We start from the raw sequence: 144179 nt of genomic DNA, 5'->3' as shown, positions 1-144179 counted from the left end.
ATTTTGGGGGGAGGCACACAGGAAGTGTGGCGAAGCCAGGTAGGAGACCTGCGCCAACTTCCTGTGCTCACCGGGGGGCGAGAGAGACCGGGCAGGCACCGTGTTATGCGGTGGCGCGCACGGTGTCCCCAGTGCGGGTGCATAGCCCGGTGCGGTACATTCCAGCTCCGCGTATCGGCCGGGCCAGAGTGAGCATTGAGCCAAGTGCCATGAAGCCGGCTCTATCCATCTGGTCCCCAGTGCGTCTCCTTGGGCCGGCTTACATGGCACCAGCCTTGCGCACGGTGTCCCCGGTTCGCCTGCATAGCCCAGTGCGGGCTATTCCACCTCACCGCACTGGCAGGGCGACCGGGAGCATTCAACCGGGTAAGGTTGGGCAGGCTCGGTGCTCAAGAGCTCCAGTGCGCCTGCACGGTCCGGTCTATCCGGTACCACCTCCACGCACCAGCCCTCCGGTGGCAGCCCCCCGCACCAGGCTGTCTCTCCGTCTCATCCCTACAAGTGCTCCCTCCTCTCCAGCGCAGCCGGAGTCTCCCGCCTGTTCGGCGCTGCCAGAGCTCCCGCCCCTCAGTCCAGAGGCGCAAGAGCCCCTCATTCCAGAGGCGCAAGAGCTCCTTAGTTCAGCGCTGCCAGATCCTTCCTCTCCAGCGTTGCCGGTGCTTCCCGTCTGCCCAGCGCCATCTGAGCTACCCGTCTCTCCAGCGTTGCCGGAGCTTCCCGTCTGCCCAGCGCCGCCTGAGCCGCCCGTCTGCCCAGCGCCGCCTGAGCCGCCCGTCTGCCCAGCGCCGCCTGAGCCGCCCGTCTGCCCAGCGCCGCCTGAGCCGCCCGTCTGCCCAGCGCCGCCTGAGCCGCCCGTCTGCCCAGCGCCGCCTGAGCCGCCCGTCTGCCCAGCGCCGCCTGAGCCGCCCGTCTGCCCAGCGCCGCCAGTGCCGCCAGTCTGCCCAGCGCCGCCAGTGCCGCCAGTCTGCCCAGCGCCGCCAGTCTGCCCAGCGCCGCCAGTGCCGCCAGTCTGCCCAACGCCGCCAGTGCCGCCCGTCTGCCCAGCGCCGCCTGAGCCGCCCGTCTGCCCAGCGCCGCCAGTGCCGCCAGTCTGCCCAGCGCCGCCAGTGCCGCCAGTCTGCCCAGCGCCGCCAGTGCCGCCAGTCTGCCCAGCGCCGCCAGTGCCGCACGTCTGCCCAGCGCCGCCTGAGCCGCCCGTCTGCCCAGCGCCGCCAGTGCCGCCAGTCTGCCCAGCGCCGCCAGTGCCGCCCGTCTGCCCAGCGCCGCCTGAGCCGCCCGTCTGCCCAGCGCCGCCTGAGCCGCCCGTCTGCCCAGCGCCGCCTGAGCCGCCCGTCTGCCCAGCGCCGCCTGAGCCGCCCGTCTGCCCAGCGCCGCCTGAGCCGCCCGTCTGCCCAGCGCCGCCTGAGCCGCCCGTCTGCCCAGCGCCGCCAGTGCCGCCAGTCTGCCCAGCGCCGCCAGTGCCGCCAGTCTGCCCAGCGCCGCCAGTGCCGCCAGTCTGCCCAGCGCCGCCAGTGCCGCCAGTCTGCCCAACGCCGCCAGTGCCGCCCGTCTGCCCAGCGCCGCCTGAGCCGCCCGTCTGCCCAGCGCCGCCAGTGCCGCCAGTCTGCCCAGCGCCGCCAGTGCCGCCAGTCTGCCCAGCGCCGCCAGTGCCGCCAGTCTGCCCAGCGCCGCCAGTGCCGCACGTCTGCCCAGCGCCGCCTGAGCCGCCCGTCTGCCCAGCGCCGCCAGTGCCGCCATTCTGCCCAGCGCCGCCAGTCTGCCAGGGGCCGCCAGTGCCGCCAGTCTGCCAGGGGCCGCCAGTGCCGCCAGTCTGCCAGGGGCCGCCAGTGCCGCCAGTCAGCCAGGGGCCGCCAGTGCCGCCAGTCAGCCAGGGGCCGCCAGTGCCGCCAGTCAGCCAGGGGCCGCCAGTGCCGCCAGTCAGCCAGGGGCCGCCAGTGCCGCCAGTCAGCCAGGGGCCTCCAGTCAGCCAGGGGCCGCCAGAGCCCCTCAGCCCAGAGGCGCCAGAGCCCCTCAGCCCAGAGGCGCCAGAGCCCCTCAGTCCCGAGCAGCCGCCCCTCAGCCCCGAGCATCCGCCCCTCTGTCCCGAGCAGCCCGCCCTCTGTCCCGAGCAGCCGTCCCTCTGTCCCGAGCAGCTGCCCCTCTGTCCAGTGGGGTCATTGAGAGGGGTTGCCATGGTTAGAGAGCCACGGAGGCGGACAATGAGGCGGACTAAGACAATAGTGAAGTGGGGTCCGCGTCCCGCGCCAGAGCCGCCACCGCGGACAGACGCCCACCCAGACCCTCCCCTATAGGTCAAGGTTTTGTGGCCAGAGTCCGCACCTTTGGGGGGAGGTACTGTCACGTTCTGACCTTTATTTCCTTTGTTTTGTATTTATTTAGTATGGTCAGGGCGTGAGTTGGGTGGGCAGTCTATGTTTGTTTTTCTAGGTTTTGGGTATTTCTATGTTTCGGCCTAGTATGGTTCTCAATCAGAGGCAGGTGTCAGTAGTTGTCTCTGATTGAGAATCATACTTAGGTAGCCTGGGTTTCACTGTGTGTTTGTGGGTGATTGTTCCTGTCTCTGTGTTTTGCACCAGATAGGGCTGTTTTTGGTTTTCCACGTTTATTGTTTTGTAGTGTTCGTGTTTATCGATATTTAATTAAACATGAATCAATACAACCACGCTGCGTTTTGGTCCGCCTCTACTTCACCACAGGAAAACCCTCACAAATTTGGCACAACCTTCACAACTAAAATCTCTTGTGTGCAAATGAAAAGCAACACTGTTCAACAAGCTAAGCTCAATTACCAACTGATCAAGACCAAGAACAAGGGCGATGGTGGTGGACCATGTGGTCAACCATGGATTGACGTTGAGAGAGGCTGGACAGAGAGTGCAGCCCAATCTGAACCACTTCACCGTAGCATCCATCATTCGGACATGCCTAAATGAGAATAGGTCCTATGTCTGTAGTACATACTGTACCTACTACTTTTACTAGTTGACAGTAGTACAACATAAAGCACAGTAAAGACTGTAGATTCCAATACATACTGTATGGGGAAACTGTGTCATGTATTACTGTTATGTATGAAATTGGGAGCTATACTACTTTGTCACATGTTTATCTTGTATACTGTATAACTGTATAACTGTAGTGTTTACTGTACTGTAAGCTATTTTGGTTTTATTGACCTTGTGAAGATGCTGGAGGAAATAGGTACAAAAGTATCTATATCCACAGTAAAACGAGTCCTATATCGACATAACCTGAAAGGCCGCTCAGCAAGGAAGAAGCCACTGCTCCAAAACCGCCATAAAAAAGCCAGACTACGGTTTGCAACTGCACATGGGGACAAAGATCATACTTTTTGGAGAAATGTCCTCTGGTCTGATGAAACAAAAATAGAACTGTTTGGCCATAATGACCATCGTTATGTTTGGAGGAAAAAGTGGGAGACTTGCAATCCGAAGAACACCATCCCAACCGTGAAGCACGGGGGTGGCAGCATCATGTTGTGCGGGTGCCTTGCTGCAGGAGGGACTGGTGCACTTCACAAAATCGATGGAATCATAAGGAGGAAAATTATGTGGATATATTGAAGCAACATCTCAAGACATCAGTCAAAGCTTGGTCGCAAATGGGTCTTCCAAATGGACAATGACCCCAAGCATACTTCCAAAGTTGTGGCAAAATGGCTTAAGGACAACAACGTCAAGGTATTGGAGTGGCCATCACAAAGCCCTTACCTCAATCCCATATAAAATTTGTGGGCAGAACTGAAAAAGAGTGTGGGAGCAAAGAGAACTACAAACCTGACTCGGTTACACCAGCTCTGTCAGGAGGAATGGGCCAAAATTCACCCAATTTATTGTGGGAAGCTTGTGGATGGCTACCTGAAATGTTTGACCCAAGATAAACAATTTAAAGGCAATGCTACCAAACACTAATTGAGTATATGTAAACTTCTGACCCACTGGGAATGTGATGAAATAAATAAAAGCTGAACATTCTGACATTTCACATTCTTAAAATAACTTGGTGATCCTAACTGACCTAAGACAGGACATTTTTACTAGGATTAAATGTCAGGAATTGTGAAAAACTGGGTTTAAATGTATTTGGCTAAGGTGTATGTAAACTTCTGACTTCAACTGTAAATAACACAAGGAATAAATACATAATGAGTAACGATAACTAACTTTAATAGCTATATACACAGGGTACCAGTCCCGAGTCGATGTGCAGGGGTACAAGGTAATAGAGGTAGATACGTACAGTATATATAGGTAGGGGTAAAGTGACTAGGCAGCAGGACATATAATAAACAGCAGCAGTGTATGTGATGAGTCAAGATTTAATGCAAAAAGTATCAATGCAGCTAGTCCGGGTAGCTATTTGGTTAACTATATAGCAGTCTTTTGGCTTGGATGTAGAAGCTGTTCAGGGTCCTGCTAGTTCCAGACTTGGTACCCCGGCACCGCGTGCCATGCAGTAGCAGAGAGAACAGTCTATGACTTGGGTGACTGGAGTCTTTGACAATTTTTTGAGCCTCTGACACCACCTGGTATAGAGGTCCTGGATGTCAGGGAGCTTGCTTCGCCCCAGTGATGTACTAGGCTATACGCACTTGCGGTCAGTTGCCATACCAAGAGGTGATGCAGACAGTCAAGATTCTCTCAATGGTGAAGCTGTAGAACTTTTTCAGAATCTGAGGGCCCAAATCAAATATTTTCTGCCTCCTGAGGGGGAAGAGATGTTGTTGTGCCTTCTTCACAACTGTGTTGGTGTGTGTGGACCATGTTAATTCCTTAATGATGTGGACACCAAAGACCTTGAAGCTCTCAACCCACTCCACTACAGCCCTGTCGATGTGGATAGGGGCGGGCTCACCCCTCCGTTTCCTGTAGTCCACAATCAGCTCCTTTGTTTTGCTGATGTTGAGGGAGAGGTTGTTGTCCTGGCACCACATTGCCAGGTCACTGACCTCCTCCCTATAAGCCGTCTCATCGTTGTCGGTGATCAACCATACCACCGTCGTGTTGTCAGCGATCTTAATGGTGTTGGAGTCGTGGGCGGACACACAGTCTTGTGTCAACAGGGAGTACAGGAGGGGACTAAGCATGCACCCGAGGGGCCCCGTTGTTGAGGGTCAGCATGGCAGGTGTTTTGTTTCCTACCCTCATCACCTGGAGGCGGCCCGTCAGGAAGTCCGTCAGAGTGCTACGGGGCGACAGTCATTTAGACAGGTTCTCCAGGAAAGACTGTGAACCCGAATCCAGTGACATGCCTGCCATATTTAAAGATGACTATTTTGAAATTCTGTATTTTTTTATGCATGCTAATGCTGCATGGATGTCTGCTTTCAAGTATAATGTGTAGGCAGGCAGGTAGCCTAGCGGTAAAAAGTGTTGGGCCAGTAACCAAAAGGTCGCTGGTTTGAATCCCTGAGCCGAATAGGTGAAAAAAAATATGTTGATGTGCCCTTGAGCAAGGCATGTAACCCTAATTGCTCCTGTAAGTCGCTCTGGATAAGAGCATCTGCTAAAATTACATAAAATGTAAAATATGTATTGGAGGTGGAGAGTTAGCAATCTCTACATACAATGCCATATGTGTTTTGTCGTTGGATTATCAAGTTGGTGGGGTAGATAATTAATTAAAGGTCCCCAGTTTATGTGGAGCCTCTCTCTACCACACCCCTTCACATGTTGCAGCAAACACAGCCATTACTTTTTCTTCTCCCAGAATGCACCTTGCTGTGCAGTGACGACAACAACAAAACACAGCTGCAGAGTAGGGTGTTAGCTTGCTAGCTAACGTTACTTGAAATAAACCTTAAGTCTTGTTACATAACCCTGGGCAAAAAAAGATACCCGTAACAAACCATGCAAATGTGTAGTTACATAGCAATATGAATCGATCGTAAAAACTAAGATTGAGTCAGACTAGCTAATCATTCCACACAGCTAGCTATATTGTCGGCTAGCTTTCTAAATCCAGCTAGCTTGTAACGTCAGCTAACTCGATGCCGTTAAAGCTAAACCAAGCTAGCCAGCTAAGTTAGCGTGCTACCGGTAGCGCGCCAAGGCGGAGGAGGAGATGGGATTAAACAAAAAAGGTAAGAGTTTGTCTTATTGTTAGACACATGTCAGTCATGTAACATTTATATAAATAGGAGAGGGCACTTTGCGGACCCATTCACTGTCATGGTTGTAAACTTGCAGAAATATAACGCTAGTTAGTTAGCCAACGTTAGCTAAACTAGCTAACAGTAGGTAGTGGTTAGGCAACGTCTGCCAACGCTAAGTTGCTGAGAAGCATCAGAGGAAAGGGATTTAAGACATTTATTAGTTAGTTCATTAACCAAATAGCTAAATCGATGTAAACTTGTCTTTAGTTCGTACTTTTCTTTGCCTTTTATTTTGTCCAACCTTGACTTCAAGATAGCTGGCTAGCGTTAGCTACTAACGTTAATGGTCTATTACGCAGGCATAGCGAGTTAACGTTAAAGCTTGCTAGCCACCGCCGACGGTGTCAAGGCTTCGTATTTGATCGGCGGAGAGCCATACGGACATGTTTCACATGTAGACAAATCATTTAGTTATCCCCGATGGTGCGTGCCATGTTAGCTAGTTTGCTAACGTACACAGTGTGTTCGCTAGCTCGGGGCGTATTTCAAATGTTTTTACGTGTCTGTTGTGTTTGGCTGATCAAACCTCTAATTTAGTTGGCAGCTAGCCATATTGCTTGTTGTTTCGAGACCAGTTTCAATGTGAGACAGGCGTCCTCAGTCTTGTTTACAATGTAGTTCGCCGACGTTAGCTTTTGCTTGCTAGCTAGTAGCCACCATGACTCAGCCTGTAGCTAACCCCCCCTGACTGCCTATTTAGTGAGTGTCTAATTGTAAATTTCGCCTGATAATAATTTTGCTGGACAATGAACGTTTGCCCAACTAGGAAAGTAGCCGCGTCTATTCATTTTGGAACTAGCCAGATGCTGTCAAATTGAATTAAACATTATTTAGTTGAGTTCAAGCAACTACTGAATTAGTGTAGGTTAGAAGCTCCACCTGTGTGGCTGCTTTTTAGTTCTCTTCTCAATAAAGCCCAAGGGACAATATACAGTGCCTTGCGAAAGTATTCGGGCCCCCTTGAACTTTGCGACCTTTTGCCACATTTCAGGCTTCAAACATAAATATATAAAACTGTATTTTTTTGTGAAGAATCAACAACAAGTGGGACACAATCATGAAGTGGAACGACATTTATTGGATATTTCAAACTTTTTTAACATATCAAAAACTGAAAAATTGGGCGTGCAAAATTATTCAGCCCCTTTACTTTCAGTGCAGCAAACTCTCTCCAGAAGTTCAGTGAGGATCTCTGAATGATCCAATGTTGACCTAAATGACTAATGATGATAAATACAATCCACCTGTGTGTAATCAAGTCTCCGTATAAATGCACCTGCACTGTGATAGTCTCAGAGGTCCGTTAAAAGCGCAGAGAGCATCATGAAGAACAAGGAACACACCAGGCAGGTCCGAGATACTGTTGTGAAGAAGTTTAAAGCCGGATTTGGATACAAAAAGATTTCCCAAGCTTTAAACATCCCAAGGAGCACTGTGCAAGCGATAATATTGAAATGGAAGGAGTATCAGACCACTGCAAATCTACCAAGACCTGGCCGTCCCTCTAAACTTTCAGCTCATACAAGGAGAAGACTGATCAGAGATGCAGCCAAGAGGCCCATGATCACTCTGGATGAACTGCAGAGATCTACAGCTGAGGTGGGAGACTCTGTCCATAGGACAACAATCAGTCATATATTGCACAAATCTGGCCTTTATGGAAGAGTGGCAAGAAGAAAGCCATTTCTTAAAGATATCCATAAAAAGTGTTGTTTAAAGTTTGCCACAAGCCACCTGGGAGACACACCAAACGTGTGGAAGAAGGTGCTCTGGTCAGATGAAACCAAAATTGAACTTTTTGGCAACAATGCAAAACGTTATGTTTGGCGTAAAAGCAACACAGCTGAACACACCATCCCCACTGTCAAACATGGTGGTGGCAGCATCATGGTTTGGGCCTGCTTTTCTTCAGCAGGGACAGGGAAGATGGTTAAAATTGTTGGGAAGATGGATGGAGCCAAATTCTGGAAGAAAAGCTGATGGAGTCTGCAAAAGACCTGAGACTGGGACGAAGATTTGTCTTCCAACAAGACAATGATCCAAAACATAAAGCAAAATCTACAATGGAATGGTTCAAAAATAAACATATCCAGGTGTTAGAATGGCCAAGTCAAAGTCCAGACCTGAATCCAATCGAGAATCTGTGGAAAGAACTGAAAACTGCTGTTCACAAATGCTCTCCATCCAACCTCACTGAGCTCGAGCTGTTTTGCAAGGAGGAATGGGAAAAAATGTCAGTCTCTCGATGTGCAAAACTGATAGAGACATACCCCAAGCGACTTACAGCTGTAATCGCAGCAAAAGGTGGTGCTACAAAGTATTAACTTAAGGGGGCTGAATAATTTTGCACGCCCAATTTTTCAGTTTTTGATTTGTTAAAAAAGTTTGAAATATCCAATAAATGTCGTTCCACTTCATGATTGTGTCCCACTTGTTGTTGATTCTTCACAAAAAATACAGTTTTATATCTTTATGTTTGAAGCCTGAAATGTGGCAAAAGGTTGCAAAGTTCAAGGGGGCCGAATACTTTCGCAAGGCACTGTACCAGGCTAAGGGCTGTTCTTAAACACGAAACAACGCGGAGTGCCTGGACACAGCCTTTAGCGATGGTATTTTGACCATATATCACAAACACCTGAGGTGCCTTATTGTTGTTATAAACTGGTTACCAACGTAGTTAGACCAGTAAATATAAATGTTTTCTCATATACCACAACTGTCAGCCAATCATTCAGGTCTCGAACCATCCAGTTTGTAATGATCTTTTTGGGATTAGTTTTCTTACCTGTACAGGACCACTGTCTTTCAAAGAAAATTAGCTAGAGATTGTGGTTTATGTGTCAATAAATCTCTTTGGTAGACTTGAACGAATTGTCTAAAATTTAAGGTAGCTTCCAGTAGTATGAATAGTAAACAGTATAGAAAATCACAACCAAAAGTAAATACCTAGCTACTAATACCTTTTTTTATCTTCACAGGATGGTGTTGAATGACTAAATGATCAAGATAAGAGTGTGAAGATCGCTGGAGGATTCAACATGAAGTTGTATGTATTCCAGGTCAACAATGGAAGCACTCTGACATTTGACACAGAACTTGCTGTCCAAACGTAAGACCCATTTATTTAATCTTTCAGATGATCCTTATCCATTTTCTACTAGTCTCTATGGAAAATGTAATTTGTGCGGAAATTAAAACATTCTCTGAACCTGTCTTCTTGCAGAGTGTTGGACCTCAAACATGCCATCCAGGTCAAGTACAAGATTGCAACCCAGCATCAAGTCCTGGTTGTGAATGGAGGGGAGTGTATGGTTGCAGAGAGGCGTGTCTGCAGCTACAGTGCTGGCACGGTAAATTTGCATCATTTGGAATGATTGTGTGTTTTTGGAGGTGATTGTGCGTTTTTGGTGTGGATTGTGTTGCAGAAAGGAGATGGTTTTGACTTGATTGATGGCAGTTTTCTGTGAAAGACGGGGGGGAAAAAGGATGTCATAATTCCAGATGTGCAAAGTTGACACATTGATTTTGTTTCCCAGGACACCAACCCCATATTCCTGTTCAACAAAGAGATGATTTTGTGTGACCGGGCTCCGACTATCCCGAAAACCACCTTCTCTATTGAGAATGAGATGGAGCTCAAGGTGGAGGAGTCACTAATGATGCCAGCAGTCTTTCACACCGTTGCCTCGCGAACACAACTTGCTGTGGTAAATGTTTTGTTGCTTTCTGGTCTAGTTACTACTTTCTCAAAATAAGCCATCAATATCGCTCTACCTTGTTTTACCATACTCAATATTAAAATAAGGGTATTTTATTTTTTATTCAACCTATATTTAACTAGGCAAGTCAGTTAAGAACAAATTCTTATTTACAATGACGGCCTACCAAAAGGCAAAAGGCCTCCTGCGGGGACAGGAGCTGCGGGGACTTGTCACATCATGACAAGAGAGACAACACAATGCAGCAACACAACATGGTAGCAGCACAAAACATGGTACAAACAATATTGGGCACAGACAATAGCACAAAGGGCAAGAAGGTAGAGACAACAATACATCACGTGAAGCAGCCACAACTGTCAGTAAGCGTGTCCATGATTGAGTCTTTGAATGAAGAGATTACGATAAAACAGTCCAGTTTGAGAGTGTTTGCAGCTCGTTCTAGTCGCTAACTGCAGCGAACTGAATAGAGGAGCGATCATGGATGTGTGTGCTTTGGGGACCTTTAACAGAATGTGACTGGCAGAACGGGTGTTGTATGTGGAGGATGAGGGCTGCAGTAGGTATCTCAGACAGAGGGGGAGGGCAAGAGGGTTTTGTAAATAAGCATCAGCCAGTGGTTCTTGCGATGGGTATACAGAAATTACCCCTTTACAGAGGAGTATAGAGTGCAGTGATGTGTCCTTTAAGGAGCATTGGTGGTGTCAGAGGAAGGCCCTAAAAATTGTCAACGACCCCAGCCACCCCAGTCATAGACTGTTCTCTCTACTATCGCATGGCAAGCGGTACCGGAGTGCCAAGTCTAGGACAAAAAGGCTTCTCAACAGTTTTTACCCCCGAGCCATAAGACTCCTGAACAGGTAATCAAATGGCTACCCGGACTATTTGCATTGTGTGCCCCCCCCCCCCAACCCCTCTTTTTACTCTGCTGCTACTCTCTGTTTATCATATATGCATAGTCACTTTAACTATACATTCATGTACACACTACCTCAATTGGGCCGACCAACCAGTGCTCCCACACATTGGCTAACCGAGCTATCTGCCTTGTGTCCCGCCCACCACCCGCCAATCCCCTCTTTCACGCTACTGCTACTCTCTGTTCATCATATATGCATAGTCACTTTAACCATATCTACATGTACATACTACCTCAATCAGCCTGACTAACCGGTGTCTGTACGTAGCCTCGCTACTTTTATAGCCTCACTACTGTATATAGCCTGTCTTTTACTGTTGTTTTATTTCTTTACCTACCTGTTGTTCACCTAATACATTTGTTGCACTATTGGTTAGAGCCAGTAAGTAAGCACATGACAAATAAACTTTGATTTGGTGGCAAATCTGATGGCTGTATGGTGAAGAACATGTAGCCGCTCGAGAGCAACCTTTCCTGCGATCTGTAAATTATGTCTCCGTAATCTAGCATGGGTAGGATGGTCATCTGAATCATGGTTAGTTTGGCAGCTGGGGTGAAAGAGGAGCGATTACAATAGAGGAAACCAAGTCTAGATTTAACTTTAGCCTGCCGCTTTGAAATGTGCTGAGAGAAGGGCAGTGTAGCTAATCAAGTGTATGATTGTTTTGGCATTTTTAGTGTGATCAAACTTCTGACTACCTTTTTATTATGCTTCTCTAGGAAATGTTTGAAGTTGCCAAGAAACTTTGCTCTTTCTGCGAACGCCTGGTTCATGATGAACACCTCCAACACCAAGGCTGGGCTGCCATCATGGCCAACCTGGATGACTGCACGCTGTCCTATCAGAAGCTACTGTGGAAATTTGACACGGCATACATGAATTATCAACAAGACTTTGAGGATATCAAATTGAAACTGACAAAGTAAGTGACTCCCTGCATACATTTTAAAGGGGGTGGGGGGTGAATAATGCAATTTGGATGTGTTGGCCTGCTGTGATACTTCAGTCAATAGGTTCAATTTCAATTAATTATTCAGGTTAAATGAATGTATCTCACAGATAAAGGGCTGTATCAGGTTATAGTTCTCTGTGTGTGGCATACCACATCAACTAATTATGTTCATTACGTTTGAGTAATTTAGCAGACACTCTTATCCAGACTGACTTACAGTACTAAGTGCATACATTTTCATATTATAATTTTTTTCTTTCAAACTGGTCCTCGTGGGAATCAAACCCACAACTCTGGTGTTGGAAGGGCCATGCTCTACCAACTGAGACACACTCTTTCTCTGTCTCTCTCAGTCTGTCTGTCTGTCTGTGTCTGTCTCTCGGTCTGTCTGTCTGTCTGTGTCTGTCTCTCGGTCTGTCTGTGTCTGTTTGTCTGTCTCGGTCGGTCTGTCTGTCTGTGTCTGTCTCTCGGTCTGTCTGTCTCTCGGTCTGTCTGTCTCTCGGTCTGTCTGTCTCTCGGTCTGTCTGTCTCTCGGTCTGTCTGTCTCGCTCTCTCTCGCCCGGTCTGTCTGTCTCGCTCTCTCTCGCCCGGTCTGTCTCTCTCGCTCTCTCTCGCCCGGTCTGTCTCTCTCGCTCTCTCTCGCCCGGTCTGTCTCTCTCGCTCTCTCTCGCCCGGTCTGTCTCTCTCGCTCTCTCTCGCCCGGTCTGTCTCTCTCGCTCTCTCTCGCCCGGTCTGTCTCTCTCGCTCTCTCTCTCGCTCTCTCTCGCCCGGTCTCTCTCTCTCGCCCGGTCTCTCTCTCTCGCCCGGTCTCTCTCTCTCGCCCGGTCTGTCTCTCTCGCTCTCTCTCGCCCGGTCTGTCTCTCTCGCTCTCTCTCGCCCGGTCTGTCTCTCTCGCTCTCTCTCGCCCGGTCTGTCTCTCTCGCTCTCTCTCGCCCGGTCTGTCTCTCTCGCTCTCTCTCGCCCGGTCTGTCTCTCTCGCTCTCTCTCGCCCGGTCTGTCTCTCTCGCTCTCTCTCGCCCGGTCTGTCTCTCTCGCTCTCTCTCGCCCGGTCTGTCTCTCTCGCTCTCTCTCGCCCGGTCTGTCTCTCTCGCTCTCTCTCGCCCGGTCTGTCTCTCTCGCTCTCTCTCGCCCGGTCTGTCTCTCTCGCTCTCTCTCGCCCGGTCTGTCTCTCTCGCTCTCTCTCGCCCGGTCTGTCTCTCTCGCTCTCTCTCGCCCGGTCTGTCTCTCTCGCTCTCTCTCGCCCGGTCTGTCTCTCTCGCTCTCTCTCGCCCGGTCTGTCTCTCTCGCTCTCTCTCGCCCGGTCTGTCTCTCTCGCTCTCTCTCGCCCGGTCTGTCTCTCTCGCTCTCTCTCGCCCGGTCTGTCTCTCTCGCTCTCTCTCGCCCGGTCTGTCTCTCTCGCTCTCTCTCGCCCGGTCTGTCTCTCTCGCTCTCTCTCGCCCGGTCTGTCTCTCTCGCTCTCTCTCGGCCGGTCTGTCTCTCTCGCTCTCTCTCGGCCGGTCTGTCTCTCTCGCTCTCTCTCGGCCGGTCTGTCTCTCTCGCTCTCTCTCGGCCGGTCTGTCTCTCTCGCTCTCTCTCGGCCGGTCTGTCTCTCTCGCTCGCTCTCGGCCTGTCTGTCTCTCTCGCTCTCTCTCGGCCTCTCTCTCGCTCTCTCTCGGCCTCTCTCTCTCGCTCTCGGCCTGTCTGTCTCTCTCGCTCGCTCTCGGCCTGTCTGTCTCTCTCTCTCGCGCTCGGCCTGTCTCTCTCTCGCGGTCTGTCTGTCTCTCTCTCGCTCTGTCTCGCTCTCGCTCTCTGTCGGTCTATCTCTCTCGCTCTCTGTCGGTCTATCTCTCTCGCTCTCTGTCGGTCTATCTCTCTCGCTCTCTGTCGGTCTATCTCTCTCGCTCTCTGTCGGTCTATCTCTCTCGCTCTCTGTCGGTCTATCTCTCTCGCTCTCTGTCGGTCTATCTCTCTCGCTCTCTGTCGGTCTATCTCTCTCGCTCTCTGTCGGTCTGTCTCTCTCGCTCTCTGTCGGTCTGTCTCTCTCTGTCGTTCTGTCTGCCTCTCTCTCGGTCTATCTCTCTCTCTCTGTCGGTCTGTCTCTCTCTCGGTCTGTCTGCCTCTCTCTCGGTCTGTCTGTGTGTCTGTGTGTGTGTGTGTGTCCTCCCCCTGTCATACTTGCATTAATGAATCTGTAGCCAAAGATGTACATCTAAATTCTATGGTTGTGAACTGAGATTTGGCATGTCCTTTTCTAGACTGGGGACAGCAGTCTCAGTCATGGCCAAGATCCCCCTACTGGAGTGTCTGACCCGCCACAGCTACAGGGAATGTCTAGAGAAGTCCTGCTCCACTCCTGCCAAGGACTCCGATGAGACCGAGGAGGAGAAGTCTACTGACTCTGTGCTCTGCCCCACCCCCACCGAAACACAAAGGAGCTCCACCAAGTTACCTATGTCAGTCTGTGCTCCGGGGGCGGGGGTCTCACCCGACACCGCCCAAGCCCAGGAAGGCAGTGAGATGACTGACAGTAGTGGGCTGAGGGCAGCTCTTCAGGAGGCAGACTCTCCAGAGAGGGCCAATCCCCCGTCCTTCAACGTCACACTGCTGGACTGGATCAACGTTCAAGACCGGCCCAATGATGTGGAATCAGTTGTGAGGAAATGCTTTGACTCCATCAATAGGGTGAGTCACTGTTGTTGTTTGTGTCTGTATGTTGTCTTTACTTTGCCTGTCTGTATTTGTGTATGTGTGACTGAATAGGCCTCTCAGTGGCCTTGCCATGACTCCACAGTGTAATTCTGTATCAACATGAGTCCACAGTCTGTTATGAGAGTTTATTCAGAAACAGTTCGGATGGAGCCACAGCATCCTTTCTATTTCAGCTCGACCCACGGATCATTCAACCATTCTTGTCGGAATGTCGAGACACGATAGCCAAACTGGATAATCAGAACATGAAAGCCATCAAAGGGCTTGAAGACAGGTTATACGCTCTAGACCAAATGATAGCAAGCTGTAACAAGTTGGTGAATGAACAGAAGGAACTTGCTCAGGTAAGCAAAATAAATCTTATCTAAATGATGTTATTGTACCAAATGCCAATAGTGAATAAAACACTGAATAGAAATGTGCCTAATCATTCAAATGACCACTTGATAAAATGATTTACGGTATATTGCAATCAAGCTTTTAGTTGAAAATGTGTACATGAAATCTAACTAAACTCCCCTATTAATCAATCTATTGGCTGTTAGGGATTTCTGGCCAATCAGAAGCGTGCTGAGAACCTGAAGGATACGTCCGTGCTGCCTGACCTGTGTCTTAGTCACGCCAACCAGCTGATGATCATGCTGACCAACCACCGGAAGCTGCTGGACATCAAACAGAAGTGCACCACTGCCAAACAGGAACTGGCGAACAACCTACAAGTTCGACTCAAGTAAGACATCTGTTCATCTGTGTCATGTTTTATTAACGTCTTCTTGAAATGAACCGAATTGCTCTACTGATTCCAGATGTGTAACTGGTCGAATACAGTCATTGAAAGCACGAAACGAACTAAGATAACACTGTAGAAATAATGCTAACTTAGCCAAGCTAAAGCACCCTGGCCACTGTGAATGTAGATGGTGCTGCTATGTGATGCTGCACGCGGATCAGGACGGAGAGAAGCTGCAGGCCTTGCTGAGGCTGCTGACAGAGCTGATGGAGAGGGTCCGGGTGGTGGACGCCCTCAGCACCGTGCCTCAGATGTACTGCCTGGCCGTGGTGGAGGTGGTCCGCCGGAAGATCTTCATAGGTCACTACAGAGAGGTCAGAGCACAGAACCATCATGTGACCACTTCTCAAAACCCAATCCCAACCCACATCTCCCCTCAGTTCCAACTTGCAGACCTGAAACAACCCTCAACCTCCAGCTGGGCCTACAGATATGCTGTGAAACTCAAATTGGAGGGGAAATGTTGTAAGTTCTGCTCTTCTGTTCTTCTCTCGCTCCTCAGTGGTCCTGTGCTCTCGTGAAGGATGGAAAACGTCTCTATGAGACTGAGAAGTATAAAAGGGAAACGTTTGGCAAGTTGTTCAGTAAGTTCCTTTATTTAAAAAAAAATCCCATTTGATGATATTTAACGAGTGTCCCCTCTGAAATTAACATACGTTCATTCCTACCAACAGCTGAGCTGACATAAAGCTCTGTGATCCTCTTTGCAGGGAAATCTTTTCTCAGAAATCGCTTGTTTAGAGGACTTGACTCATGGCCCCCCACTTCATTTTGCGTAAGTAGTCAGTCAATTGCGTTTTTTTTAAACATCTATTTAATTCCCAAAATATTGTAATCTAATCCATTTTTCTTGTTTTTGTTGTTTATCCCTCTTTTATCGTGTAGACGCGAAAGCCCAGAAAGTTTGACTTTGAGCTTCCAGATATTTCCCTTGGTGACCTGCAGTACTTAAAGACCTGTTGTCCTACAGAGGTGCAGCCTTTCCTCAGGTAGGCCGTGGTTTCTCTCGTGCATCGTGAAGCAATAACCAGGCATGCCTGCCTTACGTTTTAGTTAACTTGTGAACACTTGGCTGTATTATCTGTTGCAATATGCAGTGCAATAACCCACTATGCAGTGCAATAACCCACTATGCAGTGCAATAACCCACTATGCAGTGCAATAACCCACTATGCAGTGCAATAACCCACTATGCAGTGCAATAACCCAATATGCAGTGCAATAACCCAATATGCAGTGCAATAAACCTGGTACTTTTCCCCAGGCTTCCAACACTGTGTGACTTTGAGCCTTTGCACCAGCACGTGGAGATGCTTCAACAGTTGGTGCTAGCTACTCAAGCTGCCAGTGTGGACGAGATGTCTCGAACTATCACTGACTTACTGAGCGAACAAAGGGTAATCACAATCTACAATGGAATATGCACTGGAAATAATCCCAAAGCACAGAGATCACTGTCCCTTAATTGCATATTCTTCACTCACTCCCCTTCTCATTTCTGTTCCTCCAGGTGTCGTGCAGCCAGAGTGCTCAGAGATCCACGGCAGCGGTGACCCCGTTAACCACGCGGTCCAACAGCACCCCGGGGACCACCTTTACCTCCTCCATGACCCCATCCTCTCTCAGTCTCCCGGGCCCACTCTGCCAGCCCCTCCCTGGCCACGGCCCCACCACGCTGGAGGACCTGTCCCCAGACAGCATCGACGCCCAAACCTTCGACTTTGAGACCATTGGCCACCCCAACATGGACCCTGTCCTGCAGCAGGCCGGTTCCCTGGACCTGGACTCCCTGGCTGAGAGCCCCGAGTCAGACTTCATGTCGGCGGTCAACGAGTTTGTGATCGAAAACTCGCCCACCCCCATCAGCGACCCCACCAGCCCAGGGATGATGGTGGAGTCGCTGTACTCTTCGGTCATCAACGCCATCGACAGCAAGCGCATGCATGACACCACCACTTTAGAGAGGGAGAACTCCAAGATGGCCGCGCTAAAGCTGAGCATGGAGAAGTACCGCACTGCTGCCGAGGAGTCCCAGACCAACCTGCGGAGCGTCAAGGATGACCTGTACCGCCACAGAGACCTGCTGCTGAAGGAGCAGCGAGACTTTGGCTTCGCCCTGAAGACCATGACCATTGAGGTGCGCAACATGGTGGACACCATCCGTAAGAGAGAGGAGGAGGAGCACCAGGCCGAGCTCCTCTCCCTGCAGCAGGACCACGAGAATCAGCTTCAGGCCCTGATGGAAGAGAACCAGGTCAACAAGAACATTGTGAAAGACGTGCAGCGGACCATGCTGGAACTGGAGGGGCTGCTGGAGCACAAGAAGAAGGAGCTCACCCAGCTGGAGGTCGAGAGAGAGGACTGGGCCGAGGCACAGAACGGACACACTCAAAAGGCCAGGGTCCTGGAGCAGAAGATCAGCGATCAGGCCCAAGAGGTGCAGACCCTGGCTGCCTCCAGAGACTCCCTGGCCAGCCAGCTGGAGACGCTGCACATTGAGATCGAGCGCGGCCAGCAGAAGATCCGCCAGGAGCTGGAGGGGGCCCAGCAGTCCCACCTGCAGGAGCTGGAGGAGAGGATGAGGCATCAGCACCAGGCCCAGCTAGATACCCTGGCCCGGGAGAACCAGGAGGCCCTGGAGCATCTGGCCACAGAGAACAGGGCCAAGCTGAGCGAGGTCACTGACCTGCACACCGCCACCCTGACAGAGAGGGACTGCCAGCTGAGGGACCTGGAGGCCCGGGTCATCGAGCTGGCTGACCTGCGCTGCAAGCTGGAGGTGGAGCTGGCCCTGAAGGAGTCTGAGACAGAGGAGGTGAGGCTGCTGTACGAGGAGGCCAAGCAGGGGCAGCAGGAGGCCAATGTGGGGAAGGCCACCGTGGAGGCTGAGACCCAGTCCCTCAGCGAACAGCTAGCCAAGGTTAACAGGCAGCTGCAGGCCAAGAACGAGGAGTACGAGACCGACCTGGCTGAGCTGAGGAGGCTGATGGAGAAGGACCAGTGTATCTCTGAGTTGGTGGACAGGCACGAAGAGGAGAGGAACCAACTCCACAGAGAGCTGACCGCCCTGCAGCAGCAGACCCTGGACGCCGAGAAGAGCCGCGTTGAGCAGCTGCAGAACCTCCAGCGAGACCTCGACTTGCAGACAGTGGCACTGTGCGAAGATAAGGAGAAGCAGCGGGGGAGTTCTGAGGAGCAGGAACAACACTTAAGGACTGTTATCTGCGATTTGCAGGTGGAGAACGACCTGCTCGCCAAAAGAATAGAGCAGGACACACAAACAGCCCAGGAACGTTTGGAGAAAGAGAAGGCCTTGAAGGCTGCTGTACCAGATGACCTTAAAGACTTAAAGCAACAGAAGGTGGAGATGGAGAAAAGACTGTCAGACAAAATTAGACAACTTGAATGTGACCTTCAGGAAAGACAATCCTCTGAAAGGTAAGAGCTGATGAATGCCCCACTGCTCTCTACTTGCATTAAACAGTGATTTGGTATAAACATGTCATTCACCTTGTAATGAAGAAGGTAACTATTTATACAGATCATTATTAGCTGTAACATTAGCTTCTCCATGTGATATACTGTATCTAATATAGCAAACATTTGAGTGAATCCCACCCAGACTTCAGTCTGTGTTGACTTCAGTGAGCTGTAGTTTACGCTGAAAATAGCACTTTTGTAATGTGGCATAGCTGCATTTTGGGTTGGGGTACCGCTAAGTGCAATGTTTTCATCATGAAAAAAGGGCCTGTGTTAAATGCTAGGGGAAACCAGCGCTTGTACAGTATACTGTTTCAAGCATGCATGTGGTTGGATGTTTTTGACATACCTGTTGCCAAAGGGATTAACGTGAGTTTAAATTGTGAGGAGTTAGTATTTATTTTGACCTGGTGTGTGTGTGTCTCTGCCTGTGTCTTTGTCTGCCTGCCTGCCTGTGTCTGTCTGCCTGCCTGCCTGTGTCTTTGTCTGCCTGCCTGCCTGTGTCTCTGTCTGCCTGCCTGCCTGTGTCTCTGTCTGCCTGCCTGCCTGTGTCTCTGTCTGCCTGCCTGCCTGCCTGTGTCTCTGTCTGCCTGCCTGCCTGTGTCTTTGTCTGCCTGCCTGTGTCTCTGTCTGCCTGCCTGCCTGTGTCTTTGTCTGCCCGCCTCTCTGTCTGCCCGCCTCTCTGTCTGCCCGCCTCTCTGTCTGCCCGCGTCTCTGTCTGCCCGCGTCTCTGTCTGCCCGCGTCTCTGTCTGCCCGCGTCTCTGTCTGCCCGCGTCTCTGTCTGCCCGCGTCTCTGTCTGCCCGCGTCTCTGTCTGCCCGCGTCTCTCTGTCTGCCCGCGTCTCTCTGTCTGCCCGCGTCTCTCTGTCTGCCCGCGTCTCTCTGTCTGCCCGCGTCTCTCTGTCTGCCCGCGTCTCTCTGTCTGTCCGCGTCTCTCTGTCTGTCCGCGTCTCTCTGTCTGCCCGCGTCTCTCTGTCTGCCCGCGTCTCTCTGTCTGCCCGCGTCTCTCTGTCTGCCTGCCTGCTACTTGTGTCTGCCCGCCTGCTACTTGTGTCTGCCCGTCTGCTTCTTGTGTCTGTCCGCCTGCTACTTGTGTCTGTCCGCCTGCTACTTGTGTCTGTGTCTGTCTGCCTCCTACTTGTGTCTGTGTCTGTCTGCCTGTTACTTGTGTCTGTGTGTGTCCCTCAGAGAGGCAGGGTTGTCGGAGGTACAGGCAGAGGGTCGGGGGTCTGATGCAGGGGCTCCTCTCTCCCTGGACTCTGCATTGCAGGAGCATCTGCAGCAGGAGACAGCCTCGCTGCACACCCAGCTGGAGCTCCTGGAGAGGAGGAAGAACGAGGAGATGCAGAACCTCAAGACCTCCCTCATTGCAGAACAACAGGTCAGTGTTAGGCTAGTCCTCCCCAGATCTTCAGAAGATTCCTCTGTCAATATTGACCAGCACCAAATCTAGGAGCAGCACCTATCTAGATACACTACAATTTAAATCATATACTCTGTCGTTTGTCTGCCTAAAAGGTTTAGCTTTTATCTAATTGTTAGCCAAATGTTTCCGTTTTTTAGGGTTTGTCTCCAATTAGCTTTCCTCTAAGTAGGTCTAATTGTGATCCACTGGCAACTGCAAACAAACTGACCACTAGTGACCAATATCTAAAATTCTTCAAATACTCCATTACATCACTACTACTAAGTCTTAGTCGCCCCTTAATGAAGCAGGTCTGTGGGGCAGTATGTGTGTATTATAATTAGAGCACAGTGTTCTCATGTCGTCTTGCTTGCTGGGGAGCAGTCCAAATGGGAATATGATACTGGCCACTGTGTGACCCTCTTGGTGTAACGTGGTTAGGCCTTAACCATATTGTTGGGAGTAAAAAGCCGTTAGAACAAGTTAGAAACATTGGTGAGAACACATTCTGCCCCACAAATATATATTTGTGTACTATTTCTATAAATTATTATTATAATTATCGGCTTGGTAGCAAAATCCAAGGTCCTCCTAGCTAGCCTAAGGTCCTCCTAGCTAGCCTAAGGTCCTCCTAGCTAGCCTAAGGTCCTCCTAGCTAGCCTAAGGTCCTCCTAGCTAGCCTAAGGTCCTCCTAGCTAGCCTAAGGTCCTCCTAGCTAGCCTAAGGTCCTCCTAGCTAGCCTAAGGTCTTATGCTAAAGTGAGCAGGCTTGATTGTGGTCTATTGTTCTGAGCCATGACTCAACCCTCAGTTGACTCACTGAGCCTGTCACCTGTCTGGTAGTTCTTTGTCCTCTGTGACTGCCTCACTGTGTGTTAACTTACCTCCCAGACAATGCAGTAGCAGCATCTGAAAGCCTAATTTCCCCCTCCTCCCTCCCCAGACTAACTTCAACACTGTGCTGACGAGAGAGAAGCTGAAAAAGGAACAGATCATCAATGATCTGACAGAGAAGCTGCGGAAGGTTACCCAGCAACAGGAGAAGGACAAAGGTACAGGACAGACAATGATTTCTGCCTTCTGAAAACTTAATGTGCTGGATATACTGAAACTAGATTGCATTTTCTATGCTGTTATTGGTTTGTGGTTTGTTCAACCCTTGAATATGTTGGTTGAATGTATTGAAAGTCAGTCTGGATGCAGTCCATTCATCCTGATATGTTCACTGTGTGTCTCCAGGTCTAATAGAGACACTGTCTGAAGACCGGGCCATCGTCATGCAGGAGAAGAAGCAGTTGGAGGAGGACCTGAACCGGCTGCGCAGCACCGCCCTGGTGTCCTCGGCCTACTACAGCCCTAACCTCTTAGCTCTGGAGCCCACTGGAGCCGGGCCTGGACCTGGGCATTGTCCTGGTCCTGGGACTGAAGTTGAGTTTGGGGCTGGAGCCTGCTACTCGGAGCCCTTCCTTGACACCGACAGACCTGCCTCTGTGGCCGCCATCAGAGAGGACGACAAGGTGGACTCAGCTGTGGAGGCCAGTATGGTGACCGTACAGTAAGCATCTCCCAAACATAAATGGTCCAATAAACAGTGACTCATAATAACCCCCTAACATCGCAATGAATCTGTCATTTTATAGAAATAAGTTAAGCTTTGACAGATCTACTTGTCAAAATATTTGTCTAATGGTATTTGGTTGAACTGAGGACAGTGGCGGCCTTTGAAAGGCATTAGACCAATTTATGAATAGAAGTTGTAAGCTGTCAAAGAATAATGTTGAAGATAGTAGTAGCATGTCAGTTTTAATGTGTAAAAGATTAAGAAGGATGTTGAAAGTACTTGCTTGAGATGGCCAGACAAGGATGGACAATGTGAGGACAAATAAGACAGAACAAGGGAGGCTAGGATTGGAAAATGTAAGTTATTCATTTTTTTTACTTTTAACTACAATCAAGCAGGCTAGTAATCATTATTACCCCAGAGAAGGTCACTCTAAATTCATATTTATGCTTGTTGAATCTTCGTATTTCAGAGTAATGATTCTCAAATGTGTTAAAAGCTGTCACCACAGTGATCTGATTATTCGTCCGTTGTTTCCTTATCAGCGATAACATCCTGATGATGTCCGAGGAGAAACAGCGGATACTGTTACTTGAGAGGGTGAGTAGACACCTCTATGACATAAATCTTCTAAATGGAACCGGAGGAAGTTGGGCTCATTGAATGAGGAATTACAATACTAACAGGATCTAAACTCCGCAACAAAAATAAATGTTCTCTCACTGTCAACTGTGTTTATTTTCAGCAAACTTAACATGTGTAAATATTTGTATGAACTTAAGATTCAACAAGTGAGACATAAACTGAACAAGTTCCACAGACATGTGACTAACAGAAATTGAATAATTTGTCCCTGAACAAAGGGGGGGGAGGGTGTCAAAATCAAAAGTAACAATCTGTATCTGGTGTGGCCACCAGATGCATTAAGTACTGCAGTGTATCTCCTCTTCATGGACTGCACCAGATTTGGCAGTTCTCCACTCTTCCACCAAGGCACCTGCAAGTTCCCAGACATTTCAGCCCTCACCCTCCGATCCAACAGGTCCCAGACGTGCTCAATGGGATTGAGATCTGGGCTCTTGGCTGGCCATGGCAGAACACTGACATTCCTGTCTTGCAGGAAATCACGCACAGAACGAGCAGTATGGCTGGTGGCATTGTCATGCTGGAGGGTCATGACAGGATGAGCCTGCAGGAAGGGTACTACATGAGGGAGGAGGATGTCTTCCCTGTAACACACAGCATTTAGATTGCCTGCAATGACAACAAGCTCAGTCCAATGATGCTGTGACACACCGCTCCAGACCATAACGGACCCTCCACCTCCAAATCGATCCCACTCCAAAATACAGGCCTTGGTGTACCTCTCATTCATGTGACGATAAACGCAAATCCGATCATCACCCCTGGTGAGACTAAACCGCGACTCGTCAGTGAAGAGCACTTTTTGCCAGTCCTGTCTGGTCCAGCAACGGTGGGTTTGTGCCCATAGGCGACGTTGTTGCCGGAGATGTCTGGGAAGGACCTGCCTTACAACAGGCCTACAAGCCCTCAATCCAGCCTCTCTCAGCCTATTGTGGAGAGTCGGAGCACTGATTGAGGGATTGTGCGTTCCTGGTGTAACTCGGGCAGTTGTTGTTGCCATCCTGTACCTGTCCCGCAGGTGTGATGTTCGGATGTACCGATCCTGTGCAGGTGTTGTTACACGTGCTCTGCCACTGCGAGGACGATCAGCTGTCCGTCCTGTCTCCCTGTAGCGCTGTCTTAGGCATCTCACAGTACGGACATTGCAATTTATTGCCCTGGCCACATCTGCATGCCTCCTTGCTGCATTCCTCGGGCACGTTCACACAGATGAGCAGGGACCCTGGGCATATTTCTTTTGGTGTTTTTCATAGTCAATAGAAAGGTCTCTTTAGTGTCCGAAGTTTTCATAACTGTGACCTTAATTGCCTACCGTCTGTAAGCTGTTAGTGTCTTAACGACCGTTCCACAGGTGCATGTTCATTAATTGTTTATGGTTCATTGAACAAGCATGGGAAACAGTGTTTAAACCCTTTACAATGACGATCTGTGAAGTTATTTGGATTTTTACAAATTATCTTTGAAAGACAGGGTCCTGAAAAAGGGGCGTTTCTTGAGTTTATATGGGTTGTTCTTGAGTTGTCTTGAGTTGTTTGTCCTAATGTGTGCTGTCATATTTCAGACTTTACATATGAAGGAAGAGGAAAACAAGCGCCTCAGTCAAAGACTGGTAGGTTTGATTCAATTTGATGACTGATTAGAAAATGTGGAAATGTTGCTTTTAATATAATGTGATTGTTTAACTGTTCTAGGGCAAAAAAACAACCAGATATTGCCATTTCTTGATACATACATTTTTCACATGGTTACCATGTGTGTAGTTGTCCCCCACGATGAAGTCGGGGAGGGGACTGTGCATCTGTCTCGGTACGTGTGTACGTTAGTCACACGCGATATGTCAGACAACACCGGCCCGATTTTGATTAAACTTGGGTGAATGATGCGTTTTGCCGTAGACATACGTCATTTACAAAATTACACTGATAGACCCAATGGGGGTCCTATAGGAATCAACTGAAATTCTAAACATTCAGCATCCGTATCTCCTGTACCGTTTGAGCTTGAATTGTCACTAATTGGCACTGCATCATTTGTGGGGGATAGCATGTTTACTATCGCCTTGCTACTTCTGGATATACACTCATTGGCCAGTTTGTTGGGTACACCCATATTGTACTGGGTCGGACCCCGCTTTGCCTCCAGAACAGCCTGAATTCTTCAGGGCATGGAAACATTGCTCAATTGATATCAAGGGACCTAACCTGTGCCAGGAAAGCATTCCCCACATCATTACACTACTGCCACCAGCCTGGATCATTGACACCAGGATGGATGGGGCCATGGACTCATGCTGCTTAGGCGTTGGTGTTAGTGTGCCACTGGAGCTGCTTCTTTTTGTTTTTAGCTGATAGGAGTGGAACCCAGTATGGTCGTCTGCTGGAATTGCCCGTCCTTGAAAAGGACTGACGAGTTGTGTTTTCCAAGATGCTGTTCTGCTCACCACTGTTGTACGGCGCCGTTATTTGCCCATTTGTGACCCGCCTATTAGCTTACACGATTTTTGCCAATCTCCTTCGACCTCTCGTCAACGAGCTGTTTTCTCCCACAGGACTGCTGCTGCGTGGATGTTTTTTGGTAGTCGCATCATTCTCTGTAAACCCTAGACACTGTTGTGCGTGAAAAACCCAGTAGGCCGGCAATTTCTGAGATACTGGAACACGAGCACCTGCCACTGACGATCATACCATGCTCAAAAGTTGCTTAGGTCACTCGTTTTGCCCATTCTAACGTTCACTCGAGCAGTAACTGAATGCCTCTCCGCCTGTCTGCCTGTGTTATATAGCAAGCCACGGCCACGTGACTCACTGTCTGTTGGAGCTAACCATTTTTATGAATGGGGTGGAGTACCTAATAAACTGTATTAGTGTATATCCCATTTTAATTAATTTAGCTTAGACGCAGGTATTGTCAGTGTACCCCAGTCTATTTTACCCCAGCACCACTAGATGGCAGTAGCATCAAAGCTTATGTCCCTGTCCAGCAGACCTAGGAGATTTCTGAGCCCGAACAGTAACTTCCTTCATCAAAAGGAAAATCAATACAGTCCTTCAGGCAGTTAAACATATTGCACCACTATTGTACACATACCTAAAAAAAATAGCATACAAATAAGTGCCAAAACGTATATGTTCCAGCAAATACATTTCACGCCATACGGTGGTGGTATTGACAGCTGCCATGCAAAGATCAGTCAGACTAGGAAAGCATCCATGACCAGCAGTGTCAAGAAGATCATACTCACTCATAACAACCATTACCTTTCTCTCTTTGTAGATGTCTCAAAGCATGTCCTCGGTGTCGTCACGGCATTCAGAGAAAATCGCCATCAGAGAGTAAGCTTATAAGATTGCCACATAAGTGCTGATGTAAAAGAGTGTGTAGATACAGTGCTTCTACATTTTCTCCTTTGTAAAAACATTCTCCAGCAAATCTCTGTTTTTCAGCAGTATGAACATCAAAGCTTTTTTATTTGTGTTTTTTATTTCATTTTTGTCTCTTAATATCTGGTTCATCCTTTTGTTGTATCTAGCCCCATTTTGTGTCAATGTTGACCTCTGTCCTTTTCAGTTTCCAGGTTGGTGACTTGGTTCTGATCATCCTAGATGAAAGGCATGACAACTATGTACTGTTCACCGTGGGTCCCACCCTGTACTTCCTCCACTCTGAGTCCCTCACGGCCCTGGACCTCAAACCAGGTCAGACAATCATCATAGCCTACACTTAAAAAACAATATGTAGCTAAGTTATTATAGAATATTTACTTACTAAGTTATAATATACAAAGTTATATACAATTTTAACTTTTGTTGCGTAGAGACAAAGTTGCATACAATATAAAATATACAATTATACAAAGTTATTGTATAAAAGAAGATATGTTTTGTAGAACAAGTTGTGCAAAACAAGCATTTATCTCCTCTTTACAAACTCTAACTTGGTGAATTGATTAACTTGGGACAACTGAATTGGAGTAACCTATGTCAAAATGTTTGTGTGTATTGATTGTATTGGTTTTATTCTGTCAATCACTGACAGATCCTATGTTTACTTCAGCATCGGGAGCCTCAAGACGGCCGTGGGTTCTTGGAAAAGTGATGGAGAAGGAATATTGCCAGGCGAAAAAGGTAATTAGTATATAGGTAATGAATTGTAATAGTCATTTAATAGTCCAGTAGTATAGCACAGTAGCTTTTCTTAATATAGATTGTCATTAAAGAAGATAAAATGATAATTATAATAGTAAATTAATAACCGACTAAAATAATCAACAATCAAATGGCGACGTTTTAAGAACATCTATGTGGTGACTGTTTCCTTTAGGCTCAAAACCGGTTCAAAGTTCCTTTGGGCACCAAGTTCTACAGGGTGAAAGCTGTTTCATGGAACAAGAAAGTATAATATAGCCAAGTTATGCTAAAATGTATGTTTATATTGAATAAAGTTTTAAATAGACTCTCACATCATACATAATTCATAAATACATCTCTTATCAACTTGAACATGGAAAAAAAAAAGATAATAATCATGCTGTTATTTGGGCTTTCAGTTCAACATCCCATCAACCCTCTCTCTTTTTAATCCAGAAGATTTGTTATTGTGGACCAAACATTATTTCTTTATTAGGGCATGGCCCTAAACACTGGCAGAAAGCCTTTAATACCTGTGTGTAAATTGAACAAAAAGTATTTGGATGTTTATATATTTAGTTATCATTCATTATCAGCATTTGTCCTCTTTGTGGAAAATACTGTATCATTACCAACAACAAATGAAAATATACATTTATTATAAATGTTTATGAAGGAATGTTCATGGCATGCATATTGATATATTTTCTTTGGTTTCACTTATCCAGTTAAATGTCGTAGTTGGAAGTGTAGTCGATGCCGTTTGTTACTCACAGCGCAGTATGGCCCTGCGTTAATACTGACATGTACATTTTAGCCGACTGGTAAAAGCGGTCGTCATTACAATCCTTGAAAACGCACTTTCAAAAAAACAACGCTTTTTGTTGATTCAAAAGGGAAGGAATTGTGCTGTCAAATAAAATAAATACAGAAAAATGAACTACAACAGCTCAACTTCCCGCTATCATAGAATATTGATATGTAGAATGGAATACTTTGCTTGTGACCGTGTTTCATTACTGGATGACATTGTACATTACCCATCATTCAAATTACACAAGTAACAATAAATGACTGTATTGTAAAAGAGTTTAGAGTTTCGAAACAATAAAAGATTGACCCCAAAAAACTTTACTGCACTGTTTTTTTCTATACATAACTGAAATACTCACCCGTAAGAGCATTGGTGGTTTACAAAATATTTACACACAAAATATAGACATAAAGACATGACAGATAGACAATGTTTTAAAAAGATGCAACACATAACATTTCCATGATGAGCAACATCTCAAAGTGCAACATTAGAGAGAATTTCATATATCGAATATACCTCTAATGACCTGCACATGAGGATTGCAGTGGAAGATCATTTATAGACATCATATCACTGAGCTGATCCTGCCTTTGGAATGCGCATAAGGACATAGGAAGGAAAATGCTACTTCTGTAGTGAAAGGATGAGCAACGCATTCATTACACTCAGTGACAACCTGCCTGTTTTAAAACTTGGTTTGTTGGCTCTTCAGGAAATATAGTAGGCCAATATTAATGCTCACTATCTAAGGACATTTAATTAGAATATTTTCATTGTACAACAACAAAATCATTGATAAGAGACCAAAGAAAAAGGCTCTTTATTGCTATGGATTTATTTTAATGGCATGGCGTTTTCCCCCACCAGTATGACCAATTGAAAAATGACAAATAGACAAAGAAAATGTGTAACGTTTTGATAATAGCAGTTGTTTCAGAAATCATTGGTTTGGAAATCCGTGTAAGTTCCCACAAGCTATAAAGAAAATACATTCTTATTTGATTTAGAATTTCTGCTTTTGTGGAAGGCATTAGCTAACGTGGCAGTAGTGTTGGCATGCTATGGCAGGAAACAGACTTCAAAAAGGCTTCAAATCAGGACCCAAGAACGGTGCGGCCCTCATGGAGGAGGAAGCGCACCAACATCACTTTCCCAGATCACAGCAGGGAGCATCGCAGCTCTCTGCAGAGCAAGCGCTCAATAACCGTGTGGGTCTAGGGGTGTTTTAACAATGTTTAGCTCTATTTTCTCCATTTAGCATAAGCCTGTTGTCACATTTGGACAGCTTCTTCATAAATGAATGGTGTGATTCCTACAATTTTTTTCGGGACGGGCCTGAATGAGAAAATATGCGACACAACACAGTATTCGATGATACCGAGGTGGCCTGGCACCCACCAACCATGTGCACTGGACAGGCTCTTAGTGTAAATGTTTACCACCCCCCTCTGAGCTTGGAGCTGCTTGGAGTCACTTATCAGGCTAAATGGGATTTTAGCATTGTTAACAGTCAATGGCTTAGGATTGTGCTCAAACTAGTTCCATTGATTCCACCAGTATTAGTTTAAGACTGCTAGCTCCCTCAAGCGTCTCTCAACACTAGCTAAATTTACTATCACACCACATAGACCTGTCTATTATTCAAGTCAAATCGATGGGCAAGTGATGCTTATGGGTCCTGTCCCCTAACCCTTTGAATGGGCTTGATTATATCAAATTCATGAAGAGGCGTTTTTTTTTAATACCTGGAAAACCATATAGGCCTTGTGCTTCTCCAAATGCATCAGATTAGAGCTATACCATACAAAATATTCAACATCTCAAGTAGTTGTGCAAGGTGAATAAGGAGCTAAAAATGGCTAGCAGGGAAGAAAGTGTTGTCTGTCTAAATAGACAGGTTGTTCTCTGTATGTGGAGGAGCATCTGAAGACAGTGGCTGTCTAATACAGTATTTGTCGGCCGCAGGAGTAGGAATGAAAAGGAAAGGAAAAGAAAATGACTGCAATGCAAAGTTCTTTATAGAACCATACAAGGAACTATACAAGAAGTGTTGTGTTATTTGTAAAACCATACATCTGCAGTAATGTGCAACCTGTTTTTCCAGAAACGTCCAAGAAAACATTTTAAAACGTGATATTAGAGATTGGAAAGCTACATGCATAATAACCAGAATGTTAGCTATGCAAAAAATAGTAGTAGCTTGTCATATTGAATTGATCTCATGAATACCATCAGTGCAACAAGAACGATCTTGACTCTCAGCTCATGTATGAAACAACATTAATCATCAAAGATACTCCAAACTGTAAGAGGCAAGGGATAACCAACCACCCCTGCCTTGAAATGGCATAGTCAAAGGATTCTTTCCTCCAGGCATTTATTCACCTGTCATCATGCTATAGAAACACTTAATGTTGTAGAGAGTTATAGTGACATATCAAAAAGATTAAGTGAAGACAGGACACACAAAGAATGTCATATTTAGTGTTAGATTCTACCCTTTGTTACTCATCTCATTCAAGATCATACATACGTTGCATTAGATTTTTCCGCATCTTTGACACTATACATTAGATAGCGGGGCAGCAAATAAACAAGTATTGTTCACAGAGTAAATATGCACTTAAAATGGTGGATAAATGAATGGGAATGCATTATAACAATCTTATTTTTGGGAAATCAAAATGAAAAGAGTCTGTTGAAGAACACCCAGTGGCATCAAGAATGCTGAAATATCAAACCAAGGAGTAAATTGACTTAATGCCATCAAATTTCCCCCTATTCATGCTATAAGAATGGGGTTAGGGAAAGAGATTAGGTTATACATCTGCTGTCAGAGACTGGAGAGACCAAGCAGAGAACTTCACCGAAACAGAATGATGATCAAACAGACATGCCTCCTATCTTCTCCTTTATTGTCCCTTCTTCCCTTCTTTCATTCGACTACAGGCACAAACCCAGATTTAATTCCTGATGAAACGAGTGAGAAATATGAGGGAGTAAGCAGCAATATCTGGATCTGAAATGTTCTACCCACTACATGAACCCCCCCCCCCCCCCACACACACACACACAATGTCACCATTAGTAACACATTCACATAAATATGGATATTTTTTTTTTCAAACATTTTCTATGTTGTTAGTGTAAATCTACATCTGATGACATAGCTTTGTAGGTAATTACTACCGTAGAGATAATTCACCATAGAAAGCCTGAGGCTTTGGGGCTCCTGCACTCACTAGCAAGAGAGAGTGCGTAGGTTTGTAGTTGAGTAGCTATGCTGTGCCCTAAAGGCACATATGAGGCAAAGTTTGGTAAGTAACATTCTAACGTGTGGTTAACAAGATTTTTTTCTTATCTTAAGTGCAACAGAAAGTATACAAAATTATAACTAAATGCATTTGAAGTGCTTCTCAAGTAATTTTCACATTCAGTTCAGAATTGTATGTAATCCTCTCAAATATAGAGTGAACTATTCCATTTGCAAATGAGAATAATTATTTGAATACCACAACACTGTAAATCCTATTGATTAGTGTGCATGACACTTTTTTTCCATTTCCTCCTCCGAAACAAAACCGCAAAGAAGCCAGTAAACACTACAAATCTGTTGTGTTATTGGGGTAATCTGGCTGCTTAGTAACTGACAAGTAAATTAAATCAATACAAATAGTTTTGGAGTGTCTGAAAATAGACAGTGATTTAAACTGTAACTAACAGCCATGCATTTTCCAGCTGCAGTGGCAGTGTTGAGGAAATGACACCAGCTTTGATGGGTTGTATAGCTTTTGAGACGAGTCTCTTCATGTTGCTTGCAGTCCCATCATGGCATTGTTCGAAAGCTTGTTTACCTGCTGATAACATACACTGGTGGATTCAGGAGCACCGATCCAAAATCGGCTGCCAAAGTCACTCAAGTTTCATTGTACCGCAGGAGGAGAAGAATGAACTGTTTACGCGGAGGGGAATGCAAAATGCTAAATGTGAAATCAAACTATGGGACCAATAAGGAATCATAATAACTTTGCCAAGGTTTTATTTTTAGCCCCAGTTGCAATGCCAGCGTTTTGGAAAACTGTAAAAAAGAAAACTGCTTGTGTGCTCTGTATGTATGGATAGGTTTGCACTATTGGGGTTATATTTGTACAAAATGGACAATGAAATAGCAACATTTGTTACTTGTGGATTCAGTTTTCGAGGTGAAATTAAATTAAATCAACGATTCAACCGAAAAGCATTTCTAAATCATGCATCTCATTGGGTCTGTAGATGTTTCATTTTAGAGAAGAAGCTATGTTTGCAGGTCAGAGGCATCTTTTTGCTTTGTATATATAATAACGTGGTCCTCCTTGAGCCATGGCCCCAGCATTGGGCCCCACACCCATCCACAGGCAGGTATCCAGGGGGCCAGCAGGGCCCCAGACGGCTATCTATGGGGCCCAGGTGACCCTGTCTCTGGGGTTAGCAGGATTACCACTAAAGAGGGATGGGCAGAGAGGCTGAGGAGCCACTGAGTGCGAGTGTGCGAGGCTGGTGATGGCAGCTGTCAATGGTTTGGAAGGAGAAGCCAGACAGATTGTGCGTTCTGTTGGTGCAGCCAGTTCGCCACCTGGCAGGCTTTTCCTTGTTAGAACTTCTTGCTGTTTCTGTTCTCGTCGTCAGAGAGATGGAGAGATGTTTCTTTCCCTCCTCTCTCCTCATTTGCGTTTTCATCTAGGGGGAGATTTGGGATTTGTCAAACGGTTTAGAATGCTTTTGTATGAAATTATGGAAGATATGCACTCTACGTTCTAGATTAAGTAAGTAGGTTAATCAAGGGCACTATGTCACGTCACATCTACAGCTATAGAAGTATCCCATTGATTCCCACAATGACATTAGTGATTAGCTTTCCCATGCCCATAAAACACATTACCCATTATAGCTCATTATGACAGTAATTAATCAGACATGTAGCAAGCCAGACAGACAAAACATCAGTTTGATCATTTGAATATTGCCCTCGTCATGATATGTTATTAAGAGGCATTAATTACCATTAATTAATTAACATGTGCAATAATGTTTAATGATTAATTCAAGTTATCAGTCACCTCTCCCTCCAGGCATCTGATTGACAAGATAAAGTATAACACATAGATGTTTTTTTTAAAGGCTAACAGCCTGATGCATCCCTTATTAGTTAGTCATTCCAACATGTACTGTATCACACCCAGAATCTAGCTGTCACTTCACCATTTCCTTCTATAATGCATATGTGCCTCACACCACACTCACGTCACAACAGCCACTGCCATCTCACAAGTTGATACAGAGGGATGTGATTCAGTTCCAGGTTTTTCTAGGGTTCAGAATCAAGATGTAGCCCACCAGTCGTCCACTGTGAGATGTCTACAGAATATGTATTGTAGACTCTAAATCTGTCTACAGAAGATGTATTGTAGACTCTAAATATGTCTACAGAAGATGTATTGAAGACTCTAAATATGTCTACAGAATATGTATTGTAGACTCTAAATATGTCTACAGAATATGTATTGTAGACTCTAAATATGTCTACAGAATATGTATTGTAGACTCTAAATATGTCTACAGAAGATGTATTGAAGACTCTAAATATGTCTACAGAATATGTATTGTAGACTCTAAATATGTCTACAGAATATGTATTGTAGACTCTAAATATGATGTCAATAGAAGATGTATTGTAGACTCTAAATATGATGTCTACAGAAGATGTATTGTAGACTCTAAATATGATGTCAATAGAATATGTATTGTAGACTCTAAATATGATGTCAATAGAATATGTATTGTAGACTCTAAATATGATGTCAATAGAAGATGTATTGTAGACTCTAAATATGATGTCTACAGAAGATGTATTGTAGACTATAAATATGTCTACAGAAGATGTATTGTAGACTCTAAATATGATGTCAATAGAATATGTACAGTAGACTACATATGATGTCAATAGAAGAAGTATTGTAGACTAAATATGTCAATAAAAGATGTATTGTAGACTAAATATGATGTCAATAGAAGATGTATTGTAGACTAAATATGTCAATAAAATATGTATTGTAGACTAAATATGATGTCAATAGAAGATGTATTGTAGACTAAATATGATGTCAATATAATATGTACTGTAGACTAAATATGATGTCAATAGAATATGTACTGTAGACTAAATATGATGTCAATAGAATATGTACTGTAGATTAAATATGATGTCAATAGAAGATGTATTGTAGACTCTAAATATGTCTACAGAAGATGTATTGTAGACTCTAAATATGATGTCAATAGAATATGTACTGTAGACTAAATATGATGTCAATAGAATATGTACTGTAGATTAAATATGATGTCAATAGAAGATGTATTGTAGACTCTAAATATGTCTACAGAAGATGTATTGTAGACTCTAAATATGATGTCAATAGAATATGTACAGTAGACTACATATGATGTCAATAGAAGAAGTATTGTAGACTAAATATGTCAATAAAAGATGTATTGTAGACTAAATATGATGTCAATAAAATATGTATTGTAGACTAAATATGATGTCAATAGAAGATGTATTGTAGACTAAATATGTCAATAAAATATGTATTGTAGACTCTAAAAATGATGTCAACAGAAGTTCTAGGCTTTTTAGTTCAGTTTTAACACTGACTATCAAGTAACACGTGTCTTTCCAGTGGCTGAAGACCTCTACATCCACATACAGTTATGCCTCTTAAATTCCTTAACCTCATACTTTAACAGTATGAGCTATAAGCATTGTGGGGTGTTTTAGGAGGTGGCACAGGTCAGAGGAAGTTCCCTCCAAACAGTCACAGTAGGCGGAGACCATCAGAAATCGACTAGGCATTTGAAAAGAAAAAATGTAACTAGGCAAGTCAGTTAAGAACAAATTCTTATTTACAATGATGTCCTACCGGGGAACAGTGGGTTACGTGCCTTGTACAGGGGCCGGGACAGAATGACAGTTTATTTTTTTATTTTTTTTTATCTTGTCAGCTCTGGGATTCGATCCAGCAACCTGCTGGCCCAACGCTCTAACCACTAAGCTACCTGCCGTCCCAAAGTTTAACTGGTTTACAACCTTTCCCAACCGTTCCAGGGACCACCAAATCTCCGCCAAAAGAACCACTATTTGCGGAGTCCTGGATATATATTTTATTACATAAAATATCGTGGACGTCAATTTTAGCAGTGAACGTATCTTATTAAAGACCTATTATTATTGTTATTATTCTAAACAATTTGCATTGTGAAAACTATTTTAAAATAGCTTATACTACGATTAATAGTCGCAGCTGTCATTATTTAAAATAAAATAAAAGTTTTATCAACACTTTTTTGCGGACCTGCTGCAGTACCCACAAGGACCACAGGTTGGTAACCACTGAACTAGAGATCCACAATCTTTGACACAGCATACCTTTGCAACACATAGGGGAGTGACATCAAAGGTAATGTATTGATCAGAAGTTAAAGATTTCATGAACAACTTACAATAAGCATGCTGGTTGGTGTGCTAGCTTAAAAAATATGCTATGAAAAGGGCACTTCACACCAGTTTGCAAGCGAGTTAATATCTATATAACGTTAAGGAAATACGTTAAAAATGACAAACGTGTGTGGTTGAAGTCCACAATTTGTGACGCTTAACTATAAGAAGTGAAAATATAACTTGTTAATTTGTAGTCCTCAATGTTTTTTTGTGACATGAGCTACAGCTTTACAAAGCTAACTATACTACTTCTGAACACCACCAGAGGTAGCTACTGAAATCAATCTGTTGATACAATTTATCCATCCTGTTTCTTTATTTGTTACAGCTATTTTCCAAGTGACCACCACAACTCATAGAGAGACTACAGGACAAACATGGCTGTGTCCCCAAAAAGAAGAATGAGGAGCAGAGGTAAAGTGTTTATAGCCAGCTGCTAAACTGAAAAGCTCACTGTCTGTTCAAATTGGGAGGGAGGGAAGATTTTTTGCAACAGAAGTTGCACTGTTGGCCTGTTGAGTGTGGTGTCAGCCGGTCCCAGACCCAGTGGCCCTCACCGGGCTATGCTCTGTTGAAGGGAGGGAGAGTGGCTAATGGCTGGCCACAGCTCAGGACATGGCCTTGTTTGTTCATGGTCCCCCATCTCTGAAAAGAGTTATGCTGTCTGCTTTGAATGGACAGCGTTTTTCTTTGTGTGCTCGATCAAAACAGAGGGGCAAAGTTAGTCAGCAAGTTGCATAGCTATCTGCATTCTAATTCTTCCAGCCTCTCTTGTATCAAGTTTGGAAACAATGTTTGACACTGTGTTTGACTGGACTGGGATGATGGAGGTAGGAGAGATTTGTTTACCTCCCCAATACTAGATAGAACTAGATTCTAATTCCGTAGTTAGCCACTTCTCAAATATATCTACTACAGTAGTGTACAGTAGCCTACAATCATCATATAACCCTCCGAATATAATGCATACAAATGATGGTACAGTGAGTTTAAGCTATGTAGTTAAACTATTTATATGCTTTTTTTTATCTGATCTATTTTCTAACAAGGTATTTGCCTATGAATCCCTGGCACTTTTGATATTACCTGAAGGCAAATGGTACAGATTTCTACAAGTTATTTACAACAACAGCCAAACCATTCCTCTGGAAACTAGGCTGCAGATCAAAGGATTGGTTTGATCTCTACTTAGCATATTTGTTTAACCTAGCCAGTGATTCTGAAAAGTGCACAAGCTTTTGCCGTGATATGCAGAGCACCCTTTATCTGTCTTTTTCTTGTGTTAGCTCTGGATTTAAGTACTTTCTGTATTTAAGAGACAACTGGATTTGCCAGCTTTTGAAATTGAGTTGCCCACTGCTAGCTGTCTTGGCACCCAGGGATAGATAACTAGGTACGTTCCACCGATAATCCTGATCGCCCTTCTAATAGTATTTGTGGACTGTACAGCACTCAATTAGGGCATAATGTGATTTTTAAAATGTCCTTTAAGTTGGATTACATTTGAAATCATGTGCAGTTTTTGCATATCTACTGTTTACTTTTTGAAGTATTGTTTTATAGCAGTTTTATTCAGGCAATGATGCTCTGCTCTGCACACATAGATGCAAAATGTCAAGCAAAGAAACAATGTTCAAGTGCTCTAAAAAAAATATGCCAGGGCAATCGGGCCATTTTCTGGAAAGCTTAAGAGAATGCATATGCACACAATGCCCTAATTCTCTCTTACTTTGGGCATGGATAAAGATGAGCACAGGTTTATTGAGAGCCAGAAAAGGGGGCACATAACTCACAAGAGGGATAAACCTGGGAAGTCATGCTGTAAATGTGTTTTACAGGAAACAATGAAAGGAGCAGACAAAGCGATTGTGGCAAAGTCCTTTGGAATATGGAAAAGCAGCTCTCAAAGGTCCAGGACCATGGAGAAGCCGGATGAGTCGTCCGAGGAGAGCAAGGAGAACCTTTCCAGCTGCACCTGTGAGTCCCTGCGAAAAGGTAAGGAACCAACAACCGATGGAGGAAAAGTGCCTCTACCTTATTTCAAATAGTCATAGGCCTATGTCTCTCGGCTCATTTTTCTTGTGGCCATTTTAATTATTACTAGCAACATTGTTTTTCATTTGACTCTCCAGCTAGCCTGCTCTTTCCAGCCAGTGAACAAACAAACAAACAAACCACATTGTTGGGCAGGAGAATTCCTTTTGAGGGAAAGTGTGTCTCCAATGATACCACACTGCCAGGAAAAAGACAAAGCAAAAAATAGCTAACACAAAAACAGTCACAGGTGCATGGGACTGAGAGAGAACCCAGTGAATGGTCACCGCAGTCCCCAGGAGGTCTTTCAGTGTAAGCCAGTGCAGTGGGTGGACTTCTGACAAGGACATTGGTGAGCGGCCAGGTGGAGTGTGTAACTGTGAATGCTCCTGTTTATTCTTTTCACATGCTAATGTACCTCCAATCTGACTTGTCTATGTGGCAAAAACTTTACTTTTAGTTTACGTTTATCCCTACTAAATATTGTACTACACTTACTCAACATGCAATGATTTCAAATATTTTTCAAAGAGTTGCAGTTCATATAAGGAAATCAGTCAATTGAAATGTGTTCATTAGACCCTAATGTATGTATTTCATATGACTGGAAATAGAGATATGTATCTGTTGGTCACAGATACCTTAAAAAGAAGTGGCGCTGTGGATCAGAAAACCAGTCAGTATCTGGTGTGACCTCCATTTGCCTCATGCAGTGCGACACATCTCCTTCGCGTAGAGTTGATCAGGATGTTGATTGTGGCCTGTGGAATGTTATCTCATTCCTCTTCAATGGCTGTGTTTTGTTTCTGGATATTGGCGGGAACTGGAACGCTGTCATACACGTCGATCCAGAACATCCCAAACATGCTCAATCGGTGACATGTCTGGTGAATATGCAGGCCATGGAAGAACGGACATTTTCAGTTTCCAGTAATTGTGTACAGATCCTTGTGACATGGGGCCGTGTATTATCATGCTGAAACATGAGGTGATGGCAGCAGATGAATGGCACGACAATGGGCCTCAGGATCTCGTCACGGTATCTCTGTGTATTCAAATTACCATTGATAAAATGCAATTGTGTTTGTTGTCTGTGGCTTATGCCTGCCCATACCATAACCCTACCATGGGGCTCTCTGTTCACAACGTTGACATCAGCAAACTGCTTGCCCACACAATGCCACAAACGCTGTCTGCCATTTGCCCGGAACAGTTGAAACTGGGATTCATCCATGAAGAGCACACTTCTCCAGCGTGCCAGTGGCCATCGAAGGTAGGCATTTGCCAACTGAAGTCGGTTAAGACGGTGAGCTGCAGTCAGGTCAGTACCCTGGTGAGTACGACGAGCACCCTGAGACAGTTTCTGACAGTTTGTTCAGAAATTTTTCGGTCATGCAAACCCACAGTTTCATCAGCTGTCCGGGTGGTTAGTCTCAGACCATCCCGCAGGTGAAGAAGCTGGATGTGGAGGTCTTGGGCTGGCGTGGTTACGCGTGCGTCTGCAGTTTCGTGGCCCGTTGGACGTACCGCTAAATTCTCTAAAACAATGTTGTAAGCGGCTTATGGTAGAGAAATAAACATTCAAGTCTCTGGCAACAGCTCTGGTGGACATTCCTGCAGTCAGCATGCCAATTGCTCGCTCCCTCAAAACCTGAGACATCTGTGGCATTGTGTTGTGTGACAAAACTGCACATTTTAGAGGAGCCCTTTATTGCCACCAGCACAAGGTGCACCTGTGTAATGATCATGCTGTTTAATCAGCTTCTTGATATGCTCCACCTGTCAGGTGGATGGATTATGTTGGCATAGGAGAAATGGTCACTAACAGGAATGTAAACAAACATTTGAAAGAAATAACATTTTTGTGCATATGGAACATTTCTGGGATCTTTTAGTTCAGCTCATGAAACATGAGACCAACACTTTACATGTTGCATTTCTATTTTTGTTTATTATATAAATTGTGCCTTCCTGTATTATACTTACGCAAACATGCATATTCTATTCTTCTTAGCCATTTACTTTATGTTCGTATTTTGATATTTTATTATTTCTTACTGCAAGTAAGCTTTTCGTTGGGTAGTGTATACCATGTCTATCCTGCACATACGACTAATAAAGAATGCATCTTGAAACTTGAAAAACGTAAAACATACAGAAGCATTTTGATAACTCGTTTACATTCAATGTAATAATTGATGATATGCATTGAAATTGAATTAGTGTGCAGGATGGTAATCCAGTGTTACATAAAGATTAACAGGCCTTTTTATTGGTACTGTAGGGTCTGACTTTCCATCCTTAATTGATGTAAATCTATTTTGTCCACAATTACAGTAACATGTATTTGGCTTATCAGCATACACTGTTGGCACCAAATATTTGCAAAGGGCAGATCAAATCAAATTGTATTAGTCACATGCACAGGTGTAGACCTTACAATGAAATGCTTACTTACGAGCCCCTAACCAACAGTGCAGTTTAAAAAAAATATGGATAAGAGATAAAAGTAACAAGTAATTAAAGAGCAGCAGTAAAAAATAAAATAACAATATATACAGGGGGGTGCCGGTACAGAGTCAATGTACAGGAGCACCGGTTAGTTGAGGTAGTATGTACGTGGAGGTAGAGTTAAAGTGACTATGCATAGATGATAACAACAGAGATGCGGGTAGAAGTTGTTTAGAAGCCTTTTAGACCTACATTTGGCGCTCCGCTACTGCTTGCCATGCGGAAGCAGAGAGAACAGTCTATGACTAGGGTGGATGGAGTCTGACAATTTTTAGGGCCTTCCTCTGACACTGCCTGGTATAGAGGTCCTGGATGGCAGGAAGCATTGCCCCAGTGATGTGCTGGGCCGTTCACACTACCCTCTGTAGTGCCTTGCGGTCGCAGTTGCCATACCAGGCAGTGATGCAAAACGATATTCAAACACCTCACAGTTCTAGTGTTTGAGGGGGAAAATGTCAAAAGGCCTCATACCTACAGTGTAAGAAAAAGTTGTTACCATACCATCCTTTTGAGGATCTGAGGACCCATGACAAATCTTTTCAGTCTCCTGAGAGGGAATAGGTTTTGTCGTGCCCTCTTCATGACTGTCTTGGTGTGCTTGGACCATGTTAGTTTGTTGGTAATGTAGACACCAAGGAAATTGAAGCTCTCAACCTGCTCCACTGCAGCCCTGTCGATGAGAATGGGGGGCGTGCTCGGTCCTCTTTTTCCTGTAGTTCACAATCATCTCCTTTGTCTTGATCATGTTGAGGGAGATAGGCTCCACATTCTGTTCACACGCACCACTGTGTGGACAGTATGAACAGAGAAGTATGTGGATTATACGAATAAGATGATTCATTCCATCTAGGTCGATGGACCCACAATTCTGTCCACTTTACCAATACTCCACCTTGTTACTCTCACATAATTCCAACCTTACAGTAAATAGCTAACTTTAAAAGATATCATAAGCTTTCATCATAGTAAAAACATTTATCTATCTGTGCATATGTCTCTTTGAAATTCAGTTTCTGGAAAGGGATATATGGCTACCCTGTACTAGAAACATTTCCATACCTTCTAGTGTGAACTCTATTAATAGCATCAAAGGCAGCATTAACATCTGCACCTCTAGCATATTTTCTGTATAACCAACCACTACAAATGACATGCTGTGTTCCTAACCCAGCTCCAACCCTGAATTACTGTGTGCTCAGAGTAATTATAAAGGAGGATTGTTGTCAGGATATAATGCAGAATGCCAGGTACACACTGGCGGTGTCTCCCATTCCCACAAACTCACAGAGCCGTAACTATGTAGCCTACAATATGTACCCTAATCTCTAAGGTCAGCAGTAATTAGTTTAGATTTCTCTCTCTTTCTTGTTGAAACCTGAAATCAGCCATTTGTCTGTTGATAAAAATAAAACATGAGGGAAATGGAGAAAGCGCAATACTTTGGTGCTCCATTCTTCCTAAACCTGTTTAGGTCAGGGAGATCATTCAAGATTAAGTTCGAAATTGGACGTCTTTCCATTTCCTTATGATGTTGGGAAATGCCTTCAAAACTGTCAGTAGGGGAACCGGTGAGACCTATTACGGTCAAGTAGGCTTAGGTGGTGTAGATGGCTGGAGGATGGGCGTAATCCCATGACTCTGGGTCAGAATGCTGCGTGTTCAATCCCAGTGGATTGAAGACAAAATACCTAAAGTGTTGCTTGTTCACCCTCGATCATCTCCTTGTATTGGTGGCGGAGAGCAGGTTTATAATGAAAGACAAATTCCAGAAAAATAGGTTAAAACATGAATCAATTAATCTCCTATAGCTTGCCTGTTGACTGCTACAGCTATACTAAAATGCCCACTACATGCTCAACCTGCTTCCAGCCAAACAATGACAATGCAGACACTACAAGAAAACAAGCTAGATTTAGCAAACATTTATAAATATAAAATGGTCATCTATTTATTTTATTTTATGCAGACTAGCTATACAATTTGAAAATCTTAACAAATTATCTAAAGGATTATGATTATTTGCTGGTTAAAAAAAGTGGAGCTGCAAGAACATTAGTTTGCACCCTCTATCTTAATGGAAAGGCAGGGTTGGGTCGTCACTGTGTAGGGTCGTCACTAGTTAACACAGCCACAAAGTCCCAAACCCCATCTATTTCTACTTTTTCTCTTCTTAAAATTGCATTTTAAATCTCTCACATTTACCCTAACTTTAACCACACTGCTAACCTTAGCCTAACATTAAATTAAGAAGTAAAAGCTCATTTTAGTTCTCATAAATTTGAGCCAATTTCGACTTTGACTGTTTTGTTGAATGGAAACCCAAGTGTAGGCTACAGAGAAAAGCTATTTGGCTCTCAGACGACTCATGATTAGGAAGAACTTTGCAGCAGGTGTTTCTGATTTAATTAACATGCCATGCTGGTGGTTGTAACATTTTAAATAAATCCAGCCCTGAAATGAAACGTAGGCTGAAAAGAAAGTGCACATCTCATAGGAAAATACACGCAACATGCTGACAACACCACTCGCGCATGTTGATTTTGTCAACCCACACCAGATGCGATCAGGACATGCAGGTTTCTCGTAATCTCTCCTCCTTCAGGCCTCTTCTTCTTTGGACTTTATATGGCGGTTTGAAACCAACTTTTTAAGGTGCATTACCACCAGCAACTGGACTGGAGTGTCGACCTCAGTTCATCTTTCAATCAACCACGTGGGTATATGCTCCTACAAACCAATGAGGGGATGGGAGAGGCGGGACTTGCAGCACGTCAAGCTTCAAAAATAAACTCAGCAAAAAACGTAACGTCCTCTCACTGTCAACTGCGTTTCTTTTCAGCAAACTTGACGTGTAAATACTTGTATGAACATAAGATTCAACAAGTGAGACAAACTTTACAAGTTCCACAGACATATGACTAACAGAAATGTAATAATGTGTCCCTGAACAGGGGGGTAACAGTCGGTATCTGGTGGGGCCACCAGCTGCTTTAAGTACTGTAGTGCATCTCATCATGGACTGCACCAGATTTGCCAGTTCTTGCTGTGAGATGTTACACCGCTCTTCCTCCAAGGTGCCTGCAAGTTCCCAGACATTTCTGGGGGGAATGGTCCTGGCCCTAGCCCTCACCCTGTGATCCAACAGGTCCCAGACGTGCTCAATGGGATTGAGATCCGGGCTCTTGGCTGGCCATGGCAGAACACTGACATTCCTGTCTTGCAGGAAATCACTCACAGAACGAGCAGTATGGCTGGTGGCATTGTCATGCTGGAGGGTCATGACAGGATGAGCCTGCAGGAAGGGTACCACTTGAGGGAGGATGACAACAAGCTCAGTCCAATCATAATGTGACACACCGCCCCAGACCATGACGGACCCTCCACCTCCAAATCGATCCCGCTCCTGATTACAGGCCTCGGTGTAACGCTCATTCCTTCGACGAGAAACCCGAATCTGAACATCACCCCTGGTGAGACAAAACCGCGACTCGTCAGTGATGAGCACTTTTTGCCAGTCCTGTCTGGTCCAGCAAAGGTGGGTTTGTGCCCATAGGCGAATTTGTTGCCGGTGATGTCTGGTGAGGACCTGCCTTACAACAGGCCTACAAGCCCTCAGTCCAGCCTCTCTCAGCCTATTGCGGACAGTCTGAGCACTGATGGAGGGATTGTGCGTTCCTGTTGTAACTCAGGCAGTTGTTGTTTCCATCCTGTACCTGTCCCACAGGTGTGATGTTCAGATGTACCGATCCTGTGCAGGTGTTGTTACATGTGCTCTGCCACTGCGAGGACGATCAGCTGTCCGTCCTGTCTCCCTGTAGCGCTGTCTTAGGCGTCTCACGGTACAGACATTGCAATTTATTGCCCTGGCCACCTCTGCAATCCTCATGCCTCCTTGCAGCATGCCTAAGGCATGTTCACGCAGATGAGCAGGGACCCTGGGCATCTTTCTTTTGGTGTTTTTCAGAGTCAGTAGAAAGGTCTCTTTAGTGTCCTAAGTTTTCATAACTGTGACCTTAATTGCCTACCGTCTGTAAGCTGTTAGTTTTCATTTCATGCATGTTCATTAATTGTTTATGGTTCATTGAACAAGCACGGGAAACAGTGTTTAAACCCTTTACAATGACGATTTGTGAAGTTATTTGGATTTGTACAAATTATCTTTGAAAGACAGGGTCCTGAAAAAGGGACGTTTATTTTTTTGCTGAGTTTAGAACCAAGTTCTATTTTATTGCCTGGCTGCGCAGACGTGTGGGTGCAATGATTGAATAACACGTGTGTGTACATTTATTTTGCAAAGCTTGCACACGCAACGCGGGCGTTGTGGTCAGCATGTAAGAGTCACGAAAACATTCGAAGTCACACATTCGAATCCAAATACAGTGAGCTCCAAAAGTATTGGGACAGTGACACATGTCTTGCTATTTTGTCTCCAGCACTTTGGATATCAAATGGTACTATGGGTAAGCTCTGGCCATCGTCTTTCATCTAAAAAATGTGCATTTCTATTCGTGTGGTCGTTTATAAATTCAAAACTTTTGGAGAAATTGAACAATACTGAGCAGCAGCTTCAAAATTTGACGTTTGGCAAAATGGAACGACACAGAGTAGGGTGTCCAAAACACTTCCAAATGTTATATTTGGAGCAACTTTGAAATTTGGTCTTTGGAGAAATGTGGATGAACATCTAATTCTGCAGTGAGACTGTGAGAGCTTGTTGGCTTAGGTTATGTGACTGAGCCATGGTTGCTGTGTGAAATTGTATCCCGATACTGGCACTGTGTCCTTGTGAGGGAGTCTTGTAAAATGGGTTTACTTAGCGCCTTTGCTGGCATTTTCCGAAGATAGCAAATGCACAAACACTGCCCCCTGATCGTATTAACTGTAAAACAAAGTGATGTAAGTCTTTGTCTGCTTGTGTGGCATAGGTTTCCTCTGTATGAATTTAGTGGTCAGCTCAAAATGTATGTTACCAGGGATGTTACAGAACCAACATGCAGTTCAGCCATAAGACAAGTATCACTATATAATATACATGACTGATTGTCTCTTCTGTGGTTTATTATTGGACATGAATTGACTGTAAACGTTTGTCCCCAAAATGCACCATGTTAAACTAGAGACCTGCTGAGTGAGATACCCTTGCCCTTGGGCAACCATCCATGGAAGCAATCTCTTATAGTAACACATAGAGTACTTTACATTAAAGGAACTAGTATGAGACAAGTTATTAATACTGTTGCCCTCTTTTGCAAACACATGTCTTGCTGATATGGTGTTCTCCTTTAAGCCCTTCCTTATGGACACATTGTTTTTTGCAATCATGCATAAAAATAATATACTGTATAGCATACTGTACAATGCATACAGTACATGGCCCACATGTGTACTGTACACCTAGAATTTTACAGAGACTAGAATACCAAGGTGTGGCTAGACCTTTCTTTAATCACTCAATTTACAGTACAAATCAGTTGAAATATCTCCACGCATCCCACTTATTCACATTTTAATTACTACTATTACTTATTTTTGGGATGTGACTATAGCAAGGCCTTGCACTAGAACGAACCAAAAATACTTTTCCACTGGAGGTTTAGGTGCTTGTTTCTTTTAAATGCCATCATCTTTGCTGAAATCCCCTCTCAAAAGAACCTTTCACTTGCTGGAATAAATTCAAATTAAAATTTAAATCCCTCTTTGCATTTCTTCAGCCTCTTTTAAAATAGCTGCCTCCTTTTAGAAAGCTGTTTATGTAGTGATCTGTTCATAATCCAGTTTGTTTCTCAACAGCGAAAAACACAGAAATCGTATTATCACTATCTTGGAGAGATGATGCGAGAAATCAGGAACTATAAATGTCTGGATCTGTAGAAGTTTTCTAAGTGCAAAAGACCATTTATGAAGAACAGTAACATTTGACTTGCAAATATCGATAGTACATTGTATTGAGAGATCTCAGAATGTATCAAATACCTTCTGTGATGTTATTCAGAAAACTAGACAATGGCTGTACAGAAGTCTCAAATATGTGCTAGGTAGATAACTTATAAAAAATGTTCTACCATGTGATATACAGCTTTTGTACTGAGCATATGAAGATTTAACTATTGGCACAATGGGTGAACCTTACATGTCATTGACAATCTTCCAGACTTCTATAAACAAAAACCCTTCCCAATCTCACAAGTCCTTCTAATATTTTGTAGAAAACAAGATTTAATCAAGAATGAAATTAATAAAAACATAAAACAGCAACACATTTATATGGAAGTGCCTTGTAATATCTATCCAGTTGAAAATATGTAAAATAACTGGGAAGAGCCTGTTGGGAGATTTAATTTGCTCCAGCTAGATTGGGTTCATTGTTTGGAAACAAATTATAATTCTGTCTCCAGAAAGTTAACAAAGATCTAAACAAAAGGAAATCAATGGCCAAGCCCATTAATCACTCAAACCAAGCTACTTGTGCTGAAGAAACTTATTTCATAATCAATTTCTTTGTTTTGCTCAAAAGGGCATTTGCATTCTGATTCATGTCAGCAAGCTTATTGTATTGGGCGCAATCAAAATATTGTAAACCACATTAATGAAAGTATTTTTGTATTTTCAAGTGTCTCTGAATAGTCATCATGAAAAACTGTGGCTGTCTTACAAACTGCTGTAAAAAGCTGTTTTTAACATGGACCACTGCGCTACTGATAAGGGTCGTGTTGATTTGTCAACAACAAAAGGTATTGAGGTGGAACATTGTGCCAGACTCTTATGTCTAGTGATTTAAGACTTATGTTTTTGGCATTGATAATACTGACCTTTAAGCACAAGTACAAGCAATCCAACTCTGCCGAGTTTCTGCTAAAGATCATTGGTTATAAAATCGAGACAAATCTGTGAGCTACAGAATGCGTTGCTGAATGCTACTTATTATTCATTATTATTATTATCAAGACAATCTACTGCTCATCAGCATGATCATTACAGAAGCCACAGACTCACCTGTTGCCATTGTTTGTGGTCATTATTTTGCCTGGCCATCCCAAGGGGAGCCACTTTGTGGATGGGTCGGTCTGTTGCCACGAGTCAATATCTGAGCCTGCTAGAGTAGACCCAGTTGAAAACCAGTCCCCAAGACCCAATACTTAGACCCAGAGCTAGACCTAGTGTTTCAAAACTGTGACAAGATCAAGACCAGTTTAAATGTTGAAAATGAGATCCAGGCCAAGACAATTGTAAGAAGTCAGGCATCTTATTCCTAAACATAAGCCATTGCATTGCCTACCAGCTCACACATAAGGGAAACAAGGCACCCTGGCACTTGTGCGTTAAATCATTCCTTCCTGGCCACATAACGCTGGCAAGAGGAGGTATTGAGCGTTATGTCTTGACCACAAGTTGAGTGACTACGAAGACCATGTTGTCCAAACATTAGCCCAGACCAGAAGTATTGGATCCAAAGACACCGATTCATACACCTTGGGCACTGAAACCCTGGTCCATGCAGTCTTAAGTGGTGTTGACCTAGACCATGAGATCAAGTCTCCATCTTTGCTACATTTCACTAAAAGATGAACAACTAGTCCCTTTTAATATCACCTAGCATACTATGATATTCAGAACTGTTGAGCTTAGAACTTTTCCCAGAGATTGTGTATGCCATGGTAAAGCACGAAAGAACAGTCAGAAACTTTTGTCTGCAATCTGACTTCTTCACTACTACAGCAGCAGATCACCCAACGGTGTTATGTAGCTTTTTAATCACTGCAGTACCTCAAGTCCTAGAGTCGCGAGGTTGTCATTAAGCATTGGGGGTGTGTCTTTAAAGGTCACCCACCGTTATACCCTAGTTATCCCCAAGGGGGAATGTAGGGTAGTACTAATTGTTTCTTTAACTGTGATTTAGTTACATGCGGTGAAGATAATGATCCCCATGGAAAATGTGCTGTCTTTTCAAAGACACTTTCCCTGCCTGTTGACATCAACATAAGGATAGTTACACATCCTGGAGCTATATCATCAACATAAGGATAGTTACACATCCTGGAGCTATATCATCAACATAAGGATAGTTACACATCCTGGAGCTATATCATCAACATAAGGATAGTTACATATCCTGGAGCTATATCATCAACATAAGGATAGTTACAGTGGGGAGAAGTATTTTATACACTGCCGATTTTGCAGGTTTTCCTACTTACAAAGCATGTAGAGGTCTGTAATTTTTTATCATAGGTACACTTCAACTGTGAGAGACGGAATCTAAAACAAAAATCCAGAAAATCACATTGTATGATTTTTAAGTAATTCATTTGCATTTTATTGCATGACATAAGTATTTGATCACCTACCAACCAGTAAGAATTCCGGCTCTCACAGACCTGTTAGTTTTTCTTTAAGAAGCCCTCCTGTTCTCCACTCATTACCTGTATTAACTGCACCTGTTTGAACTCGTTACCTGTATAAAAGACACCTGTCCACACACTCAATCAAACAGACTCCAACCTCTCCACAATGGCCAAGACCAATGAGCTGTGTAAGGACATCGGGGATAAAATTGTAGACCTGCACAAGGCTGGGATGGGCTACAGGACAATAGGCAAGCAGCTTGGTGAGAAGGCAACAACTGTTGGCGCAATTATTAGAAAATGGAAGAAGTTCAAGATGACGGTCAATAACCCTCGGTCTGGGGCTCCATGCAAGATCTCACCTCGTGGGGCATCAATGATCATGAGGAAGGTCCTGGTCAATGACCTGAAGAGAGCTGGGACCACAGTCTCAAAGAAAACCATTAGTAACACACTACGCCGTCATGGATTAAAATCCTGCAGCGCACGCAAGGTCCCCCTGCTCAAGCCAGCGCATGTCCAGGCCCGTCTGAAGTTTGCCAATGACCATCTGGATGATCCAGAGGAGGAATGGGAGAAGGTCCTGATGAGACAAAAATAGAGCTTTTTGGTCTAAACCACTCGCCGTGTTTGGAGGAAGAAGAAGGATGAGTACAACCACAAGAACACCATCCCAACCGTGAAGCATGGAGGTGGAAACATCATTCTTTGGGGATGCTTTTCTGCAAAGGGGACAGGACGACTGCACCGTATTGAGGGGAGGATGGATGGGGCCATGTATCGCGAGATCTTGGCCAACAACCTCCTTCCCTCAGTAAGAGCATTGAAGATGGGTTGTGGCTGGGTCTTTCAGCATGACAACAACCCGAAACACACAGCCAGGGCAACTAAGGAGTGGCTCCGTAAGAAGCATCTCAAAGTCCTGGAGTGGCCTAGCCAGTCTCCAGACCTGAACCCAATAGAAAATCTTTGGAGGGAGCTGAAAGTCCGTATTGCCCAGCGACAGCCCCGAAACCTGAAGGATCTGGAGAAGGTCTGTATGGAGGAGTGGGCCAAAATCCCTGCTGCAGTGTGTGCAAAACTGGTCAAAAACTACAGGAAACGTATGATCTCTGTAATTGCAAACAAAGGTTTCTGTACCAAATATTAAGTTCTGCTTTTCTGATGTATCAAATACTTATGTCAAGCAATAAAATGCAAATGAATTACTTAAAAATCATACAATGTGATTTTCTGGATTTTTGTTTTAGATTCCGTCTCAGTTTGAAGTGTACCTATGATAAAAAATTACAGACCTCTACATGCTTTGTAAGTAGGAAAACCTGCAAAATCGGCAGTGTATCAAATACTTGTTCTCCCCACTGTACATATCCTAGAGCTATATCATCAACATAAGGATAGTTACATATCCTGGAGCTATATCATCAACATAAGGATAGTTACATATCCTGGAGCTACAGTATATCATCAACATAAGGATAGTTACACATCCTGGAGCTATATCATCAACATAAGGATAGTTACATATCCTGGAGCTATATCATCAACATAAGGATAGTTACATATCCTGGAGCTACAGTATATCATCAACATAAGGATAGTTACACATCCTGGAGCTATATCATCAACATAAGGATAGTTACATTTCCTGGAGCTATATCATCAACATAAGGATAGTTACATTTCCTGGAGCTATCATCAACATGCACACAGTGCCTTCAGAAGTATTCATACCCCTTGATTTATTCCACGTTTTGTTGATTTAGTTTCTCTCCCATTGCCAAACAATAACCCATAATGACAAAGTGAAAACATGTTTTTAGCAAATTTATTGAAAATTAAATGCAGAAATATCTCATTTACATAAGTATTCACAACTTTGAGTCGATACATGTTAGCATCACCTTTGGCAACGATTACTGCTGTGAGTCTTTATGGGTAAGTCTTCTAGGAGCTTTGCACACCTGGATTGTACAAAAAATTATTCTTTAAGCTCTGTCAAGTTGGTTGTTTATCAATGTTAGATAGCCATTTTCAAGTCTTGCCATATATTTTCAAGACGATTTAAGTCCAAATTGTAACTAAGCCATCTAGGAAAGCGGACAGAACCAAGTTTTCCTCTAGGATTTTGCTTAGCTCTATTCCATTTCTTTTTTTTAAATTTAAAAAAAAATTTTTTACCCCTTTTTCTCCTTAATTTCGTGGTATCCAATTGTTGTAGTAGCTACTATCTTGTCTCATCGCTACAACTCCCGTACGGGCTCGGGAGAGACGAAGGTTGAAAGTCATGCGTCCTCCGATACACAACCCAACCAAGCCGCACTGCTTCTTAACACAGCGCACATCCAACCCGGAAGCCAGCCGCTAAAAAACTCCCTAGTCTTAGCCGATGACAAACATTTCCATAAAATTGTGCAGCCACCACCATGCTTGAAATATGAGGAGTGATACTCAGTGATGTGTTGTTGGATTTGCCACAAACATAATGCTTTGTGTTCAGGACGTAAACTTCTTTTCTTTGCCTCATTGTTTTCCAGTTTTACTTTAGTGCCTTATTGCAAACAGGATAGATGTTTTGGAATATTTTTATTCTGTACAAGCTTCCTTCTTTTCAATCTGTCATTTAGGTTAGTGTTGTGGAATAACAACAATGTTGTTGATCCATTCTCAGTTTTCTCCTATCACAGCCATTCAACTCTGTAACTGTTTTAAAGTCACCATTGGCCCCATGGTGAAATCCCTGAACTGTTTCCTTCTTCTCCGGCAACTAAGTTAGGAAGGACGCCTATATCTTTGTAGTGACTGGGTGTATTGATACACTATCCAAAGTGTAATTAATAACTTCACCATGCTCAATAGAATATTCAATGTCTGCTTTATTTTTAAAATGTTTTCATCTACCAATAGGTGCCTTTCTTTGTGAGGCTTTGGAAAACCTCCTTGTCTTTGTGGTTGAATCTGTGTTTTTAAATATATATATATATATATATATATATATATTTTTTTTTTTACCTTTTATTTAACTAAGCAAGTTTGAAATTCACTGCTTGACTGAGGGACCTTTATATAATTATCTGTATGTGTGGGGTACTGAGATGAGGTAGTCATTCATTAGTCCATGCAATTTATGACTTGTTCAGATTATTTTCACTCCTGAACTTGTTTATGCTTGCCATAACAAAGTGGGTGAAAACTTATTGACTGAATACATTTCAGCTTTCATTTTTTATGAAGTTGTACAAATTTCAAAAAATACAATTCCACTTTGACATTATGGGGTATTGTATGTAGGCCAGTGACACAACATCTAAATTGAACCCATTTTAAATTCAGGCTGTAACACAAAATATGGAAAAAGTCAAGGGGTGTGCATACTTTCATAAGGCACTGTATGCTCTGTTGCTCTTTATTTGCATATGCAAATTGATAAACCATTTTTTAATTCCAATAATTTTATGTGACTATTTCTGAGATGAACAAGGCATCAAGTGGTTGCACAATGGCAGACAGATGAGTAAATGGGGTTTCACACTATAAACCAGGAGGTGGTGATTGGCTATTCCTATTATTTGAGCACAATTCTGAAGCATTTTATCTTAAATTAACCTCACTTTATTTTAGTATATAATGATTTCAACATTTTAGATTAATAACTGAATGAATATTCATACCTACTCTGTTGTATTACATGGAAACCTAAAACTAGAACCAGCTTTGGGTTGCCGGTTGCCTAGATTTTAATTGAGATTGTTTCAAAGCATCGTTGGTTAACTTCATAAAGATAATTTATTGTTCTTACAGTACATTAAAAGAATTCCGGAAAACATTATATTTGTGTAGGCTTTACACACAGCCCGTATTGTGCTCAAAAACAATGGGGGGCTTTGACATTTCGCTTCTTTGCTTACATAATTTGCAGCAGAATGCAAAAAGCTTTTAGACACAGATGTGACCCGTTGTAATACTTTTCTAAATGCAATCAAACACTTTCTACAAACATGAGCAGGACTTTTTAAATGTGAACCCTTGTCTGACATGTAATTTCATCCAACCCACTCCTCTTTTCATTCCTCCGCTATCTCCCCTCAGTTTTTCTGTTGATGAAATAGTTTTGAAAAACAATATATGCTGGTTCATGGGTCATGTTGTAGGCTTTGGAATAAACCTTTTTGTAGATTAATCAGGGACAACGCATATTTTTGCGTTTTACTTTCACTGAATTTGTGAATAACTGAGCTGCTGGGCTTACTACACTGTCCTCTGTAATGTTTTTCATTTAGTTAGGATTGCTGTCTTACAATAGTTCAGGACATGACGTAATCAGTACTTTCTTGGACAAGCGCTTAAGATGTTCTTTCACTATGATTGTCTGCATCAGCTAAGAAAGAAAACATGTTTTAATTATTATATGATGTTGAAAGTGATGGCTCTATGCTTTCATATTTTCTAAACCACCAACACGCACGAATGGTGCATAAGAAAGATCAAGCAGAACAAGAATGTACTCTTGACGTCCCGCTTTTCAGTATGTACCATGAGATGGCTCTTGAAAGACAGTTACAAAATTAAACGTTAAATTAGGCATTAAACAAGGTGATGATCAACTGCCAAACCTTAAGTAATGATATGCCCCAGCCATCCTCAAGTCCCCAGCCTTGCTTATCCAAATTGCGCAGATATCAAAAAGCACAGAAATTACATTATTATTATTAGTATTACACACTGTGTTCACATGTCTCACCCCAGAGACTGGGATGACACAACCTAGAGATAAGCGTGTTTTGGGTGGCCTCTGTCATCAGCTGGGGAAGGAGATGCTTGCATCTCTAAGAGGCCCCCTTATGGGTATCACTTATTTTAAATGCTAAACCGCGGCCCCCTACCCCCATACACCCACTCTCCACTCCCCCGCCCCTCACCTCTCCTCCCGCCCCAGGCTCCACCCAGAAGTGTGGCTTGCCTTTGTCATTGTAATCTGGCCCTGTTTGCTAAACGCTTCCAATGTTTACTCTCTGCTACGGGGGCTTGTATTAACAGGAGTCAGCAGGATGCGCATGACATCACTAGCGCTGGGGCTGGGGGGCTTTTGTAGGAGCTGCGTTTGTGATGTCTCGAGGCCCCTGTCTTCTCTCCCTTTATTCCCCATTTTCTCTATCCAGGCTTGTCTAATGCCTGAGCTAACTCAGGAGGCTAACATGGCCTACAGGGAGGAATTACACCTAATTACTTAAATAACTGCTGTGCAGCAGCTAGCCTTCCTTCCTTAGTCACCAAAAATCATTTCCAGGTCCCTGGCTTTTAATGATAGCTAGTCCTCTCTGGTAACAGAAAAGATCTAGGACAAAATGGGTTTTCATTCATTCAAATAGGAGAGAGGGAAATAAAATAAGACAGACAGGTACTAAGATACAGAAGGGGAAAAAAATTCCAATTAACCGACAAGGCTTTCATGACATATACTTTAGTTGTTGTTGCCGTAGCGATAAAGTCGCAGACATTGAAACTCGTCTGTTGAGCCATTGTTATCATCCCTGGCCATCTGCTGCCGAGGACTGACATTCCTGCTCATTTGCATGATGAGTGATATGGGAAGCTTGGGAGGGCGTATGCCCCAGTCAGTCCTATGACAAAGCAAGTGAAAGTTTTTGAAGCAGAATGTAAGGGGTAAGAAAAACAATATATATTTATATATATATATATATATATATATACTTATATCAAGCATGTGTGTGTGTGTAGAGGGCTAACGCATGCATCTGCCTCCCTGTTTGTGTGTTTTGCGGATGTGGGAGTAGAATGAGGAGGGGGTTGTCTGCTGTTGATGTGCAAATGTGCATCATATTGAAGGACTGTGAATGGGGAGGTGTGACGTAAAAAGGGACCCGAACGCAGGTGCTTATCTCCAGGCTGTCAAAGGCATAGTATGTCATATTCCTGGGGACTACCTTTCAAAGACACTGCACCAGCTCGGCCATCAAGCGACTGGGGGGAAATCAAACTTTCTGGATCATAGAAGTAGGTTTGTGTCAAAAGTAATTTTATAATAATAATAATAATAATGTATAGTGGTTATGGTGTTGTTGTTTTTTGTCATTGATATCAAGCGCTGAGTGTGAGTGCATGTGAAAGACAAGCATTTTATCCTCTTGATGTTTGATGCTGTCATATGACTTCATAAAAAGGTCATATATATATGTTTAAAAGTTAATGCACATGTTTATTGCTATAGGACAGTAACTACTAATGTGTTAAAACGTTTGCGATAATTGTACAATATGAATACAGAAATAATATAAATTGTTATATTTATAAATGTCATACTTCAAGAAAGTATCTGTCTGCTAAATACAGGATTGTTGCCATGATGTGGACCAGTGCTCTTAGTAAAAGTGCAGCTTCTACAAGGGTCTCAGACAGCTAGAGAGGACATTATATTGCTCAAATGGGGTTTTAAGAAGCACAACCTATATTTGGATCATCCAGATAGCGTTAAATGCTGTCGACACAAATGCTGTATGTTTAATTCAGGTAGAGTATAAGCTAAGGTCTTAGAAGAACACATTAGTATTGTGTTGAAGGCAATGCTTTGTCAGGTTGTGCTGGGTGAAGGTTGCATTAATGCTTGTTGAAATCCTGTTGTATTCTAAATGCTGTATTATGGTCGATAATAAGTGATCATTGAGACTTCTGTGGCAGACATGGTCCAGACCTTACACTTGAACAAACTCTGAAGAGACAGTACAAGGTCTCCAGGGAAACTGTTGATTTAGTGGGAAGGATGGATGTTTCAAAGGTTTATCATCAGGACCGTCAATAGACTCAGTCCTATGCCTCGGAAGGGCAAAGATAGAAGAATATGTTAAGGGCTAATTTGGAAGAAAATGTATACATTTTTTCATAACATACTGCAGCTAGGGATTTTGTCAAGACAACTGGTGGGTTGATAAGTGAGTTAGTTGTGTATTGAGAAAAACAACTTGTTTTTTAAGGCCTTTGCATAGGCCACATGATTAAATGAATATATTTTCATTCGTAACATGTTGTGTGGGTAAGAATACTTTAATTCTAGTCAGTTCCCTCCAGCGGAAACTTATTTTCAAGATGTAATTTAAAAAAAGAGTTGTTTGTGTAGTTCTGTCTTTGCAACCTACTATGTTATTTTAAGCTTGAGTAAGTGTGCAGAGCAAAATTAACATCCCAACTTGTAATTTAAATAGTCTGTTCCTGTTGGAACTCTTTAGAGCATACATTTGAATAGATGTTAGAGATTTTCAGACATTTCTCAAATATTACATTTTGTTTATAAAAAACTATACTGAAACAAACCAAAAAAATGACTTGTTAATCGACTCCCAAATCGCTGACTCCCATTCGAGCTGTGATATTTCAACAAGGCAATGTGATATACAGACCAATATGCCATGTGTAATATATAATATGCCAAATATAATATATTTAATCTTCCATGTATAATATATAATATATATTGTATAATAATTATTGCTGCAAGGTGAAATATTTTCAAAGTTAGGTATTCCCTAATACAAAGAGTTGGAAATGTGATAATACTGAGACAAACCACTGAAATCATGAGCATATGGTCAATCTTTGGAGGTTATTTTAATACCACAGTTACAACAACACAAAGATGACAAATGATATGGTATTGAAGTGAAGTCATCTACCCCCTTGCTGTACTGTATGCAGCCCCCTTCCTGCTCCAAGCAGGATACTAATACAGTTGCTACACAACAGGGTAATGTTAGCTCTCTTTGCCTGCACTCCAGTACGACAACAGGAGCTGTCCATGGTACCTAGAGAATAAAGACTGTGTCGTCCAGAGGGGGAGGTGAAATTACAAACTCCAGTTTATTTGTGCAAAACTTGATTATTTAGTTATATGATGATAAAATGATTGTTCTATAGGATATCAAGTGCCCTGCTGTGTTAACTTTGTCACTTTTCACTTGACAAATCTTTCCATAACTCAACAAATAGATTCAAACAGAGTTATTCAAGAAAAGAGCACTCTTTACTTTTCAATTTCCAGATTGAGTCAAATATAGAGAAAATAGCTGCCATGCGTTGTGAAACACTGCAAGCAGCAAAGAGTTACAGTAGCAAACATGGTGGTAAATATCCATCCAACATGTACTGTGTTACCTGTTTTTCCCCACTCAAACTTCACTTAGTTAATCTAGGAAAATGAATTATGTGGATTTAATTCAGCAAGGTTTCAGAAATGTTCCATCTGCTCTTGAGCAGCTGGGGAAAGGATAAATGTAATTAATTACTTCACTTTTGAACAGTATTCCAGAGAAACTGTGATGTTTGTATGATTGGGAATACATTTGCAATCCTAAATGTACAACATAAATATGTATTTGTTATGACAATGCTGAATGATCCTTTTTGCTGCGTGTGATTTGTTTGGGCCAAATTAATATCACTTAAATTGACAGAAAACAAGTGTTTTTAATGTCTAAAACAGGCCCTCTAATAGATCTATATGCAGAGGATTTCAGAAAGGAGGCATAAAAATACTCTGTTTAGTAACCCATGTTTGTCCTTTGGCTATATCAACTTAATTTGAAACCCACATGAATATATGCAATGGATTCTATATAATGATAAAGGAGTACTCCTCTGAAGATAAGTTTACTTAAGGTTATATCTGTTTTAAAATGAGTCTGACTGGGATAGACTATACTTTCCTGGTTGCCATCTTGCAGTTAGAGGTTTCCTGATGCACAGACTATGAAGTATTTAGTGATAAATAGGAAATATTGAAATATTATATAAAACATGTATAGTAACCTAACCAAGATCATCTGAATATAATTGATCTATAAATACATTACAGGTAGTATTCTTTTTAAAGAGAATACATGTCAAATGTAATGTTTTTTTTAGTGAGGGGTTTATATGCTTGACATGGTGGCGCTATAAGCAATGTCCCTAATTAAAATTACATGGGATTTTTTTCCGCTCTTTTTTTATTCAAAATATATTTTAGAATTTACCTTGATTGTAATGTTACCTCATTGGCTGTGGTTTTGTTTGTTGGCCTAACTATAAAGGATCTGCTTGTACCCTTGTGGGTTGAGAAGAATTAGGATTTATGAATTTATTTCCTCTGTTGTATTGTTTAAACAGCTTTGGTTTAGTTTTGATCCCTTCCTCTTGCCTTTGAGGCTGTTCCACGGTGTCAGCTGTTGACTGATAGTAAGAGAACTGCCTCACAGTGTGAATGAAAGAAAACTAGCGGTTGGTAAACACTGATAAGGGATAAATAGAAAGCGGTCAGGCAGAGATAGTTCTGTGGGAGCCCAGATTGTGTGCGGTCTGTTAAAATGAGATTCTGAGCCTGTCCTTTTTATTCCCCCCCCCCCACCCTCCCCTCTGCTGCGTTTGTCTGGAAAATCTCCAGTGACCCTGCACAACAGTCCCAGGCTGCACTATTCTCTTTTTGTGTTTTGTTTTCTAACAAGGGTCAAGTTGGCCGATAGACCTGTCCCTGATGCTTATAGACAGCTGTCATGACTGCAAGTACTTACAATAATTAATTTTACATGGAATTATAGTTCTGCTGCACCAGAAACACAGCATCAGGGAAATAGTGAAAAGATAAGTAAAATGTCTAGAACATTCTCTGAAAATGTCCAGCCTTTGTCTGTTTGACATTTTATTGTCGAATGGTTTCACTTCATGTTTCTTCACAATTTCATTCAAAGCTTTTTTTTTTATCTACTTGTGTATGAAAGTTTTGGAATAAATTGAAATGAAATGTTGTAAGAGTTAATACTTTAATGATAAAAAGTGCAACGTTTGAACAATTTTGAACAAACTAATGCACATGCTTACTTACAGTACCAGTCAAAAGTTTGGACACACCTACTCATTCCAGGGTTTTTCTTCATTTTTACTATGTTCTACATTGTAGAATAATAGTGAAGACATCAAAACTATTAAATAACACATGTGGAATCATATAGTAACCAAAAAAGTGTTAAAGAAATCCAAATATATTTTAAGAGATTATTCAAAGTAGCCACCCTTTGGCTTTTGGTATTCTCTCGACCAGCTTCATGAGGTAGTCACCTGGAATGCATTTCAATTAACAGCTGTGCCTTTTTAAAAGTTTGTTTTTGGAATGTGTTTGAGCCAATCAGTTGTGTTGTGACACGGTAGGGGTGGTATACAGAAGATAAGCTTGGTAAAAGACCAAGTCCATATTATGGCAAGAACAGCTCAAATTAGCAAAGAGAAACGACAGTCCATCATTACTTTAAGACATGAAGATCAGTCAATCCAGAATATTTCAAGAAAGTTTTTCATTAACAGTCTCAAAAACCATCAAGCGCTATGATGAAGCGGTTCATGTGGACTGCCACAGGAAAGGAAGACCCAGAATTACCTCTGCTGCAGAGGATAAGTTCATTAGAGTTACCAGCCTCAGATTGCAGCCCAAATAAATGATTCACAGAGTTCAAGAAACAGACACATCTCTACATCAATTGTTCAGAGCAGACTGCGTGAGTCAGGCCTTCATGGTCGAATTGCTGCAAAGAAACCACTACTAAAGGACATCAATAAGAAGAATAGACTTGCTTGGGCCAAGAAACACAAGCAATGGACATTAGACCGGTGGAAATCTGTCCTTTGGTCTGATGAGTCCAAATTTGAGATTTTTGGTTCCAACTGCCGTGTCTTTGTGAGACTCAGAGTAGGTGAACGGATGATCTCTGCATGTGTGGTTCAAAGGTTTGGACACCTACACATTCAAGTGTTTTTCTATATTATCACTATTTTGTACATTGTAGAATAATAGGGAAGACATCAAAACTATGAAATAACACAATCATGTTGTAACCCAAAAAGTTTTGAACAAATCGAAATATGTTATTTTAAATTTGTCAAAGTAGTCACCCTTTGCCTTTATGATGGCAGGGTAGCTCACACCCTCAAACAGGGTAGCCTAGTGGTTAGAGCGTTGGACTAGTAACTGAAAGGTTGCAAGTTCAAATCCCCGAGCTGACAAGGTACAAATCTGTCGTTCTGCCCCTGAACGGGTAGTTAACCCACTGTTCCTAGGCCGTCATTGAAAATAAGAATTTGTTTTTAACTGCCTAGTAAAATAAAGGTCAAAAATTAAATAAAATGACAGCTTTGCACACTCTTGGCATTCTCTCAAACAGCTTAATCTGGAATGGTTTTCCAACAGTCTTGAAGGAGTTCCCACATATGAGCAGTTGTTGGATGCTTTTCCTTCACTCTGCACTCCAACTCATCCCAAACCATCTCAATTGGTTTGAGGTTGGGTGATTGTGGAGGCTAGGTTCTCTGATGTAGCACTCCATCACTCTCCTTCTTGGTCAAATAGCCCTTACACAGCCTGGAGGTGTGTTGGGTCATTATTCTATTGAAAAACAAATGATAGTCCCACTAAGTGCAAACCAGCAGAATGCTGTGGTAGCCATGCTGGTTAAGTGTGCCTTGACTTCTAAATAAATCACAGACAGTGTCACCAGCAAAGCACCATCACACCACCTCCTCCATGCTTCACGGTGGGAACCACACGTACAGAGATTATCCATTCGTCTTCCCTACATCTCACAAAGACACTGCGGTTGTAACCAAAAATCTCAAATTTGGACTCATCAGTCCAAAGGATAGATTTCCACTGGTCTAATGTCCATTGCTTCTGTTTCTTGGCCCAAGCAAATGTCTTCTTCTTTAGTATTGATTTCTTGGCAGAAATTCAGCCATGAAGGCCTGATTCACACAGTCTCCTCTAAACCGTTGATGTTGAAATGTATCTGTTACTTGAACTCTGTGAAGCATTTATTTGTGCTGCAATCTGAGGCGCAGTTAACTGTAATGAACTTAACCTCTGCAGCAGAGCTAACTGTGGGTCTTCTTTTCCTGTGGATGTTCTCATGAGCCAGTTTCATCATAGCGCTTCATGGTTTTAGCGACAGCACTTTGGGCATTGACATTTTTGGGTATTGACTGACCTTCATGTCTTAAAGTAATGATGGACTGTCTTTTCTTATTTGAGCTGTTTTTGCCATAATATGGACTTGGTATTTTACCAAATAGGGCTTCTGTATATTACCCCTATCTGGTCACAACACAACTGAATGGCTCAAACACATTAAGAAGGAAAAAAATTCCACAAACTAACTTTTAACAAGGCACACCTGTTAATTGAAATGCATTCCAGTTGACTACCTTATGAAGCTGGTTGAGAGAATGCCAAGAGTGTGCAAAGCTGTCATCAAGACAAAGGTGGCTACTTTGAAGAATCTCAGATATATTTGGATTTAACACTTTTGATTCCACACATGTTATTTCATAGTAGAATGTAGAAAATAGTACTAATAAAGAAAAACCCTTGAATGAGTAGGTGTCCAAACTTTTGACTGGTACCTGAGATACATACATAGATACTGTATGTACGTACATACGTACATACATACATACATACATACATACATACATACTGTAAATACATACATACATACATACATACATACATACATACATACATACATACTGTAAATACATACAGTGGGGCAAAAAGTATTTAGTCAGCCACCAATTGTGCAAGTTCTCCCACTTAAAAATATGAGAGAGGCCTGTAATTTTCATCATAGGTACACTTCAACTATGACAGACAAAATGAGAAGAAAAAAAATCCAGAAAATCACATTGTAGGATTTGTAATGAATTTATTTGCAAATTATGGTGGGAAATAAGTATTTGGTCACCTACAAACAAGCAAGATTTCTGGCTGTCACAGACTTGTAACTTCTTCTTTAAGAGGCTCCTCTGTCCTCCACTCGTTACCTGTATTAATGGCACCTGTTTGAACTTGTTATCAATATAAAATACACCTGTCCACATCCTCAAACAGTCACACTCCATACTCCACTATGGCCAAGACCAAAAAGCTGTCAATGGACACCAGAAACAAAATTGTAGACCTGCACTAGGCTGGGAAGTCTGAATCTGCAATAGGTAAGCAGCTTGATTTGAAGAAATCAACTGTGGGAGCAATTATTAGGAAATGGAAGACATACAAGACCACTGATAATCTCCCTCGATCTGGGGCTCCACGCAAGATCTCATCCCGTGGGGTCAAAATGATCACAAGAACGGTGAGCAAAAATCCCAGAACCACACGGGGGGACCTAGTGAATGACCTGCAGAGAGCTGGGACCAAAGTAACAAAGACTACCATCAGTAACTCACTACGCCGCCAGGGACTCAAATCCTGCAGTGCCAGACGTGTCCCCCTGCTTAAGCCAGTACATGTCCAGGCCCATCTGAAGTGTGCTAGAGAGCATTTGGATGATCCAGAAGAAGATTGGGAGAATGTCATATGGTCAGATGAAACCAAAATATAACTTTTTGGTAAAAACTCAACTTGTCGTGTTTGGAGGACAAAGAATGCTGAGTTGCATCCAAAGAACACCATACCTACTGTGAAGCATGGGGGTGGAAACATCATGCTTTGGGGCTGTTTTTCTGCAAAGGGACCAGGATGACTGATCCGTGTAAAGGAAAGAATGAATGGGGCCATGTATCGTGAGATTTTGAGTGAAAACCTCCTTCCATCAGCAAGGGCATTGAAGATGAAATGTGGCTGGGTCTTTCAGCATGACAATGATCCCAAACACACCGCCCGGGCAACGAAGGAATGGCTTCGTAAGAAGCATTTCAAGGTCCTGGAGTGGCCTAGCCAGTCTCCAGATCTCAACCCCATAGAAAATCTTTGGAGGGAGTTGAAAGTCCGTGTTGCCCAGCAACAGCCCCAAAACATCACTGCTCTAGAGGAGATCTGCATGGAGGAATGGGCCAAAATACCAGCAACAGTGTGTGAAAACCTTGTGAAGACTTACATAAAACGTTTGACCTCTGTCATTGCCAACAAAGGGTATAAAAGTATTGAGATAAACTTTTGTTATTGACCAAATACTTATTTTCCACCATAATTTTCAAATAAATTCATTAAAAATCCTACAATGTGCTTTTCTGGATTTTTTTTCTCATTTTGAAGTGTACCTATGATGAAAATTACAGGCCTCTCTCATCTTTTTAAGTAGGAGAACTTGCACAATTGGTGGCTGACTAAATACTTTTTTGCCCCACTGTACATACTGTAAATACATACATACTGTAAATACATACATACATACTGTAAATACATACATAAATACATACATACATACTGTAAATACATAGCTACGTATGCGGCAGGTATCCTAGCGGTTCGAGCGTTGAGTCAGTACCAAAATGTCTCTAGTCCGAATCCCAGAGCTGACAGGGTGGAAAAAATCAGCCGATGTGCCCTTGAGCAAGGCACTTAACCGTATTTGCTCCAGGGTCGGTATTGTTAATGGCTGACCCTGGCCATGACCCCAATCCCCAAAAAACGCATTTAAATTTCACACGTGTATAATGCACTCTTGCAATATAAGCATCCCCAAAATTATTATTACGTAGATACATACACAGATCTATCATTACATGCATACATACATACATACATACATACATACATACATACATACATACACTAACTTATAAATGTATAAATATAATCACGTGTTCTAAATATATAAAGCCATCATGAACTGTCAATATCAAACCTCATACTGAATATCTACCATTTTCCAAGCCTTTTTAGGGGCAATCTGTTCATTATTTTGGTATAGATTTTTGAGGGGGATTCCATCTTTTATGCGATTTAAAATGACCTTCAGAGTTCTTACCTTGAGGGTCACCATGTGGTGTATGTACACCGAAAATAATTCAGCCCATTGTAGCCCGCTAGCTAATGAGATTGGTCGTTAAGTGAATGACACAAAGGCTACAAAAAGAGCTTAGTGGCTCCGTTGAATATTACAGTGTCCTCACACACACACACACACACACACACACACACACACACACACACACACACACACACACACACACACACACACACACACACACACACACACAAACCTCGCGGCAGTGACACACTGGACTAGCCTGGCTACCCACCCACCCCACCTCGATTTCCTTCTACACCATCACCTCCATGAAAGGCAAAACAAAGGCTAACAGGGGCATGGTAAGTCAGGCTAACAATTCTGCCCTGTCGGAAATGTTAATGTCTCTGTGTCTCCGTGTCTACGTATGAGAGTGCGAGTGAGTGAGTGAGTGTATCTGTGCCTGTTTAGTGAATGCAGAGCTTTCAGTCTCAGAGTAAATAGTGCTCTCGACAGATAAATAGATTCATGAAAGGTTAGCGCAGTGCCTAAGGAGACTGTCACTTCCAGACATGTTGGCTAATGTGACAGAGGACAAGACCCAGCTGTTTCCTCTTGCTTGCTTCCTAACTGTAACTTTACTCGCTAGCAACCCTCTCTATTCTTTTCCCCCTGAACTTACGTCTGATGTCTTCCCTATGGAAGTACTGTAGATTTGTCTTTTTCCAGCTCTACTTACAGCTCTACTCAGAAAATATTATCAATGTATGTTTTTTAAGTTACTTTTTACTACAAGTTGTGCCTTAGCTTCTATTTTCCATCACAGGATGGTAGTTTCATATTGACATCTCTGGTTCGTGCATTCAATTCGTGTCCATAGTAGTTTTTTTTCTGACTTAAATTCATTTCTGGCTTAGACATTTTGTTATTGCGCGTGAGAATTCAATATGTAGATGTTTTTTTGTATGTATAACCATACTCCTGAATATGACATTTAGACCTGTTACTGCCTTGTACTTGTCCTATGCTTGCAGGTACTCTCAACTGGTTTTTAGCTGGTTGTTTTACATATATATGTATCCTACATAATTTATATTGTATCAAAATATCATGCACGACCGGCAGACTGCAGCGTGGGTTAAAGTCCATATTTTTTATTAAACCCTAGAGTTAATTCAAATTTACATTTTATTGATGCATATAATTATAATCACAGACCATCTGCTGATCTGGCAAGCTCGGTTCAAACTCACAAAACAGTCCTGCTAACCTTTAAGTACAAAATACTATAGTCAGGGTTTAACTCGGCTATCCCAGAAGAGTGTGTGTGTTAGAGGAGATTGTATAGATTTTGCATAATACTTAATTCAGATCCTCTAGGGCTGCTCCTGCCATGTGTGTTAAATATATCACGGTCACTTCGATAACCACCATGATATTAAGCATGATCAATGTTAGCAATAGCCTGGCTAAGAGTACACATTACTAACTTTTTGACACATGTAGGACTACAACCTACATTGCCATGGTTTCAGGCATTTAACTGCACAGAGGTTTGTATTATTTCACTCTTTTTCCTGGTTTGGAATAATGTTCATAACATGGTCAATGAAAACTATTTTATTTACTTTCCCCATTTAGAATAAGTAAATTACAACACTTTTATAACAATTTTCTTGCCTTTTTTCAACAAAATATGAAATTCACCATCAGGCATCTCTCTCTATAAGGCATAAAATACTTATGTACAACTCATTCCAAACAAAGCTTACGCAGACTGAGAATTCATATGCCAGAGGTAAATCCCAGTTAACACGGATTTATACTGGCATGAGTTAAAGGACTAGAGTTTGTAATCCAGGTGGCCAGGGGATTTTGCCACACAGTGAAATCACTTAAAACTCCCCCAACGTCCTGAGCCATGGAGCTCAGAGAGCTGGGAGATTTTTCAGAATTTATGACAGCACAGCTGAACTCTTTCTGTGTGCGTGTGCACGCTCATGTGCAAGCGCCTGTCCACCTGTGTGTGTGTGTGTGTGTGTTTATTTGGATAATTTACATCCTTTTATATACTCAATTAGTAAGATTGGGAGCCAGATAACGACATGAGACCTTGACAGATTGGTATTATCCTCCTTTGACAGGGCGAGTGGATAGTATTGGGAATTCAGCGTCCCATCTGCATAAGCAGAAATAAATGTTTGTGGCTGAAAGTAAAGGATAATGGCCTCTATTTTAACAGCCGTTGACTCCACCTCTTAATTAGTAAAGTGACCAAGTGGTTATTGGATACATTTCCCTTTTTCCCAGTTTGCTCTCTATGAGCTCCATGTACTGTAAATGTTTGGGATGTGTGTGGCTGTGGAGGATGAGAAGACGGGAATAGTTTGTGTGTTTGTATGTGCGTGCGCGTGTTTGCGTGCACGTGCACACTTAGTGTGTGTGTTTGGAGGACAGGACAGAGGAGCAGAGATGGAGTGGAGTTGTTTAATGACAGGAACAGCTGACTTGTTTAGAGAGCAGTGAAAGGTAATTAACCCTGGGAAAACTACAGCTGCCATGCGAGCTGTTCACTTCAGTGCAATCTGATTAGGAATCAATGCTTCAGCGCTGCCTGGCTCCTTTCAGACACACTGTGTGTGTCTGTGTGTGTACTGTGTGTGTTTTTTCTAGGTAAACTTTTCCCACCCGGAGGCCTCTGGGCATGGGAGACCTGCCTTTTGTGGCACGGGATTAGCTCGAACGGTTACTACGTTTCTCCAAATTGCCGACCACCTGGTAGCATTCAGGCAACCCTCCTCCTACATGAAAAGGGTCTCCTTGGAAAGAAACAATGGCCAGGATTACTCTGTAGTGATGACAGACACCCGGGCTGGAACTTCTTTTCTCCCAAACACCTGTCAATGAATTAGTCCTTGTTAGTGTTTTGAAAAACTAATGTTCAATAACGATTTGAAAGATGCAAACTAACGTAGCATACAGTATTCACACCCCTTGACTTTTTTCCCATAATTTCAAAGTGAACTCTGTTTTTGGACATTTTTACAAATTAAATAAAAATGAAAGCTGAAATGTCTTGAGTCAATAAGTATTCAACCACCTTGTTGTAGCTAGCCTAAATAAATGTAGGTGTAAACATGTGCATAACAAGTCACATAAGTTATAATGACTAGATCATCTCTGTACCCCACAATTATCTGTAAGGTCCCTCAATTGAGCAGTCAATTTCAAACACAGATTCATCCACAAAGACCAGGGAGGTTTTCCAAAGCCTCGTGAAGAAGGGCACCGATTGGTAGATGGGTACAAATAAAAAAGCAGACATTTAATATCCCTTTGAGCATAGCAGCTCACAGATTACTGCACCTGTACATAGCCCACCTATAATTTAGCCCAAACAACTACCTCTTTCCCTACTGTATTTTATTTATTTTGCTCCTTTGCACCCCATTATTTTTATTTCTACTTTGCACATTCTTCCATTGCAAATCTACCATTCCAGTGTTTTACTTGCTATATTGTATTTACTTTGCCACCATGGCCTTTTTTTGCCTTTACCTCCCTTATCTCACCTCATTTGCTCACATCGTATATAGACTTGTTTATACTATATTATTGACTGTATGTTTGTTTTACTCCATGTGTAACTCTGTGTCGTTGTATGTGTCAAACTGCTTTGCTTTATCTTGGCCAGGTCGCAATTGTAAATGAGAACTTGTTCTCAACTTGCCTACCTGGTTAAATAAAGGTGAAATAAAATAAATAAATAAATGCTGAGGTTATTAATTACACCTTAGATGGTGTATCAATACACCCAGTTATTACAAACCTACAGGCGTCCTTCCTAACTCAGTTGCTGGAGAGGAAGGAAACTGCTCAGGGATTTCACCATGAGGCCAATGGTGACTTTAAAACAGTTACAGAGTTTAAGGGCTGTGATAGGAGATAACTGAGGATGGACCAACTTTGTAGTTACTCCACAATACTAACCTAAATTACAGAGTGAAAAGAAGGAAGCCTGTTCAGAATAAAAAATATTAGCCTAGTGGTTAGAGCATTGGGCCAGTAACCAAAAGGTTGCTGGATTGAATCCCCGAGCTGACAAGGTAAAAATCTGTCGTTCTGTTGACGGTAGGCTGTCATTTTCTATTTATTTAACAAGGCAAGTCAGTAAAGAACAAATTCTTATTTTTGGCCTAGGAAAAGTGGGTTAACCTTTGTACAATTTGTACCTTGTCAGCTCGGGGATTTGAACTTGCAGCCTTTTGGTTACTAGTCGAACGCTCTAACCACAAGGCTATCCTACCGCACCATTGTAAATAATAATTTGTTCTTAACTGACTTGCCTAGTTAAATAAAGGTTCAATTTAAAAATACATACATTCCAAAGCATGCATCCTGTTTGCAATAAGGCACTAAAGTAAAACTGCAAAAAAAATTGCAAATAAATGTACTTTATGTCCTGAGTACAAAGCTTTATGTTTGGGTCAACACATTTTCAAGCATTGTGGTGGCTGCATCATGTTATGGGTATGCCTGTCATTGGCAAGGACTATAATTTTTTATTTTATTTATTAAAAAAAACGGAATAGAGCTAAGCACAAGCAAAATCCTAGAGGAAAACCTGGTTCAGTCTTGGGAGACAAATTTACCTTTCAGCAAAACTATAACCTAAAACATAAGGCCAAATTTCTTACCAAGACGACATCGAATGCTCATGAGTTGTCTTGTCACAGTTTTGACTTAAATCAGCTTGAAAATCTGACAGAGCTTGAAGAATATATATATAAATATTTTTTTTAAATGCAAATATTGTACAATCCAGGTGTGCAAAGACTCTTACAGACTTACATCTGTAATCGCTGTCAAAGGTGATTCTAACATGTTTTGACTCAGGGGTGTGAATACTAATGTAAATGCAATATTTCTGTGTTTTCAATAAATTAGCAAACATTTCAATTAACATGTTTTCACTTTTTCATTATGGGGTATTGTTTGAATCTGGATGAGAGAGAAACAAATGTAATCAATTTTGAATTCAGGCGGTAACGCAACAAAATGTGTAATAAGTTAAGGGGTATGAATACTTTCTGAGGGCACTGTAGGTGTTAATTGATTGTGTAGAAGCTGCAATCCTGTGATACAGGTTTAATTTCCTTTGGGTTATTATTAGTCTCGGTAGTTATAGATAGCATGGTAGCAAACCATTCCATAAAACAAAGCAATATGCTGTTTTTGAATATTCAACATTTCTGTTCTGATTGAGATTGATATTTGATAATTAATTGCAATTCATCTAAAAAGCCATCTTTCATAGAATAATATAACTATAAAAGTGCCCCAAATTTAGTGAAACAAATGTCTCTCTGATGGCTGAACAAGAAGAACCAATCTGGACTTTGTGCCACTGTGACTGTGTGGACCTGGTCCAGATTAACTCAATTTAGAAGGGAAGGCTTTGGGATGACTTTGGAAAGCGATTACAAGATTTTTAAATCACCTCAGCGCAGGTGTCACCGTCTGACTCTTTTATGGGGTGCTTTGCTAACTGGCTCCAATAACAAGTTTCCCCTGTAGTTATGCCATCATAACAAATCATTGAAGCGATAGTGGCTGGCCAGCCAGGCTCCTAATTGTCTGTTAAGAATTCTGTGGAGCCTCGTTCTCTTTATTGAAGCTTCTCAGTCTTGGGGAAGTGATAAGACAGAAGCCAGTTTGTAGAGCCCCGTATAAAAGTACTCATTTGGCATGAGACAAACACTTTGCTTGGCGGCCAGGATGGCTGCATTGGAGATGGTTATGTCTGAAATCACAGTTGTTTCTGGAAGTCCGGAAGCGCCCCTCTATGAGGATTTTGGTGTGTAAAAAGTGCCCACTGATCAGAAGATATTCTGTTTCCCTTTTACTGTATTTATGTGAATGGATTGGTGTTCTACACTTTGGCGATTGTTCATACGTTTTCTCTCCTTCTCACTCTGTCTTTGAACTTATATTATCAGTACAGAAATAGCGTGGAATTGGGCAAGTCCGGTATGGTTACCTCTATACCTTACCTGGCTTAGCTTGTGTTAGTCTCTCTAGCCTATTTGCTGTCACTGTCCACAGTTGGTTCTACTGTATTTAGCACCATTCTATCATCTTCTCATGGTACTGAATATTCAATCTTTCATTGGAAGAGGTATACTGTGAGATTTTTGATGGGATGAGTTTGGAGTGTTACAAAGAGCAAACTACTCTGTATGACACTTTAAACTTGTATAACCCTTAAGACTATGTTCAGTACAATTGGAGCTCACAGAGGTGTTGCTTGAGAGGTCAAACTATTAGTTCAATCATATCTTTATTAATTCTGCATCATAAGAAAGACACCAATAACTGAAAATCTTTGGACCCATTTGTTTATATTTAAGCAATATTAAATATATTACTTTTATAGGAACATTACCCTATTATTATTTTCAAGAGTTTATAAAATGCACTTGTATAAAAAAAGAATCACCATCATTTTAAGCGCTGGCTTTGATATGAATAGGAAAATCAGAGCCCCCCCCCCCCCCTTCCTCGCGTTCACCCTCCCCCTCCTAAAACGTTTCTTAGCTATTATTCTAATGTCCAGCTGCTAGCTTTTTAAACAGAGGGCATCTGATGGCTGCTTGGTCGCAGCACCGCAAATTAAAATAATGATTTCAAAAACTTGTTTATCAAAATAGTCTCTTACACTTTGAATGAATTAGCATTTCAATGAAAGGTGGTGAAATCGGTTGTGTTCCTTATCATCATATACCATCTCAGTTTGGCTCTCCACTGACAAGGAATCGCTGTCTGCACACAAGCAGCGTTATTGTAAAGCACTTTTCTTTTTTTAACACTACATATTGCTGATTCTAAGCACGGTGGACATATAAAAATATGATCAGTTTACCGTATAGACTTAGACATTCATTACAAGGAAATATGAAAGTAAATTGTACTATCTATCGTTTGCTGTTTGCACTTTATTATGCAGAAACAGAAAACACTTAGCATGTCAAATTAATCTGGAAATTATTCCCGGGGTAAACTATAAACACAGAAGTTACCCCGCACATTTACCCTCCTTTTTCTCCTTCCTCTAGATCAGAGTGTAATTGCCAGTAATCAGGTCTGTTTGCTGCTGATAAAACCTCTCTGAATGCGAGGAACCCTCTTTGTGTGATGACTCAATTATGCCAGAAGTGGCTCATCAAACCTGGCCCATCAGCTGCTTTAATAAATAAGGAGGAAAACTTGCTGCAGGCGCATTATAATTCCATTCATTCCATAATTAAATTCATTCCAGTTTTAACCCTTCGTTCGTATAGTCTGCCTCTGGAAGAGGAAAACAAAAACAGGAGGTGGGGAGGGGAGGGAGCGGGTACCGAACAGACAGTGACCTTGCATAGAGCATCTACCCATCCCCATAATTCAAAATGATACTGCTGAAGAAAGGTTAAGAGAAAAGGCTCAGTGAGAAGAGAATGGATGGTATCAGTTCAGATAGAGCCCTTCTGTCTACATGCATTGTTTCCACACAGCTTTAGACAGTAATTATGTTAAAAGTGTAATCTAATCATAGTTGGTTGGGGGAGTATGCGGGAGCTGACATTTTAAAACCTTATTTGGTGTTATTCTCATTTGCCTAGCTATCATCTTGCATCTGCCCCAATCTAAAGGAAATGTAAGCAAAGTAATTCATGTTTATGGTCTTCGCACTTTTACTTACCCAACTGTAAGGTTTTATTGTTTTCTAAATTAAGTACCACTAGTACCATTGACTCGGTTTTACTTTATCACTATAGTGTCTGTTAATTACACAAGGGTGTCCCAAGTGCAGGGATAAGCTGGGAACAAGGGGACATTTGAATGACAAGGTTAATGATGATTATTATTATACTAATGAATATCACTATTAGTTGGAACAGTAGCTTTACAGTAGTTGTTGGGTGGGTAAAAATTGTAACAGCACCACTTGTATTGATGGTGACATACAAGTACCGTTTGGCTTAGGAATTAGCCACAGTATTAGTTGTCATAGTTGCACAGATGTAGGATCTTAATTTGACCAGTTTCTCACAGCAGGAAAATAATCCTGCAGCAACAGGAAATGTGAATTTTTGTGTGGATTATAATTAATGGACATTTCTGTAGGGGTTGGTCCATTTTTTGTTAGGGCAAATCAAGTCTTTAGAAGCCTTTTTAAATCGTGAATACGCTACACGTTTGCACTACACGAATACACTACACTCCTACACCTGTAGTAGTAGTTGTTTTAAACAGTAGAATGTAGCTTCAGTATCAGCAATATACAAAACTGCATGACCTTGTCAATGGCTAACCTTATTTCCAATAACACAAATAACCTCATACTTGTATATTTAGCCACTTGTAGTTTGTATGGCTATGAGGAACAATAATTATGAACAATAATATGCTTGATTGCATTTATATTTTGTATTAGAGCAGGGAAAACCACAGTTGGATCCAAAGTAACAGATCCAACGTATAAGCAGTCCCCATTCAACCCCTCTCCAAACGGTGTGTGAGGCCATGGTTATTCATGACTGTTGGACTGGGAAGCCCTCTCCTCTCCCAGTCTCAGTCCATCACAGCCCATTCTCTCCTATCCTCTGTGGTGGGAAAGGTAGCAGATGGAATAGGGTGGGGAATGGGCTGGTCCCAAGGACAGCATGCAAAGCAGCCAGATTAACACATAGAGAATCACATAGAAACCCTGCGCATCAGGCATTAGGCAACTCTGCTCAGTATCCCCAGAGAAATCTGCCCCATACATGGGCAAATAGTCCTCAGAGAGCAAGACGTTATTTGTCTATTTGTGTTGGGGGTCAGGAAAATGATTCAGCAGATGACAAACCCACCGGCCTTCCTTAAATAGTAGTGAGTCTCTTTTTTCTTTTTCTTATGCTAATGATTCCGAGTCCCCCCCTTTTGGTTTGCAGAGGGGAAATGCTCTGAGTGCTGTAATTAAGATGTTTTTTTCTTTTTCCTTTTTTTCCCAAAGCTAACAGAAATAAATAATTCCTGTAATAAGATCTGTGAAGTGAAGAGGCTTAATGTACTCATTGTGTTTGTCCTTGTTTTCCCTCTTGGATGTTTTGTGTTAATGAGACTGTGAGCAATTTGATCTCTGTCAAGCAATCAATTTGCATCTTGGTCCTTATTCAACCATGTGAGGTATTATCTTGTTTCCTGCCCGTCACGATCTCTGACTGACTGCACGTTCACCAACAATGTCTATCACCACCAGCACCTTTAGCATTGAGAACAATATTATCAATATGATTAATTATTTAACCAACCTACAGTATACTACAATTTAGATGGAAAACTTGGAAATTGAGAATCAGTAAAAAGTTAGATTCTTTCCACTCCACATTTGATTTGTAGGCCTATATCTATTTTTATTAAAGGTATATTTATTTTGTTATTTTTTTGTTACAGAGAATGAATTTCATGCTCACATCCTGAAAAAAGTCAAGAATTGTGCACAAATCGACCAAGGTGGACTGCGTGGACCTTGCAGCACGTCGTATATATTTCCAAAAAAACTGCAAATAAAGGTAGGCCTAATATAATTTGATGATATATTTTCCAGTGATGGGTTTGGATACTATACATTTGGATGAAAGAGCATGGAGCTAGTTGATGCCCTCTACAATAAGGTTGAAATATAGCCAAGTTCATTGTCCTGGGGGGGAGGAGTATATTTTACCAATTCACTTTATCTGTGAACGGATATAGTCATGTATTTGTATGGCTAATGGAAGTGGTAGCCATGATGTTCTGGATAAGCAGCATGTTTAGCAGTGTCGTGTCAATGCTCTTTTGACCCCCGCAAAATATGTGACACAGATATTGTTTTACCAATGCAGTATGTTGAGTCTGCTGCTTTATTTTTATAGCACAGCACTTGTATTTTAGCCTACTGTACGTTGAATGTGACCGTGCCTCCCAGGCTGCATTTAGACAAGCAGCCCAATTCTGATCTTTTTTTCACTAATTGGTCTTTTAACCAATCAGATCAGCTATGAAAAAGATCTGATGTGATTGGTCAAATGACCAATTAGTGGAAAAAAATATCAGAATTGGGCTGCCTGTGTAATCGTAGCCCCAGTGTTCTACTTTTGAAAGCCGTTCCTAAGTCCAAAATGGCTGGCTGAAACCATGACAATGTCCAGACAGCCTTTGATAAAATAGTATGACCATAATGTCAACCATAAAGAAATGGGAAAACATTTTGTACCAATGACCACCAAAGATCTATCAGGTGTATGTGTTATAGTTTTGTGCATTGTCAGGAATATATAACACAAACAAATCCCCACCTGAGAGTGTAGTAAATATTTAACACAAACAAAGCCTTATTTGAATAGCATGTACTGTATCTACAGTATTTGTTCTGCCTGTGTAAATATATTCATTGAACATCATGTGTTCTCTCCATGTCTACTTCTCTTACTCTGAAACGTCCATAGGAGATTTCCACGTTGCTCCATTACTTCTGATTCATCCTCTGCAGAATTAGGTACAGCTTTGAGTTTGTGAAGGTCCAACAATAGCTTTTGTCGAATGGGTGTCAAAAGCACATGCTCTATACCCTCTCAGAACCTCTGTGCTGCTCACAAAGCAGAACATATAATAACTGAACACAAAAAGTTTGAGCTGTTTCTCCATCTCCCCTCAGAGATGACAATCAAACACATTTATTTATAAAGCCCTTCTTACATCAGCTGATGTCACAAAGTGCTGTATAGAAACCCAGCCTAGAACCCCAAACAGCAAGCAATGCAGATGTAGAAGCACGGTGGCTAGGAAAAACTCCCTAGAAAGACTAGATACAGGCCTTTGAAAGAATACAATATGTAATTGAACGTTCTAACTAACATATTGAGAGCAGTTGAAAAATCATGAACTGACAAAATATCAGTCAAGTGTATACTCCTCAGGGTCAAAACCAAGTTCATCAGGTATCTTACGAAGATAGAAGCATTATTATATTCAATATAGTATTTTCAATATATTCAAATAAGTATTTTCAAAATACATGATATTCTGGCTTTACTTGTAAAATAGAGGCATTTAAATGGTTCATGTACAGAGCATTAATAAGGCATTAAATCAGAGGTTATGTTATGAAATATTTAAAAAGTGTTTAAAACAAGTAGATTTGCATAATGTGAGTGTTGCCTCTCAGTAACACAGAAGTGCCTAATGTGAAAATATTAGTCAATCTGTGAAATTACACTATCTGAATTTGAAATTGAAATTAATTTGTATTATTGTAGACATTGTAACACATACACTATCTATACAAATCTTGTTTAATAAAAAAATGTATACAAAATGAGTGAGTATCTCTTGTCTGTTTGTTTGTCTGTTCATACGATGATGGAAAAATTGTAATGAACTAATGAGGTAAATTAGTTTTTACAGAATGTAATCTATAGTGTTTGGGTAGTTGTTTGTCTCAATAGGGCCCTAGTAATCAAAAGTAATGAACCTATTATGAGCAGGTCCTCCGAGGGCCCGGCGTGGCATTGAAGAGTGTGGCACATAAAAGGTTTATTAAAGTAAATTAAGGTCCATCACTGCCACACCTGCTCCCCTATTATAAATGTATGGCAGGTCAGTGCCTTCAATCACAACAGCAAACCAGAGAGAGAAGTCATGTTTCCCATTACCAGGAAAAGTAACAGCGTATCTATCCTGTGACTCACAAATTTCACTGGCCTGTGACCACTATACACTGCCATCAGCCCAGAATAATTACCTTTAATAGGTTTTATTTGGGATCCACATGAGATGGTGACGAGGGAGAGTGGATGGATTTGAACAACTATTTTGGTCTAAACACACTGCTGTCTGTCTGTACCACCACCTGCACTTTAATGTCATTATTTTGCATTATGATGTTTTTTCCATCTCAAAGTTTATTTTGTTTTATTAACTTCACCTTCAGTTGGTGTTTTGCTTTTACATGTGTTTTCATGACTATACCCATTAAATGCCACAGATAATCAACACGTAAATACATAAATGTTCTGGGAAATATAGGGTAATGTTGATAGGAAGGTTCAAAGTTACTTCAAATAAACTTCAACCACTAACGTCAAGAACCCTCAAATTGGATGGATACAGCATCTGCTAAGCAAATGTTAACATCATTATTCCAGTCCCAGTTGTCAACAGAATCTGCATTTTGTTAGAAATGAGTGTTACATGCTAAAGAATACATTGTGTGTTCTTTATCAACAGATGGATTCAGAAGGAGAGGAAAACACACTCCAAACACGCAACGGTGGTAAAGGTGAGCAGCGTTGACAACTCTTACCATGTTCAAGCAAGCACATCAATAGCAGTAACTAAGCACTTCAGCAATTCACGCACATTCCACTTATACATCTATGGGGTCTAGGGAGGAATCAGTTCAACAATCCAAATTTACAACTGTCAGTTTTACAAATGATCTTACCAATTTGAAGAGCACTGCATTGCCATTATTTTATTCAGATGGGGAATTACTTCATCAAATTGGAACTGTGGCTCAAATTCGTTAAGGAGTGAATATATATAGTGTGATTGAAAACCCCTAGACAGGGGGATGCCATTATGCTAGTGTTCCAAGCCTCTAAGGTCTGGCTGGTGGCACCAGAGCCATTACTATGTCTGGGAAATTCATGGAAGCTTTATTATGGGGTTGTGCTTCATGGGAATACGGTGGACTTGAATGAGAATGAGATTTGCATCTGTGGTGCATGGCCCTCAGGGAAAATCGATTTGCCTTTTCAGATGATGTTGTCAAAGCTGTCAGGAGGATGAGCTACAGCAGATCTCAGAAAGAGGAGAGCAGATTGGGGTTGTGGATATTTAAAAAAAAAAAAAAAGAATCTATATAAAGGGTACCTTGACGATGATTTTAATCATATCAGAAGGCTTTTGTTGAAGTAAAATAGTTCATTATAAAAGGTTGCAAAAAATCTATTTTGATAAGTAGCTGTAAAAGTAATCTTTTCATAGAACATTTGATAGAGTACAATCCAAAATCATACTAGGGGAACACCCCACTACCATGAGTGTAGTCGGCCCACAGTGGAAATGTAAACATTACTATTTACCTGACGTACTTCTGTTTCTGTTTACAGTTCCAGCTGACTGCATCACCCAGGCTCCAAGGTAAGGGTTCACGACCTCTTTGTGAAAATAAACACTTACAGGTATCCTCTAATTCACCCCAGGTTTCTATGCCCTTGCATACAGAATGAAATAGGCATCCTTTGTTAGTAGATGTGGTATGCTGGCCATTCTCTTATCTTGATAATACCGGTTATAATTGAATTTGGCCCTGTAGCTCTTCACTGCGCTTCTAGGTACTTCATTTGTATTAATCATCTCGACCATATACAGTTTCTTCAACCTTATGTTTACCTTTTCAATCAAGTTACAAAAAAACACTTGATTTTACTTTCTGAATCCTGAAATACAGTTGGGGAATAAACTGACAATGTTACATTTTACGTTCACTTTCAGTTCAAAGTAACGGCTATGGCCTTTTGTTGACCCCGTTGCTCTTTTTATTCATTCATCCCCCCCACAACAGCACATATGGGTCTATGGCTGCTAGGAAGAGGCTTGCCCAGGAAGGGGTGCAGGGCGCCCCCGTCAACAAGAGAAAGTCTCTCCTGATGAGGCCCCGCCACTACAGCCCCAGTGAGGCGTGCTGTGAGGAGGAGAACGAGGACCTGGCACCGCCACAGGACAAAGAAGAGCTGAGGAACATTGACACTCCAGCAGGTAGACAGATGTCCTGTTGTTTGTCTGTTTTGATGAACAATTGACGCTGAATTTTAAAACCCCATCTGTTGCATTCATATTTCCCTCCCTCTCTATTGCATGTCTGCTCGCCATCAGCCAGACCCCATAGTCATTGTGTATTGGAAGTGAAAGACGAGACTGCTGGGTTCACATTAGTTGTGTCTGTCTCACGTCCTCAGTCCTACTTTTGACAGCTTATCTGCCATGATATTTTTGGCATGGCTTTTTCCCCTATTTTTGATGAGGCCAGATTTCTGACTCCTCCTTTCTTTTTGTCTGTGTTTGGTTTTTCTGAAAAGCCATTCAAAAATGGGTTGAAAACACAGAGAATTGAATAATGATCATGTTTGCTTTAGGCCATTCTGGTTAGAATGTCCTCTGTTGATGTTTGTTTAGTAAAGTGAGTTGAGTTTAGAATATGCACACGATTTATTGATTATTAACACAAGCTAATGTTGCATCTTAAACATAACCAGGTTCCCTTCTGAAGTATGCTATTGCTTAACCATCTTCTTATAAAACCAATGTCACTGATACAATAGAATACATTTGTGATTATTTGTCGAAAGATACTAAGACCAAGGTGTGTACTCAACAATGACATAAGGAAATGTTTGTTTATTTCATTGAGCCCCCCCCAAGCAAAACATTTCTATTTCCAAATGAATTGAATTTTGAGCATTTTGGCAACAATACCCATGGTTTACATGTGCATTCTCACCCACTATAATCTGCACTTATTTGGTATAGTTTTAACGATGTAACTAAGCAACAAACGTAATTGTCCCCTTCGAAAGCTTTTGTTAGGCCCTCTTAACACAGTCCAAATATACATAATTAGGCATAATGTCTACAGCTCATTATAGTACACATGTGGGTAGTTAAATGGACCAAGAGAGTAGCTCAATGAATTGTGCAGATTAATTGGAAATGGAATGTATTTGTTTCTGGGGTTCATATAACATTACAATTATCATAACCCTTTCTGCACTAGCTTCGCTATCTGTTTTTTCCCCTTTGATATCTTCCTTTGTTCATATACCTCCCTCTCATGGTCTGTTTGTGTTTCAAGCAGAGCTTTTATGTGTCTGTATTCAGTCACCACTACCTACTTGTACTGTATTATAACCTTTTAATCCAGAAAAGTTTCTCTTTTTTATCAAAAGAAGGCACCTGCAAACAGCAAGCCCTATACAATACAGTGAACATGTATCAAAAGGCAGGCAACACAAAGCAATGACTGAACATTGTGTGATTAACATAAGCCTACATACATTTGTAAATATATTTTTGTCACAATCAGGTCTGGGGATATTTTATGTGAAATGTCTATGACAGTTAAAGTGGATAGAAAAAGCAATAAGAATGTAACAGCGGGATACTGTTCATATCTGCATTTTAAAACAAGAGGGAAAAATAAGCCGCTAATTTGGTCGAGCCGCACTGGGTTCAACTCCAGCCAAGCTCCAACCACACTGCAGAGCGCCTGTAATGGCTATTCTGGAGTACAAACTGTTCACCTGTTCCAATACACAAACCACAGGAGGGATCCATGTTTTTCTCTCCCATGCGGTCTCTTTTCCACTGCACTTCTCACTGTGTGTGTACAGTTGAAGTCGGAAGTTTACATACACTTAGGTTGGAGTCATTAAAACTCGTTTTTCAACCACTCCACAAAAAAAACAAACTATAGTTTTTGCAGGTCGGTTAGGACATCTACTTTGTGCATGACACAAGTAATTTTTCCAACAATTGTTTACATACAGATTATTTCACTTATAATTCACTGTATCACAATTCCAGTGGGTCAGAAGTTTACATACACTAAGTTGACTGTGCCTTTTAAACAGTCTTTAAAAAGACATGATATCAGAAAATTATGTCATGGCTTTAGAAGCTTCTGATAGGCTAATTTACATAATTTGAGTCAATTGGAGGTGTACCTGTGGATGTATTTCAAGGCCTACCTTCAAACTCAGTGCCTCTTTACTTGACATCATGGGAAAATCAAAATAAATCAGCCAAGACCTCGGAAAACAAATTGTAAACCTCCACAAGTCTGGTTCATCTTTGGGAGCAATTTCCAAACGCCTGAAGGTACCACGTTCATCTGTACAAACAATAGTACGCAAGTATAAACACCAATGGACCACACAGCCATCATTCTGCTCAGGAAAGAGATGCGTTCTGTCTCCAAGAGATGAACGTGCTTTGGTGCGAAAAGTGCAAATCATTCTCGGAACAACAGCAAAGGACAAAAGTACAAAAGTATCTATATCCACAGTAAAACGAGTCCTATATCGACAACCTGAAAGGCCGCTCAGCAAGGAAGAAGCCACTGCTCCAAAACAACCATAAAAAAGCCAGACTACGGTTTGCAACTGCACATGGGGACAAAGATCGTACTTTCTGGAGAAATGTCCTCTGGTCTGATGAAAGAAAAATAGAACTGTTTGGCCATAATGACCATTGTTATGTTTGGAGGAAAAAGAAGGAGGCTTGCAAGCCGAAGAACACCATCCCAACCGTGAAGCATGGGGGTGGCAGCATCATGTTGTGGGGGTGCTTTGCTGCAGGAGGGACTGGTGCACTTCACAAAATAGATGGCATCATGGGGTAGGAAAATGATGCGGATATATTGAAGCAACATCTCAAGACATCAGTCAGGAAGTTAAAGCTTGGGTCTTCCAAATGGACAATGGCCCCAAGAATACTTCCAGAGTTGTGGAGAAATGTCTTAAGGACAACAAAGTCAAGGTATTGGAGTTGCCATCACAAAGCCCTGACCTCAATCCTATTGAACATTTGTGGGCAGAACTGAAAAAGCGTTTGCCAGCAAGGAGGCCTAAAAACCGGACTCAGTTACACCAGCTCTGTCAGGAGGAATGGGCCAAAATTCACCTACCTAACTTATTGTGGGAACCTTAGGGAAGGCTACCCGATACGTTTGACCCAAGTTCAACAACTTAAAGGCAATGCTACCAAATACTAATTGAGTGTTTGTAAACGTCTGACCCACTGGGAATGTGATGAAAGAAATAAAAGCTGAAATAGAAAGATGTATCTACTATTATTCTGACATTTCACATTCTTAAAATAAAGTGGTGATCCTAACTGAACTAAGACAGGGAATTTATACTAGGATTAAATGTCAGGAATGATGAAAAATTGAATTTGGCTAAGGTGCATATAAACTTCTGACTTCAACTGTACTGTGCCTTGCGAAAGTATTCGGCCCCCTTGAACTTTGCGACCTTTTGCCACATTTCAGGCTTCAAACATAAAGAAATAAAACTGTATTTTTTTGTGAAGAATCAACAACAAGTGGGACACAATCATGAAGTGGAACGACATTTATTGGATATATCAAACTTTTTTAACAAATCAAAAACTGAAAAATTGGGCGTGCAAAATTATTCAGCCCCTTTACTTTTAGTGCAGCAAACTCTCTCCAGAAGTTCAGTGAGGATCTCTGAATGATCCAATGTTGACCTAAATGACTAATGATGATAAATACAATCCACCTGTGTGTAATCAAGTCTCCATATAAATGCACCTGCACTGTGATAGTCTCAGAGGTCCGTTAAAAGCGCAGAGAGCATCATGAAGAACAAGGAACACACCAGGCAGATCCGAGATACTGTTGTGAAGAAGTTTAAAGCCGGATTTGGATACAAAAATATTTCCCAAGCTTTAAACATCCCAAGGAGCACTGTGCAAGCGATAATATTGAAATGGAAGGAGTATCAGACCACTGCAAATCTACCAAGACCTGGCCGTCCCTCTAAACTTTCAGCTCATACAAGGAGAAGACTAATCAGAGATGCAGCCAAGAGGCCCATGATCACTCTGGATGAACTGCAGAGATCTACAGCTGAGGTGGGAGACTCTGTCCATAGGACAACAATCAGTTGTATATTGCACAAATCTGGCCTTATGAAAGAGTGGCAAGAAGAAAGCCATTTCTTAAAGATATCCATAAAAAGTGTTGTTTAAAGTTTGCCACAAGCCACCTGGGAGACACACCAAACATGTGGAAGAAGGTGCTCTGGTCAGATGAAACCAAAATTGAACTTTTTGGCAACAATGCAAAACGTTATGTTTGGCGTAAAAGCAACACAGCTGAACACACCATCCCCACTGTTAAACATGGTGGTGGCAGCATCATGGTTTGGGCCTGCTTTTCTTCAGCAGGGACAGGGAAGATGGTTAAAATTGATGGGAAGATGGATGGAGCCAAATACAGGACCATTCTGGAAGAAAACCTGATGGAGTCTGCAAAAGACCTGAGACTGGGATGGAGATTTGTCTTCCAACAAGACAATGATCCAAAACATAAAGCAAAATCTACAATGGAATGGTTCAAAAATAAACATATCCAGGTGTTAGAATGGCCAAGTCAAAGTCCAGACCTGAATCCAATCGAGAATCTGTGGAATGAACTGAAAACTGCTGTTCACAAATGCTCTCCATCCAACCTCACTGAGCTCGAGCTGTTTTGCAAGGAGGAATGGGAAAAAATGTCAGTCTCTCGATGTGCAAAACTGATAGAGACATACCCCAAGCGACTTACAGCTGTAATCGCAGCAAAAGGTGGCGCTACAAAGTATTAACTTAAGGGGGCTGAATAATTTTGCACGCCCAATTTGTCAGTTTTTGATTTGTTAAAAAAGTTTGAAATATCCAATAAATGTTGTTCCACTTCATGATTGTGTCCCACTTGTTGTTGATTTTTCTCAAAAAAATACAGTTTTATATCTTTATGTTTGAAGCCTGAAATGTGGCAAAAGGTCGCAAAGTTCAAGGGGGCCGAATACTTTCGCAAGGCACTGTATGTGTGTGTCATCCATCTGTACAAAAATACGTTATTTTCTGTCTGCTCTGCTAATTGTAACTAAACATAACTGACTTTTAATCTTTGTTGAACAGGCTGATATTCATATTCCTTTGTTTAGAATGAAATGTCTCTAGCAACAAAAATATTATCAGCCACGTCATTGCATGTCTCCAAAAAATCCAGCTTCATATTTTGCATCAAAAAAGGAGTTTAACCATGTCTATTTCATTCACCTACTTCCTCTGTTGCTGGTCTGTCTTCACCTGCCTTGTATTGTGGTAGTGAATATACATCACATCCCTACATTTACACAATCCAAAATCATATGCTTCAAAACAGGTTCGCCAGATAAGTCAGAGCGATACACTTCCTGCATTTAGCAGCTTTTATTTTGGGGGATTAAGTTGTATACTATGGCCTGATAATGACTAGTAGTATCGGTTTGGTAATGCCTTTATCATCCTCAGTGGAATCCACTTACTAGATTATATAGCCTACATAATTGCATCCTAAATTGCATCCTAAATTATCTCCAGATCTATCAACCTGTTGGACCCCCCCCCCCCTCTTACTTTTAATTTGCTCTGTGACGTCTTAAGAGGATAGATCTACTCCGTACTGTACAGCCTACTTATGATTTATAGAGTAAAAACTCTTATGGCCTCACTAAAGAGCTTTAGCACTGAAAATAAGTTTCAATGATTTGGGGGATCAAAATATATTTTAGAGAATCAATCCAGATGATAGCGCTCCATTGTTAATCATTGACCATGACTTAATATTAATATAATCAGGGGTGTCACTATATTAAGAATCATTTAACATACATTTTGGAGATCTAAGAGCCTAGCTTTTCTGTTTGTTTCACTTAAACTGAACAATGCTTGAAACCAGAAATTCAAATGTCATGTCAAATATATTTGACCATTACACGCAGTCCTGGGATATAGTTAACATTTTGATATGTCCATAAAAATGTCCACTGATAAAAAGCGGAAAAGCTTTATTTTAAAAGCTTTTAGTAAAGAATCAATGTAAAAATCAATTATCAGGTGCACTCAGTATAATGACCTATTGAAAAAAGATTAATAAAAAGAAAGAAAGAATCAAGGGAAATCAGGATGTTTGTAAAAAATGTAATAATGAAATGTTTTCCTCTTTCTTGGTTCTTGTGCTTACATATGAATATGGGTTCTTAAATGAGTTGTGTGTGATTGACAAGTTAATATCTTTAAAATCACAAATCCCTGCTTGACGTACACCTCAACTACCTTAAACTGATGTTCAGTGCCACAACCCATGTAAATCTCTGTCATTATCTGGTCCGTCTAAATCCACATCAAGTTGTTGTATTCTGATTAGAGATTTCAAAGAAGAGGAAGACAATCTTGTTCCTCATCTTTAGGTTTCATGTTCAACTAGCCAAAACAAGTGTCTCATGTATTATCTCTGATGTACTTGAGGAATTGCCAGGAAATCTTGCAGTTGCTGTCCTGTCCATACTATTACTATTTTCATTACATATTGTATTTGCCAATCCTCTTAACAGTCATTTCAAACAACAAGACATGCGTTTTCTAGATAGGAAAAAGTGTCACAAAATTCACGTTGAATGTCTCTACAAAACATTATGACTACGCTGAAGTGAGGACATACAAGATTGTTACTCTCTCTGCCTAACCAAATGTTCTCTGAAAAGCATGGCCTTAATATGAACAATTGACTCAAGCTTGAAAAAAACATCACAACATAGTTTTTGTTCTCATTTGCTTTTACTTTGTTTCTAAGATGGATACTCAGAAACACTTAACGAGCCCAAGAGAAATGGCTGCCAGAACGAAATAACAAAACCCCATGATTCCTTTGGATGGTCTGAAGTGGTGACTGACTTTCCCCATCAGGAGGCTGCAGCCTCGGAAACTCTGGAGGACAAAGAAGTGGCGGAACGAAACCAAGAAGAAGAGGAAAAAGACCAAAGTCAGGACAGGATGAGTATGACTTGCAGATCGTCGCCACGTAAAAGCCCATACAGAGACAGCTGGGAAGCCGAGTGGGAGCCTCTGTCCCTGTCTCATTCTGCAAGGGTGAATGGCTCCAACGGCTCTATCAGCAGCCCCTCCAAAGCCACCCCCGGAGAAAGATACCTATTGGGGAGAAACGACTACCTACACATGAGAGACCACGATCCTGACTCGGTCCTTAGTGGGTACAACATGGGCAGAGCAGGTCCCTTCCAGACAGGGACCCTGCGGCTCTACCGATCAACCCCCAGTGAGGAGGACAGTGAGGGGGAGCCAGAGGTGGAGAGGCCTCCTCGGCTGGAGGCCTGGGCCCTGGGCCTGCAGGAGATGGAGAGACCCCTGAGCCTGGAGATGGACAGAGGAGACAGAGACAGAGGAGACAGAGACAGAGGAGACAGAGACAGAGGAGACAGAGACTGGGACAGAGGGAGGGTGAACCTGAGTCTCCTGGAACAGGCCATGGCATTGCAGTCAGAGCAGAGGCAGGTCCTCCACAATGCCTACAGGGAGATGGATAGGTTCCTACTGGAGCAGATGACCAATGAGAGGAGGCACCAACGGCTACTGGATGTGGACACCAGGGTGGGCTATCATGGATGCAAAGGTACAAATACTTCATTTGAAAATATCTTATCTCAATTCAAGATTCTAGATGTTTTATTTTATAACAGCTTTTTATCAACGTAATGACAGTGAGGACCCTTTTAAGTCCATCCTTTGTTTTTGTATGTGTACTATTAAGGCCACTTGAGAACAATAGAACTACATACAGTGGATATTGCACTTATTCTAATGAAGAGTAGTGGGCATAAAATAAGTATGCAGCAGGCATGATTATGCATGTTTATCTAGTATGAATTAGACCACTTGTGATTTCAATGATGAGATGCTTCGAAACGTCAAAATAATAAAGAATCATATTCAGCGGGGGAAATCCTCTTAAGTACGAAACACATTTTTGGCAACAACTGAAGTAATAAATAACCAGACTAAAATAAAAAAAAATAACAAAATCTTCTGATGGAATTGCTACTTCCCAGAATATTGGATTTTGATAGGAATCAACTGGATATTTAACCATGACCATAAGTCTTAAATCCGCCCAAAGTACCCCTCATGTTTTCCACTGATTCTTCAAATGACTGCAGCCTAATGTGTAATCCCAAATGTAATCTTTCGATGGATGGGCATTAAGAAGTCAATGCCCCGTGTTGAACTGGAAGCCTTATCTAAAAGGGCAGATTAATATAGAAGCATTTTGAGAAAAGTGTCTGGCTCTTTGCATGATACTGTACTTGAATCTATTTGTTTCTATGTACATACAGATTCATTCTAGCATTTCTCAGAATCTCACTTAAAATAGTTTCGAGGAACATTCATGCAAGCAACTCTTTACAAGTTGAATGAAAAATCAAACTGAAGTTCATTAGAATTTTACCAAAAGCTATTACCTTTGTTGCACTCTTTGCTTGTGTGGGTAATGAAGGTTACAAAGCATGTTAAGAATGATACTGCAACACTCTTGAAGGTGTCATAAGACTGTTATGGAATGTATGTGTGATTGTCTGTATTAATCTAAGCGCTCCTGTTATTTTCCTCCTCCCAGACTCTCCACGACCAGATAAGAAGGATATAAGGTGTCCTACCCCTGGTTGTGACGGCACTGGCCATGTCACGGGTCTGTACCCCCACCACAGGAGTCTGTCTGGCTGTCCCCACAAAGTCAGAGTCCCCCCAGAGAGTAAGTCACTCAGACATACACATACATGTATGTACATCAGGTATTCTTGAAAGTCAGGACAACACCAATGTATCTTCACTTACATCTACATGTACATACAGGTGTAGGATCTTAATTTGATCACTCTTTTGTTGCTGAGAACTTTCCTGCACAGCTGTAAATGGAGATATGAGCTTCGTGATGTACATACATTATAGATGAACAGAATTGTACTTTCCCTGTAGCCTACTTTAGGCCAGCTAATGCCCTAACCACCGATCAAGCAACATTATGGACTAAACGTTCACATCATGTTGCTGCAGGATTATTTTTCTCTGACAATATAGGTGAAATTAAGATCCTACGTATGTATAGAATAGCAAGTGATGCTTTTTTACTGATGTTTAAATAAAACCTTCAAAGTTATCAAGTGGTTCCAGAAACTGAGTGAGGGGCATTCATTCTACATTTATAGAATAATGAAGTGAGACTTGTTGTCACCTACAGTTTTCTTGTAATTTCTGAATATTGTAAAGGTTTTTTATTGGCTGTGGTTTAGTCATTTCAATGTAACATAACAAGCATCCAACATTAAACAGTAATGTTACAAAAGGAACAGAAAAAGTAATTAACTTTTTTCAATATGAAAGCATGTGCTCTTACACCAGAAGCAATGTTTGCAAATCAAAGTGGTTGCTAATGCTGTGTTCAAAAATAAATAGACAACTCCTGCAAACTAATTGGAAAATATGTACAGAAGAGAAAAGTTCCCAAGGACACCGAGTAGAACTCCAACTCTAGCTAGGTTTCCATCCAATTGGCCACAGATTTTCATGTGAATATTTAAACATCTGCATGAAATCATGAGCATTTCCCCACCAGAGATGTTTCCATCAAATGGTGGATAAAAGGCTGTGCGTGATGACGTAGTGCTTTTTGTTCTATTTTTATTGCTACTAAGGTATTTATATTATGCGACCAACACACAGTGCACTGACAATGGGAACAGTGTTAGTTAGACATGCTTGTGTCCATAATTGTATGACTTTTCTAAGGATCTGTGCTCTTGGTTTTTCTCTGATGTCAGTACAAAGAACGTGTGAATATAAATGAACAAGCAGACTGTATGCCTTTAGTTTACCTTGATCACTCTGGATACATTATTATTTTCCAATATTATTATTTTGGCTCTGTTATTGTGTTAACTCTTGATCCCCCCATGAACTCGGTCACCACTGATGCAGTATATTCGTCACTGCTGATATAGTATATTCCTCACTACTGATGCAGTATATTCGTCACCACTGACGCAGTATATTCCTCACTACTGAAGCAGTATATTCGTCACCAATGACGCAGTATATTCGTCACCACTGACGCAGTATATTCCTCACTACTGACGCAGTATATTCGTCACCACTGACGCAGTATATTCGTCACCACTGACGCAGTATATTCGTCACCACTGACGCAGTATATTCGTCACCACTGACGCAGTATATTCGTCACCACTGACGCAGTATATTCGTCACCACTGACGCAGTATATTCGTCACCACTGACGCAGTATATTCGTCACCACTGACGCAGTATATTCGTCACCACTGACGCAGTATATTCGTCACCACTGACGCAGTATATTCGTCACCACTGACGCAGAATATTCGTCACCACTGATTGTATAGTAAATCTCTCCTTCTACTGAGCCTACTGTTTCACCTACTGTCCCTCTCCTGTCTGTCTCCAGTCCTGGCCATGCATGAAAACGTCCTCAAGTGTCCTACTCCCGGGTGCACAGGAAGGGGCCATGTAAACAGCAACCGTAGCACCCACCGGAGGTACATCCTGCAGGACTAACCCATTAAACATGACATACTGTACATAGACAGGTTCAATGGGTTTGATCTCCTCCTACTCCTCCTCCCCCAGTCTCTCAGGCTGCCCCATTGCTGCTGCAGTGAAAGTCTCCAAACCTCAAGAGGAGAGCCCCAAATGCAGACAAGCACCTGAACGATTGTCCAGGTAAAATCACGAGGGGAGAATGTATGTTATAATATGTGTTATAGCTGTAATTTTGCAATATTGTCATTTTGACTGTTGACAATTATCGACGTGTATGTGCGCATACATTATGATGACAGTAAACCATTGAGACATTGAAAGCTATACTATGAAACTAATTGATTGAAGTTCGGAGAGAGCATAGTCCCTTTGATACAAAACAAAGTGTGCCAATTGCAATATCATATAAAATCAGGAGGTATGTTGGTTAACATTTACAGTATCGTATCCAGTTTATTTATTCAGTGTATTGTAAAAGGAATTACAATATATAGCCTATCAAAACTTCACAGACATGGTTTCTCACTATCACTTGTTCTTAAGCAATGGTTTAAGGTCCCATGAGATTCTCCCTATTAGGGACACAGAGCATCACAACTCTTTGTTCCCTGTAGAAGAATCACAGGCAGACTGCCAACCCATACAAAATGAATTAGTTGGGTAACATGCCTGTGTGTGCATCTACAATACAGATCAGATCCCACATCCAGGAGGAGGACATTGATATTATTCAAACAACACTGTGTCCATTACTTCACAGCCACCTCATATGGATATTATTCACACTATAATGTAGATTACTTCCAAAATCATCACCACCTCTTCCACAGCCCATGCATAATGTGCATTCATGTGTCAATATCATATCCTATGCATTTTATTTGACACTGTATCCACTTTCCTGCCCACTTGTGTGCATGTGTCAATTTCCTGGATCCTTACATGCGTTTTATTTGACACATACAGTAGCCACTTTCCTCATCAAATCCAACAACACCTCGTCTTCTTGGATTCTTCTCCAACCAGGCCTCTCGGCCCCCTCATGAAGAAGTTGGAGTTGAATCAGTACAACTACAGGTTCGCCCATCACCATCCTGTCACCGCCGCCTTGCAAGCCAACCTCACCAAGGACATGGACAAGTACAGCAAGATCCGCTTTGATTACGCCAGCTTTGATGCACAGGTCTTCGGCAAGCAACCTCTGATGGCACCCAACCAGGACCAAGAAATCTCTTCTTCACACTTCCCTGACTGTGAGTTTCGCACATTTGATTTGATTCAAAGGGGGGCGGAAGAGATTGGCTGTACCATAACAGCGTGTCAAGCCACATTAAAGGGATTTAATGTGCAAGCGTTGCTCATCTTCTGCCACAAATGTGCAGCTCAGTAGGACACTATGTAAATACATGATCAGACAACAACCAAACTAAGAGTATGCAACACACTTACAAGGTTCCTGTAAACAAGATATTCATGCTTGTTTAATATATATATATTTTTTATCAACACAAGACCTTTTCTATTCAAGCACAGACTGATCCCACTGCAACCACAGTGTAAAAATGAACGTGCTGATGACATGTACCATACTGTATGTTATAATGTAGGGGGTATAATCACGTGTTCCCACATCTTTGTGAAAGTTTCTGTATCTGAGTTCTGTTATCCAACAGCTCTAAAGTACACTGGCTTTCTGGGCGCCCCCGGCAACCGCCTGCCCACGCCAGGCCCTGAACGCCACAGCCCACCCAGCCATTACAAACCTGGAGGTGAGGGGCTCCAAGCCACCACTGCCACCACTGCCATCCTCAACCTCTCCACCCGCTACCGAAGCAACATGGAGTCCATCTCGGGTCGGCCCCTGGCGTCCTCCACAAAGGTAGTCAAATTAGACCAATTATTTAATGGGTCATTTTAAAGCAACTCTGATTTGTTTATAAAAAGGGTGAAACATCAAAAGGACAGTTTTTGGCAAAGGAAACGTTGTCTCTGGTGGCGGTGAAACAAGAGGTCCCCCTCCGTAAAGCATTAATGTACACAAAATGACATTTGTGTAATCACATCATAAGAAGAAATTACAATTACAGTAAGAGTCTGTAGTTCCTGTAAAACATGTGGTCATGCATTTCATTTCTAATTTCATGGTAATAGACAAAGAGAGAGAGGGGGAAAAAAGAATAACTGTATGAAAGTGTGTCTTGCATGCTGCAGATGGCGTAAGATATTTAGCTTAGTAATATATTATCCAGGATAAGCTCTGCCTCTATCAGATGGCCTATACAACAGCTGAAGAACTCATTAGCTGAAATATTTTATTCTCACAAAATCAAAATCTCCCCGATTTTATTAAATGTGCACCAGTTTAGTTTACAATTTGACCCCTTTGTGCACATCCTATATAATCTCTAGTGGGAAAACCCCCAACTGCCCTGTCCACTAGGCAGAAAACTGTGATCTCTCAACTGAACTGAAACATGGCCTTCCTATTACGTTTAACTGCATGACAATGAATGTCTCAAAACCCAAACAAGGCCTCTCTACAGTATGTAATTAATGTCAGAATATTGATAGATAGATGATTCAAGGTTTCCAACACCTACACAGTACAGGACCCAGCTTGGTGAGCTGATAATGTGGCCTTGTACCAGGTACCAACCCACTGAATGAATAAAACAGTGTTAACAAGTTAATCATCTGTCCTCTTTTGCAGAAGACTTATGTAGCATACTCCGTATGGGGCCATGCAACTCCTATGTGTCTGTACCTCTGTAGGCTACCAGTAATGCAAAGGCAAGAAAAGCATCACAACTCAATGTGGAATGCTCATCTATCTCTCCTGCGATTGAGTTGTTACCGCACACGTCTACACACGTCACCATCACACGCATCATTAAAATGGATAGCCACACATGCAATGTCCATGAAAATTATACCCTTGAATTCATTTGAAAGGCTGTCTTATGTAGAAAATAAAAATTTAAAAAATAATTGAACATAGGTATAATGGGACATATGCCAGATGTAGGCCACATTTCAGCATTTAATGAGGTAAAACTTCTAATACTATAAAACCTAATAAGCCACAAGTGCACATAGCGTTTGACTTAGCACAGAATGAGTAACACATCTGTCAATGAGAGAACTTATGCTACATTAAGCTTTTCATTTTTGTTTTAATGGTGATGACCTAAAACCAGCACCCACAGCTGCCATCTTGGTATTGTGTCCTAGAAAACAGACCGATGACACAGCTGTCACTGACAAACTATACACCAAGGAGCGATTATTATTTTGTTCAACAGAATTAATGCTGGCTTAACACCATACTTTACCCTGGTGTTAGATAATCACGACATGTCTTCTTTTCATGTAAATGTATATTTGAGGGGCAATTGAAGTTATTTCTCACAGGAATTATACACGTTGTTATTTTTAGAAAGGTATACCGTTAAAGTATTGCGTTAGGTTAAAAGGGCTTATCATAGTGGTGTATTCATTTCAGTACAGTAACTCTCATTTCTCATTCCAATACAGACTGACATCAGTCTCTCCTTTTTTGTGAACTGTTGACTATTTAATAAAAGTGACTTCATTGTAACCTTATGACTATAACTGAGTCTACCTTGTGAATTTATTCTCCTTTAGGACATGCCCATAGAAGTGGATGAGAACGGCACTCTGGACCTGAGTATGAAGAAGGGTCGGGAGGTGAAAGCCCCACCCCAGGTGCCTTTGGGAGACGCTACCCAGTCCCCTCCTGAGTCCACTCTGTCCAAGCAGGCCGGAAGTGTGCACATCAGCCCTGCCTTCTACCAGGCCCTGTGCGAGAGAGACACCTGGGACACCCCTCTCAACTTCAGCAAAGCACAGCAACAAATAATGCACGACAGAGAGGTAAAAAATAACAACTTTGCTGTTCCTCCTTTTAAATACACAGGAAATACTGTATAAGGTACCTATGAAACAGAAGAAGAAAGCTTGTTTTGTTAAATTTGTTGAAGAAGAGAAAATATAGCTAATTGATAAACATATGAAAATTAACATACCAACAGGTCCCTGGTCTATAAGGGTGATATGGGCATACAATAGAATATATAATGATAGATAATTGTGAACACAGTGTATGTTCCTAATAAATCTCATGTTAAAGAGCATGTACTTCATAGCTGGTATTCCTGGTTGTTGTTGACATTTGTCCTGTAAATAATTCACTGACGACAACATCTGGTGCTGAACACAGAATCTTTGAGAAAGTAAATCCAAATGTTTTACATTACATATCCATATAAATACTGTCCGTGTGGATTATCCGACTTTAAATGGATGTATGGTTTACTGTAAGTATTCTTAAGCGTAATCACTCAGACTTACCCCCCAACTCCTTGTGTTTTAAGAGTTTTTTTTAAGTGGGGTGTTTTCATTGATAATTCACTTTTAGATCATGTTCAAGACTTAAGACTGACACAAGAAGTAATGGGGTTAAGGAGATTTTTAAGGACACTATTATTATTTTTAAGGATACTATTATTAATACTGCATCAGCAATGGCACCCTATTCCCTATGTAATGCACTACTTTTAACCAGGGCCCATAGGGTTCTGTTAAAAAGTAGTTCACTATATAGTGAGAAGGGTCCATTTCAAACGTACCTATGTCTCAGCAGGAAGATTTTGATGACGCTTCTCTGGAGGACCAGGGCTACTCTGGAGACGCAAGCATGTTCAGCCCCAAGACCGATATGCTCTTAAGAGACTCTAAGAAAGAGCTGATGAGGTATATCATGTTTAACGTTGGGTCTGCTCATTCTGGAGGTCCAGGGAAGGGAGGAGAATTGACATATTGCTGCTTCTTTGCTCAGTCATCTGTGTATCATGTGCATTTCCCTCTAAAAAGGTCAGCTGACAGATGGTCAGTATTAATAACAAAAGTGTAATTCCCAAACCAGACCTGTTTAAATAGGGCATTATAATTGGGGTGAATGAATACACGCCCAGTGAAATGCGCTGGACACAATCTTTCCTGTTATTAGCTCTTATATTGTTACCTATTATATATTACATGTTGTTGTGACTGGTATGTCTGCAGGTTCATGTGAAGAATGTATCTTGTTAAAAGTGAGTTTTTACATGTCCGTATGTCCTCAGAATGAGCTTACCACTCTTGACTTTGTAGTTAGACTGCATGTTCTATGGAATTAGTATCCACTCTATGGTAAGGTATGATTGAGTAGTTTACAGAAAACAATTAGATCTGCCAAGGGATTTACGAACAACTTTTGCCACACCAAATAAACATTGAAAATAAACATCGAAATTACTAAATTTCCTGCTGTACTAACTTCCGCTTCCACTAATGCAATTCAACGTCATGTTAAAAAGGTTAATACACTTTATCAGAAGTCCATGTATTGTAGAGTATGGTCTAACTAAGTGTTGTGTTCTCTGCAGCTGTCCTACCCCTGGCTGTGACGGTAGTGGCCATGTTACAGGAAATTATGCATCACATCGAAGGTAATTAGACACTTAACACCAGCTAGTAAATACTGTACGGCCTGGTTCAGAGGAACTATGTTGACTGTTTCATATTGATCGGTATTATATACTGCTGAAAATGAAAGGGATTTTTTTTTTTTTTTTAAATAGCATTGTGATAACTCTGGTGTGGATCCTCTGTCTGTAGTGTATCTGGGTGTCCCCTGGCTGACAAGACTCTCAAATCACTGATGGCAGCCAACTCTCAGGAACTAAAGTACGTGTTGTCCTGTCAGTCATCATCTTACCACTGTTTATAGATATGTCATTCACCTGTGTGGGTTCACTGATTCAACTTTGTGCTGTTTTATTTGTTTGCATTATACATTCCACCTGGTCTCATGTCGTTTTAGTCATACATTGACTATATTGAATATGGACTTTTCTCCAATTCATGTGATCAGGCTGCATACATATACATTATGCGATGTACTGGGTATCTACTGACCTCATACGTTTATTTTTTTTAAATTCATGCATTTAAATGTGATATCATTGTCCCAGACAACGTGGCACTGAGCTTTGCCTGTTCTGTCGGTCTCTCCGCCTGCAGGTGCCCAACACCTAGTTGTGATGGATCTGGACATGTGACAGGGAATTATTCTTCACACAGAAGGTAGTCTAGACTGGATCACACAAATTACTGAGTAGATGAATAGGGATGTGTTTGAATCTCATTGTCTAGGTATTTATTTTTGATTAGTTTATACATTTTAGACAATTAATAAACTGCGATTTAACTGATTGATTCTTGTTGTTGCTTAATGTTGTTTCCAATGACAGGCTATGTGAGAACATCATCTTATCACTGATGAAAGAGTTTGCTTTATTTTAGCCCTAAAGTAGTGTTCATTATTGTTAAACCATATTGTCTCTAAACATTTGTAGTTTGTCAGGATGTCCACGTGCCAGAAAGGGAGGCTTGAAGCTTACACCAAACAGAGATGAAAAAGACGACCAAGAAATAAAGTAAGATATGATTTCTGTTTCATATTTGTTGTTTTAGTTTTTTAATTTTCTTGTTAACTATTCTAGTGCTGGCATGCATGCCTATGTGAATGAAAGTACTTGTATCGTGTTGTAAAGAGGTCATTATACCAGAAAGACAAAAAGGAAATAGTTTTCCTGTTCATAATTTACTAAAGCTATCTTTCAAGGATTAACAACGTTAACATGTTTCAAACGTTGTAATATTTTTTGTTGCCTTAATAGAACATCTGGCTTATCATGCTCTTGTGTGCATTGTGTTCTTGTATTGTTTATTTAAGGTCCCCCATACTATGGGATGTGATCAAAGCTGAATTATTCTAGATGCAGTTGTCTCTGTAAAAAGCAGTATGTAAAGTACTTAAGTAAAAATATTAAGGTACTACCTAAGTAGTTTTTTGGGGTATCTGTACTTTACTATTTATATATTTGACTACTTTAACTTTTACCTGACGAAAGAAAATAATGTACTCCATACATTTTCTCCGACAACCAAAAGTACCCGTTACATGTGGAATGTTTAGCAAGACAGGAAAACTGTCAAATTCAAGCACTTGTCAAGAGAACACGTGGTTATCCCTACTGCCTCTGGACTGGCGGACTCAATAAACACATGCATCTTTTGTAAATAATGTTGGAGTGTACCCCTGGCTATCCATACATCTTAAAAACAAGAAAATGGTGCCGTCTGCTTTGCTTAATATAAGGATATTAAATTATTTATACTTTTACTTTTTATACTTAAGTATATTTTAGCAATTACATTTACTTTTGAGACTTAAGTATATTTAAAACCAAATACTTTTAGACTTTTACTCAAGTATTATTTTAATGTCTGACTTTCACTTTTACTTGAGTAACTTTCTATTAAGGTATCTATACTTTTACTCAAGTATGACATTTGGTACTTTTTCCACCACTGGTAAAAAAGTATTATTGGGGGGGAAATTATGTACTTGATTACTGCTTAAATCCAAGCTCAGATGTATGAAACCTTGTTTACTTCTACATCTGGACAGATTTACCCTTCTTTTGAGATACTAATGCAGGGCCAAAACGTTAGGAGTTAGACTGGAATATATCTCATGCACAAGAGGGTGGGTGAGAGAACCTACATGTAGTGCATCTGTAAGGCTATTAGATTATTGTAAATTGTAGGCCATATGGCATTATTCCATTGTCCCGATGCCTTATACTCTTAGAAAAAAGGGTTCCAAAAGGGTTCTTCAGCTGTCCCCAAAGGATAAACCTTTGTGGTTCCAGGTGTAATTTTGGGTTCCATGTTGAACCATCTGTGGAATGGGTTCTACATGAAACTCAAAAGGGTTCTTCTTGGAACCAAAGGGGCTCTTCCTGGAACGAAAAATGGTTCTTCAAAGGGTCCTCCTATGGGGACAGCCAAAGAACCCTTTTAGGTTCTAGATAGCATTTTTCCCTAGGAGTCTACATATACCTGTAGTGTATGGATGAATGTAAGTAATGTGGTTGGGGTTGTTTTGTCCTCTAAGTGCTACTGGTGCTCTACTGAACAACAGAGTGCAACAATCTTTGTTACAGTAGCACTCTGTTCTGTTTGTACACTAGTTCTATGTACCATCTCAGCCTGCCTTTCACCTTTACCAATAAGGGAAGGGGTCGGAAACCCTACATGACAATTATGTGTAATTCATGTCACTCCATTACTGACCTGGGAAATGTAATTACCCTTATAACTCTTAATAATATTCAACAATATGTTTTGTTTATGTAGGTTATATCAATCTGAATGTGTAAATTATTCCAAAGTTTTTGTGGATTAACAATTTGGTTGCTACGATTATTTGAGCCTGTTGTCAGTTTTGTTGACTACATTTTTAATCAGCATTTTACTGGATTAATCAACATAATGGTTTGACAAATCTTCCGGTCTAGTTAGTGAGGGATGTTTATGAACTGTGAAAATGATTTGTTTGAGTATATATGCATTTATTATGTGTGGTTTAAGAGGTTAAGTAAAGTCGTCTCAACTCAGTTCGACAGAATTTTGATCTACTTACATTTCCATTGTACCGAAAATGTGAACAGCGATATATTGACATATCTCAGATCATACGGTATTTACTACCTCTGTCATATCAAATGGTTTCAACTGCAAAACTATTCTGAGGAAAAAACAGCTTACTGGTGACAATCTTTCTCCTCTGCCTCATCTGAATGAGAATAGGCATCTCTCACAGGGGCACTCAGAACATTGTCAACAGTCTGTGTTACAACATGACTCCCTCCACTACAGTAGCAGTACAAGGGGAGGACACCAGGTAGTAATAAACCTGACTCCTGGGGTGTATTCAGTAATGTTAAACGTTCTGAATGTTGCTGAAATAGAATGAATAGACCTGATATAAGCATATCTGTTCTATACGATACATTACAAAACGTTCAGATAGAAATGTATCACCCTCCTTAACGAACCCCTTGTTTGTCTCCCTGCTAGGTGTCCAGTGATGGGTTGTGATGGCCAGGGCCACACATCAGGGAAGTACACATCTCACCGCAGTGCAGGGAGCTGCCCCCTTGCTGCCAAGAGGCATAAAGAGTCATCCATCAATGGCCTCCCCTTCCCCTGGAATAAGGCCTGCAAACAGGAACTGCCCCACTGTCCCCTGCCTGGTTGCAATGGCCTTGGACACGCCAATAACGTGTTTGTCACCCATAGAAGGTTAGCCTGCATTCACTCCATTCATTGTGTCCCATACAATACTAAGGAAACAAGTTTATTTTAAAGTTTGTAAGTGAAGTTTCTCATTATTTTTCATTTTATTTGTAAATAGTTTGTCTGGATGCCCTCTTAATGCTCAGAGTATTAAGAAGAAGATGACAGGAGAGGAGATGATGACTATTAAACTTCAAGCCAGCAGTGGTAAGGCATTAATATATGGTTTACAAACATGTTCTGTTTGTGCTGGTGGACTGTACATGTATGCTTTGGCAGGATAATGTATGTTATGGAAATTTCATCTCAGTACCATCAAAGTATGTTTAGTCCCCCTGCTAGTTGATTCACTGAAGCAGCAGGTTTAGCTTGATTTTCATGCGAGTATTTCCTATTTTCAAACAGGAGTCGACAACAACGATGACGTGCAACACTTGGATCATGAAATCAAAGAACTGAATGAATCCAACCTGAAAATAGAAGCTGACATGATGCAACTGCAGACCCAAGTAACTATCCACAACTGTGATATGTTTTTTAAAGGATGCATGCCCGGTTCAGGTTGACAAGTTTCCCTCTCCCCTGAAAGCAGATTTCATCGATGGAATGTAACCTGAAGACAATTGAGGAGGAGAACAAGATGATTGAACAGCACAACGACAGCCTTCTGAAGGAGTTAGCTCACCTCAGCCAAGCTCTCATCAACAGTCTCACAGATATCCAACTGCCTCAAATGGTACAGTGGACCTCATACGAACCTCCTCACTTGCACATGCAGCTTTTATCAAATAAATACAAATACTGAGCTATATTGTATGCTAATAAAAGTATTTTATTTAACAAGTAATAATGTATTTTCTCAGAAAGATAGGGGTCAAAATTATTGGCACTCCTGTTTTCAATACCTTTTAATTCCTCACCGTGCGAGGATAATGGCACTGAGCCTTTTTCTAAAATGGTTTGAGATTGGAGAACAGATTTGGAGAGAGCTTAGACCATTCCTTCACATCTTTCCAGATCCTTGATATAATTCGCCTGCTCTTATAGACTGCCCTCAAATTCAAACCACAGGTTTTTAATGGGGTTCAAGTCCGGACACTAAGATGGCCATTTTAAAATGTTGATTTTGTGGTCAAGTAATAATTTCTTTGTGGATTTTGATGTATTCTTGTAGTTATTGTCTTGCTGGAAGATCCATTTGCAGCCAAGATTCAGCCTCCTGGCAGAGGCAACCTGGTTTTTGGCTAAAATTTCCTGGGCTGTGTCTGAAATCTGGCTTGCCTACTAGTTACATAAACGACATACTGTGTACTAATCGTACTACATACTATTTAGAACGCACTGCCTAGTAAAAAGGTATGCTGTAAGCAACAAATATCAACATAATACTCATTCATATTGATAAGGCGTCATCTAATGCCCATTCGCCCTTGTTCCCTACCATTCCTTCATTTTTGTAAAGTGTGTCCCCTATTCTGATTATCAGCTGTTTTCAGCTGTGAAAAGACAATTGTCTTCCTCAATAGTGTGCAGTGAATTCTAGATGAGAAACCCAAATGAGTATGACATCCTGGCATTTAAAGCATACAACATCAAAATGTCACATACTATAAAACTGCCTATTTTCACATACCCAAAATGGCTACTATTTAGGACGTAAGTATAGGTATTTGGACACAGCCCTGGAACTGGGTAAAGTTGATTATGCCGTTGACCTTAACAAGGGCCCCAGGACCAGTGGAAAGCCCCATAGCATCAAAGATTCACCACCATATTTTACAATATGTTTGGGGGTATTTTCTGCTAATGTATATCTATTTCGACGTGCTGGGCCAAAGAGCTCTATTTTCATGTCATCCTACAATTTAAATGCATGGAGTTTGGAGGAATGGTCTAAGATCCTTCCAAATGTGTCCTTCAATTTCTTCAAACATTTTAGGAAAAGGCTCAGTGCCATTCTGCCCGCAAGGTGAGGTATTGATAACAGGGATGCCAGTCATGTTGACCCCTATCTTTTTGAGAAAAACAAATGACATTTTTAACAACATCTCTTTATCTGAGCAATTATGTAAGTCTAAAATAATATCATTTTTGAATGTTTTTGAGAATATAGCTCAGTATTGTATTATTTTACACAGTATTTTTTGCTCATCTTTATCAAGAGTGGCAATAATTCTAGATCGGACTGTCTATATCTATAGTGACATTAAATTATTATTGTCACTATAAGCTTCAGTTTGTGAACTAATATTTGAAAATGTTTGTGTTTCAGGGGCCCATCAGCGAGCATAATTTCGAAGCCTATGTAAACACATTAACAGATATGTACAACAGCTCTGAGCATGACTACTCTCCCGAGTGTAAGGCTCTCTTGGATAATATCAAACAGGCTATGAAGGGAATCCACGTTTAAGCTGTCGAGCCATCAAGAGGAGGTATCTTTGAGTTGGGATAATGGCACTGGATGGCTGTGTGCAGTGCTGGCTTAGTCGCATGTATAAGACAAGGCTTTGGGAAATGTGTCGACATTTCACCGTTGAATACGTTGTACTGAGACAATTACCAGCCCAAAAATAATTTGTGTTGTTTTATAACCCTTCTGTATTCACTTGACATGTTTTTCTGGTGAGATTTCTACCCCCCTTGCACTTAATTCTTTTAAATGGTTTGCTTGATTTAAATCTATTTATTTTTTGTCTTTTTTATATTATTATTATTTATAATCCTTATTCATCAATGTATTTATTTTCACACGTTTGTATTTATTTCTGTCATTGTAAAATGCTAAATATTTAATATTTTGACTAATTCTGCACATTGTAAATGACATTGAAGCACGTTCCAGTTTCAACCATAGCTCTCTTTCGTCATCTAGTGGTGGTTTATTTATATATCAGATCAAGTCATAATACAATCATTTGTATCTCCCATGAAGGTGGAGAACTCTACCAGAATAATCCAGAATCAACATGTTTTTTAATTGTTGCTTTTGCTTTCTATTTAATATTCAACACTGAATGTATGGTAAGATCTAAAAATGCAATGTTAGTGTACATCTCTTAATTCAACAATATGTTAAGTTGACTGCAATTAGGGGAATTGCTTTCAGCTGTTCGCAAAATGCAACATTATTTTATTTCATTCAATGAACTGAATGTCAGATTCAACTTGAGTGTGTCGCTCGAATAGAGCAACTGACCGCACTAAGAAAACGGAATTATCCACCGACTTTTTTCTTAAATGATATAGATATTAAACTGCCTTCTGTGCACATGCTGTGTGTGCATATATGTGCCTACATGTAAATGAATACATAAAATATACGGTACTCTGTTTTGTGGTAGGACAGTTATGTGGCTGGTGTCTAATTTATTGTACAGTACACTTTTCAAAGGAGAAAATGTTCTTAATGTTTATATGCCATTTCAAATCTTTTAAGCATCGTCTCGGTACTGTAGCTGTAATCTCAAAGTCAGGTCTTGAAGTTTCACAGGGTAGGAAGTGTTAGTGCTTTTCTACTTTTTACATCTCTTCAGCGTGGGAAAGCAGAAGTTGCTCTAAGAAATGTAACACCACCATACAAACATTTACTCTGGTTTAAGCTATTCTGACATCCTTACATACATAAAATGTTAGCTAATATATACTTAATGGTGCAGGTTCTTTAGGGCCAGATTCAATAAGCGTTTGCACCTTGGAAAATCAAGACCATATTGTCAATAATGGACAACTGTCAATATAAATGTTCAGTTCATCACTATTATGAAGCAAAAAGAGACAAACAAACAATGATATTGTTAGTTCTTAACTGTTTATTTTCAATTGTTTATTATTTATTTTTAAATTGAGTTGTGAATCAGTTGCACTTTTTTTATTTTGTATTTCAGATTAGTTCTATTGCCCTGGGGTTCCAGAAAAAGATGAAGCTTTCTTTGTTTGTAAGCATTGCTCTTGATGTCACAGGAAAATGTTATTATTTTGACGTTTGCATGGGTTGATAGTCTTATCAAGTTACAATAAATTGAGTTTGACTTGGCCTGCTACACATTTCCTGAGGAGGAATTGGAAGTGCATATCTGCAAAACAAAGCCAAATTTAGGACACTTGTTGAGGAAAATACTTTATTTTATCCAAATACTCAACTCTTTCTAAAGAATTGTAATCTTTAAAAATGTAATCATTGACGTTTTGTTTAACTTAATAATTGTGTTAATTTATCATTCGTAATATTTCATTAACATACCACACATTGTTTGCTCAGGAAGTTTTGTGAAGAATATTTATTTTTCTCTGTTTAGTATTTGATGTTTTGTAATGTGAACTGGATTTTTGTGGAATGATATTAGTATGATGAAACTGTATTGGACATTTTCTTTAAAATGTTGTTTTTTCAGTTCAAGTAGTTTGTAAATCGAAAGTTCCTATTACTTTTACTATTTCATAAGCAGATATGCGCTGTGCTGTACAGTTTGTGTATGGTAGAAATAAAACTTTTTAAATGGTTGTGTGATTCTCAGATGTAAAGTAGTATGTTGGCAATGCCTTACAGCACAAATAATCTTTTTTGATTGAAGTCTACTTCACACTGTATTATATAATCTCTCAAAATATATTTGAATGAGATTTAACAACTGCTCCTTGGGCAGTAATTATCTACTGGAAATGGAAAAGAAAATATTGGATGGCTCAATATTGGTTAACCCAGAATTTCCATATTGGTGCCTCTTTTTCATCCCCATACTCTCATTGTTGCTTCATGCGATTGATACGAGTATGACAAGTCTGCCACCTGGTGGCGGATATCAATAAGACAAGACATCTCAGATCAGAAAGTAGACCATCTGTGTAATACAGTTAAATAGGCCTATTCTTTGCGCATTGTTGACCATTTTGGTGAGGACAAAGGAGTATATTCATTGAAATTCAATCAATTGACAATCCTCATAGAATTGTTTGTGTATAATACAGTGTGTTATGTTTATTCACAATGAAGTTAGATTAGAGTGAGCAGCAGGCCTAGCCAAGCAGCAAGACTACAACAGTGATAGTTCTCAAAGAGAGTACAAAAGCAGAGAGCAGTAAGAATCAACCCATTTGAACTTGTCACCTGATGTTGAGGTTTCTTGCTAGCTAAGCTTACATGACATTCAGATACAGTTAGCAACTTAGCGGTATACATTTCAGCACACCTCAACCAAGTATAGGCCAGCTAAAGGTAACTGCTAAAATAATGGAAACACGAGTAAATGAGGGATACAAAGTATATTGAAGGCAGGTGCTTTCACACAGGTGTGGTTCCTGAGTTAATTAAGCAGTTAACATCCCATCATGCTTAGGGTCATGTATAAAAATGCTGGGCAGGCCATTATTTTTACTACCATGACTATGCCCAAATAGAATATGTATTAGTTCTGAATACTTTGGCACCAAAACAAATACTCCATGTTGATCTATACAAATAGCCTTCGAGTGACACGCCTCCATCACTGCACCAGCCGTTTGGTGGTGGAAGCAGTGTGGATTCCTGAGACTGTGTCGGTCAAGGAGACCAGAGGCTGGCTGTGAGGGTAGGCCGAGAGAATCAGAGGCTGGCTGATCAGAGCTGGGCTGTGAGGGTGGGCTGAGGAGATCAGAGGCTGGCTGATCAGAGCTGGGCTGTGAGGGTGGGCTGAGGGGGCCGAAGAGGTAGTCGCACCCTGGAGGGTCCCTGGAAGGTCCATATGTGTCGCATCAGAGTCCATAGATGACACATATCCCTCCACCTCAGTGGAAGGGGGTGTTTCAGAGGGGCGGGGCTGCCTCCTGGATGGGCTTCCAGGTTGGCTGGCTGGTTGCTGAGGCGAGGGCGGCGTGGTATGATTGGACCTCCAGAAACGTCCTCCTTACATGCATCTCCTGCTGGTGTCTCTTCCAGGTCGGGGTCACCGGGGTCGGGGGCATGTGGAGGGGGGACTGGTCCAGAGAGGAACTGGTCTGGGTGGGTTTGGTACCGTGGGACTCGGCTGGCTGGGGAATAGTGCTAGTGTTGCTGGTGGTGGTGGGAGTCTTCTCCACAGGCCTATTGTCAGGGGAGCTGTCCTTGGGTTTGGCTGGGTCTGTGTCTACAGGGCTCATGGCCTGAGTCTCCTCTCTCTCCTCCCCTGGTCTTGTCTTGTCACTCAGCCTGAAACACAACTCTGTGTTTTGCTGTCCTCGTCCAACATGTTCATGTTCTTGCCTGTGATTTTCCCCATCTTGCCGTAGCCGGAAGCGGGGGTGCCTCTGCCCTTCAGTCTCGCTGGCAGCAGCATCCTGATGATGGAGATCATCAACACGGCAATCCTCCAGCGTTTAAGGGGGACCTTAGATTAGATTACATTACTTTACATTAGATTACCACCAAACCCCACAAATCATGACAAGACATACGTCCAAAATGGCACACTAATTGCCTATATAGTGCACTACTTTTGACCAGAGCCATTCTTTATGGGCCTGGTAATTTGTACAGACCTTCTGTTACACATTGCCCTCCAGGTGTCGTTGCTGCCAGCGGTGCAGGACGGGAGGGTCACCTTTCCCCGGCACGACCTCAAACAGCTCTCTCACCATAGTAATCTTTTTCACTGTCATCAGTGTTGGAATGGTCTACGTGGTCTGAAATTGGAGTCTTGGAGTGGACAGTGGAGTTGGAGCTGTTGATGCCGTGTTTGCAGTCAGGTGAAGATGTGACAGTCGAAGCAGCCACGGAAACAGCCACAGAGTCCACTTTGTCCTCCATCTTGCCTGTTTTGTAATGACCAATAGCAGGCAGACGAGGGCAGTGCTAGTATTCCAGAGGCAGAACGAGTCTTGAACCTCAAGGAGATGGGGGAGGCGTTTAGGGAGGAGTAGCAGGAGACGTGCGTGGAGCTATGGTGTCTGCCGTCACCCTTATCACCTCCTGGTAGCTGGAGACATGGCCTTGGCTTCAGTGTGGCTGGTGGGCTAGGACTAGCTGGTTGCCTGGAGCTACCAGGTGGACTATCCAATGGTGTAGGGACTATCCAGACTACCGCCCAGGATCTTCAACCTGTCAGGCTGCAGCGGTCGTTTCTGTCGTTTGTTACAGTGTCTGTCACTAGATCTGGAGGACCTAGAAGATATACACTGTTCAAAAAAATAAAGGGAACACTTAAACAACACAATGTAACTCCAAGTCAATCACACTTCTGTGAAATCAAACTGTCCACTTAGGAAGCAACACTGATTGACAATACATTACACATGCTGTTGTGCAAATGGAATAGACAACAGGTGGAAATTATAGGCAATTAGAAAGACACCCCCAATAAAGGAGTGGTTCTGCAGGTGGTGACCACAGACCACTTCTCAGTTCCTATGCTTCCTGGCTGATGTTTTGGTCACTTTTGAATGCTGGCGGTGCTTTCACTCTAGTGGTAGCATGAGATGGAGTCTACAACCCACACAAGTGGCTCAGGTAGTGGAGCTCATCCAGGATGAGACATCAATGCGAGCTGTGGCAAGAAAGTTTGCTGTGTTTGTCAGTGTAACAGTATAACTTTAGACCGTCTTATACTGTTACATCAATGTAGTGTCCAGAGCATGGAGGCGCTACCAGAAGACAGGCCAGTACATCAGGAGACGTGGAGGAGGCCGTAGGAGGGCAACAACCCAGCAGCAGGACCGCTACCTCCGCCTTTGTGCAAGGAGGAGCACTGCCAGAGCCCTGCAAAATTACCTCCAGCAGGCCACAAATGTGCATGTGTCTGCTCAAACGGTCAGAAACAGACTCCATGAGGGTGGTATGAGGGCCCGACGTCCACAGGTGGGGGTTGTGCTTACAGCCCAACACCGTGCAGGACGTTTGGCATTTGCCAGAGAACACACACAAGATTGGCAAATTCGCCACTGGCGCCCTGTGCTCTTCACAAATGAAAGCAGGTGACAGACGTGACAGAGTCTGGAGACGCCATGGAGAACGTTCTGCTGCCTGCAACATCCTCCAGCATGACCGGTTTGGCAGTGGGTCAGTCATGGTGTTGGGTGGCATTTCTTTGGGGGGCCGCACAGCCCTCCATGTGCTCGCCAGAGGTAACCTGACTGCCATTAGGTACCGAGATGAGATCCTCAGACCCCTTGTGAGACCATATGCTGGTGCGGTTGGCCCTGGGTTCCTCCTAATGCAAGACAATGCTAGACATCATGTGGCTGGAGTGTGTTAGCAGTTCCTGCAAGAGGAAGGCATTGATGCTATGGACTGGCCTGCCCGTTCCCCAGACCTGAATCCAATTGAGCACATCTGGGACATCATGTCTCGCTCCATCCACCAACGACACGTTGCACCACAGACTGTCCAGGAGTTGGCGGATGCTTTAGTCCAGGTCTGGGAGGAGATCCCTCAGGAGACCATCCGCCACCTCATCAGGAGCATGCCCAGGCGATGTAGGGAGGTCATACAGGCACGTGGAGGCCACACACACTACTGAGCCTCATTTTGACTTGTTTTAAGGACATTACATCAAAGTTGGATCAGCCTGTAGTGTGGTTTTCCACTTTAATTTTGAGTGTGACTCCAAATCCAGACCTCCATGGGTTGATAAATTTGATTTCCATTGATAATTTTTGTGTGATTTTGTTGTCAGCACATTCAACTATGTAAAGAAAAAAGTATTTAATAAGAATATTTAATTCATTCAGATCTAGGATGTGTTATTTTAGTGTTCCCTTAATTTTTTTGAGCAGTGTATAATGTCTAGAAGTTCTAGAATGTGTCCTAGAAAGTGTTTTCGTTCTAGATGTTCCGGGGGAAGTCAGAGATGTAGCTACAGGAGGACCTCCCAGAGCAGGAGTCTGAGTCAGTAGAACCAGAAGGGAGATAATGAATACCTGGTCGTCAACAGCCAGTCCACTAATAATAACAACCTTCAGGATGTTAAAGCTTTGAACCCAATGAAATCCTACTTTCTGCCTGGCAGGCAGAAGGCTCCATAAATCATTCTGTTATAACGAGGTTCCCCTCAGTGGTCAGGATGTCTAACTGTAGCTTCTTCATGCCCAACCGCCTCTCCAGCGCTGGAGGTATTTGTAGTTGAGGCTTGACGCCCTCTGTGAACTTGTTTATCAGGTCTCTGCAAGATAAAATGTCTTACAACAAATGCTGTTCAACGTGCTTAACAAATAAAACCAATTACAATTGAGTAGTCTAAGAAGATAAGACTGGTGATCTGTCCCAAATGGCACCCTCATCAGAATTGGTGCAATGTGGGTGGAATAGGGTGCTATTTGGGTTTAAATTCTGAATTATTCAATGGTTATCAATGTTGTTTTTTTATGCACGTGAAACATCACTTTGAATTCACAATGAATTATGACAGAGGAAACTTACAAGCCAATCTCGTTGTAGACCTTATCCTGTAGGAAAAAATGCGCAATTGTCTGTAAGGATGTTGAAATACACATTTAACGACTAAATTCTGCCTGTCTGGCTGGTTGGCCCGCTTCGAATACCGGTACATAAAAGTAGTCGTCGTCGCACTGTAGGCTACTTACATCGTCTTTCTGCAGATGGATGGCCCAGAAGATGAGGATGGCGAGGAGAAGCACCAATAGTTTGAAGGACCCGGTGGAGTTGACCCGGTGGTCAACTTATTTGACGCTGGGAGGAGCTGGTACAAAGATGCACAAAAATGCGCACGTAGATTTAGCTTCGATGCAGTGGTGTTCTGGTGGTTGTGCGTTCTTTACCAAGAGGGACTTCGGGTTGAAGTGATAAGCAAAGTTACTGTTAGGCCGCTGTCTGATGGATGTAGTGAATCTGGACCATGGTGGGGTATGGTTGAACACATGAATGGCGGGTGCGAGCCAAGCTATTACGGCGCTATAATGGGTGTTGTGCGCAATATGCAATGAAAGGAAACAGTTCTGGTAACCCAAAACCTACGTTTAGACCCACCTGTGGTTTCGACCTAGCCCCCAAAAATCTATAATCTGGACCAAATACATTGAGCCAATGCTGGTCATAGACTAAGGCCTATTCTACTGCAATTCACAATGTTCTACTCTAATTAATCGTGTATTATACCCGAAGAGTAAAAACCATAGGCATTTTGTTTATTTCTTTTTTAACGACATCAGACAAGAAGTTCTCTCACGGAAAATAAAGTTTAAATAATTCAATTATCGTTTGGGGTGAGGATTCCACAAAGCAGATACAACATCACCAAGCACCTTATTGGTCGTCTGCCCACAGTGTTAGGTTATTCTGACAAACTGATGTGACAAAATAAATGTGAAAAAAAGAGAGTTTATTGCAGGAGCAGTACAGGTTTGAAAAAATAATTATACCAAATAGTTAATAATCTAGGCTAACAGGATTTATAACAGAAGTTATAATTGAACAAACACAATACACAGATCAAAACCAACTGTTCCATCAACATTTTAAACTAAGATCACTAGCACTTGAAGTTGATTTACAGTGTTCCACAGCATGTGCTGTTAAAATTCCACAATAGCTGGAAGCAAAGCCACATGGCAGCATGTTATAAGCTTGAAAGCCATACTGTATTTAGCGGAGCCTGCAGGCTAGAACCAGAGCTATAGTGGTCACCATGATGATGAGAAATATAGCCTTCAACAGTAGGTACCACACCATCACAACATCTAGAACACCTGAGAGAGAGATAGAGGGAGAGCAAGAGCGAAAGAGAGAGAGAGAGAAAGAGATCATGTAGAAAAGAGAAAGAAAGAAAATAAAGAAATGTCAAAAGGAGAGACAGACAGGAAAGAGAGAGAAAGAGAGAAATTAAAATCATTGAAAAGACGAGGACATTGTTCTCAATATCATTGATGCTGGGTGGTGAACTACAGATGCTTGGTGGTGAACTCTAGGGCTGCTAAACCATGTGGATGGGAAAGAACATCTCACCTTGTCTGGAAACCCGAACCCCATGCACCTTACACATACACTGCTTTGGCTCTATTGTGGGCTCAAGGGTATTGACAGAGGGCCCAGAGGTAGGGAGGTCTGGGGGAGAAAAAACCCCAGATCAAAACATTTTAAACTCAGCAACAAAAGAAACGTCCTCTCACTGTCAACTGCGTTTCTTTTCAGCAAACTTAACATGTAAATACTTGTATGAACATAACAAGATTCAACAAGTGAGACATAAACTGAACAAGTTCCACAGACGTGTGACTAACAGAAATTAAATAATGTGTCCCTGAACAAAGGGGGGTCAAAATCAGTAAGTAACAGTCAATATCTGGTACTTAATGCACTGCATTAAGTACTGCAGAGCATCTCCTCCTCATGGACTGCACCAGATTTGCAAGTTCTGTGGGATGTTACCCCACTCTTCCACCAAGGCACCTGCAAGTTCTTGGACATTTATGGGGGAAAATGGCCCTAGTCCTCACCCTCCGATCCAACAGGTCCCAGACGTGCTCAATGGGATTGAGATCCGGGCTCTTCACTGGCCATGGCAGAACACTGACATTCATGTCTTGCAGGAAATCACGCACAGAACGAGCAGTACGGCTGGTGGCATTGTCATACTGGAGGGTCATTTCAGGATGAGCCTGCAGGAAGGGAGAGAGGATGTCTTCCCTGTAACGCACAGCGTTGAGATTGCCTGCAGTGACAACAAGCTCAGTCCGATGATGCTGTGACACACCGCCCGAGACCATGACGGACCCTCCACCTCCAAATCGATCCCACTCCAGAGTACAGGCCTTGGTGTAACGCTCATTCCTTCGACGAGAAACGCAAATCCGACCATCAGCCCTGGTGAGACAAAACCACAGCTTGTCAGTGAGGAGCACTTTTTGCCAGTCCTATCTGGTCCAGCGACGGTGGGTTTGTGCCCAAAGGCGACGTTGTTGCCGGTGATGTCTGGTAAGGACCTGCTTTACAACAAGCCTACAAGCCCTCAGTCCAGCCTCTCTCAGCCTATTGTGGACAATCAGTCTGTGCACTGATAGAGGGATTGTGCGTTCCTGGTGTAACTCGGGCAGTTGTTGTTGCCATCCTGTACCTGTCCCGCAGGTGTGATGTTTGGATGTCCCGATCCTGTGCAGGTGTTGTTACATGTGGTCTGCCACTGCGAGGACGATTGGCTGTCCGTCCTGTCTCCCTGTAGCGCTGTCTTAGGCGTCTCACAGTACAGACATTGCAATTTATTGCTCTGGCAACATCTGCAGTCCTCATGCCTCCTTTCAGCATGCCTAAGGCACGTTCACGCAGATGAGCAGAGACCCTGGGTATCTTTCTTTTGGTGTTTTTCAGAGTCAGTAGAAATGCCTCTTTAGTGTCCTAAGCTTTCATAACTGTGACCTTAATTGCCTACCGTCTGTAAGCTGTTAGTTTCATAATGACCGTTCCACAGGTGCATGTTCATTAATTGTTTATGGTTCATTGAACAAGCATGGGAAACAGTGTTTAAACCCTTTACAATGAAGATCTGTGGAGTTATTTGGATTTGTATGAATTATCTTTGAAAGACAGGGTCCTGAAAAAGTGACGTTTCTTTTTTTGCTGAGTTTATATAGATACATACAGATGTGCAACCAACGGGGTGTAACCTGGGTAATCTGTGTGCTACAGGGCTGCATTAACACACTGAGCTGAAACCTAAGTATTAGCTCAGGGTGATACATAAATATTCAGGTCTATGACAATTGTACACATCACACATGCCTAAATGTGGTATGTTTTTATTTGACTCTTATTATTGATATTGATTATTGTACTGCAGTGTTGAGGGAGATAGCGCACAAGCATTTCACTGCCCCTTTTACACCTGCTGTAAACTGTGTACGTGACAAATAAAATTGGATTAGATTTTGATTTGATCTTACCTCCCACTGTAATAACAGCTGTGGTGCCCAGGGCATCAGGTGGTTCTGTCCTACAGCTATAGTTTCCACTGTCCTTCTCCCCAGCTCCACTCACATGCATAGACAGAGTAATGTTGGGCAGGATGGCGCTAGCGTTAAGTAGGACCTGGCCATCCTTCCACCACTGCATCACATGGCTGGGCTGCAGGCAGACAAACTCACAGGCCAGGCTGAAGCTGTGGCCCGGCCGGATCATTTGGTCCACATGGGCTGAGTTGATGGAGGTGTAACAGTGACCTATAAATCCAGAAACATCCACTTTTTATAAGATAAAACACTTGTGTTAAGCGTGTTATAACCATTTATAAGCTTGTTATAACTACTTGTTAGGATATAAGCAAAGATGGTTCAAGCTCTATTTCCTATTTATCCATCCTATTCATCCATTTGAAATATGACAGAGAGAACAACATACTCCTTTCCACTAAAAGCCTATGCCTGGCTATGCCTAGACTTACCTCTTACTTGGACCAAGAGAAAAGCTATCCTTAAGATCAAGCACATAATGTCAATCAGTCCCGTTTGTGATATATGTCGGTCTGTCCTTTTCACAGCTTGATGTGTGGACTGAGTCCCTTCAGACAAAGAAAGGCAGTGTGGAAACTACCTATCGGGTGACCCAACAGTTACTCAGGAAACGCAGGTCTGAGTTCTGAGAAGCTCTCATGATAAACCAGCAGATGGTTTGATAACACTGACCAACAGATCACATCCTCTTGCAATTCATTCTATTGCAAACTTGCAAAGTTTAAAGTGGAAGTTTAAAGGAGTATATTTTCCTATACAGTAGAGTCTATAACAGTAGAGAGAGAGAGCATTCATCACATTCATTTGTTCTCTCTCTTTGATGTTTTCACCTTCGACTCCCCAGGTAAACATTTCCCCTGAATCCATCTTTACCAGGTTATTTCTACTTGTTCATTTTCCAGAGAACACATAGAGCCCCGTGTTGATTGTCCCTTTTATCCCATGGCTTTAATTTAACACATACGCCACTAGAAATGTGTTCAACATCAACTAAAGTAGCTAGCACGTTAGTTTACTAGATAGCTACAGTAGTTGCCTTGGTCACCAAACAAACAGACTTGCTAATTTAGCTAAACAACCATGAGTCCTAGCTTGCTATTATGAAAATTGAATTCCCAATGACAACAATGCTTTAAATTAGAGCAGATCAAACATAGAACATGTAAGAATGAACTATAGCCATTTAATTATACCATGCTGATATACCGTGCATATGTAAGGGATAATCAACCAGGGACTATGCGTAGCCAACCAAACCATTGCCATTATGAAAATTGAATTCAACAATGCCAATAACATTAATGTTTTCAATTCGACTTTTACTTTCAAAAGCTGCTCAAAACAAAGAACTTGCAAGAATGAACTAGCCATTAAATTCTACCATGCTGATATACACTATATATACAAATGTATGTGGCCACCCCTTCAAATGAATGGATTTGACTATTTCAGCCACACCTGTTGCTGACAGGAGTTACTCTTAAGGATCGGACCCTTTTTTTTTTTTATCGCCAAAAATGACATGCCCAAATCTAACTGCCTGTAGCTCAGACCTGAAGCAAGGATATGCATATTCTTGATACCATTTGAAAAGGAAACACTGAAGTTTGTGGAAATGTGAAATTAATGTAGGAGAATATAACAAATTAGATCTGGTAGAAGATAATACAAATATAAAAACACATGTTTTTCTTTGTTCCATCATCTTTGAAATGCAAGAGAAAAGCCATAATGTACTGTTCCAGGTTAGGCGCAATTTAGATATTGGCCACTAGATGGCAGCGGATTATGTGTAAAGTTTTAGACTGATTCAATGGATCATTGCATTTCTGTTCAAAATGTTGTATCAAGACTGCCGAAATGTGCCTAATTGGTTTATTAATACATTTTCAAGTGCATAACTGTGCACTCTCCTCAAACATGAGAATGGTATTATTGCACTGTAATAGCTACTGTAAATTGGACAGTGCAGTTAAATTAACAAGAATTTAAGTTTTCTGCCCATATCAGATATGTCTATGTCCTGAGAAATGTTCTTGATACTTACAACCTCATGCTAATCACGTTAGCCTATGTTAGCTCAACCGTCCCGTGGGGGGGGCGATCCCGTAGAGGTTACAATCAAGCACACAGATGTCTACATAGAAAAACATTGGCAGTAGAATGGCCTTAAGAGCTCACTGCCTCAGTCGGCGTTCCATCCCAAAGGTGTTCGATGGGGTTGAGGTCAGAGCTCTGTGCAGGCCAGTCAAGTTCTTTCACACCGATTTCGATTGTATGGACCTCACTTCGTGCACGGGGGCATTGTCATGCTGAAACAGGAAAGGGCCTTCCCCAAACTGTTGCCACAAATTTGGAAGCACAGAATCATCTAGAATGTCATTGTAAGAATGTATGCTGTAGTGTCCCTTCACTGGAACTAGGGGGCCTAGCTCAAACCATGAAAAATAGCCCCAGACCATTATTCCTCCTCCACCAAATTGTACATTTGGCACTATACATTTAGGCAGGTAGCGTTCTCCTGGCATCCGCCAAACCCATATTTGTCCGTCGGACTGCCAGATGGTGAAGCGTAATTCATCACTCCAGAGAACACTTTCCACTGCTCCAGAGTCCAATGGCAGTGAGCCTTACACCACTCCAGCCAACGCATAGTATTGCGCATGGTGATCTTAGGCTTGTGTGCGGCTGCTCAGCCACGGAAACCCATTTCATGATGCTCCCGACAACAGTTCTTGTGCTGACGTTGCTTCCAGATATAGTTTGGAACTTGGTAGTGAGTGTTGCAAAGAAGGACAGACGATTTGTACCCGCTTTGCACTTCATTTCTTACAGCACTCTATGGTCCCGTAAGAAATTGTGTGGAGTACCTACCACTTCACAGCTGAGCTCTTGTTGTTCCTAGACGTTTCCACTTCACAATAACAGCACTGCCAGTTGATCAGGGAAACTCCAGTAAAGCAGAAATTTAACAAACTGACTTGTTGGAAAGGTAGCATCCTATGACGGTGCCATGTTGAAAGTCATTGGGCTCTTCAGTAAGGCCATTCTACTGCCTATGTTTGTCTATGGAGATGGAATGGCTGTGTGCTCGATTTTATACACCTGTCAGCAGCAGGTGTGGCTAAAATAGCCAAATCCACTCATTTGAAGGGGTGCCCACATACTTTTGAATATATACTGTATGTCAATCTGTCTTTTTCACAGCTTGATGTGTGTCTTTTTCACAGCTTGATGAGTACCTTCAGACACAGAAAGGCAGTGTGGAAACTACATTTTATGACCTCACACTTACTCAGGAAACACAGGTCTGAGTAGCTCTCATTATAAATAAGCCAATGGTATGATAACACTGACCAACAGATCACATCCTCTTGAAATGTATACTATTGCAAACTTTAAAGTTGAAGTTTAAAGGAGTATAATAGCCTATTTAATAGGGTCTATCATAGTAGAGAGAGAGCGAGAGATTCACATTCATTTGATCTCTGATGTTTTCACCTCTGAGTCCCCGGGTAAACATTTCCTTTGAATCCATCTTTACCAGGCTATTTCTACAGTAGGGCAAAACACACATCTATCTGTCTACATCTGCTAACCACCATGTGACGTGTTAACATCCTCTCAGCTGTGTTCCTTCGGCTTGGAGAAACTGCTGGTAGGCTAGTCAACCACTTCACAAACTAGCTGCATCCCAGGTGGCACAGACATCTGGCCTGATTCCTGCATGCCAGATCTAAAACTGGCAGCCGGATCCGGCCCGAGTCTGAAATGAATGACGGTACAGAATAGGCCCGAGTCATTTGGGCCCGATCTGGCAGCCAGAACTGAGCCAAAGCTGCCATTTTAGGCCCAGCAATGCCACAAATTCACTTGATTTTTATCTAAATAGATGAAATTGACTGTGTGGGTTTCATCCCTTAACAGGCACTATTTATGTACAGTAGCATGGATGTATCCAAATAAATGTCACTAGAAAACAGCTTAAACAAATGCAAATTATTCTGTCTGCAAAGTTGACACAACTGTGTTAGCCATAGTTGGCTACCTAGCAAGCAAGGGATAAGAACATTGCAAGCCTGCATAGCAATCAAGCAAATAGAATGAACAACAAGTCCTCTTCTCTAGCAACTTAACCGATAGAACTAACAACCTGGTTTAGTGGAAGGCTGAAATGGTATGAATTTACTTATCAAAATTAAAATCTCAATGAAAACATGTCATTTTTACGAGAAAATGTGTGCTTGTTTTCTATGGCAACAGCGGTTTAAGTGGGATAAACGCTTCCGCTCTGTACATTATCTGGAATTAATAAACTCGTCATTATCAAGTCGTCCACTATTTCTAGATAATGTACCAAGTGTCAGTGTTTATCCCTTACATGTTTGTGTGTATGTAAACTCAGAAATAAAAGAAACGTCACTTTTTCAGGACCCTGTCTTTAAAAGATAATTCATACAAATCCAAATAACTCCACAGATCTTCATTGTAAAAGGTTTAAACACTGTTTCCCATGCTTGTTCAATGAACCATAAACAATTAATGAACATGCACCTGCGGAACGGTCGTTAAGACACTAACAGCTACAGACGATAGGCAATTAAGGTCACAGTTATGAAAGCTTATGACACTAAAGATGCCTTTCTACTGACTCTGAAAAACACCAAAACAAAGATGCCCAGGGTCCCTGCTCATCTGCGTGAATGTGCCTTAGGTGTGCTGGAAGGAGGCATGAGGACTGCAGATGTGGCCAGGGCAATAAATGGCAATGTCCGTACTGTGAGATGCCTAAGACAGCGCTACAGGGAGACAGGACGGACAGCTGATCGTCCTCGCAGTGGCAGAGCACGTGTAACAACACCTGCACAGGATCGGTACATCCGAAACATCACACCTGCGGGACAGGTACAGGATGGCAGCAACAACTGCCAGAGATACACCAGGAACACACAATCCCTCCATCAGTGCTCAGACTGTCCACAATAGGCTGAGAGAGGCTGGACTGAGGGCTTGTAGGCCTGTTGTAAGGCAGGTCCTCACCAGACATCACCGGCAACAACATCGCATTTGGGCACAAACCCACCGTCGCTGGACCAGACAGGACCGGCAAAAAGTGTTGTCTCAACAGGGGTGATGGTAGAATTCGCGTTTATCGTTGAAGGAATGAGCGTTACACCAAGGCCTGTAGTCTGGAGTGGGATCGATTTGGAGGTGGAGTGTCCTTCATGGTCTGGGGCGGTGTGTCACAGTATCATCGGACTGAACTTGTTGTCATTGCAGGCAATCTCAATGCTGTGCGTTACAGAGAAGACATCCTCCTCCCTCATGTGGTACCCTTCCTGCAGGCTCATCCTGACATGACCTTCCAGCATGACAATGCCACCAGTCATACTGCTCGTTCTGTGTGTAATTTCCTGCAAGACATGAATGTCAGTGTTCTGCAATGGCCAGCGAAGAGCCCAGATCTCAATCCAATTGAGCACGTCTGGGACCTGTTGGATCGGAGAGTGAGGGCTAGGGCCATTCCCCCCAGAAATGTCCAGGAATTTGCAGGTGCCTTGGTGGAAGAGTGGGGTAACATCTCACAGCAAGAACTGGTAAATCTGGTGCAGTCCATGAGGAGGAGATGCACTGCAGTACTTCATGCAGCTGGTGGCCACACCAGATACTAGAGGTCGACCGATTCATCGGAATGGACGATTAATTAGGACCGATTTCAAGTTTTCAAAACAATCGGAAATCGGTAATTTTGGACGCCAATTTTATTTAATCTTTCTTAAACGAGGCAAGTCAGTTAAGAACACATTCTTACTTTCAATGACAACCTAGGAACGGTGGGTTAACTGCCTTGTTCAGGGGCAGAACGACAGATTTTTACCTTGTCAGCTCAGGGATTCAATCTTGCAACCTTACGGTTAACTAGTCCAACGCTCTAACCACCTGCCTCACAAGGAGCCCGCCTGTTACGCGAATGCAGTAAGAAGCTAAGGTGAGTTGCTAGCTAGCATTAAACTTAATCAATCATGATCACTAGTTATAACTACACATGGTTGATGATATTACTAATTTATCTAGTGTGTCCTGCGTTGCATATAATCGATGCGGTGCGCATTCGCGAAAAAGGACTGTCGTTGCTCCAACGTATACCTACCCATAAACACCAATGCCTTTCTTAAAATCAATACACAAAAGTATATATTTTTAAACCTGCATATTTAGCTAAAAGAAATCCAGGTTAGCAGGCAACCAGGTGAAATTGTGTCACTTCTCTTGCGTTCATTGCAAGCAGAGTCAGGCTATATGCAACAGTTTGGGCCGCCTGGCTCATTGCGAACTAATTTGCCAGAATTTTACGTAATTATGACATAACATTGAAGGTTGTGCAATGTAACAGGAATATTTAGACTGATGGATACCACCCGATAAAATAAGGAATGGTTCCGTATTTCACTGAAAGAATAAACATCTTGTTTTCAAGATGATAGTTTCCGGATTCGACCATATTAATGACCTAAGGCTCGCAATTCTGTGTGTTATTATGTTATAATTAAGTCTATGATTTGATGGAGCAGTCTGACTGAGCGATGGTAGGCAGCAGCAGGCTCGTAAGCATTCATTCAAACAGCACTTTCGTGCGTTTTGCCAGCAGCTCTTCATGGTGCTTCAAGCATTGCACTGTTTATGACTTCAAGCCTATCAACTCCCGAGATTAGGCTTGTGTAACCGATGTGAAATGGCTAGCTAATTAGCGGGGTGAGCGCTAATAACGTTTCAAACGTCACTCGCTCTGAGACTTGGAGTAGTTGTTCCCCTTGCTCTACATGGGTAACGCTGCTTCGAGGGTGGCTGTTGTCGTTGTGTTCCTGGTTCGAGCCCAGGTAGGAGCGAGGAGAGGTACGGAAGCTATACTGTTACACTGGCAATACTAAAGTGCCTATAAGAACATCCAATAGTCAAAGGTATATGAAATACAAATGGTATAGAGAGAAATAGTCCTATAATTCCTATAATAACTACAACCTAAAACTTCTTACCTGGGAATATTGAAGACTCATGTTAAAAGGAACCACCAGCTTTCATTAGTTCTCATGTTCTGAGCAAGGAACTTAAACATTAGCTTTCTTACATGGCACATATTGCACTTCTACTTTCTTCTCCAACACTTTGTTTTTGCATTATTTAAACCAAATTGAACATGTTTCATTATTTATTTGAGGCTAAATTGATTTTATTGATGTATTATTAAGTTAAAATAAGTGTTCATTCAGTATTGTCAGTATTGTTGTAATTGTCATTATTACAAATACATTTTAAAAATCGGCCGATTAATCGGTATCTGCTTTTTTTGTCCTCCAATAATCGGTATCGGAGTTGAAAAATCATAATCAGTCGACCTCTAATCCCTACGGTGATGCATGATGGTGGCAACATCATGCTGTGGGGATGTTTTTCAGCTGCAGGGACTGACTGTTACTTTTGATTTTGACCCCCCTTTGTTCAGGGATACATTTTTCCACTTCTTTTAGTCACATGTCTGTGGAACTTGTTCAGTTTGTCTCACATGTTGAATCTTATGTTCATACAAATATTACCACATGTTAAATTGGCTGAAAATAAACGCAGTTGACAGTGAGAGGACATTTATTTTTTTGCTGAGTTCATGTGTGTATGTAAATGTATGTCTCTGGATCTAGCTGCCCTTTCCTTGCTGTGTTCAGTCCTCTCCTTTCTGCCTCTGTCTCTGTCTGGTGCAAGCTGCAGCCACTTTATGACAAACTTCTCTGTCTCTCAATCTGTAATCTGTAGCCTTGGATGTAAAAGTGTTTCTCCTTTTGAATAAAACAAAAAAAGTTCAAAATAAGTAGTCACTGAAATCCTAGGAATCACAATCCAGACCCCAGGTTTCCAATTTCAACACTGAGTCAAACAGATCAAGAGACATGTGCTTGTTGTAGCGCTCCCTTGTGGTCAATCTGAACATGCTTGCATATGTTGAGTCTTGTCAGGGTTTGTAACATGTGTGTGTAACTGGTGTATATACATTTATGTGCCAGCCCACGCCCACATTAAAGTTTACTGGTCAGTTGTTTTACATACTTGAAAATATTGCGTCAAAAGACGTTGGTCCATAGATGCCATACAGTACATTCGGAAAGTATTCAGACCCCTTGACTTTTTCCACATTTTGTTACGTTACAGCCTTATTATAAAATGTATTAAATAAATAAAATCCTCATCAATTTACAGACAATATCCCATAATGACAAAGAGAAAACAGGTTTTTAGACATTTTTGCAAATTGATTAAACATAAACACATACATACCTGATTTACATAAGTATTCATACCCTTTGCTATGTGACTCGAAATTGAGCTCAGGTGCATCCTGTTTCCATTGATCATCCTTGAAATGTTTCTACAACTTCATTGGAGTCAACCTGTTGTAAATGCAGTTGATTGGACATGATTTGGAAAGGCACACACACCTGTCAATATAAGGTCCTACAGTTGACAATGCACATCAGAGAAAAAACCAAGCCATGAGATCGAAGGAATTGTCGGTAGAGCTCCGAGACAGGATTGTGTCGAGGCACAGATCTGGGGAAGGGTACCAAAACATCATTCTTAAATGGAAGAAGTTTGGAACCACGTAAGACTCATCCTAGAGCTGGCCGCCCGGCCAAACTAGGCAATCGGGGAAGAAGGGCCTTGGTCAAGGAGGCGGCCAAGAAACCGATGGTCACTCTGACAGAGCTCCAAAGTTCCTCTGTGGAGAATGGAGAACCTTCCAGAAGGACAGCCATCTCTTCAGCACTCCACCAATCAGGACTTTATAGTAGAGTGGCAAGACGGAAGCCACTCCTCAGTAAAAGGCACATGACAGCCCGCTTGGATTTTACCAAAAAGCACCTAAAGGACTCTCAGACCATGAAAAACAAGATTCTCTGGTCTGATGAAACCAAGATTGAACTCTTTGGCCTGAATGCCAAGCATCACGTCTGGAGGAAACCTGGCACCATCCCTACGGTGAAGCATGGTGGTGGCAGAATCCTTCTGTGGGGAGGTTTTTCAGTGACAGAGACTGGGAGACTAGTCAGGACCAAGGGAAAGGTGAACAGAGCAAAGTACAGAGAGATCCTTGATGAAAACCTGCTCCAGAGCACTCAGGACCTCAGACAGGGCGAAGGTTCACTTCCCAACAGGACAATGACCCTAAGCACACAGCGAAGACAACGCAGAAGTGGCTTCAGAACAGAGCCCGGACTTGAACGATAGAACATCTTTGGAGAGACCTGAAAATAGCTGTGCAGAGATGCTCCCCATCCAACCTGACAGAGCTTGAGAAGATCTGCAGAGAAGAATGGGAGAAACTCCCCAAATACAGGTGCCAAGCTTGTAGCGTCATACCCAAGACTCGAGGCTGTAGTTGCTACCAAAGGTGCTTCAACCACGCTGATGGTTTTGTTACTGTGCTGACCACACCCCTCTGCTCTTGACTGTCCAATGTCTCTTTCAGCTGGTCAAGCACATCATATGGGATTTTCCTACATCCATGAACAACAGGAGGGACTTTTGGATCAATGTAGATGTGGTGCAGGCCTGGAAACTCAGAGTCCTTTAATAAATCTTCTTTGGGATTGGTGTCCTATCCACAGGACAGCTGAGCTAACGTAGGCTAATGCGATTAGCATGAGTTTGTAAGTAACAAGAACATTTCCCAGGACATAGACACATCTGATATTGGCAGAAAGCTTAAATTCTTGTTAATCCAACCGCACTGTCCAATTTACAGTAGTTATTACAGTGAAATAATAGCATGTTATTTTTTGAGAAGAGTGCCCAATTTTGAACATGAAAAGTTATTCATAAACTAATTAGGCACATTTGGGCAGTCTTGATACATTTTTTTTTACAGAAATGCAATGGTTCATTGGATCAGTCTAAAACTTTGCACATACACTGCTGCCATCTAGCGGCCAAATTCTAAATTGCACCAGGGCTGGAATAATACATTATGGCCTTTTTCTTGCATTTCAAAGATGGTACAAAAAAATACAAAAGAACAGCTGTTTTTTTCTTTGTATTATCTTTTACCAGATCTACTGTGTTATATTCTCCTACATTCCTTTCACATTTCCAAAAACGTCAGTGTTTCCTTTCAAATGGTACCAATAATAATCATATCCTTGCTTCAGGGCCTGAGCTACAGGCAGTTAGGTTTGGGTATGTCATTTTAGGTGAATTTTTTTTACAAAAAAGGGGCAGATCCTTAAGAGGCTTGAGTAGGTCTTCTTGGAGCATGGCAGAGTATGGCATGCAACTGTTGACATTTTTCTGATGAGGTTAAGCTGCACACAGGCCTCTCTGCCTAGTAGTGGTATCAGATGCATCTGTAACATAGAACTGTAGATGGGCTTGTTTGTGCCGCGTGGCAACTTGCAATATCATGATGCTCGTTGGTTTAATGCGGGTGCCTCCATAGGCTATGAGAACAGTCTCAGTCTCTTTCACGTTGAATTGCTTGGGCAATTTGTCAGCTATTGCTTGTGGGAGCACATAAGCTTCAGCTACTGTGTCTAACTTAAAAGTTGACTGTCGGTCCCCCTATACGCAAGTTTGTGTGCCAGCCAGCATCTTTTTTGAGTGCTTGTATCACTGCACCTATGAACAACATGTCCACTTCCTTGACCAGTTTCAAAAGGAGCAACATCTGTCCTTGACCTCCACCCAGCTGCAAAGTGATTTATCTTGCCACATTTTTTACATTCAACATTGAATGCAGGACACCTCTTTGGTTTGTGTGTTTTTCCACAAGTCTTTGTCTGCTGCTCGCTGGTTGAGCATGGGGGCGGCCTTTATTCTGACTTTGCTCGTGATTGTATAATGGCGGCCCTTTTCTTCCATAGCATGCACAAACTGTTCTGTGCTAGCTAACATACAGTATCAGTCAAAACTTGACACACCTACTCATTCAAGCGTTTTTCTTTATTTTCACTATTTTCTACATTGCAGAATAATAGTGAAGACATCAAAACTATGAAATAACACATGGAATCATGTAGTAACCCCAAAAAAGTGTTAAACAAATATAAATATATTTCAAAAATATATTTTAGATTATTCAAAGTAGCCACCCTTTGCCTTGACAGCTTTGCACACTCTTGGCATTCTCTTAACCAGCTTCACCTGGAATGATTTTCCAACAGTCTTGAAGGCGTTCCCACATATACTGAGTACTTTTTGGCTGCTATTCTACAATGTAGAAAATTGTAAAAAATAAAGAGTAGATACGTCCAAACTTTTGACTGGTACTCTAGCCTGAGTTGATGTAATGTATTTTGTACAGCAAACATGTTTTGTCTTAGCTAGGGTTAAATCCTCGGTGTCTTTGAACTCACAACCGCGTGTTCTCAGTAAGGGTATACACTTGTCAATAGGACCTGCCTGTTCATTGAAGTTGTGTGCCCAAAAGTAATGTCTCTCGGACACAGTATTCCTGCGTGGTGCACAGTAGTTGTCCAATGCCTTCATCACCTCGACCAGTTTCTTGTTTTCCGGGTCGGCATGTGTGATCTCTCCAGCTCGTCTAAAAACTGCTATTTCCCTAGGCTCTGGCTTGTCATTTATCCTCTGGCTAAGTAGTACAAGTTCAGTCTTTGTTTCCATTTCTTGCAAGGATTCCAGTCAATAACAACGGAGAAGGTGGTGTAAACGACTGCATTGCTGCTAATCCCAAACTCCATAGCTATTGGGACTGCGTTGAACCATTGACTCTGCGCTGTGAGTATTTTCCAATCTAAAAGTGCAATGTCGACATTTTGTCTTTTATAAAGTGGCTACTTGCTAACTACCATGGCTTTGTCTGAATTGGTGACACACAGACTGTTTAAGCCTGCATGTGTTCAAAACTTAATTTCTAGAGACGATTGACATCTGTCAACTCCACTTCCTTTCACCACAATGTATTTTTGCTAATTCTTTCGTTAATACTTAGCTAGTTTAGCCTACGTTAGTTGATTATGGCCATCATCGACTGCTAAATGGAGCCTGGCGTTAGCTGGCAACGTTCAATATGTATCGTGCTATTTGGTCCACATTAACTATCGAACCTGCTGCAATGCTGATGGATATTAGCTATGGCGCAAACATTGTGAAATTGGTTTTGTCACGCCTTGCTTACATAACACTACAGTTTTTAGCTACTAACCTGGCATTCGTTGTGGCTAAACGCCTAGCTAGTTACGTTAGCTAGGTAACGTTCAATTGTCTGCAATGTCGTGTTGTTTGTTGTATGATTAAAATAACGCAGCATAACACCGTTTCAGCCAATGTATGTAATTTAGCTAGCTGATGTTTCTTAGCTAGCCAACGAGTTACATCATGAAGCTCAATTCTATGTAATATTTTAAATAGTTATTGTTATCAATTTGAAAGGTAATTAACCAGAAAAGACCCTAGCCCATTTCCTGTTTTTGTTTTGTTTTCCAAAAAACGCAGTGCTGAGATATCAGGGCAAGATCATTTGATGGAAAACGTCCAATCTGTGTGGTAACTGTTCTAGAAAGCAGTTGATTGGCTTCAAATAATTCTGCCAATCGTGGATGAGAACTAGTCAATGAGTGGGTTTCGATTAATGTCATCCGTGGTATGCGTGTTTTGACCGGCTGAAAGGTGATTGCATTCGATTTGGACCCGGGATGCCTCCTGGGCGTGAGCCTGATGGCCTGTTCGAAGCCCATGGCGAAATCGGCTCTAACCAGGAGCCTAAACTAGATTGAGCACGTGGAGTAATCAGTAAGATTATGTGTTTTCACGTGCAAAAGTGATTGCTTTAAAAAAAAAAAACGCCTTATCTGCCTTCCCAATGAAAACTAGTTAGAAAATTCGAACATTAGGCTACTGACAGCCTGTCTACTGTTCTTTGACAATTCTCTCTGTAAACAGTGCAGGGGAATTAAAAGTCGATTTTTCTTTCTACTGACCCAAAATAGGCAGGTAGCCTAGTGGTTGGAGCGTTGGTCCAGTAACCGAAAGGTTGCTGGATCGAATCCCCGATCTGACAAGGTAAACATCTGTCGTTCTGCCCCTGGACAAGGCAGTTTCTATTTATTTATTTTTTATTTAACCTTTATTTAACCAGGTAGGCTAGTTGAGAACAACTGCGACCTGGCCAAGATAAAGCAAAGCAGTGTGACACAGACAACAACACATAGTTACACATGGAATAAACAAGCCAATAACACAATAAACAAGTCAATGACACAGTAGAACAAAAATAATGTCTATATACAGTGTGTGCAAAAGGCATGAGGAGATAGGCAATAAATAAGACATAGTAGTGAAGAATTACAATTTAGCAGATTAACACTGGAGTGATAAATGAGCAGATGATGATGTGCAGGTAGAGATACTGGTGTGCAAAAGAGCAGAAAAGTAAATAAAAACCGGATGAAGTAGGTAGATTGGGTGGGCTATTTACAGATGGACTATGTACAGCTGCAGCGATCGGTTAGCTGCTCAGATAGCTGATGTTTAAAGTTGGTGAGGGAAATTAAAGTCTCCAGCTTCAGCGATTTTTGCAATTCATTCCAGTCACTGGCAGCAGAAAACTGGAAGGAAAGGTGACCAAATTAGGTGTTGGCTTTGGGAATGATCAGTGAGATATACCTGCTGGAACGTGTGTTACAGGTGGGTGTTGTTATCGTGACCAGTGAACTGAGATAAGGCGGAGCTTTACCTAGCATAGACTTATAGATGACCTGGAGCCAGTGGGTCTGGCGACGAATATGTAGCGAAGGCCAGCCGACTAGAGCATACAGGTGGTATAAGGTGTTTTGGTAACAAAATGGATGGCACTGTGATAGACTGCATCCAGTTTGCTGAGTAGAGTATTGGACTAAGTATTGGCTGTCTAAGTGCCAGCCTCTGACTGTGATGGTATGTAAACAGCTACAAAGAATACAGATGAAAACTCTCTCGGTAGGTAGTGTGGTCTACAGCTTATCATGAGATACTCTACCTCAGGCGCTCAATAGCTCGAGACTTCCTTAGATATTGTGCACCAGCTGTTTACAAATATACATAGACTGCCGCCCCTTGTCTTACCAGACGCCGCTGTTCTATCCTGCCAGTACATCGTATAACCAGCCAGCTGTATGTTGATGTTGTCGTCGTTCAGCCACGACTCCGTGAAGTATAAGATGTTAGTTTTTAATGTCCCGTTGGTAGTTCCATCTTCCGTGTAACTCTTCGATTTTATTGTCCAAAGAGTGCACGTTTGCTAGCAGAATGGAGGGAAGTGGGGGTTTATTCGATCGCCTACAAATTCTCAGAAGGTAGCCCGACATTCGGCCCCTCTTTCTCCACCTCCTCTTCACGCAGATCACGGGGATCAGGGCCTGTTCCCGAGGAAGCAGTGTATCCTTCGCGTCGGGCTCGTCAGAGTCGTGAAAGGAAAAAGAGGATTCTACTTGTCCGTGGTGAGTAATCACAGTCCTGGTGTCTAGAAGTTATTTTCGGTCATAAGAGACGGTAGCGGCAACATTATGTACAAAATAAGTAAAAAATTAAATTACAAACAACACAAATAAGCAAACAAAAAAACACAATCGGCTGGGGGCACGTAAAACATCTGCCATCTTCCCCGGCGCCATCTTCTACTTGTTAGAGGTGTGTTTGTTGTACATGGGATGTTTCTGGCTTATTTGAACGGTCCACAACTTTGTGCCCAACTGAATGCAGCCCTGAACATAGGTGTTTAATGCATAGGCTAATATAATTTCTCTCTGTGTGTATATTTAGCTAACTAGGTTATCTGAATCTATTGCAGGATTTCAGGTCAAGTTCAAACCACATGTACCTATTTTAGGTAACTAAATTAGCTCCCACCCTTCTCTGTCTGTATGTTTAAGACAAGTCATAGGCTTGTCAGCAGCAGCAGTGCAGTACTCTACTCAGTCCTTTACTGCTTGACCCATTTTGACAGCCCTTTTTTTTGGTTGCAGAAAACTCAAAGGACTATGCATTTCAGGGATGGATGAATAAAACCAGAACAAAAATCTGCTCCTGTAACACAGGAGGGTGATAATGAATCAATTATTTATTTTGCCAGTGAGTGAAAGAAGAGCCAATGGAAAATTACCTCTCCACAAGCCCTACTAGCTACTGTACTACAATGTCACCTCTGAATGCAATCTTTATTAGCTGACTCAGATGTGTTAGGTGGAGATGCTGAGAAGGCTGATAGAGAATTCAAAATGTGTCTTCCTCTGATGCGTCTTTCATACACTGTAGATTGGCTTTATGATCTCCTCACAGACCATACTCATTCGAGTCATGCTAGGTTTTTCACTTGTGTTTTTTAGTAACTGAAATGATAAGTAGCTACCCGTCCCGCAGTGTTTTTCACGCTTCATAAAAACAGGACACTATACTTCATCAGTTTTACAGAATTATTAATGAAGATCTCATCAATAAACTCATAACAATTGTGCTTCATGTGCTTACACAGAAATTCACAACATATAGTTTTCTCCATAGTTGCTTGCTTTGCACTGTAGAAACATGGGTATTGACCTCTAGGCTGCGTAGTTATGGTTTCTCCATAGACTGACACCCGCTACTACACATATCATCTTATCTCTCTTTTATCATTGTCTCCCTCTCTCTCAATTCCCTGGAGTTAGCCTATCTTGATATGACAATGGTGTGAAGTGGCCCTCAGGAAAGAAGAACACAAGTCCCTCAGGTGTCCCACTGTCTTCTTCATCGCTCCATGCCCCGCTAAGAAGACAATACAGTGTCCCACTGTCCTCTTCATCGCTCCATGCCCGCTAAGAAGACAACACAGTGTTCCGCTGTCCTCTTCATCGCTCCATGCCCCGCTAAGAAGACAACACAGTGTCCCACTGTCCTCTTCATCGCTCCATGCCCCGCTAAGAAGACAACAGTGTCCCACTGTCCTCTTCATCGCTCCATGCCCCGCTAAGAAGACAACACAGTGTCCCACTGTCCTCTTCATCGCTCCATGCCCCGCTAAGAAGACAACACAGTGTTCCACTGTCCTCTTCATCGCTCCATGCCCCGCTAAGAAGACAACACAGTGTTCCACTTGTGGAAAGAAGAGTTTTGCACCCTCTTTTTGCTCTACCGTTTCTTTCTTGCCATGGGGGGTGCAGTGAGCGCCGGGGAGGACAACAATGATCTGATTGACAACCTGAAGGAGGCGCAGTACATCCGTACAGGTCGCGTGGAGCAGGCCTTCAGGGCCATAGACCGTGGGGACTACTACCTGGATGGCTACAGGTACTACACTACCCTTAATGCTCTATACAACCTATCCAGTTTTATCAACATCAGGTTTGGGGTCCATTTCAATTCAGGAAGTAAACAGAAATTCAAATTCCTCATTTTTCTCATAAGCAAAACATACAATGTGAATTTCAGTTTATTTCCTGAATCAACTGAATTGAAAAGGTATTGCCCCAACCATGTTACTTATAATGCTCTGTACAAACTTGTTTTATCTTAGTAAACATTTTCCTGGAGCTAACATAAGGGTGTCCCATCTCCTTACCTACACTACAGGGACAATGCCTATAAGGACCTGGCGTGGAAGCATGGCAACATCCACCTTTCTGCCCCCTGTATCTACTCTGAGGTGATGGAGGCTCTGAAGCTCCAGCAGGGACTGTCCTTCCTCAATCTGGGCAGTGGGACTGGATACCTCAGCACCATGGTGGGACTCATAATAGGTAACGATGCCTCTGTTTGTTTAATGAAATATTTTCCCTCTCTATGATGTGTTGAGATATTCATTTAAATCTTGATGAATGATTATATGGTGATGGTATACATCAATGCTCTAGCCCTAATGAGTTAACCTATGCTTAAACAACACAAGGCAACACACAAGGATAGCATACGAAGTCAAACGCAGACCCACCTAAGTGATGTGTAAGTAAGTGATGTGTAATCACTGCAAATTAACTTTTAATAGTTTTTATGCAGGTCCATTTGGTGTGAACCATGGAGTGGAGCTCCATACGGATGTGGTGGAATACGCCAAGGAGAAACTAGATGACTTCATCAAGAATAGTGACAGCTTTGATAAGTGAGTTGGAAGCTTAATCAAAACGTTACACGTTATATAGGGTGTAATGGTGCATGCAGTGAAACTCTGGTTAAATAACTAGATGCAGTTCAGTTAGTATTTTTCTGCCTGCCAATTTTCAGACATGGAAATTGCCTTACAGTGATGCTCCAGAGCTTTTGTATAATTTCAGCCTTTTATTTTATTTTTTTGTTGTTGACTTTCCCCCTCTGTTTCCGCTACTAAATTTATCACCCAGGGAGGACTTGGCCTACAGGCCATGATTAACTATTGTGAAGATCTAGATTATAGACTGCATTTCTTGTAGATACCGTTTTTCTTTTTTTGGAAATAGTATAGAGCACATAAATGCTTAATACAAATACTTTTTCCTTTATTTTTCTTCTTTACCCACCCTAACACAACAAGTCTGCAAACTTAACTTTAAAGGTCTGAAAGGTTAAATGGTTACTTATTTTATGTTTTACTTTTTCTTTCTTTCTCAATAACCCCAACTATATTCTGCTTTAGAGATTTCATATGCAAAGCTGCCACTCACCGTTATGCTGCAACCCTTTAATGACAGTGCAGGTAGGGGAGAACCAGGGCTGGAGGGCTGCGGGGCAGGGGGAGTGGTTCATGGGGGGGGGGGGGGGGGGGGGGGGTGTTCTGGATGGGAAACGACAAATGGGTTGGTTCCCCTGTGGGTCCTGATTTTTGTTTCACATCCATAGGCTTATTAACACTAAAGATTCATCATTAATAATGAATTGTTTTTTGAAAAACAATGGCAACGCTATTCTCTCTTGGAATTTGAAAGACCTTAATAGTCCTATCAAATGTTCCAGCTGTCTTGATGTCCTAGCAAGAAACCATATTGATATGGCAATGCTCCAAGAAACACACTTACTCTAAAAGGGTGCACATAGAATAGATAACCATTTGTACAAACTAGCTGCTTTTTCATCAGCCCCAAACAGAACTAAAGGTGTAATCATAATGATACATAAGAAACTCAAAATCACCATCTTGGGTAAAGACGAAGGCCAAGAAGGCGGAATCACTTTCCTTAAATGTATACATAATGGAAAGAAAATGGCCTTTTATTAATGTGTACGCTCCAAACTCATGATCCTACATTTTTTGATTCTCTGAACAGCATATTGTCAAAATTAACTGAATTCCATCTGCTTATCGGGACAGACATGAATGCCATTTTGGACATGCGGGACAAATCTGATAACACCAACTACAGTCTACAACTACTGACCACCATGCTTACTACTGCCAACTTAAAATTTCAGAATCTCCTACGCAACAAGATGGCGTTTCATTGTTTCATTACTACAAACTCCTACATTCTGTGATCAATTTGAAATTGAACTAAATGAATTCATAATGATCAATTAAAAATTCAGTCGATGAACCCCGGATTCTACGGGATGCCATCATAGATTTTATAAAAAATAATGGAACTGCATTTGCATCTGGTTTGAATAAATCACAATTAAAAAAGATAGCAGAATTGGAAATGTTGTTATTTGCGTTAGTGTTCTCAACAAACACTTACTCTTTTCTAAGTCAAGACCAAGCTTAATTTATTAATAATACAGAGAGCAGAATTTTCCATTAATCGAGTCAGACTCAAACATTAATTCCATGGTAAGCGTCCCAGTCGTTTACTGGCCAAAAAGCTATGCAATAATGATCAATTAGCTGATATAGCAACTATTGAATCTGAAATAGGGGAATTACTATCCGAACCCAAATGAATCAAAGATTCTCCTGCTTCTATAAAGAATTGTACACCTCTGACTTTAAATCCACACCAAGCCAGACTATCCTTTCTAAAATGATAAGAACTCCTCTTCTCTCAACAGAGGAAGCCACCTCGCTGGGAGCCCAAATCTCTCTCAATGAACTCAAAAGGGCATTGGATAGCACGAATAAAGGCAAATGACCTGGATGGGATGGTATTTCTTCTGAGCTCTATTTCAAATTTTGTAATCAATTAGGATGGGTTTGTTAAAAAACAGTTTTTCCTTGGATAACCTCCATCGATTATTACAGATCTTAAATACATACAGCTCCTTGGGCAGCTTAATCGCTCGATGCAGAAAAAGCTTTTAATAGACTAGAATGGTCATCTCTGGTCTGTCTTAGAACCTATGGGAATTGTCTCCAATTTCATTAATATGATTAAAATGCTATATGCCAATTCCTCAGCCATAGTTATAACAGGCAATATCTGCTCCTCTCCTTTCAGAATCAATAGAAGCAGCAGACAAGGCGATCCAATTTCTACTTTGCTATTTTTATTATCCATGGAACCCCTGCCCAAGGCAATTCATCAATCGAAGGAAAGAACACACATTTCATTATACGCAGATTATATTTTACTACAATGAACAAAAATATGAACGCAACATGTACCGTGTTGGTCCCACGTTTCATGAATTTATTTCAACTGACTTATTTCCTTAAATGAACTGTAACTCAAAACAAAATGTTTGTTGCATGTTGCGTTTATATTTTGGTTAAGTATATATTTACAATTTAAGTCAGCTATGCTAGCCTATGGAGGCCCCTGGGAAACCCATCCAATTATGGGATTTAAAAATACATTATCTGGGCTCCCAAAAGGACTGATCTCTATAATATATAAACAACTTTTGGGAGTTAGCCATGAAGAAAGTATGGGCCCCAGATCGAATTGAATCTGAACAACCCTTTTAACTGGAACAGAATATGTAAATATATGACCTTGGCATCCTGTAATCTAAACCATAAACTTAAACATTTTATGTTTGTTCACAGACTGTATTTAAGGCAGAGGAAACATTCTACGATGACATTCGTCCCAACTGTTCACTGTGTCCCCTAAATCAAGTAGGCACATTCCTTCATATCATGTGGGAGTGCCCTGCAGTTAAATGTTTTTCATCTACCATGTTACTTAATGATGATAGCTCCTTGAATCTCTCAATCAATCAAAGACAATTACTGATGTTGGCTCTTCGATGGCATTCACCTCACTCTTTCCCAATTTGCCAGTGGATACAGTTACTATTAGATATTAAAACGTTAGAATTATCGACAGCAATAACTAATGGTGATAGTCAAAGAACAATTGAGGCCTGGACAAATATACTGTGGTTGGATGGAGACATGTTGGTTCGGTGAATAGGAGGGGAGGTTGGGGGTGGAGGCCCACTTGTATATTTTTTTGGGGGGGTGGGTTAATACTGAATTTATTGTTACTTAAACTCTATGTATTTCTTACTTTTGTTTTTCTTTTGAGTGGCATCCCACGGGTACATTTTATATAAACCAAAAATATTAATTGAAATGGATATTGTACCTCTAAATTGTGCATGACACAAGTCATTTTTCCAACAATTGTTTACAGACAGATTATTTCACTTATAATTCACTGAATCACAATTCTAATGGGTCAGAAGTTTACATACACTAAGTTGACTGTGCCTTTTTTATACAGCTTGGAAAATTCCAGAAAATTATGTCATGGCTTTAGACGCTTCTGATAGGCTAATTGACATAATTTGAGTAAATTGGAGGTGTACCTGTGGATGTATTTCAAGGCCTAGCTTCAAACTCAGTGCCTCTTTGCTTGACATCATGGGAAAATCATAAGAAATCAGCCAAGACCTCAGAAAAAAACTTGTAGACCTACACAAGTCTGGTTCATCCTTGGGACTAATTTCCAAACACCTGAAGGTACCACATTCATCTGTACAAACAATAGTACAAGTATAAACACCATGGTACCACGCAGCCGTCATACCGCTCAATAAGGAGACACGTTCTGGCTTAAGGACAACAAAGGCAAGGTAGCAGAGTGGCCATCACAAAGCCCTGACCTCAATCCTATTGAACATTTGTGGGCAGAACTGAAAAAGCATGTGCGAGCAAGGAGGCCTACAAACCTGACTCAGTTACACCAGCTCTGCCATGAGGAATGGGCCAAAATTCCCCCAACTTATTGTGGGAAGGTTGTGGAAGGCTACCTGAAACGTTTGACCCAAGTTCAACCATTTAAAGGCAATGCTACCAAATACTAATTGAGTGTATGTACACTTCTGACCCACTTGGAATGTGATGAAAGAAATAAAAGCTGAAATAAATCATTCTCTCTACTATTATTCTGAAATTTCACATTCTTAAATGAAAGTAGTGATCCTAACTGACCTAAGACAGGGAATTTTTACTTGGATTAAATGTCAGGAATTGTGAAAAACTGAGTTGAAATGTATTTGGCATTTATGTACATACAGTGCCTTGCGAAAGTATTCGGCCCCCTTGAACTTTGCGACCTTTTGCCACATTTCAGGCTTTATTTTTTTGTAAAGAATCAACAACAAGTGGGACACAATCATGAAGTGGAACAACATTTATTGGATATTTCAAACTTTTTTAACAAATCAAAAACTGAAAAAATGGGCATGCAAAATTATTCAGCCCCTTTACTTTCAGTGCAGCAAACTCTCTCCAGAAGTTCAGTGAGGATTTCTGAATGATCCAATGTTGACCTAAATGACTAATGATGATAAATACAATCCACCTGTGTGTAATCAAGTCTCCGTATAAATGCACCTGCACTGTGATAGTCTCAGAGGTCCGTTAAAAGCGCAGAGAGCATCATGAAGAACAAGGAACACACCAGGCAGGTCCGAGATACTGTTGTGAAGAAGTTTAAAGCCGGATTTGGATACAAAAAGATTTCCCAAGCTTTAAACATCCCAAGGAGCACTGTGCAAGCGATAGTATTGAAATGGAAGGAGTATCAGACCACTGCAAATCTACCAAGACCTGGCCGTCCCTCTAAACTTTCAGCTCATACAAGGAGAAGACTGATCAGAGATGCAGCCAAGAGGCCCATGATCACTCTGGATGAACTGCAGAGATCTACAGCTGAGGTGGGAGACATTGTCCATAGGACAACAATCAGTCGTATATTGCACAAATCTGGCCTTTATGGAAGAGTGGCAAGAAGAAAGCCATTTCTTAAAGATATCCATAAAAAGTGTTGTTTAAAGTTTGCCACAAGCCACCTGGGAGACACACCAAACATGTGGAAGAAGGTGCTCTGGTCAGATGAAACCAAAATTGAACTTTTTGGCAACAATGCAAAACGTTATGTTTGGCGTAAAAGCAACACAGCTCATCACCCTGAACACACCATCCCCACTGTCAAACATGGTGGTGGCAGCATCATGGTTTGGGCCTGCTTTTCTTCAGCAGGGACAGGGAAGATGGTTAAAATTGATGGGAAGATGGATGGAGCCAAATACAGGACCATTCTGGAAGAAAACCTGATGGAGTCTCCAAAAGACCTGAGACTGGGACGGAGATTTGTCTTCCAACAAGACAATGATCCAAAACATAAAGCAAAATCTACAATGGAATGGTTCAACAATAAACATATCCAGGTGTTAGAATGGCCAAGTCAAAGTCCAGACCTGAATCCAATCGAGAATCTGTGAAAAGAACTGAAAACTGCTGTTCACAAATGCTCTCCATCCAACCTCACTGAGCTCGAGCTGTTTTGCAAGGAGGAATGGGAAAAAAATTCAGTCTCTCGATGTGAAAAACTGATAGAGACATACCCCAAGCGACTTACAGCTGTAATCGCAGCAAAAGGTGGCGCTACAAAGTATTAACTTAAGGGGGCTGAATAATTTTGCACGCCCAATTTTTCAGTTTTTGATTTGTTAAAAAAGTTTGAAATATCCAATAAATGTCGTTCCACTTCATGATTGTGTCCCACTTGTTGTTGATTCTTCACAAAAAAATACGGTTTTATATCTTTATGTTTGAAGCCTGAAATGTGGCAAAAGGTCGCAAAGTTCAAGGGGGCCGAATACTTTCGCAAGGCACTGTATGTATCAGTTGTTGAATCTTGTTATGTTCGTACAAATATTTGCACATGTTAAATTAGCTGAAAATAAACACAGTTTACAGTGAGAGGACTTTTCTTTTTTTGCTGAGTTTAGTACCAGTCAAAAGTTTGGACACACCTACTCATTCCAGCGTTTTTCTTTATTTTTTACTATTTTCTACATTGTAAAATAATAGTGAAGACATAAATACTAGGAAATAACACATATGGAATCATGTAGTAACCAAAAAAGTCTTAAGCTAATTAAAATAAATTTGAGATTCTTAAAAGTAGCCACCCTTTGACTTGATGACAGCTTTGCATACTCTTGGCATTCTCTCAACCAGCTTCATGACGAATGCTTTCCAACAGTCTTGATGCTGAGCACTTGTTGGATGCTTTTCCTTCACTCTGCGGTCCAACTCATCCCAAACCATCTCATTTGGGTTGAGGTCGGTGAGGTCATCTGATGCAGCACTCCATCACTCTCCTTCTTGGTCAAGTAGCCCTTAAACAGTCTGGAGGTGTGTTGGGTCATTGTCCTGTTGAAAAACAAATGATAGTCCCACTAAGTGCAAACCAGATGGGATGGCATATTGCTGCAGAATGCTGTGTTAGCCGTTTTCGTTAAGTGTGCCTTGAATTCTAAATAAATCGGTGGCGGTCCTCATGAGAGCCAGTTTCATCATAGCGCTTGATGGTTTTTACGACTGCGCTTGAAGAAACTTCAGAATTTCTTGAAATGTTCAGGATTTACTGACTTTCATGTCTTAAAGTAATGATGGTCTGTCGTTTCTCTTTGCTTATTTGAGCTGTTCTTGCCATAATATGGACTTGGACTTTTACCAAATAGGCTATCTTCTGTATACCACCCTCATTGTCACAACACATCTGATTAGCTCAAATGCATTAAGAAGGAAAGAAATTCCACAAATGCACTTTTTTTAACAAGGCACACCTGTCCATTGAAATGCAATCCAGGTGACTACCTCGAAGCTGGTTGAGAGAATGCCAAGAGTGTGCGACGCTGTCATCAAGGCAAAGGGTGGCTACATTGAAGAATCTCAAATCTAAAATATATTTAGAGTTGTTTAACACATTTTTATTTACTTGATTCCATTTGTGTTATTTCATAGTTATTATTCTACAATGTAAAACATAGTAAAAATAAAGAAAAACCCTTGAATGAGTAGGTGTGTCCAAACTTTTTACTTGTACATATATAATTTATTTTCAATTCCTAATGTATGTTACAGATACTAATTCATACAATATGTTCCGAATTTGTAAGTGCTAAAGATCCTGGACAGCATCTTTTAAGACGTGTTACGGCATTGAAATCTTTTTTACATTATTTCTGACTGATTGAAAAACACATTTTTCGTGGATGCCTTTTGGCTTGCTTTTATGACCTTTTTTTACTTTATTTTGTTTTTGTCAGGTTTGAGTTCTGTGAACCCATCTTTGTGGTGGGCAACTGTCTGGAGATCTCGTCAGACAGTCACCAATACGACCGTATCTACTGTGGTGCGGGGGTGCAGAAGGATCATGAAAATGACATGAAAATCCTGCTCAAAGTTGGGGGTATTCTAGTGATGCCTATAGAGGATCAGGTAAGCGGTAGAATGAATAATGCAGATATTATAAACATCATTATTCATGATGGTGCCTTCTGCGTTAGTAATCAGAGGCTGCGTCTGAAGTGGCATCTTATTCACTATATAGTGCAATACTTTTGATCAGAGCACTATGGGCCCTGATCTAAAGAAGTGCACTATATATGTAATAGGGTGCCATTTGGGATGCTGTTAGTGATACAGCCCTGGCCTGCATGACCAATGATGTTACGATACCCAGCCATCGTTATTGTTCCTCAGAAGCCCCTGAACTGGTACTTACTCCATCAGTCTGGTCTATTTTGTCCTCTAACAAATTGGAAAATAGCAAAAACACTTTAGAAAAAGGATGACGTTGTGTGGCACTCAAGCAGAGAAATAACATTTTTGAAGGGCATGCACAAACCCACACAGTCTGTCATCTTGTGAAATGGAAAGTCTAGCTGCTTATGTTGTTTTTCAGAAAACAGTTGGAACTCCTGCATTGCCAGGTTTGTGTGGTGGTGCAATAAAGAGGGGGGAGGTTTTGATGTGGAGAATTGAGGCCAAGGGCTCAGGTCCACCACAGTTTCTCTGGATCAACACCTCCATGTGATGGCCAAAACCAGCTTTTTGTCAAGTAGATATTTGAAGGCACCCATGTATGTCTCTTTCTGGTGTGGAACTGAAGATGCATATAATACATGTGATTTTTGTCCCTCTTGTCTTGGTGTATTGGTGGTGGTGTTATTATGATTGGTGTAACTTTTCCATTGTCTAGTGCTGGGTACTCCAAATTCGACATGATTTTTATTTGGCCCCCCCAAGCTTTCTAATAAAATAAACAACATCCTAAATGGTTGTTGAAGATTAAGACTGTCAAATCACCCAGAAATCAGCTCAGTGATTTTAAGTATTCCCACGCATAAATAGAGAGGCATACGTGATCGTATCCCAATGTAATCAAGGTTTTGAATGATTCTGTTTTTGTCAAATACTATATCTGTTTGGGCTTCTTGCATTCATTTTGAAGTGTACAAATAGTTTATAATTGTATTCGGGCCCCCTGACCATCCGCTCAAGAAAAAATCGGTCTGCAGCTGAATGTAATTGGGGACCCCTGAGGCATATCCGACACTGCAAGCTAGATCTACTCTGGGTTTTCTAAAGCTAACCAGCTTCAAGTTAGATTCACATTCCAGCTCAGGCTTCATCCTTATTACGACAGTTGATATTGATTGTCCACCTGCCGCTAACTCTAGCAGGCTTGTGACTGCTCATGCATGTCACACATGGCTAGTCAAATGCCGAACTCTTCATTCAGACAATGCTGAAACATAAATCCATGGGCGGGTGAGTGAGAAATTTTCATTTGTGCCGAAATCAAAATGAAAGGAAAATGTATCTTGCAAATTCAGCATGCTATGGTGTGAAATAGGCTTTCAGAAGCGCCGTCTTTATTTTATGACTTACTTGTAATGCCTTCTTTGGTGTGCACAAACACCTTTTTTCCAACACATACCAATATTGTTTTTAAATTATAAAGTCATACAAAGGTGTTGCGTGAAGTTTTAAATGCATTCTATCTTTACTAAATGTGTAATGTGATATATTCCAATACTATCTTTTTTACACCAAATAAACATTTGATGAATACAATATTGAATTGAATAAGTCTTCCTCAAATGAAGGTGATGATGACGCAAATTCTTTGCAAGAGGGATGGAATCTGATTTCATTTGTCATCAACTCGCAGCTCAATCATTTCATTCAGGGTAAGCGGAGTCAGCCGTGAGTTAGCCTGCCCGGAGCAGGTTATTATTGAAGGATTCATTGCCATACAAATTTACCTGGCTGAAAGGTCAGCCACTATTGTATTGGAGTCCGCAGTTGAACTCGGAGTTGACCAAAGTTACCTCGCTATCTCCTCAAACCTGATTCGTAGGATAACCCTCTGGTCTAGTGGAATGATGGAGTTAACATGGTATGCGTCTAGTGGGTTGGTGTTAACATGGTTGGTATGCGTCTAGTGGGTTGGTGTTAACATGGTTGGTATGTGTCTAGTAGATTGGTGTTTAAACCTCTACAGGATCGGTCATTGAGTGTGCCAGCCAGAGCCCGGACTTAAACCCGATCGAACTTCTCTGGAGAGACCTGAAAATAGCTGTGCAGCAACGCTCCTCATCCAACCTGACAGATCTTGAGAGGATCTGCAGAGAAGAATGGGAGAAACCCTCCAAATAAGCTTGTAGCTTCATACCCAAGAAGACTCAAGGCTGTAATCGCTGCCAAACATAGTTCAATAAAGTACTGAGTAAAGGGTCTGAATACTTCTGTAATTGTCATAATTAATTTAAAAAAAAAAACTTTTTATACATTTGCAAACATTTCTAAAAACCTGTTTTTGCTTTGTCATTATGAGGTATTGTGTGTAGATTTGGGGGGGGGAACAATTTAATCAATTTTAGAATGAGGCTGTAACGTAACAAAATGTGGAAAAAGTCATGTGGTTTGAATACGTTCCAAATTCACTGTATTGCCCTATCCCACCTGGACAAGAGGAATACTGTATAAGAATGCTGTTCAGCATTCAACATATAGCTCAGCCTTCAACACCTTAGTGGCCTCTAAGCTCATCACTAAGCTCAGTGCCCTGGGTCTGAACCCCTCCCTGTGCAACTGGGTTCTGGACTTCCTGACGGGCCGATCCCAGGTGGTGAAGGAAGGCCACAAAACCTCCTCAACACGGGCCCCACACGGGTGTGTGGTCAGCAACCTTCTGTACTCCCTGCTCACCCATAACTGTGTGGCCACACACGTCTCCAACTCAATCATCAAGTTTGCTGACAACACAACAGTAGTAGGCCTGATTACCAACAATGACGAGACAGCCTACAGGGTGGAGTGGTGCAAGAAAAATAACTTCCCCCATCAATGTCAACAAAACGAAGGAGCTGAAATGGTCCCTTCCCACCGACAGTGTGGTGAAGAAGGCGCAACAGCGCCGCTCAACCTCACAAGACTGAAGAAATTTGGCTTGGCCCCTAAGTCTGTCACAAACTTCTACAGATGCACAATTGAGAGCATCCTATCAACTGTATCACCACCTGCTACAGCAATTGCACCATCCGCAACCTCAGGGCTCTCCAGAGGGTGGTACGGTCAGCCCAACGCATCATCGGGGGAACACTGCCTGCCCTCCAGGAGCTCTATAGCACCCAGTGTCGCAGCAAGGCCAAGAAGATCAAGGACCTTAGTCACCCAAGCCACGGCCTGTTCACCCCACTACCATCTACAAGACGTAGACAGTACAGGTGCATCAAAGCTGGGACCGAGGGACTGATAGATGCTGTTTATCTCCAGGCCATCAGACTGTTAAACAGCCACCACTATACGACCTCCGCCCAGTACCCTGCCCTCTGCCCAATACCCTGCCCAATACCCTGCACTCTGCCCAGTACCCTGCCCTCTGCCCAGTACCCTGCCCTCTGCCCAGTACCCTGCCCTCTGCCCAGTACCCTGCCCTCCGCCCAGTACCCTGCCCTCCGCCCAGTACCCTGCCCTCCGCCCAGTACCCTGCCCTCCGCCCAGTACCCTGCCCTCCGCCCAGTACCCTGCCCTCCGCTCAGTACCCTGCCCTCCGCCCAGTACCCTGCCCTCTGCCCTGTACTCTGCCCTGTACCCTGCCCTCCGCCCAGTACCCTGCCCTCCGCTCAGTACCCTGCCCTCTCTGCCCAGTACCCTGCCCTCTCTGCCCAGTACCCTACTCTCCACCCAGTACCCTGCCCTCTCTGCCCAGTACCCTACTCTGACCTTCAGTCACTGTCACCTGCCGGCTACTCTAACCTGCACCTTGGGGACTGCTGTCCTATGTACATAGTCATGGAACACAGGTCACTTAAATAAGGTTTACATACTATTTATATACACTGAGTATACAAAACATTAACACCTGCTCTTTTCATAACATAGACTGACCAGGTGAATCCAGGTGAAAGCTATGATCCCTTATTGATGTCACTTGTTAAATCCACTTCAGTCATTGGTGATGAAGGGAAGGAAACGGGTTAAAGAATCATTTTTAAGCCTTGCAACAATTGAGAAATGGATTGTGTATGTGTGCCATTCAGAGGGTGAATGGGCAAGACAAAATATTTAAGTGCCTTTTAAACAGTGCCATGTGCACTGTTTTTTGTCAAGAACTGCAACAGTGCTGAGTTTTTCAGGCTCAAGAGTTTCCCGTGTATACCAAGAATGGTCCACCACCCAGAGGACATCCAGAAAAATTGACACAACTGTGGGAAGCATTGCACTCAACGTGGGCCAGGATCAGTGGGATGCTTTTGACACTTTGTAGAGTCCATGCCCCAATGAATTGAGGCTGTTCTGAGGGCAAAAGTGTGTGTGGGGGGTGCATCTTAATATTAGGAAGGTGTTCCTAGTGTTTGGTATACTCTGTGTCTACTGATGAACCAAATTTGGGATTATGTTTTTACATTTTGGATTATTGTGTGCGTGTTGATTTTTACTGCATTGATTGATTACAACTAGAAACAAAAGCATTTGCTGCACCTGACACAAAACCTGCTAAACTGGGTACGCGACCAATATAATGTTATTTTATTTGTCTAGTGGATTGGTGTTAACATGGTATGTTCTCCATTGTCTCAATGGACTGATGTTATTGTGGTTGCTATACAGTAACTGTCACTCTTTATTTTCTGGTTGCAGCTGATACAGATCACCAGGACTGGTCAGTGTTCCTGGGAGAGTAAGAATATCCTGGCCGTGTCATTCGCACCTCTGGTCCAGAAGAACAGAGCTGAGGGAAGCAAGCCTGATGCTGTAGAGCTCCGTGAGTTCTCTGCTCTATCCCCTGTTCTACTTTAAATATTGGGTCTTATTCACTAGGCAACAAACTAGAAAATATAAGAGTTTTGCTATGGTGTGCACTAATGATTATATAACTTTTTTCTGTTCTCTGTAAATAGACATATCAGAACAATTACCCCTTTGTCTTGTTTTCTATCTCTCTTTTGAGGTTTAAAGTAAGCCAGACTTTTCAAGTCAAAGGATTTATTTAAAGTTAAGACGAGCCAATTTCTAACAAAAACTTTGCTTTGACTCTAGAGGCTTAGTTACCCAGTGGGTTGGTGCATCATTCTAAGTATTTCATTAACTGTAATGACATTTTTCCATTACTTATTTTTCTATAAATGTATTTGAAGTATTTTATCCAAATGACCAACCTATAATTGAGCTCTTGCGTACTGAAATGTTATTGGGCTAATGGGATTTGACCTGCCATCCATGTCCGTGTCCTCTCCTCCTCCTCAGCCCCAGTGACAGTCAGGAGCCTTCAGGACCTGTCTCGCGTCTACATCCGCCGCACCCTCCGAGATCTGACCAATGAAGAATGTCCTGACAAAGGTCTGGTGCAGAGGGCGCCCCAGAAACGCAAGCGCAGGCGTTGCCGGCTGCGACGCATTAACACGTACATCTTTGTGGGTAACCAGCTGATCCCCCAAGCCATGGAGAGCGAGGAGGACGAACAGATTGACCAGGAGCAGCACAAGGAGGACCAGGAGCAGCAAGAGGCGCAGGAGAAGGAGCAGCAGAAGAAGGAGCAGGAGGAGGAGGAGGAGAGAGACATTGGCAGCGTTGAGATACTAAAGGCAGTGAATGTGCTGAGAGACAAAATCATGACTTTACCTCTGCCTGAATCGCTGAAGACCTATCTGTTATACTACAGAGAAAAATGACTGACTGCTCAATCTGCTGGCATCCGTTCTCATGGATGGCATGCCTGCTGAGATGCTTTTCTTCTTCAATATGAACATGGAATGGACACTGAGACTTCCTGGGTCGTCATGGATCCTTTTCTATAGTTACTATGATATGGTTCTGTTTGTTTTTATGTTATCGATTGTCTTTTGAATTTGTATATCAAAGATTTATTTAAAAGCCTACTGAATGGGAAATCCTTTTCAAATATGGTATTTTGAGGATGTAGATTGTATCACATGTTAATATTCCAGCAAATTGTCATGAAATGAAATTGTATCAAATAGAATTATACCTATATTTGTTAAGAATATGATAATGTAAAAATCCAGATTTTTACTGCAACTTTTTCTAGAAGCATTATGGAACTTGATATTACTGAATTAAGATTTACAATTGCCGAATAGAATAACCAGAGACCAAAAAAAATGCATGTACACTTCCTATTTGAATCAAAGACTATTATGGAACATTTTATGAAACATTTCCTCATGAATCATTGAAGGGGCAATTCTGTCATTGTTCTTTCCTCACACTGTTATGTTTGAGTAGAGGGATTGTAATGCTGTGTGACGATGAGAGCTCAATGGGAGATTGGTTTGTCATTTATTTTGTACCGCATTTTTAAATCTCAAGTATTTCTTTAGAATGGTTCTATCCTCTTGCTTTCTCTCACTTTGCACGTAATAGGCATTTTAACTTGGTGATACATTTTTATTGCCTTGAATGTTTCGTCCGCCAGACTTATTTTTCCCTCTTTTTTTGTTGACGTGCAAAGGGTTTGTAATTATCATACCAGCAGTTAGGCTAACGGGGAATCTGATTAATTAAGATGTTTCTAATGGTGAATGAAAACATATTGATTCTGGTTTTTCAAGAAATCTTTCCCCCACACATCATCTCCAGCTCTTTATCTTGACCTTGAATCACTTACTGTATGTCAACACTGAAGACCCATAAAGTCACGGGTATAGGACTCGTATAATAATAATAATAATAATCCTGTACTGCACTGGTGACTGATGTCACTTCAAACAGGAGGACAGGCTCATAGTAATGTTTGGAATGGAGTGGTATCTAACAGGAGGACAGGCTCATAGTAATGTTTGGAATGGAGCGGTATCTAACAGGAGAACAGGCTCATAGTAATGTTTGGAATGGAGCGGTATCTAACAGGAGGACAGGCTCATAGTAATGTTTGGAATGGAGCGGTATCTAACAGGAGAACAGGCTCATAGTAATGTTTGGAATGGAGCAGTATCTAACAGGAGAACAGGCTCATAGTAATGTTTGGAATGGAGCGGTATCTAACAGGAGAACAGGCTCATAGTAATGTTTGGAATGGAGTGGTATCTAACAGGAGAACAGGCTCATAGTAATGTTTGGAATGGAGCGGTATCTAACAGGAGAACAGGCTCATAGTAATGTTTGGAATGGAGCGGTATCTAACAGGAGAACAGGCTCATAGTAATGTTTGGAATGGAGCAGTATCTAACAGGAGGACAGGCTTATAGTAATGTTTGGAATGGAGCGGTATCTAACAGGAGAACAGGCTCATAGTAATGTTTGGAATGGAGCGGTATCTAACAGGAGAACAGGCTCATAGTAATGTTTGGAATGGAGCAGTATCTAACAGGAGAACAGGCTCATAGTAATGTTTGGAATGGAGTGGTATCTAACAGGAGAACAGGCTCATAGTAATGTTTGGAATGGAGTGGTATCTAACAGGAGAACAGGCTCATAGTAATGTTTGGAATGAAGTGGTATCTAACAGGAGGACAGGCTCATAGTAATGTTTGGAATGGAGTGGTATCTAACAGGAGGACAGGCTCATAGTAATGTTTGGAATGGAGCAGTATCTAACACACTGAATATAATTTATTTTGGGTAACAGACATATACAACAAAATGCACAATGTGGACCCAGAGGATATCACTTGAAAGTATTAATTAAAACGCTTGTTTCCAAAGTGGTCCTTGATGGTAAGAACAATAACACATGTATTACATGGTCTCCATGTATTTGATATCATTTAATTCCAGTCATTACCATGAACTGTCCTCCCTTCACTGGCCTCCACTGATGTGCAGTGATTAGTAAGTGTTATGGCTTCTCTGAAAGATAATGTTTGTCAGCTTTGGTAAACACAACATAAATGTACTATTACTTTCTGGTATGAAAATATGTACTGTGTTTTTAAACCACAACAAATGGCCCGAGGCGGGTCATGACACAAAAACTCACAATACATTGCATAGTACCGCTTTTTCTATTTGTAGCAGCAAAGTCACTATAATGGGAGATGTTGGGATCCTTCTATTTCTGGACTATGGCAGTATCCACAATAACAAGCACCTTATTCTGTTAAATCCTAAATCATGAAAATAGACCTGCCATCCTGGGTTTGATGTACAGTACCAGTTAAAGTTTGGACACACCTACTCAATCCAGGGTTTTTATTTGTACTATCTTCTACATTGTAGAATAATAGTGAAGACATCAAAACTATGAAATAAATAATATGGAATCATGTAGTAACCAAGAAAGTGTTAAACAAATCAAAATATATTTAATATTTTAGATTCTTTAAAGTAGCCACCCTTTGCCTTGATGACAGCTTTGCACACTCTTGGCATTTTCTCAACCAGCTTCATGAGGTAGTCACCTGGAATGCATTTCATTTAACAGGTGTTCCTTGTTAAAAGTTAATTTGTGGAATTTTGTTCCTTCTTAATGCGTTTGAGCCAAACAGTTGTCTTGTGACAAGGTAGGGGTAGTATACAGAAGATAGCCCTATTTGGTAAAAGACCAAGTCCATATTATGGCAAGAACCACTTAAATAAGCAAAGAGAAACGACATTCCCATCATTACTTTGACTGACCTTCATGTCTTAATCTGGAACATTTCAAGAACTTTGAAAGTTTCTTCAAGTGCAGTCGCAAAATCCATCAAACGGTATGATGAAACTGGCACTCATGACGACCGCCACAGGAAAGGAAAACCCAGAGTTACCTCTAGCTGCAGAGGATAAGTTCATTAGAGCTACCAGACACATCTCAACATCAACTGTTCAGAGGAGACTGTGTGAATCAGGCCTTCATGGTCAAATTGCTGCAAAGAAACCACTACTAAAGGACACCCATAAGAAGAAGAGACTTGCTTGGACCAAGAAACATGAGCAATGGACATTAGACCGGTGGAAATCTGTCCTTTGTTCTGATGAGTCCAAATTTGAGATTTTTGGTTCCAAATGCTGTCTTTGTGAAACACAGAGTAGGTGAACGGATGATCTCCGCTTGTGTGGTTTCCACCGTGAAGCAGGGAGGAGGAGGTGGGATGGTTTTGGGGTTGTTTTGCTGGTGACACTAATTTATTTAGAATTTAAGGCACACTTAACCAGCATGGCTACCACAGCATTCTGCAGCAATATACCATCCCATCTGGTTTGTGCTTAGTGGGACTATCATTTGTTTTTCAACAGGACAATGACCTAAAACACACCTCCAGACTGTGTAAAGGCTATTTGACCAAGAAAGAGAGTGCTGAATCAGATGACCTGGCTTCCACAATCACCCGACCTCAACCCAATTGAGATGGTTTGGGATGAGTTGGACCCCAGACTGAAGGAAAAGCAGCCAACAGGTGCTCAGCATATGTGGGAACTCCTTCAAGGCTGTTGGAAAAGCATTCCTCATGAAGCTGGTTGAGAGAATGTCAAGAGTGTGCAAAGCTGTCAACAAGTCAAAGGGTGGCTACTTTGAAGAATCTCAAATATCTTTTGATTTGCTTAACACTTTTTTAGTTACTACATGATTCCATATGTGTTATTTCATAGTTTCAATGTATTCACTATTATTCTACAATGTAGAAAAATTTAGAAAAACCCTTGAATGAGTAGGTGTGTCCAAACTTTAGACTTTTTCTGTATGTATTTTTTTATTATTTTGGACTAGAGCAATGTACGAGACACATTATATACGAGTCATGTAGCTGTACATGTATCAGTTAGAATTTTCTTGTGAAACTCCCTTTTTAAGTGATAGCTTTTAAAGTGCCAATTCACCCCATGTGACTCTGGTTTTATGGCAAAGTAAATGGGGACATTCTGACTAGCCTTTTGTGGGCCCTAAGCGAGATTTGGTTGGAGGGCCCCCCAACCATTCCCCCCTTTTGGTGGAAGTGTGTATTTTAGTTAATTTCTTGCAATTCTACAAATTCTTCCATGTGCCAAAGCAAGTTTTTGCCAATTCTACACATTTTGCCATGGGGGGGGAGAGAAAACAATTATTTGGCCATGATTACTACAAGTTTAGATAGCTGGCTAGAGTAATTACCAATCAAAAATTGTTAGCTGACATGGCTAATTGAGTGACTGACATAAGAGAAACTGCTGATGCATATTTCAAAATGCACATTTTCAAATTTCTAAATTGCACTTGGCCATAGTGACTTCTAAGAATGATGCAGTGCTTTTACAGTACATTCCATTAATGCTTGAAAAAGAATAGCATGCCCATGTTCATTGGTAGATGTTACATTTGTGTTGATATGTTTCAGTTTTATCACATACTTGGAAACTGATGATTGATCTTGCTTTGAAAGCATTGCAATTATAGGCGTTGATATATTATTGAGGTTCTATTTTGTATTAACATGACAACAGTAAAGTAGATGGTTATGTTGATAGTGTATGTAAAATCATTTGGATTGGGTTTGATTTGTTTGTTGTTGTAGTGCCCTCTTGCTGTCACAAGGCACTGCGGAATGTGCTTGTATGTAGGCTAGGTCCAAACTCCACTGGTGTTAGTTCTATGGCTCAACATGCCTTCCATCTCATTCTGGTGTAGTGTTTAATATTTGGGTTTGAAATGGAGTTGGTTGATTTCTACATTGGTTATTGTATTTTTATGAAGACGTGATACTGTGTACCTTTTTGAATTGTAAGCATTAACACAGAATTGAC

General features: G+C 41.8%; 4 protein-coding genes across 10 annotated transcripts; 3 read left to right on the top strand and 1 right to left on the bottom strand.

Annotated features, from left to right (window-relative positions):
• The first annotated feature begins 5728 nt into the window (after window positions 1–5728).
• LOC139386543 (RB1-inducible coiled-coil protein 1-like) lies at window positions 5729–27590 on the top strand. Of its 4 annotated transcripts, none has more exons than XM_071132181.1 (24): window positions 5729–6103; window positions 9154–9284; window positions 9399–9525; window positions 9712–9882; window positions 11534–11736; window positions 14001–14427; window positions 14628–14798; window positions 15000–15184; window positions 15372–15558; window positions 15747–15828; window positions 15955–16019; window positions 16130–16233; window positions 16509–16641; window positions 16755–18682; window positions 19913–20105; window positions 21072–21180; window positions 21368–21683; window positions 22235–22289; window positions 23896–23943; window positions 25608–25666; window positions 25902–26029; window positions 26388–26458; window positions 26655–26754; window positions 26881–27590. In XM_071132181.1, the coding sequence occupies exons 2-23, from the start codon at window positions 9214–9216 to the stop codon at window positions 26730–26732; spliced, it is 4911 nt and encodes a 1636-aa protein (XP_070988282.1). In that variant the 5' UTR covers window positions 5729–6103; window positions 9154–9213; the 3' UTR covers window positions 26733–26754; window positions 26881–27590. The 4 variants fall into 4 exon arrangements, with proteins under 4 accessions (XP_070988282.1, XP_070988280.1, XP_070988281.1 ...); XM_071132179.1 differs by having other exon boundaries at window positions 26370–26458; window positions 26881–27074; XM_071132180.1 differs by having other exon boundaries at window positions 26655–27590.
• Window positions 27591–35140: 7550 nt separating this feature from the next.
• Window positions 35141–100299, top strand: LOC139387378 (suppression of tumorigenicity 18 protein-like). 2 transcript variants are annotated; one of them, XM_071133519.1, is made up of 23 exons: window positions 35141–35226; window positions 36651–36807; window positions 71939–72057; window positions 74753–74804; window positions 75640–75670; window positions 76095–76288; window positions 82935–83771; window positions 84774–84908; window positions 86634–86724; window positions 86816–86908; window positions 87695–87981; window positions 88402–88607; window positions 90374–90622; window positions 91389–91501; window positions 92176–92238; window positions 92408–92476; window positions 92813–92875; window positions 93148–93228; window positions 95720–95944; window positions 96057–96145; window positions 96344–96447; window positions 96528–96674; window positions 98211–100299. In XM_071133519.1, the coding sequence occupies exons 2-23, from the start codon at window positions 36657–36659 to the stop codon at window positions 98349–98351; spliced, it is 3540 nt and encodes a 1179-aa protein (XP_070989620.1). In that variant the 5' UTR covers window positions 35141–35226; window positions 36651–36656; the 3' UTR covers window positions 98352–100299. The 2 variants fall into 2 exon arrangements, with proteins under 2 accessions (XP_070989620.1, XP_070989621.1); XM_071133520.1 differs by lacking the exons at window positions 35141–35226; window positions 71939–72057 and having other exon boundaries at window positions 36663–36807.
• Window positions 100300–106351: 6052 nt separating this feature from the next.
• LOC139387217 (uncharacterized) lies at window positions 106352–120511 on the bottom strand. Of its 2 annotated transcripts, none has more exons than XM_071133293.1 (4): window positions 120286–120511; window positions 108779–109054; window positions 106848–106946; window positions 106352–106591 (listed from the first exon to the last, which is right to left on the bottom strand). In XM_071133293.1, exons 1-4 carry the CDS (start codon window positions 120509–120511, stop codon window positions 106488–106490), a joined length of 705 nt encoding a protein of 234 aa, XP_070989394.1. In that variant the 3' UTR covers window positions 106352–106487. The 2 variants fall into 2 exon arrangements, with proteins under 2 accessions (XP_070989394.1, XP_070989395.1); XM_071133294.1 differs by lacking the exon at window positions 120286–120511 and adding an exon at window positions 109276–109369.
• On the top strand, window positions 120331–140108 carry LOC139387216 (protein-L-isoaspartate O-methyltransferase domain-containing protein 1-like). Of its 2 annotated transcripts, XM_071133291.1 has the most exons (8): window positions 120538–120625; window positions 123227–123324; window positions 124531–125149; window positions 125432–125598; window positions 125855–125957; window positions 133277–133448; window positions 138162–138285; window positions 138768–140108. In XM_071133291.1, exons 3-8 carry the CDS (start codon window positions 125010–125012, stop codon window positions 139190–139192), a joined length of 1131 nt encoding a protein of 376 aa, XP_070989392.1. In that variant the 5' UTR covers window positions 120538–120625; window positions 123227–123324; window positions 124531–125009; the 3' UTR covers window positions 139193–140108. The 2 variants fall into 2 exon arrangements, with proteins under 2 accessions (XP_070989393.1, XP_070989392.1); XM_071133292.1 differs by lacking the exon at window positions 123227–123324 and having other exon boundaries at window positions 120331–120625; window positions 124531–125069; window positions 125514–125598.
• The last annotated feature ends 4071 nt before the right edge of the window (window positions 140109–144179 follow it).

Source organism: Oncorhynchus clarkii, chromosome 28, assembly GCF_045791955.1.
Source record: "Oncorhynchus clarkii lewisi isolate Uvic-CL-2024 chromosome 28, UVic_Ocla_1.0, whole genome shotgun sequence".
NCBI lineage: Eukaryota > Metazoa > Chordata > Actinopteri > Salmoniformes > Salmonidae > Oncorhynchus > Oncorhynchus clarkii.
This window is presented reverse-complemented; position numbering and strand designations above follow the sequence as displayed.

Bases quoted from the DNA above. Each gene is read 5' to 3' on its own strand.
- LOC139386543 (XM_071132178.1), top strand. From the start codon at position 9,214: ATGAAGTTGTATGTATTCCAGGTCAACAATGGAAGCACTCTGACATTT. The intron at 15,829-15,954 runs GTAAGTTCCTTT...TCCTCTTTGCAG, and splicing joins AACGTTTGGCAAGTTGTTCA to GGAAATCTTTTCTCAGAAAT. The intron at 20,106-21,071 runs GTCAGTGTTAGG...CTCCCTCCCCAG, and splicing joins CCCTCATTGCAGAACAACAG to ACTAACTTCAACACTGTGCT.
- LOC139387378 (XM_071133519.1), top strand. From the start codon at position 36,657: ATGAAAGGAGCAGACAAAGCGATTGTGGCAAAGTCCTTTGGAATATGG. The intron at 88,608-90,373 runs GTAGTCAAATTA...ATTCTCCTTTAG, and splicing joins CCCTGGCGTCCTCCACAAAG to GACATGCCCATAGAAGTGGA. The intron at 92,239-92,407 runs GTAATTAGACAC...CTCTGTCTGTAG, and splicing joins AATTATGCATCACATCGAAG to TGTATCTGGGTGTCCCCTGG.
- LOC139387217 (XM_071133293.1), bottom strand. From the start codon at position 120,511: ATGGAAACAAAGACTGAACTTGTACTACTTAGCCAGAGGATAAATGAC. The intron at 106,947-108,778 runs GTAAGATCAAAT...TTTCTCCCCCAG, and splicing joins AGCTGTTATTACAGTGGGAG to ACCTCCCTACCTCTGGGCCC. The intron at 106,592-106,847 runs GTGAGATGTTCT...TCTCTCTCTCAG, and splicing joins GGTTCGGGTTTCCAGACAAG to GTGTTCTAGATGTTGTGATG.
- LOC139387216 (XM_071133291.1), top strand. From the start codon at position 125,010: ATGGGGGGTGCAGTGAGCGCCGGGGAGGACAACAATGATCTGATTGAC. The intron at 125,150-125,431 runs GTACTACACTAC...CCTACACTACAG, and splicing joins TACTACCTGGATGGCTACAG to GGACAATGCCTATAAGGACC. The intron at 133,449-138,161 runs GTAAGCGGTAGA...TTCTGGTTGCAG, and splicing joins TGATGCCTATAGAGGATCAG to CTGATACAGATCACCAGGAC.